The sequence below is a fragment of the Schistocerca gregaria genome, chromosome 3 (assembly GCF_023897955.1).
Source record: "Schistocerca gregaria isolate iqSchGreg1 chromosome 3, iqSchGreg1.2, whole genome shotgun sequence".
Lineage (NCBI taxonomy): Eukaryota > Metazoa > Arthropoda > Insecta > Orthoptera > Acrididae > Schistocerca > Schistocerca gregaria.
Genome location: NC_064922.1, coordinates 141021259 through 141165437, shown reverse-complemented (window position 1 = coordinate 141165437; position 144179 = coordinate 141021259).

Genomic DNA, 144179 nt, shown 5'->3' with positions numbered 1-144179 from the left:
AAACTTGTTATCATCCATGTTTCACTTCCATACATGGCTACACTCCAAACAAATTTTTTCAGAAATGACTTCCTGACACTTAAATCTATATTCGATATTAACAAATTTCTCTTCTTCAGAAACGCTTTCCTTGCCATTGCCAGTCTACATTTTATATCCTCTCTACTTCGACCATCATCAGTTATTTTACTTCCTAAATAGCAAAACTCCTTTACTACTTTAAGTGTCTCATTTCCTAATCTAATTCCCTCAGCATCACACGATTTAATTTGACTACATTCCATTATCCTCGTTTTGCTTTTGTTGATGTTCATCTTATATCCTCCTTTCAAGACACTGTCAATTCCGTTCAACTGCTCTTCCAAGTCCTTTGCCGTCTCTGACAGAATTACAATGTCATCGGCGAACCTCAAAGTTTTTACTTCGTCTCCATGAATTTTAATACCTACTCCAAATTTTTCTTTTGTTTCCTTTACTGCTTGCTCAATACACAGATTGAATAACATCGGGGAGAGGCTACAACCCTGTCTCACTCCTTTCCCAACCACTGCTTCCCTTTCATGCCCCTCGACTCTTATGACTGCCATCTGGTTTCTGTACAAATTGTAAATAGCCTTTCGCTCCCTGTATTTTACCCCTGCCACCTTTAGAATTTGAAAAAGAGTATTCCAGTCAACATTGTCAAAAGCTTTGTCTAAGTCTACAAATGCTAGAAACGTAGGTTTGCCTTTTCTTAATCTTTCTTCTAAGACAAGTCGTAAGGTCAGTATTGCCTCACGTGTTCCAACATTTCGACGGAATCCAAACTGATCCTCCCCGAGGTCTGCATCTACCAGTTTTTCCATTCGTCTGTAAAGAATTCGCGTTAGTATTTTGCAGCCGTGGCTTATTAAACTGATAGTTCGGTAATTTTCACATCTGTCAGCACCTGCTTTCTTTGGGATTGGAATTATTATATTCTTCTTGCAGTCTGAGGGTATTTCGCCTGTCTCATACATCTTGCTCACCAGCTGGTAGAGTTTTGTCAGGACTGGTTGTCCCAAGGCCGTCAGTAGTTCTAATGGAATGTTGTCTACTCCGGGGGCCTTGTTTCGACTCAGGTCTTTCAGTGCTGTGTCAAACTCTTCACGCAGTATCGTACCTCCCATTTCGTCTTCATCTACATCCTCTTCCATTTCCATAATATTGTCCTCAAGTACATCACCCATGTATAAACCTTCTATATACTCCTTCCACTTTTCTGCCTCCCCTTCTTTGCTTAGAACTGTGTTGCCATCTGAGCTCTTGGTATTCATACACGTGGTTCTCTTCTCTCCAAAGATCTCTTTAATTTTCCTGTAGGCAGTATCTATCTTACCCCTAGTGAGATAAGCTTCTACATCCTTACATTTTTCCTCTAGCCATCCCTGTTTAGCCATTTTGCACTTCCTGTCGATCTCATTTTTGAGACGTTTGTATTCCTTTTTGCCTGCTTCATTTACTGCATTTTTATATATTCTCCTTTTATCAATTAAATTCAATATTTGATAAGAGAGTGGAGAGCTTTAATCTCATTGGTCTAAGGGGAGAGGGGGGTTTTCCACCATTTTAATTTGCTCCTATTGGTACATGGGTTCACTACCAATTTTATAACAGATGCCTGATATCGAGTTAGTCCATTTGAATTAGGAGTGAGGGAAGTGCGAGATCCCCTGAATGACCTCGAACAGTTGCCCTGGGTGAAGGGTAGCCGCTGGTCACCTTGAATACATACATACTGTATATAGAGCATAGATATATAACCTGGAAGTCCTAGTCAGCGACGTTAATCTTACACCCGCTCCATCCTCTATGTCCACTAACAACCTACTGCTTATCAGTTACAGCATTATATCATCAAATGTGCAGGTAGTCCACCCCCTCATGTAGTTGTGCTTTAATCAGCCCCGCTACACTACTGTGGATTGTGGGTGTGAAAGCGTGTGATCATGTATTTGTGAGAAGTGAAAATTATATGCACGGTAAGCATGAAAACAAGTACCATAGGAACACAAGCCGCACATTACCTGTTACAATATTTTTGTATGCCCAAGCAAAAGTCTCACAATTGGCATTTCTGTTTTGTTTGTCTCCATTATCTTCCGTATTCATACCAAACAATGTGTCCACTTCTGCATAATTAGAGGAGATCCTTACGGACATCGGATGAGCTACACTTCTGTAAAGGTTTTGGTTCCTGTTCGTATATTTGCACTTAAAAGTATGACAGCGCTCTCAACCACAGACATAACATTCCCTGACATTTTGGTAAGGCATTCTTAACAAAAGTGAAAAAAGAAATGACAACTGCGAGTAGAAAAAGCGCTCTGGGTGTTCTGTACAAACTTAATTATTTGTACAGATAGGTTTTGTTGGTTGGGTTTGCGAATATCATTTTCTGTATAATGAGTTAGAGGCCTAAATTAATCATGTGTGTGTGGGACTCGCGCACTGAGAATTCTGTGCAAACAATATTTTACATACATATATAAAACATTGTTTGCATGGAATCCTATACCTTGCCAGTATATGCATAGAAAACACACACACACACACACACACACACACACACACACACACACACACATATATATATATATATATATATATATATATATATATATATATATATATATGTGTGTGTGTGTGTGTGTGTGTGTGTGTGTGTGTGTGTGTGTGTTGTGTGTGTGTGTGTGTGTGTGTGTGTGTGTGAAAATCGAGCATTTCAACCATTTTTGCCAGTTTTCGGTGTAGATACTGGCAAGAAATAGATCCAAGGAACTGTATTAAAATCTATACATTAGTTCTTTAGATAAATACCGTGCGTACAAAAAGAGGCAAGCAGGCGATTTTAATTTGCATATGTAGATATAGAATATTTAATAAAATATTATTTTTTTGCTTCTTAAGACAAAACTACAACTTATCTTTTATGTTTGCATCAGTAATTTACGTCTATTATGTTTTTTTTTTTTTTATGGATGCCGAATGCAATGTACACCTTAGGTCAAAAAGATATTTTTATATGATATAATCACAATTAAAAGATTTTCAAATATTTTTACTTCACTTGTACTTTGAAACCTTGCTTCTTCCCAAATTCCATAGTTCTACGTCAGTGCATGGTGCCCTATAGGTTCTGAAGAGTGAATTCGCGAGTGTCAAATAATGTGATAAATGGCTGAATCTTTTGATTACGTTGACTCTAAGCTTAAATTTTTTACAGCGCCAAGTGACCATAGACCTTGGTAAGTGATATAAATTTGAATTTGATACTCTAGCCTGTTGAAGTTAAAAGGTGTCTTAACGGATGGCAGGACAAACAGACAGACGGATAAAAAAATGACAAAAAATATTTGTTTTGTTACGCAGTTACAAATTAACGATTTTAGGATTTTTTTCTATTACCTATACTGTGAAACATTACTTCTTTCCGAATTTCATAATTACAAGTCAACGGGAAGTACACTATAGGTTTTGATGAATCGATTTACAAATTTCAAAATATGTCTCATAAATGTCCGAATTTTTCGATTGACTTGACTTAGATGCTTAAATGTTTTATACCGCATACGAATTTTATACTTTAGTATGTGGTACAAATTTTAGCTTAATACGCCAACCTGTTACAATGAGGAAGGTGCTTTAACAGACATACAGACGGATAAAAATTATAAGAAATATTCTTTTTTGACATATAATTACAAATTCACAGTTTTCAAACTTTTTCCTTTACTTGCAGCATGCAAATATGCGTCTTTGCAAATTTCATGATTCTAGGTCAACGGGAAATTCGTCATAGGTTTTGGTGAGTGAGTTGGCGAGTACCAAAATATTTCACATACATTATAATATTTTTTGATTGCATTGACTTAGAAGCTTAACACTTTTTCACCGCGAAGGGGCCATATACCTTAGAACTTACAAATATTTGACCTCCATGGGTGAATGTGTTCTAGAGAAGAAGCAGTCTCTACAGACGCACAGACAGACGGATGAAAAACAACAAAAGAATATTTTTTTCGAGTTATGTAAGTACAAATTAACAATTTTCGAATTTTTCCTTTATTTTTACTATATACTCCTTCTTCTTTCCTATTTTAATGGTTCTAGGTCAACGGGAAGTGTGCCATAGTTCTGATGACTGAGTTTGCGAATATCAAAATGTGTGAGATTCATATGGCCATATCTGTTGACTGAACTGACTTAGAAGCTTAAAACTGATACACTGCCAAGGGACCTCAGATTTCAATATTGACGTGTGTATGACTTAATAGCTGCAGCCTTTCCTGAGAAAAAACGGTTCCTAACCGTAGGATAGACAGATGCACGAAAATCGAAGTTATCTTATAAGAGTGCCGTTTTTACTGACTTAGGTACAGAATAAATAAAAAAGACGCAGAAATTTTGCATCGATAATAAGATCGATGGGCGAGACATTAAATAACTCCCACCATCATTCGTTAGCGGAAGATCTTGCAGAGAGTTCTATAAAATTATGGTAGTATATAAAATCAATATGCTGGTCAAGTCACTCGGATATCGGCTCTGGTGTGATGATAGCAGAGGGCAAAAATAAAACTGAAGTTTTAAATTTGCCGTTTAAAAAATAGTTCACGCAAGAGAATCGTACAGACATACCACCATGTGACCGCCGCATATATTCCGATATTTCAGGCATAGAAACAGACATCCCTGGCCTTGAACAGCAGCTGATACAGTTGAATAAGAGTAGGTCATCATGTCCAGATGGAATCCGAAATACGCTTTCGTAGAAGTGCTCCTCGACAATGGCCCCATACTGAGCTTGTATTTCACGCGAATCTTTCACTCAGCGCAAAGTCCCAAGCGACTATAAAAAAAAGTGCCGTTGGCTCCTGTGTCTAAGAAGGGTAAGAGAACGGACCCGTAAAATGACAGACTGCTATCATTATCGTTTCAGAAATCTTGCCAATATTTTTTTTGTTTGAATATAACATATTTTCTTGGGAGAGAGAAGAGCACAAACCAACAAGGATTTAGAAAGCATCGGTCCTGCTAAACACTTTTTGTGAACTGTGGATGAAAGGCAACAGGCAAATTATGTATTCCTAGCTTTCCGGAATGTGTTTGACACAATGGCACACTGAAGACTCTTAGCAAAGGTCTGAGCGCACGGGAAAGGATCTCAGACAGGTAAGTGTTTCGAAGATTCTTTTAGGTAATAGAACCCAATACACCGTCCTGGACGGTAAGTGTTCATCGGAGACAATGACATCGTCCGGAGTGTACCAACGAAGTGTGATAGAACCGCTTTCTTCTCTATGCACATAAACTATCTGACACATAGTGCGAACAGCACACTACGACACTTTGCTAATGACACTGTAGAGTACTGAAAGTCATGTCTTTGAATGACTGTAGGAGGATACAGGTTGGCTTGGATAGAATTTTTATTTGTTGCGATGAATGGCAGCTTGCTCTAAGTGTCGGAAATGGTGAGTTAATGAAGACGAGTAGAAACAACAATTCTGTGACGTTCGAATACGATACTACTGGTGTTCTGCTTGACACAGTCACGGCAGTGAGCTATCCCGGAGCAAAAGCACTAAGTGGCATGAAATGGAATAAGTACATTATATCGGTCGTAGGAAAGGCAAATGGTCCAGTTAGGCTGATTGACAGAATTCTAGAACAGTGTAGCTCACCTGTAAAAGTAGACTGAATATGGAACACTTGTGTGACCCTTTCTTAAGTACTGCTCGAGTGTTAGGGACTCACAGCAGGTCGGATTAAAGGAAGATATCGAGGCAATTCAGACGTTTCATGTTCGATATTCAATCGACTCCCGAGTATTATGGAGATGCTGCTCGAACTCAAATGGGAATCTTCGGACAAAAGATGTTCTCGCGAAAATATTGAGAAAGTTGAGAGAACTGACATTTGTCACAGACTGCAGAACGATCCTACTACCATCAATATACGACGCATACTCAGAAAGTAAGTGTACTAGGTTTTTATACTTTTTTATATTTTATATTTTTTAGAAGAAATGTATTTGAAAAAGGAGACAGAGTACCGTTGATTCACTTGTTGACTGTTCTTCCACACAATCGAAATCGACATCCCGTTCAGTGCAAATGGTTAGCCGTGACGCAAGCTCCTTTATGCCCTCCTGGAAGAACTCCCCGATGAGCTGCTTTCCCCAATTCAGAATCGCTTTCTGGACTTGCTCGTCGGTAGAAAATTTGATTCTACTCTTGTATGTTATCAGGGAGGTGAAAGGAGGATAATCTTAAGATGTCATGTCAGGAAAATGCGGAGGTTGGTTCGAACATCCCACTAAACAAGTCCAAGAGCACCTCTGTGGCTAAGGCTGTGTGAGGACCTCTCGTCAGCACTCACCTCCTTTTGCTTTTAACACTCGTTTTGAGGTTTTTGGGTCTCAAAATATCGTAGTGCAGTAATGGTGCCCCCTGAGACAGAAATTCTACCGAAGTGATACCTTTTCGGTCTCAAAACACAGAGGCTATGATTTTTACCCGAGATGATGGTTTTTACCTTAGAAAATCCTTTAAGGAAGCAAACCTACGTTTCTAGCATTTGCCGACTTAGAGAAAGCTTTTGACAATGTTGACTGCAATACTCTCTTCCAAATTCTGAAGGTATCAGGGGTAAAATTCAGGGAGCGGAAGGCTATTCACAATTTGCACAGAAACCAGCTGGCAGTTATGAGAGTCGAGGGGTATGAAATGGAAGCAGTGCTTGGGAAGGGTGTCAGACAGAGTTGTAGCTTATCCCCGATGTTATTCAATCTCTATATTGAGCAAGCAGTAAAGGAAACAAAAGAAACATTCGGAGTAGGAATTAAAATCCATGAAGAAGAAATAAAAACTTTGAGGTTTGCCGATGACATTTTAATTCTGTCAGAGACAGCAAAGGACGTGGAAGAGCAGATGAATGGAATGGACAGTGTCTTGAACAGACGATAAAATATGAACATCAACAAAATCAAAACGAGGATAATGGAATGTGCTCGAATTAAATCGGGCGATGCTGAGGGAATTAGATTAGGAAATGAGACACTTAAAGTGGTAAAGGAGTTTTGCTATTTGGGAAGCAAAATAACTGGTGATGGTCGAAGTAGAGAGGATATAAAATGTAGACTGGCAATGGCAAGGAAAGCGTTTCTGAAGAAGAGAAATTTGCTAACATCGAGTGTAGATTTAAGTGTGAGGAAGACATTTCTGAAAGTATTTGTATGGAGTGTAGCCACTTATGGAAGTGAAACGTGGACGATAAATAGTTCAGACAAGAAGAAAATAGAAGCTTTCGAAATTTGGTGCTACAGAAGAACGCTAAAGTTTAGATGGGTAGATCACATAACTACTGGGGAGGTATTGATTAATATTGGGGAGAAGAGGAGTTTGTGGCATAACTTGACTGGAAGAAGGGATCTATTGGTAGGACAGATTCTGAGGCATCAAGGGATCACCAATTTAGTATTGAAGGGCAGTCTGGAGGGTAAAAATCGTAGAGGGAGACCTAGAGATGAATACACTACACAGATTCAGAAGGATGTAGGTTGCAGTAGGTACTGGGAGATGAAGAATCTTGCACAGGATAGAATAGCTTGGAGAGCTGCATCAAACCAGTCTCTGGACTGAAGACCTCAACACACGGTTTTTATTTTCTTGGAAGGTCGGGTATTGATGTGACGCCACTGTGACTAGTGTCTTTTTGTCCCAGTCGTGTAATGAGTCACCGACGTTTTGTCTCTAGTCACAACAGAGCTGAGAAAATCCACACCTTCCATTTCGAATCGCTCAAGAAACCGGAGGGCGCAGTGCAAACGATTTTTCGTGTGCTGCTCTGTCAGGTGTTTTGGATCCCATTTTGCAAACACTTCTACATCTACATCTACATGACTACTCTGCAATTCACATTTAAGTGCTTGGCAGAGGGTTCATCGAACCACAATCATACTATCTCTCTACTATTCCACTCCCGAACAGCGAGCGGGAAAAACGAACACCTAAACCTTTCTGTTCGAGCTCTGATTTCTCTTATTTTATTTTGATGATCATTCCTACCTATGTAGGTTGGGCTCAACAAAATATTTTCGCATTCGGAAGAGAAAGCTGGTGACTGAAATTTCGTAAAAAGGTCTCGCCGCGACGAAAAACGTCTATGCTGTAATGACTTCCATCCCAACTCGTGTATCATATCTGCCACACTCTCTCCCCTATTACGCGATAATACAAAACGAGCTGCCCTTTTTTGCACCTTTTTGATATCCTCCGTCAATCCCACCTGGTAAGGATCCCACACCGCGCAGCAATATTCTAACAGAGGACGAACGAGTGTAGTGTAAGCTGTCTCTTTAGTGGACTTGTTGCATCTTCTAAGTGTCCTGCCAATGAAACGCAACCTTTGGCTCGCCTTCCCGACAATATTATCTATGTGGTCCTTCCAACTGAAGTTGTTCGTAATTTTAACACCCAGGTACTTAGTTGAATTGACAACCTTGAGAATTGTACTATTTATCGAGTAATCGAATTCCAACGGATTTCTTTTGGAACTCATGTGGATCATCTCACACTTTTCGTTATTTAGCGTCAACTGCCACCTAACACACCATACAGCAATCTTTTCTAAATCGCTTTGCAGCTGATACTGGTCTTCGGATGACCTTACTAGACGGTAAATTACAGCATCATCTGCGAACAGTCTAAGAGAACTGCTCAGATTGTCACCCAGGTCATTTATATAGATCAGGAACAGTAGAGGTCCCAGGACGCTTCCCTGGGGAACACCTGATATCACTTCAGTTTTACTCGATGATTTGCCGTCTATTACTACGAACTGCGACCTTCCTGACAGGAAATCACGAATCCAGTCGCACAACTGAGACGATACCCCATATCTCCGCAGCTTGATTAGAAGTCGCTTGTGAGGAACGGTGTCAAAAGCTTTCCGGAAATCTAGAAATACGGAATCAACTTGAGATCCCCTGTCGATAGCGGACATTACTTCGTGCGAATAAAGAGCTAGCTGCGTTGCACAAGAGCGATGTTTTCTGAAGCCATGCTGATTACGTGTCAATAGATCGTTCCCTTCGAGGTGATTCATAATGTTTGAATACAGTATATGCTCCAAAACCCTACTGCAAACCGACGTCAATGATATAGGTCTGTAGTTAAACGGATTACTCCTACTACCCTTCTTGAACACTGGTGCGACCTGCGCAATTTTCCAATCTGAAGGTACAGATCTATCGGTGAGCGAGCGGTTGTACATGAGTGCTAAGTAGGGAGCTATAGTATCAGCGTAATCTGAAAGGAACCTAATCGGTATACAATCTGGACCTGAAGACTTGCCCGTATCAAGCGATTTGAGTTGCTTCGCAACCCCTAAGGTATCTACTTATAAGAAACTCATGCTAGCAGATGTTCGTGTTTCAAATTCTGGAATATTCCATTCGTCTTCCCTGGTGAAGGAATTTCGGAAAACTGCGTTCAATAACTCCGCTTTAGCGGTACCTCTGCGTTTATTAAGTGTTTCATATAAGATAGTTCCAAGGAGTTATGGAAACATGGCAGGAATTTTATCCACTGTCAATCGGCTGTGTTCACGAGCAATTTCCTCCATAATAAATGTCGTGTGACGAGGGCCTCCCGTCGGGTAGACCGTTCGCCTGGTGCAAGTCTTTCGATTTGACGCCACTTCGGCGACCTGCGCGACGATGGGGATGAAATGATGATGATGATTAGGACAACCCAACACCCAGTCCCTGAGCGGAGAAAACCTCCGATCCAGCCGGGAATCGAACCCGGGCCCTTTGGATTGACAGTCTGTCGCGCTGACCACTCAGCTAACGGGGGCGGACATTTCCTCGGTTATTTGCACCAACTCGACGTTCAAAATGGAAGGCCTTCTGCTCCCCTGTTCGTCATTAACATTTGTTCTATCTCCACTAAAATCCCTACGCTACTCAAACACACTAGTTCTGATCATAAGACATTCACAGTAAGCTGTTTTGGTCAACGAAAAAATTTCCGTAGGTTTATTCCTACCGCGAGCAGGCTGCGGATCGAAGCACGTGTCTCTCACTAGGTGGGATTTCTTGTCGATATCGTTAACGCAACTGGACACTGTAACGTGAGTTAACCTACTGCAGCCGTGTTCCTGCGATGCTCGGTTTGAGCTGGCGATCCCACCTTTACCACTAAGTATTGCCAATCCCCAAAAAAACAAACAAGCACAACCCGTTACGCTCAGACTGCAATCACTTTGTGAACATGCCTTGTATCAACACGAAAATAAGGTAATAGAAATCAGAAATCGTAGGGTGATAATCAAACAATGGTTTTTCTCTCTCTTTACTCGCGATTGGGACGGGAAAGCGAGTCACCGGCAGTGGTACAAAGTGGCATCTGTCATGCACCTGATGGCGGCTTGCGGGGTATATTCGATGATGTAGGTGTAGAGAGAATTCAATACTGCGAAACATATTTACGTTTTCATAGCAGTCTAGTACAAAACCCACAAAACACGATACTCCACCTCTAGAGAGGTCTGTTCCAGTGTGAGATCTGCCTGTGACGCAGAAAGAAACCCGCGAAAAGAAGAGGGTGGAATGAGCGAATCATGAAGGGTTGATTGAAAAAAAAAGAGAAACATATAAGTACGAGTATTAGATGATTATCTGCAAGCCTTATAACTTAGGTCGAGAAGTACAGGGCAAGCCACATCTGTCAATCCATTAATAGGTCATAGCGCATAGAGAAACCGCTGATTTCACACTCAGTGATTGCGAATTGAAGGTAAAAAGCGACGATCTCACTGATTATCCATAAGGAAACAGCTCCAAACGCCGCATATAGGGACCCTAAAACGCCTAGCAAGGCAGATTTCGACATAGTTCAAGGGTTCCTGAGAACGACAGCTGCCTTAGATGAAGGACCCTATAGCAGAGAGTATGTGCGTGTGCATCAGACTCAGTTAACTTTGTGCACTAAGCACTTGCAAAGCTGGCCTGTACGTACCTCTGAACTACGGTTACAGGTTTCCATCGAACATTTATCCATATGTACCAATGTCTGTATGTCACTTTCATTGTGATGAGTACTTGAACCTCAGGGCCCGATTAGAGTAGTATAACCTTGCACTTCCATTGTTCATAGTCTTAATATCACACGTAACTGTATATATCCAAATTCTAACAAAATTATAGGCCAATGTGCCATATATTCTGGTAATTGACTGGATACTCTAGTAAGTCTCTTCTGTGTTTTACGCTTACTGAAGTTATAATATAGTGTCTATATTCTTTTGTATGTTCCTTGCTAACATTTGAAGAAGTAATAACAAGCAGACCAGTAAGAAAATCTCAGTCTTATTTCCCCATCATCACCATATCTACCTGCTTAGCCTAAGTCTAAGTCTTTCTGCACGGTCTGCAACCACAGAGACCAGAAAAATCTCAGCTTGACCGCATTGCCATTTCACTTCTGTACACTCGAGTACCAAGAAACAGGCAACCACAAAATCGTGCCTCACCTCTGACGTGAGGGTGAGCTTATAACGTAAGTATGTCACAATCTAAGTCCGGTTACTATAAGGATATTCATTTTACTGTGTCATATCAGAACAACCTCCATTTTGGTCATAACTGTGCTGTTTGCCTCGGCTGCAAACAATCGTGGACTCCGAACGGAGGAAATTAATGTAACGAGTTTGTAAGTGGAACTGTTTGTCTAAAACAGTGTACATTTAGCTCTAAATGACCTTCAAGAGGCACTTTTCAAGTGCACCTGAATCTCATTTACCATGAGGTCAAACGAAAGAAAACATACAAATTGAAAGATGAGTCACACGACTATTTGGTGAGCTTTGTAGGTAGGACAACTAAACACGAAAACTGGAATGGCGATGAAGGACATAAACAGAAACCTATACAAAAGCCATGTCCATAATCATCTACCTATATACTTTTGCACTGATATGACGTAAGACGGCAAGAGACCCACCTAGAATTGGAGAGCCTACAGTTTGAAGTTCTTTTCATGATTTATGATGCTCACGACGAGTGAGATACCACTTGCGATACGAGGATTACGCGTCGACACGAGATAACGCATAATCTGACTTATCTCTGTGACAACGCAGCTGTGAACGGTTTGTGAGCCCTGATTAAGCCGCTCGCTCTGTTAGGGAATTCACGCTGCCTTCATATCAAGATAAACCTCAAGTGAATCGCTTAAGTACATTCGAACTGAAACGTTATCCGTGGGCGTGCATGAAATCACATAAAAGCGAATAGTAATATATAAAAAAACTGATATAGTTCAATTTCTGCAGCTGTGTGAGTCACAGCTCGTTCTCATTTTCGGCTCAGACCGAAAGGCAGCTACTCGCCTTTGAATGTTAATTGAAGCAAGGTACTGTCAATCAGAAAGGAAAAGAACACGAAGGTAGCCAGTGAATGGAAAACATCTAGAGGAGGAAGCATTGCATAATATTTAGGGATAATGCTACGAACCGGAACTAGTGTGTGAATGAAACGCCTTCAAGAACAAGCAAGCTTTGACACAGCTCAAATGAAAACGTAAGAGAGATGCTCGTAGAAAGTAAGCTGATGTTTAGACGAAAAGCGATGTCATTCCCGTAAAAATCAAATGTAACTTGATGGGAAGTGATACTAGTGTCCTATCTGTCAGTAACTGAACAAAATAGAAGATTTATTTATATGTATATACCAAATGGACGTTTGAGAAAGGATTAATGAAAACTAAGTTATTGTTGTTGTGGTCTTCAGTCCAGAGACTGGTTTGTTGCAGCTTGCCATGCTACTCTATCCTGAGCAACCTTCTCCATCTCTGAGTAACTATAGCAACCTACATCCTTCTGAATCTGCTTAGTATATTCATCTCTTAATCTACGTCTACTATTTTTACCCTTCTTGCTTCCCTCCGATACTATATTGGTGTTCCCTTGCTATCTCAGAATGTGTCCTATTAACCAGGCCCTTCTTCTGGTCAAGTTGTGCCACAAATTCCTTTTCTCTCCAACTCTGTTCAGTACCTTCTTATTAGTTACGTTATCTACCTATCTAATCTTCAGCATTCTTCTGTAGCACCACAATTCGAAACCTTCTATTCTCTTTTTGTCTAAACTATTTATCGTCTGTGTTTCACTTCCGTGCATGGATACACTCCATAGAAATACTTTTAGAAAGACTTCCTGGCACTTAAATGTATACTCGATGTTAACAGATTTCTCTTCTTCATCAACACTTTCCTTACCATTGCCAATCGACATTTTATATCGTCTCTACTTCAACCATCATCAGTTGTTTTGCTCCCAAAATAGCAAAACACATCTACTAATTTACGTGTCGCATTTACTAATCTAATGGTTTCAGCATCACCTGATTTAATTCGACTACATTCAATTTTGGTTTTGTTGATGTTCATCTCATATTCTCCTTTCAAGACACTGTCCATTCTGTTCAACCGCTCTTCAACTGCTGTCTTGGCAAAATTACAGTGTCATCGGCGAACCTCAAAGTTTTTATTTGTTCTCCATGGATTTTAACTCCTACTCCTAATTTTTCTTTTGCTTCCTTTACTGCTTATTCAATATATAGATTTAATAACACGGGGGATAGGCTACAACCCTGTCTCACTCGCTTCCTAACCACTGCTTCCCTTTCATGCCCCTAGACTGTTATAACTCCCATCTGGTTTCTGTACAAATTGTAAATAGCCTTTCGCTCCATGTATTTTACCCTTGCCACCTCCAGAATTTGAAAGAGAGTACTCCAGTCAAAATTTTCAAAAGCTTTCTCTATGTCTACAATTTCTAGAAACGTATGTTTACCTTTCCTTAATCTATCTTGTAAGATAAGTCGTAGGGTCAGTATTGCCTCCTGTGTTCCAGCATTTCTACGGAATCCAAAATGATTTTCCTCAAGGTCGGCTTCTGCCAGTTTTTCCATTCGTATGTAATGAATTCGTGTTAGTATTTTGCAGCCGTGACCTACTAAATTGGTAGTTCGGTAATTTTCACGCCTGTCAACGCCTGCTTTCTTTGGGAGTGGAATTATTACATTCGTCTGAACTCTGAAGGTATTTCGCCCGTCTCATACAACGTGCTTACTAGGTGGAACAGTTTTGTCATGGCTGGCTCAGTAGTTCTAATGGAATTTTGTCTACTCCAGGGACCTTGTTTCGACATAGGTCTTTCAGTGCTCTATAAAATTCTGCACGCAATATCATATCTCTCATTTCATCTACGTTGTCTTCCATTTCTATATTATTGTTCTCAAGTATATCTCCCTTGTATAGATCCTCTATGTACTCCTTCCACCTCTCTGCCTCTACATGCCCCTACATTCTTACATTTGTCCTCTAGCCGTCCCTCCTTAGCGTTCTGCACTTTCTGACGATCTCACTTTTGAGGCATTTGTATTTCTTTTCGCCTGCTTCATTTCATCAGTTGAATTCAGGACCTCTTCTGTTACGCAGGGATTCCTACTAGCCCTCGTCTTTTTACCTAACTGATCCTCTACTGCCTTCAAATGGTTCAAATGGCTCTAAGCAGTATGGGAGTTAACATCTGAAGTAATCTGTCCCCTAGAACTTAGAACTACTTAAACCTAACTAACCTAAGGACATAACACACATCCATGCCCGAGGCAGTTTTCGAACCTGCGACCGTAGCTGTCGCGCGGTTCCAGACTGAAGCGCCCAGAACCGCTCGGCCACAACCGCATGCTGCTACCTTCACTATTTCGTCTCTCATAGGTACCCATTCTTCTTCTACTGTATTTCTTTCCCCCGTTCTTGTCAATCGTTCCCTGGTGCTAAGTATAGCATCTAAAGTTGTCACACCAAGATATTTGTCTTCTTCCAGGAACTCTTTATCTGTTTATTTCCCCTTGAAGTGTTTTCTGTAGAAAATCGTATCTGGTTGTATTACGCATGATATGTCCTAGATATTGCAACTTCGGCATTTCACTACCTTGATTAATTTAGGCGTTCATACTTCTCAAAAGCTCTACGTTTGTAACTCTCTGAGTGAAATGTATTCTCAGGATCCGCCTATGAAGCCACAATTCAAAGGCCTACAGCCTCTCCTCCGTGCTTTTGTTTAAGGTCCATGTCTGTACCTCATATAGGACACATGGAGAAGGGTTAAATTTGGTGGGAGATATAAATGTTGGAGCATATTTCATGGTCTGGGAGAGGAAGTTGGCTGAAGTAGCATTGAGATAGGATACAGAGTGCGTGGAGTTGGAGGGATGTGTTTGTGAAAGCATGGCAGTATATTTGTTGGTGATCAAAGGTGAAACAATGGGACTATTTTAACCAAGTTTGTGGATGGTACAGGAGATAGATAGCGGTGCAAAAGTCTGATTTTTGTTCTTAAATGTAGGCTATGGCTTTTGAAGGCATTTCTTGCTTTCCCGATGCGAATCTTTATTCCTTGCGAGTTATCACAATTCTCATTTATTATGGTTGCAAGTTATGCATATCGTTTTACCCTTTCTACATTTCTTTGGTTTATGACTAAGTTTACTCCGGTAATGTTTTCCTTACTTACGTCCTTGAGTTTTGTCTTTGTGGTGTTTATTTCAAGCCCATACTGACTGCTAACTCTTAGAGTTATATCCATTAATAATTATAACGCTTGAATAATGTCAGCAAATACAACAGTATAATTAGCATACCGAATGTTCTTTCATCTTATTTCACGTACTTCCAGGGATTCTCTAAATATGAGTTCTGAGTATATATTAAATAGTGAAGTCTGAGTATAAACTTTAAGATACCGAACCACAAAAAATAACAATTTTGGGCGGTTTGTGGGGCAGTAGATTTGTAACGTAATACGGTGAAACGACCATCCTACCTGCACTTCACTCAGTTGCTAAACCAAGAATATTGGAGAGTGAAAGTGCATACTAAATACAAGCAGAAGATGCAGCAGTCTTTTTAGTTGCTTTAAACCAGCAAAGAAGAAAAAACATTTTATGTTTGTTACGACAGCAACCTTCATTTTGTTGTCATTTCTCAATTCGAGCCAAGAAGAAATTTTCATCTCAGCGCCCTCCTGCTCAGCTGGGTGGTAACGTGCTTGGCTCCCATGTAAGAGGGTCCACGTTCGATTCCCGGCCTATTTAGAGATTATCTCCGCTCGTGGACTGGGTATTGTGTTGTCTTTATCATCATTTCATTCTCATCGCAGTTGCCCAGTGTGGCGTCGAATAAAATAAGACTTGCACTTGGTGGTCGAACTTCCCCGAACAGGGGACTCTCGGCCAACGAATCCATAAGCTCATTTCCATTGGCGGATAAGACGAGGCAAGGAGACGGCATTAGGCGAGAGAGACGTTTCGCACGCTGCAGAAGTAGTCAGCAGGGGCCAAGAGAAAAAAACCCTGTATGTCGATGGGGATTTAAGTTTCTCTAGATGATGGTAGTTTCGACTCCGGTGACCAAATGGCTGTATGTAACAACCTGCAAAAAGGCGCGAAACAAAGAAAGAAGTGAGGAGAAAACAAGAAATGTGCGAGGTGAAGAATACCACGAGGGACACAAGAAACAAATGTTTACCTTGTAAAGATAAAACCGTACTCTCACAGTAAAAAGAGTTGCACGCAAGTGGAGCATTTCACCTAACATTTTTACATACACAACCGAAGAAGAGTGGAAGAATGTGTCGTTACAAGCTAGGCACGATGATTTCTGAATTACACTTAAAGTTTAACTATGTGTTGAAAGTTGTAGGAGATTCTATTACAACAATTAAACTGTGTGACCTTCCGATAAGTCCTTAAAATTACGGTGTTAGTTGTGACCAGCAAATTTCATTTGTTAATTTCGTATTAATTTCACGTAGGTATATTTCCCCACGATGATTTTTGCAGCCATTCTTGCTCATGATACCGGTGATTCGCAAGTCAACTTTTGTTAGTGCTTTTACCAAACACGTTTCACGTAATTGTGTTAGGCAACTTCTACGGTTTTTATGTCTCCTGTGCTTTATGTGTGATCATTGGCTCCGCGTAAGGACTAGATGAACCACAACATATTTTTTCTATCAACTTCATGTCACACCTCTGTATGTTGCTGAACAAAACCTTCCTGCTACAATCTTCTTGTGTGTTGTTTTGTAAGTTCCATTAAGGACATGTTCTTCCAAGTTGAATGAGTGTAAGGTATCATCAGGATGGATACGCATTAGGCACGTATTTTATGTTAAGCACGCAAGAGCAGATTTTTCAAGATGATGAAACGTAAATGCATTCACATCTCTCGCCATAGCAGTAAAGGTGAGTTGGTAAGACAACAGAGCGCAAGTGGAACTGCAAACTATAGCATTTAGGACATTAGATGCCTTTACAAAAATACAAGGCGTGCAGATTGCTACTTCTCTGCTGAAGCCAGTGGCAGACGTTTCACCTACAAATTTCAATATGTGTAGCGTCGTAAGGTGTCTTTTCCATACAATGTTTCCTGGCCACAGTTTGTTTCTTGAGTCATCACATATAACCTTTGGAAGTAATAGAAAAGATTTGTTACACTCAGTTTACTGAAAACAGTAAAGCTACTATAAAACTCCTTTGAGATACTCCCAAAGTTACTTTTACGTTTAGTCTACTTGGCCCAGTCAAAAATGACCCGTTGAGTTATGTCTGCTTGGAAGTCCTCAACGAATATACTAAAGCTGCGCCAAGTGAAATTTTCGCCGATAGAAAAAATTGTGAAATTTGCACCCAGTTTCTCAAGAGACTGCTTGGTTACGCCTACTGCACACGAGACTCCTGGTCCACGGAAACAGTGTGTATCGGCTGTTTCACATTAGGCCAGCGATTTAGGCAAATTTCAAATGATTCAGTAGCTCTGCTTGACCGCTAAACGACAAATACACAAGTGCGCCTGCTGTAGTTGGCAGTCAAGTGTCGGCTATTATCGAGCGTGCGCTGCAACGTGATTCGGAAAGCGAAAGTCAACCAAACTTTAAATCTTAAGTCAACGGTTGTACTGCAAAAATTGGAAGAAGAGACTGAAACTATAAGGGAAAGGAAGAGAAAGTGGGTATGAAAATAGAGTGCCGGAGGAGATTTGCTTGGAGCATCCAATATGCTTCTGAAAGAACTAGTAACTGCAGACCCGAAAAAACTTCTCAATAGCGAGAATGTCAGAAAGTCGCTTCAATTTTCTGTTACAAAAACTACGGTGTAAAATCCGATGTTCTGATACTCATATGAGGGAATCCACACCTGCATAAAGTAAACAGCAGGCAATGTTGTAGCTTCTTGATACAGTTCTCGTTTAATGGCCATTCGATTAGGTAAGTAAACCATTTCTTTATCCCTTCAAGAAGTTTGTGATGCTACTTGTGAAGGGACTTAAAAATCGTCTCATATGGTTTCATGTATTTATTGGTTTGTTTGTTCTAATACGATGTATTTTTAAAGTAATTACGCATTATTGTAATTGTAATAATATACTATTGGAGTTGGAATGTAAGTCTGATCTGGCCGTTGCAGTACAATATTCAGAAGTTAAAAAGAAAAACCACTGGTCTGATGCTTTTAATTTTCTGTTTAATCTCATTGTCCTGTAACCCCTGTATCCCCGTCGTCTTTTCCCGTTCTGTCATTGCGGCTGCCTTCATTACTTTATTTTTGTATAGCGGACATTTCACTTCCCACAAGCACTGATGCTCTACGTAACGTGACACAAACCTTATCGTTGTATTGTCACTCGGAGCTATGTTACTGATCCACAAGAAACAGATGACTCAGACGAGAGAGAGGAACAAAGATAGACAGTACTGCGCGCTAGTGAACAGTGTTCACACGTGTCCAGTGACGCGCCATTGTTATGAACAACCTGGGGTATGGGATGACAACTATTAAAGCTGCTGGATCGAGCCAGTTAAAGTGTTCTACTTACCAACTTTACTAAACAATGTCGTTCAGACACTTTCAGGTACCAAATCACTCTCCACTTTATTCAATTTCTGGCGTAGTGTGAACCAATTCTAAGTGTCAGGTTGAACCAGGAATTGGAAAGTCCTTTTCCACTCCAGGGGTTCACTGCTTGAACAATCACTCCCAGTATGATTCAACACTAGATCGTAATTTAGATAATAAGAAACTTGGCGTGGATAATATTACACAGTAAATTGGAATGACGTAAAGAAAAGGTGTTCCATAAGAAAGAAAGTATCCAGACGGACTGCTTAATGAGAATCGACACCTGCGTCCGAAGGACCGGCGAAGTAAAAAATCATCCTGCTAACGGGGAAAAAAGTTCGACATTGCGATATGTCGTCTTGCATACGGAGTTTGCATCTTGCTGTTCATTATTTTGTTATGGTACACACACTGTCTTAAAATGAAACATTTTGTTTCTTTGTTTTTACATCAGTTATTTTATGGTGCGAAATCTGTCCTAAATTATAAACTGAAGCGCCAAATGAACTGGTATAGGCATGCGTATTCAAATACAGAGACTTAAAAACGCAGAATACGGCACTGCGGTAGGCAACACCTATATAAGACAACTAGTGTTGGGCGCAGTTCCTAGTTCAGCTACTGGTGCTACAAAGGTAGGTTATCAAAATTTAAGTGAGTCTGAACATGGTGTTATAGTCGGCGCACGAGCCATGGGACACAGCACCTCCGAGGTAACGATGAAGTGGGAATTTTCCCGTACGACCATTTAACGAGTGTACCGTGAATTTTAAGAATCCAGTAGAACATCAAATCACCGACATCGCTGCGGCAGGAAAAAGAACGTTCATGAAAGGGACCAACGACGACTGAAGTGAATCGTTCAACGTGACAGAACTGCAACCCTCCGACTAGCTGCTGCAGGTTTCAATGCTGGACCATTAATAGGTGTGAGCGTGCGAACCGTTCAACGAAAAGCCATTGATATAGGATTTCGGAGCCGAAGGCTCACTGGTGTACCCTTGATGACTGTAAGACACATAGCTTTGCACCTCGCCTGGGTCCGTCAACACCGACGTTGGACTGTTGATGACTGCAAACAGGTTGCCTGGTCGGACGAGTCTCATTTCAAGGGCGGATGGACGTGTACGGGTATGGAGACAGCCTCATGATCCATGGACCCTGCATATCAGCAGGGGACTGTTCAGGCTGGTGATGGTTCTGTAATGGTGTGGGGTGTGTGCAGCTGGAGTGATATGGGACTGCAAACAGGTTGCCTGATCGGACGAGTCTCATTTCAAGGGTGGATGGACGTGTACTGGTATGGAGACAGCCTCATGATCCATGGACCCTGCAAATCAGCAGGGGACTGTTCAGGCTGGTGATGGTTCTGTAATGGTGTGGGGTATGTGCAGCTGGAGTGATATGGGACTCCTGATACGTCTAGATGCGACTCTGACACGTAACACATACGTAAGCATCCTGTCTGATCACGTGCATCGATTTATGTCCATTGTACATTGAGACGGACTTGGGCAATTCCAGCAGGGCAATGCGAACCCCTACACGTCCATATCTGCTACAGAGTTGCTCCAGGAGCACTCTTGTGAGTTTAAACACTTCTGCTGTCCACCAAACACTCCAGACACAAACATTATTCAGCAAATGTGGAATGCTTTGGGACGAGCTGTTCAGAAGATATCTCCACCAGAGTCCATGCCACGTCCTGTTGCGGCACTACTGCGCGCTCGCAGGAGCCCTACAGGATATTAGGGAGGTGTAGGAATTTATTTGGCTCTTCAGTATTACGATGCACATGTCTATTTCACTTGGCAGCACTGACAATAACTGGTATGGAGAAAATTGATTCCGTGATGTTGCGTCTCATATGGAGCATGTGTGCATGTGGTGCTAGAAGAGGAAGCAGATCTACCTGTATACACACATACTCTTTGCCTTCTCGTGGTGTTACCCACTGTTAAACAGTTACTTATAAATAAATGTTAACCACGGAACGCACCAGCCACGCGTATGTGGCAGGTCAAGAGTTGTGACTTGGAGGTACTGAGGCGTAAGCAGCTTGCGGAGCAGCAAACCGCGCGACATCGGAAAAAAACATCATATTTGGAGACGAGGGAAGCAGATGACAGAAACACGTCGCTCACAACGCACTAATTTACTTCAGGACAAAAACTTTACGTGACCAAGTAGCGAATTTCAAAATGTGCAAGGGAAGGGAGAAAGTAATTTCACGAGTTTTGCTACATGTCTAACGCGGAAAAGGTCGTAATTGTCTCGGTGTATGTGGAGTTTAAGAGAACCAGAGGTCTACTGTAACAAATTGACCATCCCACGGGAATGATTTTTTTCTGAGTAAAGGGCAGCCTACGTGTTAATTCAGGGTATGGGCTATCTCCATTCTGAAGTTCGGCCAAATCCGTCCAGCCGCTTCAGCGTGAAGTAACAAACATAATCACATGCAAAGTTTCACGTTTATGGTGTAGAGATGACGACAATGGATGTTATTTTCATTATACGTAGCATATAATCATCTATGTCCATGGATCCTATTATATTTGTCAAGTAGAAGGGATGCGATACTGCAAATCGGCCATTATTTTTTCCATTGCAGTTTATGAAGACCCGGTTGTAAGTAAAAGTTTTATGGTAAGTCATACGGTAAACAAGATACCTGCTGTCCCTTTTAACATGATATAAAACGGAAACCAATAACCGTATGAGTACGAAACTTCGTAGCATTAATTTCAAGGACATGGGGAAGAGAAATAATGGGGAGAGAAATAATGCAGACTCAATTCAATTGAAACACATTTAATGGACTGCTATGGTACTTCATACCATTACATACAGGTACCATTACTGCTACAAAAGGGGCGCAATATGTTGCTCATCAGTGTCCAGAAGAGTCTGAAAGCGCAGGAGTGCATTCTGCACAGCAGAACGAAACATGTCCGTAGGTATGCTGGCTACCTCTCTTGATATGCTGCGCTTCGGATCAGCACATGTGTGAATATTCCCCTGGTAAATCCTGTCCTTCAGGCAGCCCCCCAACCAGAAATCACAGGGAGTGAGATCACGTGATTGTACCAGCCAAGCATTTGGAAACGATCGGCTGATAATTCGATCGTTTCCAAATGTGTTTCGGAGAAGCTGGTGAACATCACGAGCGATGTGCGGTGGGTCATGCATGAAAACTGTTGAGTTTAATGCGTTTCTCTCCTGTAGGATGGGTATATCATGCTGGTGAAGCATATCACAGTAACTCTGGCCAGTCGCATAGCACGTCTTTGGTCCCTGAACGGTAACCTGTTCAGAAAAGAATGGGCTAACGATGAACGTGGCCTTGAAACCACATCAACCTGTGACACGTTCACTATACAGAGGGACTTCATGCACAGTGAATGGAGGTGAAGAACCCCCACTCGGTGATTCTATGTGTTCGCCTCAATCTTCAGAGAAAAATGAGCCTCCTCTGTCCATAGGATGGTCCAGGGCCAGCCCTCGTCAAATTCAATCTTTGCCGGAAAGTGGTGCAAGCTGCTGTATGATATGGATCTTGTACGGAAACCACTTGAGTGGTCCGAAGCACCTGCCGTACGTTGGAGCATGGGATGTTCAACTGTCGTGACACAACACGCGCATTGCCTGACGATCGGGAATTGTGCGCACCGTTGTCTGCCATAGCAACAGCGGTTTCAACAACCACCTGTGCTGCAACCGGTGGTCGGCTTCTTCGAGGAGCGACACCCAGTTCTTCAGTTGATTCGACCTTCTTCATCACGTTCCGCACCAGCAGGTGGAGAAAGAGGACGCGTCAGTACTCCTTTGAGCAGGCGATATTCTCGAAGTGCAATTGCAGTATTATTGTTGTTTTGATAAGAGAAATTCACCAATAATGCCCTGCTCCTTTTGTCCAAGCTCGTGTTGACATGTCAACAAGTACACTGCGACTGGTCGGGTGAATCACGATGACTGATCAAGACACCTGGTGGCCATAATTGGAACTGGACGACGGCATGGGAATCATACTCTGGACATTAATGCTACCAAGTTTGGTAATGGTACAATAGTTAGTTCCTGTGTTATAACATGTTAATTAGAGAAAGATTGGATCTGAGCACTTTGGGACTTAACATCTATGGTCATCAGTCCCCTAGAACTTAGAACTACTTAAACCTAACTAACCTAAGGACATCACACAACACCTAGTCATCACGAGGCAGAGAAAATCCCTGACCCCGCCGGGAATCGAATCCGGGAACCCGGGCGCGGGAAGCGAGAACGCTACCGCACGGCCACGAGCTGCGGACTAGGGAAAGATTAATTATAACCACTGGGTAAATTTTGATCTCTTTCTATCGTGCAAATTTTAACGCGATCGTTTTATCTATTTATTGACACTATGCCCCGTTACATTAACTGTAATACTACACGTATGGAGAGTGAGTGTATCTGTCTATGGTATGTAGTGTAATGTTTGTGTGGTATGGTGATGATGATGATGAGAGAAGGTAGAGGGTGAGACCCGATGCTGGTACATAGGCTACACCTCTCGAACAGCACCAAGGGGGTAACTAGGCTTAACGTCCCCATACGATGTACAAGTCACTATCAACAGTGCCACATGACCTCACTTCAGAAGCCACTGCGGATCAGTTTGATATTTAAACCAGGACACTGGGACAAAGTCTGGTGATCACGAACTTTTCGCCACCACCTCTCTTCCTCTTGTCGGTCAAACACTGGCAGTGAACATTTTTTCGGCCACCAGGATTCGAACTGTTTCGTGCACCGGATCGAGTGCCACCGTACAATAGTGCGTTAGCAACATTTCTTCCTTGTCCTCTTTTCTCATCTTTTTTCGGATTTCTTTTCCTAGGAAAGAGCGACCACAGTGAGCTTCAGGCAGGGTGGAGACAAGGTGGGAAGGGGTCGAAACTCAAGGCCTCCTTCCCCCACCCCCTCCCCTGTTACTATGCTGGTACCTCACATTTACATGGTACTAGGTTTGTTTTTCCAGAGTTTTTATTATTTTTATATTTTGAATTTTTAAATTTTCTTTTTATTTTTGTTTGTTTTTTGTGAACAGAAAATTTGATAGACATAAATTACACAATTCCGGGACTCAAAGGAAAATAAAATTATTCTCTAGGGAGAACACAATGAGAGTAGGCTCTAGGGCTCCAGAACAACGAAAAAATAAAGCTATACAGTTCCTTGACGACTTAAGACAAGGTGCAACATACTCGTATTTGCGAATAAAGTGCGATTACGTGGCAGCCTCTGTCACGTGCAATGAGCGTTCACCACATATTGCGGAAAAACGCGGGCGTTGGGATCGTTGTCACCCCTTAACTACATAGTGGATATGCTGTGTGAGGAGCCATACGATCGAATTAGTCTTCGTCAGAGGGAAGACGGAAAGACCCGACGCAGAACAACCGAGAAAGCACTCAGGTAGTGAGGTAAGGAGAGAGAGTTTTCGGTGAATCCAGTGCCAGTGTTCTCGTCCGCAAGAGACAAACCCGTATGGTAGTGTATCAGGTTGAAGACATGTGTCGCAAAGACTAATCGGATTAAGTCGAATGCAATGGACGCATTCGTTGTTCGGGATCGAATTGTGAATGACCCTGTACCACGATGAGGAGACTTCCATCGGGAGGATAGGAAGACTAACGTGGAACTACACTGTCTTCAAGGAGGTCAATGGCACAGCCATTTCAGCTAGGTAGGCGTGTGATTAGGCTCCCCAACGAGAAAGAAAAGATCTGGTGGGAAGGTGTGTCATCAATAAAATATCAGCTTCCTAAAACTTTATTTTAATACAAAATGCACTTACGTGTCGCAATTTAAAGCTGATTCGGCAACGTCTGCAGGCGGAGTCAGACTGGCTGGTCGAAAACACGTAAATAAACGAGATGTGCTACAACGAGTAGCTGGAGTACGTGTTTAACGTTACGCCGTATAAACAATATTGAAGTCTCTACTCTGATACTGGGAAGTCCCAACTCTCCAAGGGGACGGAACCTCGCAACTACTTTATACTAAACTCCGGTGCGAACAGGCCATGGAAGGGCCAGCGGTATCGACCGGCCGCCGTGTCATCCTCAGCTCACAGGCGTCACTGGATGCGGATATAGAGGGGTACGTGGTCAGCAAAACGCCGTATATCAGTTTCCGAGACCGGAGCCGCTACTTCTCAATCAAGCAGCTCCTCAGTTTGCCTCACAAGGGCTGAGTTCACCCCGCTTGCCAACAGCGTTCGGTAGACCGGATGGTCACCCATCCAACTGCTAGCCCAACCCGGCAGAGCGTAACTTCGGTGATATAACGGGAACCGGAGTTACCACTCCGGCAAGGCCTTTGGCAACTACTTCATACAGAAGAAAAGAAAATATGACTTTTCCAATGGAAGCGACCGCACAATTGCATCAATTAGTGCACATCATCGCAGGGAGCGGGAATATTTGTGCAACATCGTACACTTTGCTGAAAATTCAGGAATCAAAGATATGCACATTGTGAAGAAGCCTAAGGGAACGGTGTTCGTGTTCAGGAATTTCCTCTTGAATTCTATTTGTCACCTCCCGCCAGCTGTGTGCAACCATTTTCATCGGACAACGATTCACGGTAATCCACAACGCTTTGTGGCGAGCAGCCACAGTTGCCCTTGGAACGACAGTGTGTTGAAAACCTGCAGTGGTTACAGGGTACATTTCCGTTCATTAATGCGGGCCCCAGTGAGAGACCAAAAGGAATCCAATATGCCCCTGAAAAAGGATATGTCATCGATGTGACGTAGCAATACCGAAACATTATCAGCGTACGCTTGTACCCACAAGCTTTCTCCTAATATCTACCAGCCACATAACTGATCAAGAATATGAGAAGCAAAAGTTTTAAAGACAAGACAAAAAGTGCCATGGAGATGGGCTCCTCTGCGGGGAGCCCCGTCGGATTGTGATGTGCATAGTAAGTTGTCTACTCACTACGACACACGCGTGAATACCAGTAAAAAGATGCGATAATACCTGACAAGTAGTATGAATGAGACCGGTCGTCTTGAGCACATGCTTCAAGAAAAAGTGACTTACCCAGTCTGATTCCACATTAAAATCATGAAAAAGCAGGGCTCTAGAGATAGAAGTCGCTGCACCCTCCGAGACAACGCGTTCTACTACAGAAGTCAGAATTCTGTCCCAAGGCCCACAGCTTTGGTGAACAGCTAGGATTTTCTCTAGCAGTATCGATGAACGTCTTTTAACTGCCCGGACGACAGTTTTGCGATCAAAATTAAGTAGTATTATCGTGCAGAATTTATCAGTGTCTGGACGTCCGGCTGTCTTCAGAAGTAGGACGATTTTATCAACCTTGACGGGATCAGCGATCAATCCCCCTCCCACCCCCCTCCCCTCTCCACAGATAGAAGCCAAAAAGTACATAAAATTACTTAGTAATACTGTCTAGTACCGACGATTTTTACGATGGTGAATCAACAATAAGGCGATATATATCGTCGTGAGTGAAGTCACTTATAAATTCATCATTTAATGCGGGAGTAACCACACAATCCAAGAGAGGAGTAAATGCGACAGGGACAATCGTATCAGTAGCATGAACTCGGAGAAGTAATTACAGGTCGCTCTGGAAAAGTCACTATGGGATGTCAGGACGTGACCACCGTTGTGATTAAGGAACGTCATACGTGCTCTGTTCCGAAGCGACCGCAACCGGTAAGGTGATATAAGGAAGTCAGATCAATCTGTAGGAAGGAACGGGATTACATTTGTTGTCTCTTTAACTGTAGGAGCTTCGTCTTGTCATGGCGCACATCCATAATCCTTAAGCGAGCCTGTCTATCCCTATCATATAGTTGTTCCAAGACGGAATAACGAATTCCTGGGTCTGCCGGAGACCCCTCGCCCTCTCAGCGCTGTAAAGCATGAACGCTCTCCGGAGCAGAGGTTTGGCATGCCCTGACCACCATTCCATACGAGAAGGATAACGGTCCTGAGAACGCGAGCTACTGGCCCAAACATCTCGAACGGTAATCTCGAGGGAAGTATCCTTTAAGAGGGATGTGTTCAGCATCCAGGGGAGACGATACAGTTTTACTGGTTGCGGCACATGATTTAAAGTTACAGTTACGGCACAGTGATCGGTGAAACAACTGGGTATTGAGTCCGTTGCTAACAGCTGTCCACGTAAAGAATCAGAAAGATAAAAGCGATCGAGTCTGATTCTGGAAGTAGCTGTGAAACGCGTGTACCCGGCAAGAGTTAGATAGTGAGCAATCTACGCTTCGCGTATTTGCGAAGAGGGCACCAAATCGTCTAGTTCCTTAATGCAATTAAAGTTAGGAGACTGATCCAAAGAACGGAAAACATAATTAAAATTCTGCGACGTTTTACGAAATAAATGAACTATATCCTCTTTATATCTGTGGGGCTGGTAGATCGTGAAGGGGTATAAAGAAGAATAAAAGTAAGGCCACAAATGGGGCAGGCTATTCTACGGTTATTATCAAGAACTTCGATATCAGGCAGTGTCACTCTCCGTCTGTAAAATAACGCAGTACCAGTATATAGTTCAAGAGAGACCTTAAAAACAGTAGAGAAACCGGGAATAGAAGAACTGTCAAATAATACTTCATCTAAAAATATCACATCTGCATTTGAATCGTAAATAAATTGTCGCGGCCCCGCAAGTCTAATCTCGGAACTAATTCCGTTCACATCTATTTATTACCAACATCGCAGCTGATTACGCGCAAGCGACCTTTAAAGTCGTGTACCACAGTTCATTGCAAAGTCAATGGATGAATTCGAATGTTAAGAGAAGCGAATCCCTGTCTTCCACTTCCTTTTTTTAATGCTCAGGTTGAAAATGCTGTTTGTTGCGGCTTTGTGCGAAGGCGACTGCCGCATGGGGCAACGTGGTTGATATGGAGGAGGGAAGGATGATCCTGCGGAAATTCAGTTCTAGGTACAGAGGATACACCCCATTCTTCCAAAGACGGGCCGTGCGGCTCCTAGGAGTCAATGGAAACGAAAACTGACGGTACGTTTTCCACCGTCACCACATGTTCCACTGGTACACTTGTACCGGCCGCTGTGGCCGAGCGGTTCTATGCGCTTCAGCCCAGAACCGCGCTGCTGCTACGGTCGCAGGATCGAATCCTGTCTCGGGCATGGATGTGTGTGATCTCCTTAGGTTAGTTAGGTTTAAGTAGTTCTAAGTTGTAGGAGACTGATGACCTCAGATGTTAAGTCCCGTAGTGCTTAGAGCCATTTGAACCATTTTTGTGCCAATCTGGCTCTGATCAGCAGCGGCCTGTGGCATGCTTTCCCCATCCGGATTCGTAGAAGAAGGGTGGGAGGACGTTACAGCCTGTGGAATGTATGACACGTCCGTCGATGTTGTACGGGGCCCCAGAACAAATCTATCCTCCTCTTATTCCGAAGAAGCGGTTTCGATCACGGAATTTACAACGGAGGGGGTGACGGACGCTTTCGAATCTCGAACGGCAACAAACATGTTATCACCCACTCTGAACTTGGGGATGCGAGAGGCCTTCTCAGACGGAATCTGTTCAGTGGAGCGACGAATGGAAGAGGAATCGTGTCTGGCTCTTCATCGTCGTGCATCTATCTACGCTAGTTTGGAAGTGGAGCTTGTGGCGCCACAGAAACTACACAGACGAAGTCCCTACACGTGATAAACCGAGCAAATGCACTGAGTCTATCACGCAAGACTGCGTTGGGTAGGCACAACGGCTATCACTTGGTGAACCGGTCCGTAAAGGTACCATTTTAAGTTTTCAGAAGCGTATTTTAAGACCATGCAAGACACGGGCAATTTGAGCGGAAGTGTCCACTCTCATTACGTACAAAACCTACCCAGTCTTGTCCAGTGTATGTTACATATACCCGATATCCATACACCTGAAAATGGGAGGGGATATTCGGGTTGACCACCACGTCAACGGAACGATCTCCAAGACGCACTTGTAATCGATGTCGAAGGGTCCAGTGTTCCCGCTGTATGTTCTGTGTGTCCCCTAATGGAAGCAGGACGGTCTTGAGAAAGCTGTGATAACTTTGGGCGGAGTGTTGAACAATCTAATATTTGTACATTCCAGCTTCGCATTCGCGAGAGCAGCCATACTATTGGAGCCATCGGTATGATAGGAAGGGATTAGTTGCCCATGCTACAAAAGGAGCCTGTCAGCCGGAAGTGGGTCGAGAATCTTGACATGACATTCACGATTCAGAATCGAAGTAAGCCGTGTGAACCTGTTCTGAGGTGACACTGATGAATTTCTAAAGAACTTGGCTGCACATGCCACGTGGATTTCTCAGAACTGACGTCACCTGTGTGTGGATTGTCCCTGGGAACCATGGACGACATCATGGCGCAACACAATGCCGCGTCAGAAGTGAATCACAAACACGAGACTTGAAGAGACAAACAACGACGTCATGTACACAACTACTCAAAAGACATAGAGGACAAACAAGGAAACTCTCCGTGCGCTACGATAGAGGCGGGAACAGGCTTACTCGCTGGTGTACAACGTAGGAATGTGACTTCGACCACAGAGGTGTGTGACATGTTAGTCTTGACCAAGCAACTACATCCTCTTCATCAATCATAATCATAAAGTGAAAAACCACGTATGAGTCTGAGCAAGTTGCTGGAATAGTGGACATTTGTTCGACCTTTTTTGGATGCAAGTTTCACTAAGCTCAGATTACAAGACACTGGCCTCAACTGGATGCGTATGGAGTATTGCGTTGTTTAGACACTATTATAACAGAAAACATTGGGAAAATGAATAGCTAAGGAACTTGTTTTCTTTATCGACTGAGAATGTAGGTACACTACTGGCCATTAAAATTGCTACACCACGATGACGTGCTACAGGAGGAGGAGATTTAGGGTCATTAGAGACGGAGCGCAAGCTCGGGTTAGGAAAGGATGGGGAAGGAAATCGGCCGTGCCCTTTCAAAGGATCCTTTACGTCATTTGCCTGAAGCGATTTAGGGAAATCACGGAAGACCTAAATCAGGATGGCCGGAGACGGGATTGAACCGCCGTCGTCCCGAATGCGAGTCCAGTGTGCTAATCACTGCGCTACCTCGCTCGGGATGACGTGCTACAGACGCGAAATTTAACCGACAGGAAGAAGCTGATGTGAAATGTAAACGATTAGCTTTTTAAAGCATTCACACAAGGTTGGCGCTGGTGGCGACACCTACAACGTGGCTGTGGTTACACTTGACGCTGCATCACAGACAGGAGCTCCTACGCTGGTGTATTCAACGACGAACCTGGGTGCACGAATAGCAGAACATCATTTTTTCGGATGAATCTAGGTTCAGTTTCCTCATCATGATAGTCGCATCCGTGTTTGGCGACATCGCGGTGAATGGACAATGGAAGCGTGTATTCGTCATCGCCATACTGGCGTATCACCCTGCGTGATGGTATGGGGTGCCATTGGTTTCACGTCTCGGTCACCTCTTGTTCGCAATGAACAGTGGACGTTACATTTCAGGTGTGTTACGACCCGTAGCTCTACCCTTCATTCGATCCCTGCGAAACCCTACATTTCAGTATCATAATGCACGACCGCATGTTGCAGGTCCTGTACGGACCTTTCTGGATTCAGAAAATGTTCGACTGCGGCCCTGGCCAGCACATTCTCTAGATCTCTCACCAATTGAAAACGTCTGGTCAACGATGGCCGATCAAAAGTCCGTCACAATACTCCAGTCACTACTCTTGATGAACTGTGGTATCGTGTTGAAGCTGCATGGGCAGCTGTAGCTGTATGAGCCCGAGCAAGTTGCGGGAGTAGTGGACTTTCGTTCGACCTTTTTTGGGTGCAAGTATCACAGTGCTCAGGTTACAGGACACAGGCCTCAACTTGCTGCGTATGCAGTAAGGCGTTGTTCAGACACTGTTGTAACAATAAATAATTGAGAAAATGAATAAGTGAGGAACTTGTTTCCTTTATCAACTGAGAATGTACGTGTTTTTATTTAGTGATAAGGAAGGGACAGTTGCGTCAAGGCTGTGCCAGTAAACAGGAAGGTGGGCAACAGCGTAAGAGTTAGGCTAGGGCCTTATCTCGGCAGAGAACAGAGCGAAGCGACACGGCCGCTGGGTGTGCTGGTGTGGCGACCGTGGCAGGAGCGCTGCCTGCTGTGTCACGGAGCTCGCTGCGGCTGGTGCAGCCATCCGATAATCGCCGCGGCGTCTGCGGGGGCGGCGCGAGCGGCCAGATGGCCTCCCAGATAAGGGACACCTGGCCGCCGCCGCCGCTGCCGCCGCCATTGCTACTGCCCAGACAACGTGCCGGCTGAGTCCCTGGCTCTCCACTCTCAAAAACTTCCACAGGATCCACATCATTGGCTTACTTCAATCTTTAAACGTTTTAATTTTATCCATGTTTCGCTGGTGCGGACGCGACAGTATTCAGTACTCTATAAGTTCGAATCGTTTTCACTCACTATTTTTTTCTTGTTTTACTAAATTACAGGATGCGTTTCAGACCCTGTAGGCCCATCTTCAGGTGCAAGTCGTCTACTACAAAATTTACGCTTGCTCTTGAGTGAGGTGAAATGCCGTTTCCTGTTATGAGGAAGTTAAAAGTTAGATTTTGTATTTCGGAAATCTTGTGAGAAAATATGTTATAAACACTGGAAAAATGTCTACATTTTACTAGTGCCTATGATTACAGTTTGTCTCCATTCCTCTTCGCCGCTGTCTTCTATTTTCAGTGGCTCTTCACGAATACCCTTATCCCTCCTTACTGACTGACTCCGAGCATTACGTGGTCACACTGTAAGGTACTACTGTTTTTGAAGATTGGACTACTAATGCAAGTAGCATCCTTAAACATTATTTTAGTAACACTACGCCTTCTTATGAACAAATTCGTATCCAAACACACAATTTCGTAGAGCAATATGTCAACCAAAACGAATTAGAATTGAACTTAATACCTTAAACCTTCGAAAAAAGTGCCGCAACGGGGGAAAAACTGACATAGTTTTCATCATTGAGCATTAACCACTGTAGAAAAGGCTTCTCATAAGATTGTATAAATTATAGAAGAATGCAATGGTGACTAACAATAGCTGAACATTTTGCAGTACGGATCATGGCCCCTGGTTTTAATCACCGTATGTATTTGTATACGGAAATGAGTAATTGCTTATAATATTGCTAGCAGTAATTTGAGTTCAGAATGGTTCAAATGGCTCTAAGCACTATGGGACTTAACATCTGAGGTCATGAGTCCCCTAAACTTAGTACTACTTAAACCTAACTAACATAAAGACCTCACACACATGCAGGCTCGAGGCAGGATTCGAACCTGCGACCTTAGCAGCCGAGTAGTTTCGGACTGAAGCGCCTAGAACCGCTCGGCCACCGCACGCCGGCAGTTATTTGAGTAATGCCGTACATCGAATGAGCTGAACTCTGCAATTTACTTTTTGGAAGAGGTGTACACAGGATAAAGAATCTCCCACAATAACTCTGCACTTAGTAACCGACCAAGAAACTTATCTTCACATCTGAAAATATGTGTGCGAGGAACAGGGCATCCATTACTATTATTGTGGGAAATTACGTCATTTCCGAACTGATTCATCAGCTGCACTGTTTGCAACCATTAACAGACGAAAGCCGTGTCTTGCAAGATGTGCGTGCAAAATGGCGGAAGACATAAGCTGCATCAAAAATATGCGCAAATATTCACTAAATGATTTAAGAAAGTTGGAATGAGCTACTGCAAACCCAGTTAAATCACGTATATTGACTTCAATGTCATTAAGCGAAGAAAATGAGCCATTTGGCTTTCTAGATACACATGGAAAATCTCTCGAGAATTTTAGTAATCATTCGTATTCAGATCTAAGTGCACGGGAAATAGTGTTATATGGTACGACCAAACTTGTAAAATATAAAGAGAAAGCTGAACACGTAATGCTTCAGACTAAGTAAACACTGTCAGATCCTGTAGTCAGCTTCATGACAACTAAGAATACTTTTATAACACGTCGCGCATGGCGAGCCGCTCGTCTTAGCAAATTATCACAAACTTACCACTCGGAATTAATTACAAAAAAAAATAATTGCAAGTACCACCCGCGTAAATCGACTGCAACAACTTGCCTACTAGCAACCACTACTAATATACTGAACCTTCTCTTCAAAATTACCGGCTAAAGCTGCCGCTACAGAGCTGCGTATACTCCACACGCAACTCCAGTACGCAAGTGTGAAATAAACTCCTCTTACGCACATCCCAACCAACAGCTAGCTACCTGAAAGTCGGAGGGTGCGCATTTGCCACAGGCAACACGTTTCAGTGGTTCAAATGGCTCTGAGCACTATGGGACTTAACATCTATGGTCATCAGTACCCTAGAACTTAGAACTACTTAAACCTAACTAACCTAAGGACATCACACAACACCCAGCCATCACGAGCCAGAGAAAATCCCTGACCCCGCCGGGAATCGAACCCGGGAACCCGGGCGTGGGAAGCGAGAACGCTACCACACGACCACGAGATGCTGGCAACACGTTTCCACCACACTGTCTCAGAGAGAGAGAGACAAATCAAGAAAACTACACTGCATATCGATACTGGTTGCATAACGACTTTGAGAAGTGCTGGCAGAGACGAAGTCATCAGTTACTGAAAGGAAAACTATTGGGGAAATAGAAATGCGGTTTATCATGCAACCTTTAACATGTGGGTTACAGTGCTTTTTTTCGTATATGGCCAGCTCTTTGGAGGTCTCTAACACTTTTCCCTTCATTATAGCTTTTTTATAGTCTCCCACGCGCGTTTATGCTCTATACGAGAATGATAATAACGCAGTTAATAAATTTTACATTTTTGTCGTTGAGCTGAATGCTAAGAGGAGGGCACCGATTTTTGTGAGAGATTTTGCATTTCATGAATTACTGAAGACGCAGCAGTAGGGCCATGTGTCACCTGTGGACATAAAATAGTGGCAGGATCAACTGTTTGTGAACTGACACAGAGATTGAGCTTGGTAGTGATAGGGACTGCATGTGTGATGGACTGGTTTCGGTGTGCCATACAAACAGATCTATCTGCGTCTGTTGTATTAAAAAATTTAACGATTGAAAGTGGTTATGTAAAACCGAGAGAACACTCTCTCTGTTCCTATGTCTCCTTGCTATTGATCTTAGACGTAACACATGTGACTTAATATCTCATAAGCAAAGTATAAATGCCTGTATTGGAAAAAATAGGCATTGCTGAAATAATCGAGACAGATATTTGTGTATAACTAGCTCAGCGTCCGCTCCGATTCTCGCATAGATTATATGACCTCCAGAATTTTTTTGTTTTTCGTTTTTTATTTAATCGAATATTTATGTTGTTCACAAATTGCAACATCTTCTAAGCTTTCCACTCTAATTAAAGCCATAGAAGTGGGGTCTTTTCCGAATGTATCTCTGATCAAAAATCGATTCTCGTAGCTGGAATTCAAAGTTTTTGTTAATCGCGCCTTTTACGTTATTTTGGAGTTACTTCCGTAGCAACATTCATCCCCTACCAAATGTTTCTTTATATCAACACATATATAATTTTTTTAATGTAAAGAATTTTTTTTTTAATTTTCATCCCCTATTGTGCTCTCTTTGGAGCTGAATTTCCAGAAACGCTGAAGCACGATTTTTTTAAAATTTCTAACGGAGATGTTCAGTATCAGTTGTCATATATGTAGCCTTAAAAATTCTTTGGTAATTCTTTAGCTATTTTTGTTTTCAAAAATATTTTCACCCGTCATTTTACCCCTCCAGTGATCGAACTTCCGTAAGTGCTGAAACATGTATTTCTTTCTGACAGAAACCAAATACCAGTTTTCATAGTTCTGGCTTAAAATTTCCTTTAATAGCTACATACTTTCAAAAAGCCTTTCATTTTCTACTTCACCTCCTTAGGAGTGGAATTTCGTTCAATCCCTTCTGAAGCGATGCCTATAGTATAAGATCCACACTCTGTTCAAACATGGAATTTATATCCTTAGCGGTTTTAACTGGGGGATGGTGAGTCAGTCAGTCAGAACATTACCTTTTATTAATAAAGATTGCTTATTTTGTTACAATTATTGAAGCAGTGTGTTTGAGAATTAGGAATTGTTACATTTAATTTGATGGAGAACGGTTGTATGTGGCAGAGATAAACATTTATGTAAGTGTTGCCGGGAAAAGTAATTTTCTCTCCTTTTGAATTTGGGTCGTGTTGGTGTCTTTATGTTTTGCAAACAAGGATTGCAGACTATAGATTCACTAAAGCTGAATTCAGCTTTGAGAGCAAGCACGCTATTTAGCAAGCTAGTGTTACTTAGTTACAATATTAAACATCAGTGTTAAGGAACTAATTCGTCAGGAAATATAAGTTCTAAATTGCCTGATGAGCATCTTACGTTGCACACACTCCTCTAAGAGAAATTTTTTCAGACTTTGGTGTTGTGTTGTGCTTACTGCCAGTTGCTCATCACATTCAGACGGACAGGGAAAATTTTTTTTATTGCTGATTCTGGAAAGAGTGTACCCTTTTGGAGATCTTGTAGTTTGTGGAGCACTCTGACGCTTGTCGGTGAGTTTGTGCTTGCCACGCCAATTTCCATTCAGTGGTTGAGCGTTCTGCCCAGTATTGCTTTGCTGGATCTCAGAAGACAAGCTGTCAAGGTGCAAATTCTTAAGAAGACAACGCCCTATAAGAACGCTTTACAGAATCCACCAGCTACACACCTGAAATCGTGAACGTCACCTTGAGTCAGTGTTCGGGCCACAGGCGTTTTAGACGTCGCCGAGAAGTGGAATCAGCGCTGGGCTGAGGATTCCATGCACTACGTGTACAGTCAGTTCATCCAATCCGGAAGTCGAGGATCATGACAATTTTTGACTGTTATAAACATTGATACTGATAAATTATCGGTCCCGGAAATTCCAAGACTTTCGAGGACGTTTTAATGTTAAATTTGAAGTCGGATAACAAATTAAAGACAAATGTTTTTTCTTATGATGTAGTTACTGATTAAACAATTATCGGAATTCGTTGAACTATGAACCCATGCTTCCTACCAAATTTCAATTTTCTAGGTTAATGGCAAATACTTTAAAGGTTTTGAAGCGCGAGTTTTCGAGTGTCAAAACATATTACATAAATGGACTTATCTTTTGACTGCATTGACTTTTAACCTTGAATTTCGTACACTCTCAAGAGACTGTAAACATTCATATGAGACGCAAATTTCAACTTGATACGTCTACCCCTTCCCCGTTCCTGAGATTTTAATTTTTTTTCTTTTAACCGTCAGACAGACAGACTGAAAACAGAGAAAGAACAAAATAGTTATCCCATAAGGGTTCCGTTTTCACCGATTGAATTTGAAACGTCCCCTTGGAAAAATTATACATAACTGTGCTTAAACTGACGCAAATTATTTTTAGCTCAACGCAGTCTGACTTTCAAAAATCCCTACAAAAGAATGGCCCTGACTAACATTAACCTATACCTTTCACAAATCACTTACCTCACCAAAAATCTTCGTTACTGGAACTACTGCAATACAGCGAGCGCCACTACTGCCAACTAAATAAAAGATTCAAACTACTGAAGGCACTAACTACTGAAAGGCATAGTTAGCAAATGAAAGATTTTGATAGAGAACAAACAATGTATTTACCTTAATAGTCATAATATATATAGCAGTTCATGACATGCAGTCTTACAAATTTCAAAACTCCGCCATCTCTCTCCCCACGTCCACCATTGCTAGCGGCTCACTTCCAACTGCGCAACGCTACACGCTGTTCACATACAGCTGCCGCTGCCCAACACTAAAATGGCAGACAACAATGCAAACCAGCCACCGACTGCACACAGCACAGTCAGTGATTTTCATACAGAGCGCTACGTGACGGCGGAGTTACCAATATAAGAACCTAAACAGCCTACTTACAAATTGCAGAGCCCTGAAAACGTTTTTTTTAATAAGTGTGGTGAGGGCGTTCCCGTGTCTGTGAAAGACGTTATTTTGCTATAGCATGTGGACTTATTAAGCTGAATTTTTCAGTGAACTGCTGATACGAACTAAGTCATCATTCCACCTTTCAAATATCACACATTCTCGCGTCAAATTCCCGGGGATGTCTGGTGTACCATCGATGTGGGAGGCATAATCTTTATTCCTACGCTTCGCTTTTCAAGTGAGCAAAGATGTAGTAGTAACGGATGCATGACGTTAGAAGATGGAGTGAGGTACGAACAAGGTGGTACTACAAGTACACCTATAGCGGGAAATTGCACCAGCTGAGTATTCTTGTAATCTGACTTGGCTCCTCTGATAGAAAATGGAGAAATTACCTCGGCCCAGCCCACTCAAGCTTACATTTTGAATCTTTCATCAGTACTAACATAGAACGCGTATTTTCTTTATAATAATAGAGGAGGACTTCTCAGTACAAGGCTGTCCCACACAGCCAAACCTTTTTTTCATATCAGTTTTTGAGTAGCAAGGAAGAACTGAATTACTTCGTGCGTCATCAGTGGTTCATCTCTTCAGTATGTACTAGCAAGGACAGGTTCACAGTGGTGTGATTAACATTGTGAAACCATCTATATCGTCATGTAGGTTAAGGTCGCACGAATCACACTGCAGCTACTCACACTGGTGAGCCCTCATTTGCAAATAATTAACGAAAAAACGCTATAACGTTACGAAAGTTACATGTAGTGGGGATGCGTAATGATGTCTGGTTTGTGGTGCGCTCACCACACGACACAGTCTGCTCGAGTTGCTCAAGCAACGGTCGTTGGCGGTTGGATCGATCGGTTGGTCGGTCGCGCACTGAGACACAAGATGACTTGTCAGCCTAAAGCGTCGGCGCATGTGAGGTCGCGACGTGAGTCCAGTGGGCCTCGACGTATAGTGAGGGGTAGTGGCTTCGCGGCCGACACGAGAGCAACAGGAGTCAACCCACGACATCGGTCTGACCGGTGCGAGCTGCGACGCCGTGCAACGGGAGATCGGCGCGCCTTCCTACGTCCGTTGAAGCGGCTGGCACCGGATGGTTCGGGAGAGCGTTTTGAGGGTGCTGCGCCAGGTCTTCGCGAGACTTCGCAGTTTATTAGAAGTTAAGTAATTCGTGATATGTTGTTTCATTTACTTGTTAAATTCTACTTGTTTTCTTGGCCAGTCTCTCATCCCTAGCTTGTTCGTCTGTCTCTCGTCCGCATTTGTTGGGCAGTTAGTGTCTGACTGTCTGTCGGTCTGCCGTACGTTAATAGCTGCCTCTGTCAGGCTTACCGGATTCGCTGTTAACGAATTTATTGCTTGAAGTGTTACGGCCGAATTCCTGAAATATGTTTTTATCTTACCTATCATCTTGAGAGGCGGTATATGTGTAATATAGAGAATGTAGAGCATGTTTGGCTAACCTTGTATATTTTATGTAAGATTGCATTTCATGGGTTTTTATTTCAATGGTTATTTTATTATATAAAGTTGTCACCCTTCCACCGTAAGTGTTTTTTTCTAAAAAAATCAAGTTGTACCTTCGGTGGCAAGTTAATAATTTAATGTTAGTGTTTTGTACCATTTCCATCTCTTTTACGGGGTGCATAATATATGTGCTTGTGTGAGTTGTTAAAATATCTAATAATCTGTTATATTGCAGATTTGCACCACTGTAGTCTTTCAGAGGTTGTTGTGAGTGGTCGAGACTACGGCCGTGTCAAATGGGAGCAGCAAGGTTCTCAGCCCGAGAGATCATACTATAAAAAAATTGATCTTTCTGCCTCCGAATAAAAAATTAAAAAATGCCTTTAGGAATAAAATTTCCATTTATTGAAAGAAATTGATTTGTTTTCATCAGTTATCCACTGGCAACTACTTCCACGCTCACATAGTGTGATTAAATGTGTTAATAGAATGAGATTTTCGCTCTGCAGTAAATAAAGTACATTCTTAAGAAAAGGTTTTGAATGTAAATTCACGGTTCAGATAGCTTCAAAAAGTGGATCGCACTGTTGGGGCCATCTCCCCTAAGAAAACGTGGTAACTGTCCAGGATGGAGCCACTTGATTCGTGGGGTCACGACGGTCATCAATGAGCTCACCGACTTGTGATAATGATGATGAGGCTCGCCTGAACTCGAATCAGGAACTAAGAATGCTTCGGAAGGTGAGGCTCACGCTCACACGCACATACGTTCTCACACACGGCCGTACACACGAAATCGGCCAAAGGTACCTTTTAAAGACGTCCGGGGGCGATTGCTCATTTGACTAACGATACGCAACGAGGGCTGGGATGACGACAGAGCCGGCCGTGGAATTAGGCGTAATCAGCGATCGGGCTCAGAAGTGGGTGCCGGAGGCAGGCGGCCACCCCCCCTCCGCGACGGTGATCGGCGACGCCGGCCTTCAATTAACCGGTAGCGGCGCAGTAATGAGCCGGGCCTGGAAAACCACGTAACAGGCCCCTCTCTGGTGGCTAACAGGCGCCGATTTGCCCTTCCTACCTGTAATACGCGCCGACCCCTGAGGTCCTCCTCCAGCTCCGGCGCGGCCCAGGCAGAAGGCAGAGGTCGCGCTGCCCGACTGGGGCACAGACACCGCGCTCTAGAGACGGGCAAACTTTCACCCTTGGGAACTAGTTCACTACTGACCTTTCCTTTTTGGGAACCGTTCATTTTTACTCGTTCACCGTTCATTTGTGCTTGGTATATAGTTCTTACGAAAACTGAAAGCCGGCCGGAGTGGCCGAACGGTTCTGGGCGCTACAGTCTGGAACCGCGCAACCGCTACGGTCGCAGGTTCGAATCCTGCCTCGGGCATGGATGTGTGTGATGTCCTTAGGTTAGTTAGGTTTAAGTAGTTCTAAGTTCTAGGAGATTGATGACCAGAGCAGTTGAGTCCCTTAGTGCTCAGAGCCATTTGAACCATTTTTTTTGAAAACTGAAAACTAGTAGTGTAGGTGACTGAAGGATGGAGGGCACCAAGATGGGGCACTTGCCTCCCCCCAGGAGTATAAAGTTTTTTATTCATTACAGAATTCTTACACACTTTTGGAAGTAATTTCTGTGATTCTGCAGAACCTCTCGTTTAGCCAACTGTAGCTTTGTGTGGCTGATCGCAGGGAAATAGTTAGGATGGCGCACGAGGAACCGGCCCCGAGTACAGACTGCTCGTCAATTACGGACGATGTGTTGCCCGTTACGAGTAGATAAAACAAACAGACAAACATGCAATAATTAGGCAGTGAAGAAATAACAAGCTAATGCAAACAACAATGGCGAAACAACCGATGACGATGTGTGGAGAGCTGGAGAAGAGAACATGTAAATCTCACTCGACGCGCATGGGTCTTGTAAACCTGTTGGTGGCTGTTTCCCAACTTAATAGACCACAAGTGTTTTGTACAAAATTCTTTGTTTCGACTTCCACTACATAGCTATGCTACGTCGTAAACAATAATCGTTTACACCCTATATACACTTCACGTTGTCTCTGAGTTTGTAGGCGAAGTAGAGACTTAATGTAAGCATAAAATAAAATGTGGTTTTTTCTTACTTGCGTCACACACTTAGTAAAATTTAGGTTTTTGTGTTGCTTTATTAAAGTTAATGCAGCAATAATAATAATTATTAAGTTCGCAGTAATAAAGTTTTTGGTTTGAAAACCCCTTCTGAACAAATGTTTTTGAGATAATAAGTAAATACGATGTTATGGCAATCTATGTATTTTCAAATGGAGAGGCACCATTTTTCCTACTGAGCCAAAATGACCCACAACCCCCCCCCCCCCTTTTTTTTTCAAAGAAACCAAACTAGCAGGTAATGGAAATTGGAAACAACCAAACTTAAAAATAATTAGAGCCTTCCTAATGTGATGTTTTGTATATGAAAGATACACGAAAATCGTTTTATATGAATTTTCTTACACTAAAAATTAAGCAAATTATTGAAACTTAGTTTCTAAATCAAGATGATGAAACCAAAAAATATATGAATAAAAAAAAAGTGAATTATGAACAGATCGTTTCTTGAAATTTGTTCCTCGGTCCTTTCGTTCATCTTTGTGAACCGTTCCTTTGCACCCGTTCGTTCGCGAACTACCCATCTCTACCGTGCTCCTGCCGCAGCAAGCACCGCAGCCCGGGCGGCAGTAAAGCCGGCGACTTATTACACGCTGGCAGGACGCGCTAGTGGCACCTTGCGTGCCATCTCGACGTTTTACGGGCCGTAGCCGCGCGAGTGCGCCAGACTTTGTCGCCACTACTACTGGCGCCAGTGTTTTTCCTTGCACCCGCTGGAGCAAGGTGTAATATCCGGGATACTACTGGCTCCACTCTCACGGCGCTGATTAAGGGGCAGTGTGCAGCCTTAATGAGTATTGAGGATGGGAAGATTAAAATATGCTGGGGTCGCTGCCCCGAGCACGACATGGTTAATTTTTTTCACTGACAAGAGAAAATTACGAACTGGTCCTCCTCCATTTACTTCATAGCTTGTAGGTCATCGCCTGGACATCAACTTCCTAAAGAAGTACGATGCAGTTCTAAAAACAAATTAAATAAATAAATAAAAAAGACTGATTCTCCTCATTGCTGTTTAACTGTGCGCTAGAAAAGTAGTCAGAGAATGGAACGCGAAAGCTCATACTGGAAAAAAGAAAAAGCAAAGGTAATAAAACTGAAACAATTGAGCACTCGGTCACAGTTTTTTAGACTTATATAAGAGCTCAGATGGAAACCCAGTTCTAAGCAAAGAAGGGAAAGCAGAAAGGTGGAAGGAGTATGTAGAGGGTCTATACAAGGGCGATGTACTTGAAGACAACATTGGGGAAATGGAAGAGGATGTAGATGAAGATGAAATGGGAGATACGATACTGCGTGAAGAGTTTGACAGAGCGCTGAAAGACCTGAATCACAACAAGGCCCCGGGAATAGACAACATTCCATTGGAACTAATGACGGCCTTGAGAGGGCCAGACCTGACAAAACTCTACCATATGGTGAGCAAGATGTGTGAGACAGGCAAAATACCCTCAGACTTCAAGAAAAATATAATAATTCCAATCCCAAAGTAAGCAGGTGTTGACAGATGTGAAAATTACCGAACTATCAGTTTAATAAGTAACAGCTGCAATATACTAACACGAATTCTTTACAGACGAATGGAAAAACTTTTAGAAGCCGATCTCGGGGAAGATCAGTTTGGATTCCGTAGAAATATTGGAACACGTGAAGCAATACTGACCTTACGACTTATCTTAGAAGAAAGATTAAGGAAAGGCAAACCTACGTTTCTAGCATTTGTAGACTTAGAGAAAGCTTTCGACAATGTTGACTGGAATACTCTCTTTCAAATTCTAAAGGTGGCAGGGATAAAATACAGGGAGCGAAAGGCTATTTACAAGTTGTACAGAAACCAGAGGGGCATGAAAGGAAAGCAGTGGTTGGGAAAGGAGTGAGAGAGGGTTGTAGCCTCTCCCCGATGTTATTCAATCTGTATATTGAGCAAGCAGTAAAGGAAAAAAAAGAAAAATTCGGAGTAGGAGTTAAAATCCATGCAGAAGGTTCGCCGATGATATTGTAATTCTGTCAGAGACGGCAAAGGACTAGAAGAGTAGTTTAACGGAATGGACAGTGTCTTGAAAGGAGGATATAAGATGAACATCAACAAAAGCAAAACGAGGATAATGGAATGTTTCAAAATTAAGTCAGGCGATGCTGAGGGAATTAGATTAGGAAATGAAACACTTAAAGTAGTAAAGGAGTTTTGCTATTTGGGGAGCAAAATAACTCATGATGGTCGAAGTAGAGAGGATATAAAATGTAGACTGGCAATGGTAAGGAAAGCGTTTCTCAAGAAGAAAAATTTGTTAACATCGAGTATAGATTTAAGTGTCAGGAAGTCGTTTCTGAAAGTATTTTTATGGAGTGTAGCCATGTATGGAAGTGAAACACGAACAATAAATAGTGTTTACAAGAAGAGAATAGAAGTTTTCGAAATGCGGTGCTAGGGAAGAATGCTGAACATTAGATGGGTAGATCACATAACTAATGATGAAGTATTGAATAGAATTGGGGAGAAGAGGAGTTTGTGGCACAACTTGACAAAAAGGATGGACCGGTTGGTAGGACATATTCTGAGGCATCAAGGGATCACAAATTTAGCATTGGAGGGCAGCGTGAAGGGTAAAAATCGTAGAGGGAGGCGAAGAGATGAATACACTAAGCAGATTCAGAAGGATGTAGGTTGCAGTAGGTACTGGGAGATGAAGAAGCTTGCACAGGACAGAGTAGCGTGGAGAGCTGCATCAAACCAGTCTCTGGACTGAAGACCACAACAACAACAACACTTACCAGGTTTCAACACCTCTAAGAGTGCCTTCATCAGAATTTAGACATTTAAAGTGGTCTATAACGTAGTTACAAATTTGTGGGAAGAAAAAGTTTTTATATAAAAAAATTGTAAGTACTGACTAACGATACAGTTTTTTATATAAATAAATTTTTTCCTCCCACAAATTTGTAATTATATTATGGAAGACTTTAAATGTCTAAATTTTGATGAAGGCACTTTTAGAGGTGTTGAAACTTGGTAAATAAGGCGAAAAACTTGTGACCGAGGGCTCATTTGTTTTAATTTCAATTTATAGACGGTCACTGAGCCAAGCAGCCATGTTCAAAAGTTTGCATAAGTAAAAAATTCATTTGCCTATCTTTTGGAGATGATTATGCCTTACTAACCGAGACCTGTGAAGAAGCTTCTCGAACTACAAAAATAATAAAAACTTATGTCACAAAGCAGTCTTTGAAAACATCAAAGTAATTACAAACACAAAAAAACTCACCGAAACATTTTAGTGTGGGAGAAAAGAAATACAAAGTCTTCAAAGACTTCAAATAATTGGGAGAATGGACCAGCTGCAATTTACTCGAGGAAAGGACAATGGAATCTAAAAGAAATAGAGCTGAATTAGTCTGTGAACTCGCCAAAAACGTATATCAAAAAGTCACTCTCATGGAAAGCGTAAACCGTATGGGGTGCCGAAACACTGACTATTGCCAACCTTGACCCAGTTGAAAAGCTAGGGATCATATAGTCGAAGATGTTAAGAAAACTCCTAGTAATCGGATTACCAGAAGAAAAGAAAACTAATCCACATCAGAACGGAAGCCTTCTGTCAAAAACGGCAAAACTCTTAGGCCCAATGAGAAAAAGAATTGATTTTTACAGGCCATCCTCAGAATATACAGAAATGGACTACTGAAAAACGTTTTATACTACTTCCACAAAGAAAAAGAACTAAATTGGTTCACGGCAATGGAGAAGGACTTAAAATCGATCTGGCCATGGCAAGCCAAACCTCACACATGCAGTATGCGTGGCCTGTGGTGGGGCCAAGGCTGAACCTGTCTCGGCTTTCGTCGGTTCTTTTCGGAAGTACTCGGGACTGCGTGACATTTTATTTAGTATTGCGGTGCGGCATTTGTCGGTCGGTGCAACTCTCTTCAGTTCGGCAGAATCGTGGTGTCAGCGCTGTTTTCCTTTCACTGTTTGTCCCTGGCATGAAGGACGTTCGCAGGTCTAGTCGATGTTTCCACAAAAAGAGGGAGTCTAGCGAAATATTGTCATAAGCCTTTAAAAATAAATGGGTGACATAAGAAACGGACAAGCATTGTCAGTACATATCATACAGTCGCATAAGCGACGCGTACTGCAAGCTTCCTTTGATGCAAGATTACAATACCATGCTGAAAGAATTTAAAGATACTGCTGACAATGAAAGAAGCACTTTGTCCTAAATTTGCTGGCTAGTAGCACGTGAAGAATTTGGTGACATTATTCCATCGGCAGCTGCTACAGTTTTCGATGGAACCGAAATTTATACAGTGCGGCCCATTGATCGTGACCGGGCCAAATATCTAACGAAATAAGCGTGGAACGGAAAAACTACAAAGAACGAAACTCGACTAGCTTGAAGGGGGAAACCAGATGGCCCGCTATATGGCGCTGCCATAGGTCAAAAAGATATCAACTGCGTTTTTTAAAATAGGAACCCCCATATTTTATTGCATATTCGTGTAGTACGTAAAGAAATGTGAATGTTTTAGTTGGAATACTTTTTTCGCTGTGTGATAGATGGTGCTGTAATAGCCACAAACGTATAGGTACGTGATATCACTTAACATTCCGCCAGTGCGGACAGTATTTGCTTCGTGACACATTACCCGTGTTAAAATGGACCGTTTACCAATTGCGGAAAAGGTCGATATCGTGTTGATGTATGGCTATTGTGATCAAAAAGCCCAATGGCCGTGTGCTATGTATACTGCTCGGTATCCTGGACGACATCATCCAAGTTTCCGAACCGTCCGCCGAATGTTACGTTATTTAAGGAAACAGAAAGTGTTCAGCCACATGTGCAACGTCAACCACGACCTGCAACAAATGATGATGCCAAAGTAGGTGTTTCAGCTGCTGAGGCGGCTAATCCACACATCTGTAGCAGCACTACTGAGTAATGGATAATTCACGATGCCTGCGACAAGTGGAACATCAGCGACTTTGGCGGGTTAATGTACGGTGAGGCATTATGGGAGGAAGGATAACTGGCCCCCATTTCATCGATGGCAATCTAAGGTATGCTAATTTCCTACGTAATGTTCTACCGATGTTACTGCAAGATGTTCCACTGCATGACAGAATGGCGATGTACTTCCAACATGATGGATGTCCGTTACATAGCTCGCGTGCGGTTGAAGCGGTATTGAGTAGCATATTTCGTGACGGGTGGATTGATCGTCGAAGCACGATACCATGGCCCGCATGTTCACCGGATCTGACGTCCCCGGATTTCTTTCTGTGGGGAAAGTTGAAGGATATTTGCTACCGTGATCCACCGACAACGCCTGACAACATGCGTCAGCGCATTGTCAATGCATGTGCGAACATTACAGAAGGCTATGTGCGAACATTCCAGAAGGCGAACTACTCGCTGTTGAGAGGAATGTCGTTACACGTATTACCAAATGCACTGAGGTTGACGGACATCATTTTGAGCATTTATTGCATTAATGTGGTATTTACACTACGACCTATATAAACAACATAGACTGGCTATGGCACCGCCATCTTTGAAGCAACTTGAAAAGAGAGCCGCCATGTCTTGTAACGTCAAGATGCAGCCTACCCGTCGTCTGCTAATACTGGATGTTGTTATTGTTTACTACGCATGGCGTAAAAAAGAAAGCCAATCTGCACTGACAATCTGATTTCTCTATTGTAACACATATAATGATGAAGGCTAAAAGAAATGAAACACACTTCTGACATCGATTAATTGAAAAGTTTATTACGAAATGTTGCAGCTCATTTCATTGCAATTCCATATAGATTAGGTCAAAAACAATTTTAAATACTTCAGTACGACCAATTTACAGCGCAGGATGGGGCAGTTTAACAGACTTCCTCAAATAATTATAAACTTTGAAGGAGTAAAAATTGAGTGTAAGGGCAAACTGTCTTATATCTTTAGGATATTCAGGAATTGAACATTTGCTTTCCATTGCAAAAAGTGCTTCAGAATATCACTAGTTTTGTCACATCCTATCACTTCAGAAGCACAGTCTTGAAGTCTCTAATTTAGGCCTACAACCATTGTTTTATATGTCACAATTTGTTTCTTCTTTCTTGAAACACTTTTCCTTGCATGTTCCGCTTGCTTCCTCAGCTTCTCAGTCCTTTTCTGTAGTGCCTCATAATTCTGTTTCAATTTTTTGGTGCTAAGCATACAATAAGAATGATCTGTATGATAATTCTGATTCCCTCTTTCACCTACAAAAATGAAGTATTATCATTAAGCTTTATTTTCTTTAAACATACATTGATTAATAGTAAAATTCACACATAACCCATATAACAAATAAATAACAGGAAAACTATTTTACCTGGTTCATTTGATAAGGAAGCTGATTCTCCACTGACAGTCCGTTTCCTTGGTTGTCTCTATACTATAGTTGTTTTCTGAAGATGGTCAGCAAACGTAAATATTGTCGATACTGCGTTTGTCAGAAGTCGCCTCGTTTGTACTATATGTGTATCTATCTTCAAAGTGAAACGAGCATATGTAACTATATTGAGTTGGCTGCCACTTATCTCGCCCCATATTGGCTACCCACCGACTTAACAGCCCTTTCTTTTTCAGAAGAAATCTAAAAATAAAGGCACGTGTATACAATAGCTTATTTACATGTTCTATACAGCTTAAACACGAAAATTATGCACAAGACGCTAAGTACAACACGTATTTAGATACTCACCTTAAATATGATATTCCAGTTGTTTTATCACTTCTATTAGCGCAATTGTACGCTGCTCATACACTGGGCATGATTCGTGATCAGTCAATAAGACTTTTAAAACAAATTACAACCGGAAAACAGTGATTTCCTAACGCCCGTACTATACACCCATGGAGTATACACCAAATGTAAATACTAAATATACTGTCATGTAGACATTTCAAAAAATGGCCGCCGGTGTTGCTTTTTGCTGCCGCTGGGAGCGCTGTTACCTCACAGATAGCCACTCTATGTAGTTTATATACCTCCTTGTATTTACAGGTAATCATGTTGTAACAGCATGCGTTCTTAGAAATTATAAGTTCGAGAAGGTACATGTATGACATTGGAACAACCGAAAAAAAAAGTTCAAACGTAGCTACGTTCTGTATTTTAATTTAAAAAACCTACCTGTTCGTCTAAAATTATGAGCCATATGTTTGTGTCTATTACAGCGCCATCTATCACAAAGCGAAAAAAGTGATATGTTTGTCCCGGTCACTATCAATGGACCACCCTGTACATTACTGCAAAATACGTTGATTAAGTCAAGGGCCATGCCTATTACGATTTTTCGACCTAAAACTCGCTATTGTTGAATTTATGAAGGAAAAAAAATGCAGGAACAAAAATTAGAAAACTTGAAAAGCATTGTAGAAGTCACACTTCAAGTGGATTTGACTGCATATTGTCCGCAGAGAAACATTGCAAGGTGAGAAACAACTTCTTTCCGATCCGAAGGGGATGTATTTAAAATAAAATCTCGTCATAGGAGGGTCACATTCTGGCAAACCTAGTCCAGTTTCCTAAGCTCAGTGCCATTAAGAGAAATGCAAGGTCTGAAGAACTCATTGTGGCCTTGAAAGTATTAAAGAGATAGTATTGTGAACATTTTACTATCTTATATCTGTTTCCGAGCTATGTAAGTAGGCTGTTAAGGTTTTTATGATGGTAACGCCACGTAGCGCTGTGTATGAAAGTCGCTGACTGTGCTGTGTGCAGTCTGTGGCTGGTTGGCATTGTTGGAATATTCGCTATTGTAGCGTTGGGCAGTCGGATGTGAACAGCGCGTAGCGTTGCGCAGTTGGAGGTGAGCCGCCAGCAGTGGTGGATGTGGGGAGAGAGATGGCAGAGTTTTGAGAGCGGACGATCTGGTCGTGTGTCCGTCAGAAAAAGGAAATTTGTAAGGCTGGATGTCATGAACTGATATACATTATGACTTTTGAACACTATTAAGGTAAATACATTGTTTGTTCTCTATCAAAATCATTCATTTGCTAACTTTGCCTATCAGTAGTTAATGCCTTCAGTAGTTAACAATCTTTTATTTAGATTGCAGTATTGGCGCTCGCTGTATTGCAGTAGTTCGAGTAACGAAGATTTTTGTGAGGTAAGTGATTCATGAAAGGTATAGGTTATTGTTAGTCAGGGCCATTCTTTTGTAGGAATATTGAAAGTCAGATTGCGTTGCGCTAAAAATATTGTGTGTCAGTTTGGTGATGATCAGAATAAGTAAAGAGAAAACTGCCTGAGTACGTTGAGTTTTGCTTAGCTGTTTGAAAAATCTAATAACGTAAGAGTTTTTCCAGCACTACCGTTCTTTACATTCAAAAGGGAAGTTTCAGTTATTTTCGAAATATTTTTCCGCTCCAGCTGAAAGCAGCCCATGCATATGCTGATGTAATTGATCTGCATAACAATTCTCATTTAAATGGCAAATCCTTTCATGTTAAAAGTGTCCACGATGTATGCATTGCTTTGCTCAGGTAGAGTTCCGAATCTCCATAATTAGTTTGCAAATCTGTTACAATATTTCGATCTACTTCTGTTTTTCTGTTACGCAAGTAAGTCAAGATTACGTGCCAACCTTAGAGCAAAGATCTGTGATATTGTCTGTTTCTGTCCGCGTGTCGTCAGTTTGTACCAGATAAAAATTAATTTTGTCTTCGGTATGCAAAAAATAATTAAATAACAGTGAAAATTTGTTTTTTTTTTGCGCTGCGTTGTTGAGAAATGTGAAACGTAAAACCAATTCGCATGCATTGCTACTGCACTGCCACTTAAATGCTATGCGTTTGCAGTTTCCCCCTCTTCCCCCTCCTCAGGCTCAGACAGCGCGGCGTGGTGATGGGGGAAATGTGCCACACAGCCCACGATCCGTATTCTTTTCCGCACCTGACTTAAAGCAACTCCAAATCATGGGAAATAAGTTCAAAGATAAAACTGTAAAAATTAACCTAAGAAAAGAAAGAGAGATTACAAGTCAAAATCGAAATCTAATGAACGGATCAGTCATGATACAAATTTGGCCAGGTGAGCAGAAGATTAATTCACACAAGTGTACTCAAGTGCTGCCTGTGGCAGACGCGACTAGCTTCTAGCAGAGACCCGACATGAACGTACGTCCATGTACACTGAACGTTTGCCAGTAGAGCCAGTTATCAGTAACTCGGTGTAACGTTCGGCACCAATCAGCAACTAGAAGACTCGTGTGCCAATTGTAACACCGACCTGGCTGTCTTTAATGGTCAGTAACGTGGAGGTTATTCATTGGTGGCGAAGATCAAAGGCCCGCTGACGACGCCCACACGAATCTTCGAGGCCCCGGCTCCGACAGTAGTCGGTATGCTACGATACTACAGAAAGAGTACTATGCTACAATGAAGGCAAAGAACATTAAATAGTGGTTGATCTAACGAATTCCGAAACGGATGAAACAAAAGATGAAGAAGAAAATAAAAATAAGAAACCTCGAGGAAATATTTGCTCATTAGAATGGTTCTTGCGCTACCACTCCAACATTAGTATTGTCTTAACGTAGTCCCCGGCAGCTGAGAACGGAGCGAAAAATTCTTGTAATTGTATAGCCGTCAACAAGCAAGTGAATGAGAAGTCGAAAGACAACTTTAAGGGTAACCGCTGTGTTATTTTAATGATGCAGTAGCTTAGAAGTCCGCCAGGTAGGTACATGTTCTGTCGATTCATACTTACTGAGGGAAAGATCAACATAGACATCTGGTAGGTTTCTAAGTTACCTGTCACATTTTAGCAGGCCATTGTCGGGCCATACGTGACAATGATTGTGCAAACTCTCTTGTAACAACAGGGCATTCTACCGATTCCAAAATCTTTCATTTTCACCTATAGACAGTTTCTGTTATATCTTTTAGATGGTATAAAGTGCATATTTTGGACAATCTTTTATCACGAGGCGTACATCGTTCAATGCTTGACTGAAATGATTGATAAAACCTGTAATTAGTCATTTATTTTTAATTTCCTTTATTTATTTGATGTCTTGATGTAAACAATACGTAGAACATCATATGCATCTGTTGTAATAAGTTCATGTCAATGATACTGTATGTAACTTTTCCGCTGCATATTCTTTGGTCCAGTAGGAAATATTAAGTTTGCAGTACTTTTTTTTTAGACAACATGGTTGTGTGGAGACGACAGCGATTAATTTACTTATAATCAATTATTCAAAATGACACTGCCTGTGCACGATTGGTAACTCTGCACAGGCAGGGTGACGATTCTAGCGAGCGACCAAATGGTGTAAATTGTCCTGAAGATGACTCCATCGCGGGTTGAAACCGGCTGGCAGCAAAATAAATAATGCGATTGTGACTGTCATTTTGAATAATTGATTGCAGTATTTTGCACAGACAGTCTAAACCAGGAGCGTATCTAATTATGAATTGAAAATCGAGTCTAGTTTGAGTCATTATTTTGTTTTTGTTTTTAGATTCAGTTCGAATACTAACATCACTGAAAAATAAAATTCACAACATAAATGCTGATCAACAAATATCTAATTGCTCTTTTATGAAAAATGCATGTCCTATTATTTCTAATTATACATCATTTACAAAAGTCCAGTTTTCACTGCAAAAATAAAATTTAAATAATGATATTACTGACCAGGTTGTTTAAATAAAGAAAAATTACAAATTAAGTACGTATTCATCCGTACGTATTTTACGCTTCATGGAAGCGTTCGTGGTATATTCAAGTTTATTTAAAATTTGGCAGGCCCACAAGTCGAACCCTTTACACACATGTGACAGGTGAATATTCTAGCACACGGCCACATGATCTCTAGAGATAGCTTCATCTTGCTGTTGCATATTAAACACGGTCAGAAAACTTCGATGGTGATTTTCTCGAGAATTATATATCGAACTGATTTTGCTACTTGATATTCGAGTTCTGGACTTCTCGTTCCATAAGTGTATAAAATACAAAAAATTCGATTGTCGTGTGGTTCCTTTCTTAGTTGGGTTACTGTTTGCAATGACTGTGTCGCAGTGACATATTTTTGCATTCTATATAAGAGGACTGCTGAGATTTGCTGCTGATCATTGAACCAAGTAGTGTTTTTAGATCCAATGATTCTACTGTAGAGGAATCATGGATTGCGAGTACACTCTGTTTTAAAATTTGCGGAAATATCCTCACAAACGTATTCTGATTTGTAAGTCACTACCCACAGTGTATTAATTACGAAAAATACATTTAATTGAAAACTATTCTCAGTTTTTTGAGCGTAATTTGTACTTATATGGCTCTTAATATACTTATTACAAGCGGACACAGTTTCTACAGTTTACTATTTTCCATCATCTGTAAACGTAAAATACGTCACAGAACACTATGCGTCTATGACACCTTCTACGCTTCTAGAAGCATGAAATAACAAAATTAGAAAACGTCGAAATTTCAGGTGTGACTTACAAATGTATTTCCTGCTACTTGAGTTGTTCATCACACTCAGAAGTGTTATAAAAACATCGACCCTTTCTTCATGTAGCTACAGAGTCACTCTGTAGCAACAGTTTATCGTAAATAATACGATGCTTACCACAGCTGACACAGCTAATTTATATCAGTCAACACAGTTGTGTCGTTGTTTGACATGCAAACAGTTATTTCGTCATCTTCGTTTCTACGCCCGAGTCGGCTGTTTCTGAATGTCATGAGGTATGAATTGGGACGTTTGTGTGAAACAGGATTTATTGATACTGACACTGAACTTTGTTTTACAAGCTTCAGTTTTGATCTGATGATGGCAGAAGCCAAAATGACGTTGTAAATAAAGTAATGTATTATGTGATCTAGGCGCCTTTATTAATAAGTTCAAGTGCAGACTTGTGGGAAGGGCTAGGTTGAGGAGGCAGAGAATAAATATTGCGCAAGAAATCCAAACGACCATCCACAGAAATGTTCTATTCACTCAACGGTGTTATCAGCAATCTACGATAATTTTAGTACTGTTCATAATGGAAATTTTTATTTTATACGTTCTTGTTTACTTACAAATATACGTAAAAGGTAAGGAAAATAACCAAAGTTCTATGTCCTTTTCCCAGTCGTTTCTTATCAATCTTCACAGAAACATTATTTCCGCGTTATAGGTGTAGTTAGGGATCGCAAAAGTACGTACTACGCATTCGCTGAGGATATATATTAAACGAAGTCCATATCTGCTAGGTACAGTGATATATCGTCAATGATGCTTGCAGATTGGGAATCTGTACCTTGTGGTATCCCTTGAAACGAATAATTATTTGATACGAATTGTGCAATTTTTTTTAAATGATCAGATGGAACACAGCCAACTCTTATCTAATGGTATCGTGGAGGCCTCCACATTTTAAAGTCCCACATGACTTTTTTTCTAAATTAGAAAGATGACTGAAGAAGAATTCATGGTGATACCAGTCGTGTAGGTAAAACGCGGATATTTGTGTGTAGTGAGCAAATAAAATCGGGTAGCCACGTAGAGCAGCGTAGAGTACTGCCCTAGATTGTCGAGCATCCGGGTCCGAGTCCTGCTCTAGCGCAGAGGTTTAACCTGACAGAAAGTTTCATTACCTCGTGCACTCTGCAGTAAAGTGAAAGATTAAGTCTTGAATCCCTATTACGCGCGTGTTATTCACAAGTTAATTATCTTTGCCATGAATCGCCTGTAGGGGAAAATTTGACAACAGTGCCAGTAATCCACTTCAGCGATAGTTAATTCTTTGTGTACATACAACAGGGTACTACGTGTAAGTGAAATAGAGTCCATTGTGGAAGACGCGGGGACTGGAACTTTTCTGATAGGCCTTTTAACGTCGAACAGGTAGCAGCAAATAGGGTGTCAGCGTGTCACTTCTGTTGAATAATTCTCTCTGATCCGTTTATAATGGAAGAAATAACAGTCTAGTGCTTTCAAAGCCACTTAGTATATAGCGCAATAACGCTTCGACATTCATGCCTTTGCTCTTTGTGGTGCAGCACGGTGGGCGAGACTACATTAAGACCAATACAGATCTGTGAGTGACACATACTGATATTTACACATCGTCGTAAATTCATCATAAAAATATGGAGTGAGGAACAGCGGCCGGCTACCTATATACCATCAGCTGTTCATTTTTAAAGATTTATCTAGGCCACTAGTTTCAATGCCTCAGTGACGGCTTCTTTAGGCCCCAAAACAACGAACGTCCCGACTATTCCACTCGTATATCTACGTAGTATAAAACTCACTGTAGTAACTGGATTCCATAGAAGTCTTTCGAACAGTTTGTGTGCGGTCAGCGTACGTAACAGTAACGGGTGACGGTATATTAACTTAGTATCACACTAAAAATGGTTCAAATGGCTTGAGCATCATGGGGCTTAACTTCTGAGGTCATCAGTCCTCTAGAACTTAGAACTAATTAATCCTAACTAACTTAAGGACATCACACACATCCATGCCCGAGGAAGGATTCGAAACAGCGCGGTTCCAGACTGTAGCTCCTAGAACCGCTCGTCCACTAGGGCCGGCTATCACACTACACCATGATAGCTTTTGCTTTTGTATTTATAGATCAAACGAAAAACAAATCGAAAGTAAATGCGACAATAATGGAAAAATTAATTATTAATTTCAGCGAAAAAAAATGTCAAAAAACTCATCGATTGAAGGCCTAGTTATTCTTCACATCAAAAGTTACATTGGCGTGATACTTAACAGACATCAGAAAAAACTTGAAATTAAAATACTTTGAAAAGAACCGGTCATATGTTTTGTGACAAGATTTTCTAAAAGGAAGAAATAAAACAGATCAGAAAAACTTATGATGTGACTTCGAATAATGCTCGAAATAATGTACAGCAAACGGGGTGCTGATTGAGAATTTAAACTTCAATGTTTAACTCTGACCCTTAGAATTTTAAAGCATATTTAGATGATGCAGTCTCATTTGCTGTACATGATTTCGAGCATCTTTGAAAGGCAAATCAGATGTTTCTCTAACCTGTTTTATTTCTTGGTTTTAGACAAATAATTCCATTGAAGATTTGGCGTTTTTTAAAAATACTTTTTATATCCGTTACAACGGAATACGGGTGTAGTTCACAAACTCCTGCCAAAAGAAATTCTTTGATGTGTCCCCAACCCTCTGAAGAAAAACGTAAATAAAGGAAACAAGCATCAAGTTTCATCTATAAGAATCACAAATAAAACAATAGGAAACCGTCACTTTGCAAAGCTCCTACGCTGCGTATTAATCACAGAACTTTCATAAGTAAAAACAGTCCAAAACTTGAGGAACAAATTCTAGGGAGAAAGCTCGTATCAATTTACAGATTTTTGCCATACCGTTTCACAGCCTATATTTGATCTACGTATGAGTTATTTGCAGAAATTAAAAAAAAAAAGAAAGAAAGACGTCGAACGTCGTTGGTAGGACCTAACCAAAAATGCTAACTCACAAAAGCATAACAATTAATAACAGCAAAAACCACCACACTGTAAAAATCAAATCAGAAACTAACTGAAAAATGGCGAGATACACGTAACCAACGGCAAACCGGTACACGTAGATCAAGACAAATTATATAATTCAAGCACATTGATACGAACATTAAAATCAGCGACAAAGGCCGGAACACAACCACTTCTGACAGTTAACAACACTATAAATCCAAACGTGATGGGAAAGTTAATATGCAGTTTGTTTGCTGTACTTTTTCCCTTTACTGTCACCTAATTGAATTTCTCTTAGACAAAAGAAATGTAGAAGAACCAACAGCCGAGGAAGAGTGTGTTGTAAATCTTTCTAAATTCATTGTGTGTATGAAAGTTTACAATATCAGGTAACAACAAATGGCAAAAGGCTGTGAAAAACAGTATGCGTAATCACAGCCTGAAACACATCAAGGATAAACAATATTACAAAGAATTACGTGATATCAAGCCATAAAACACTTGAAAGAAGGCTGCCCTTGAATTCTAATCACGCTACCACAATAACTGTTTCTTTCAAATCAGTCACATTTTATTTTTAAACACAGACTTCTACTTCATTCTCTAAATAGAACATTCTGATTTTCGCTTACTGTAGCTTCAAAAACAAAAGTCGAAACTCACAGAAGATGATACATTAATGTCTAACTAATTATGATTAAATAAGAAAGAAAAATAAAAACCTTGTGTTTTAATGGATTACAGAGTATTTAAGAACGTAATGTTATTAGCTAAACCACTACAAGGTCTCATAACAACAGCTAGATGATAAAATCTCTTTATTTTAGCTCACATGTTTCAGCGCTCCATGACGTTCTGATCATATCAACACAGTGCCTGTATCTTCGACATCAATTTAATTTCACTCTTGGAAACAATCAACGGAATGTAACATATGCAGCTAATGCTCTCTTTGGAAATATGTCATTCACTTTTACCTACTCGAGTATAATGATCCTGTATGCAGGTCAGTTTCTCTATCGAAGATTTTTGATTGAGTTTTGTAAGTGAGTAGCCTTTACTTGTGTGCATGTTATCGTAAATACAAATCTGGGAATGTGACCTGACAACCTAAATGCGCTACTGAGCTGAAAGCCACATCACTTACAAGAAACTAAATAGAATCCTGTGTGTGTGAAAACCGATCTCTTCATAAGCAAATAAATAAGCAAATCAATAACTTGAAGTTCAGTAGACTTGGTCAATGGGAACTGTTTGAAAAAGCGCAACTGTAAAATAAAAAGACTGTAACGTCGACCTGTGTAAGAATGTAACCTGAAACGCAAGGAGATTTCCGCACTGACATTTGGCCCTGGTAAAATAAATAAATAGACAGAACGTACATTGCGAAAAGCAAACGAAACAATCACGTATTATGTATCTCACCTGCGAAACGAAGCATCGGCAGTAACAGCGAGACTCCGGAACAGTTAAATAAATACTGCTAAAAACTAATTACAGCTGGTCCAGGGAAACTGGTTTCATAATCTTGACACACAATGCCAATGAAGCACCTTTCAGTAGAGAAATTCCAGTTAGGAAGGAACTTATCAAAGAAAACAATTATACTCTAATATGAAAATTCATTTAATCTAATATCATCCATGGTACAGTAAATTAACTCAGAAGGTCAAACTCGACCTTGACGAGGGTAAAGTGGACCAACAATACAAATCTTCAAGAAAGAAAATAAACTTTTTACCTCATCAAATAATACCTTGTTCTTCATTTTTTCATTTCAAAATCCTTTTTTTTATGTCCGTATGCTATCCAACCAATGTTCTGAGTCATGATTCCTCCTCTAATAAATATGCATCTCACGTTGTTCCAAAAGTGCTCCCACGCATTACACTGTAGTCTAGACGAACCCCCGCCTGCTGCACACCGCTGCTCTCCAGTACTTACTATCAAAGATTCTACTATTCTACAGTGGTGCCATCGCAGACACAAATACTGTTGCCTAGCAACTGTTTCTCTGACCACATTTCTACAACTATATCATTTTCCTTTACAAATATAAACAAATACAATTATATCATCAAGAAATAGTCATCTTACAGTTTTATATCGTGTCTCCCTAGTGCAGCATGATGTACTTTCAAGCGGTATTGTATTCATTTTTGTTGTTGTTGTTGTGGTCTTCAGTCCTGAGACTGGTTTGATGCAACTTTCCATGCTACTCTATCCTGTGCAAGCTGTTTCATCTCCCAGTACCTACTGCAGCCTACATCCTTCTGAATCTGCTTAGTGTATTCATCTCTTGGTCTCCCTCTGGGGTACCACCTCATTAGTTATGTAATCTACCCATGTAATCTTCAGAATTCTTCTGTAGCACCACATTTCTGAAGCTTCTGTTATCTTCTTGTCCAAACTATTTACCGTCTATGTTTCACTACCATACATGGCTACACTCCACACAACCACTTTCAGAAACGACTTCCTGACACTTAAATCTATACTCGTTGTTAACAGATTTCTCTTCTTGAGAAACGCTTTCCTTACCATTGCCAGTCTACATCTTATATCCTCTCTACTTCGACCATCATCAGTTATTTTGCTCCCCAAATAGCAAAACTCCTTTACTATTTTAAGCGTCTCATTTCATTTTTAACGCATATTAAAGGCTTCCTGTTGGATACTTTTTCAACATCGATTCGCATTTGAGAAACTGGATGTGAGTAATTTCTTGAAATGAGCCTGGCAAACCACGAAGCAGCAATGAAAGGAGCAACCAAGGAAGAAAACTTGTAAGGCCGCTGCCAAAATCAGATTGCGATTAAAAATGAAAGTTTGCTTAAACTTTTAAAGACTTCACCCCATCTGCTTTCCATTGTGTTTCTTCCTTCTGTTTACTAGTATTTGCTCATCTTATGATGCCTAATTAAATTAAATTTCTAACGTTTTCATTTGGACATAAAGCCACCTAAGCAGATTACCGTAAGTCTGGAGGCTGGAGATCACACACTGGCCATAGTCTCCGTCGGTGCTTGACAGAATTTGTGGACCATATTAAATGAAAAATAATTTCTTCATATTCCGCAAAATTAGTTACATAACAACAGAAAAGTGTTTTCTATTGAAAAGCTAAAGCTATTTTCTCTTTCTTCTCGGTAAGTACTGCACTACCATCGCATTGAACAGCCTTCGACTAACCTCGAAGTCTGTCTGCAAAGATACTTTTTGCTGGGGCTGCATGCTGCTCTTGTCATAATGCACTCACTCACGTCCGTTGCGAACGCAATAGAGAAACAGCCATACAGACACTCCAGCTGCACGCGTGGAACATACATCACTGTTCATTGACAGAACATTCGTCACCGGCTGTCCAGGTCGTGTGAGTGTAATATTTAGCGTATGAATTATTGTCCCACATATCGCCATAGCACATGACTTGTCGCTCCAGAATTTATTGGCTGTAAACTAACAGCTGCGCTGCTAGTAACAGCAGGCCCACGTCTTCCTCTTAAAATTCTCCTAACGCGGCGTAATAACTAAGGACTAGCTATCGCAGTAACATGTTAACAATTAGGCACTGTTTGAATTCGACATCAACTTTGAATCAGAGTAAAATTAATTTAGACATTTAATACTTATTTTTCCTCCTGCTAGTACAATATGAAGTGCTGTCAGTTCATGGTCCTTGATAATACACTAACGAAAATGGAAACTGTTACATCATAAACAGTGTGACCGCGCAGTAGTAAACTCTCCAGTATTTCCATGCCTGTGTGATACGTTAGTTAAAATTTTATCTTGTTAAGAGATTATATTCAGTAGCTTGAACACAGGAAAGCCCTTCCTACAGATAAGGAATGGTTTAGGTACAGATGGCTGTGAGTATGTGTAACGTTACACAGTACAGCAAAACAGATGATGAGCACGTCCAGATTAGCGCCATCGGCTTGGTTCATGTGGCCGAGCGGTTCTTGGCGCTTCTTCCGGAACCGCCTGCTGCTACGGTCGCATGTTCGAATCCTGCCTCGATCATGGATTTGTGTGATGTCCTTATGTTAATTAGGACTGCAGTGCAATATTCTCTACAGTTTCATTACTTTAACTCGCACACCTTTTAATAATGGCTATATACAAAGCTCATTTTCAGTTTATATTCCCTTGATGTTTCGGAGTGACTGGGTGGGAAAGTGGTTGTGAAAAGTTGGGTTATGATTAGTTTCTTCGAAATATACTGCTCATGAATTTATTTTATACTTTAACATCAGAATGGAAAGCTTTACAGTATGCAGTTCCATGCAAGGGCCTATAAAATCAATGAAATGTATTGTGCTATAAATGATTCGTTAACGCAAATGACTCATGTAAAGAAATACGAACGGTGAAATAATTTTAATAATCACCGTTTAGGGATCGGAGGATCTAGATGGGAACCAGAGGAGGTGCCCGTACAAGTCATTAAAACGCGAAAGCATGAAGGATCTCAACCATTCTAGCTAGCTGTCTACGTACTCGCCAGACCTATAGTGCACTGGAGGGTGCCAGATGGTACATGTAGCTGGAATAGTGGAATTTACGACACACGCAAAGGCACAAAAATATATAGAAAACTACGTACACCACGTCGTATATATGTGCTAATGTGTACGTATTTTTATCATGTAACAAGCATCTGTGAGCAATATGTATATCGAGATGGCCTTTTGTACAAGATACTGTTTTTAAATAGTTTAGCGATGACAGAGGTTTATAATTTGATGAGTTGTATCCACTTTACATTTTGTGCAAGAGGTCAGCGTAAAATGAACATATTTTACCACAGAAAAATGTTTAAGTCCTGAAGATCACAGCTAAGACTATTGAAACAGGTTATCTTGAGTAAAAAATATATTGTGCCATCTTAGCTTTTGGATGGTTTTTAACAACCATCTCACCTACTGTGGAATAAGTTGAAGGGACTGTCTTCCAAAAATTTACAATCCGGAAAGTAAATCAGAATTATTCATTAGTGTGTGTACTCATTAAACTCTGGAGAATGAGGTCTATCGTTTGAACATGCCGATACGTACAGATGATCTTGAGCTGAGAAGCACATGGTTGGCAGACATCCAGAATTCAGTCTACGATTCTCAAAGGCTGCCGATTTACAAAAGATAAAATGCAATACGGAAAACAGCAAGAATATGAAAACACGGAGGAAGTAATATCGTCCAGTTTACGCAACCAAAATACTACAAGGTTGCAACCTTAACAGCCATTCTCTTAAGACAAAACAAGACTCACGGAACTGTACAGAATACGTGAATTTAGCCCATGAACTATTAAAATAAACAAGACGAGTAATATTTATGCGTTGTCTCCCCTAGTTTCTGTGCCACATTGATTACAAACTCAAACCGAACTATTCTGGCAGAATATTTCGTTCATGATTTTAGAATGGTGCTTGTAGAATTGCACCCATCACTTACCAGGTCCCCTCAAAACTTAACAGACTTCCTCGTTTGGAGGCGTTTTCGTCCAGCACTGGTGGTAGGTTCATCGTTGTCAACTAGTCACCTGTACCTCACTAAACATGACCACCATACTCTGTTGCTGATCAGAGTCTTTGAGTTTAACACAAGCTGTCTGAAGGTTAGTTGGGCGTTCTGATGCTACATCTCTATGAAAAGCTCTGAACACGCAGGAGCGGGTCTCAAATTACTCATGTCCTCCCAGTTACACACACACACACACACACACACACACACGCACGCACACACACAAGGAACAGGTGGGAAGCTAAACGGAAAGTATAAGTACAAAAATAAATGAATACAGACGCATCCTCCATCGCCAGCGGCTGTGTGTTGATGTGACAGGGAAAATACAATCATGAAAATTAGGAGCTGTCAGCACGTCAGGGGTCGAGTTGCACTTAACATTTATGAAACGGGTTTCACTGACCCCTTTCAAGGGTACATTTGTAATCTGCTGGATGCCTGCCAACTCAGGAGCTCATCACAATTCGCTCACTGCTAGCTGCAGGAAGAGGACTGCAACTAATACCCACATAGTGTGAGCGTGACGCGGAGTATACGTCATAGTGTGAGTGTAACGCAGAGCATCAGCATAAAGAGGAGTCATATGAACTCCACAATTAGCCCTAAACTCCCCTTCCCGCTAGTACCCCACCTCCACAACTACAGCATCCTTATGGTTACGTCGTAAACAATCCCTGCAAGAAATAGTTCAGCTACAGACTAGGAGTGTAGCAGTGTTAAGTTAAACAGTACTACCATATTTTAGTTACAAAATATACAAGAAGGTGAATTATTATTTCAAATAAGCTAGCCGACAAGAGAATAATTAAAATGTATCTAAAGGAAAGAAATTATACAACAACAAGCTTCAATTGAAAGTAGTTTTATTCAGAATATATTTTTAAGCTGACGATAACATCTAATCAGTGGACTTCTGAACATATGTACAAGAGGAAACAACACCATTGACCACTTAAGGTGCTTTCGAAGTAAAAGTGAAATGCATTTGGTGGAAAACACTCTTAAACTGCAGTGAGCCTAGGTGAGAAAAAACAGTAATAACTGATATGTAAGAGTTGCTATGGAAGACGGCCGGGCAAAAAAACATGTTGAAACATTTAAGCTTTCTACAAAACACACTTCATAAATTCTAGTTCGTCTATTTCTCCAGTTTCCCGTGACACAATTTTGTTCAGGATGATTACTTGTCTTCCAGTAGTTTTCTTGTCGGCTTTTCTTACGGAACTAGAGCCGGCATTATTTAACGTTATGTAAGCTTCCGTCTGTGTTCTTTTCAACTTACTTACATAAATTTAAATTTGATTCAAGCAAAAAAATTAAAACTAAAATCAAAACTCTCGCACACATTTGTCATTCCCCAGAGTGCAGAGGATAAATACACGAATAATGCATTTTACTCATTCATATTATTTTCTATTAGAAACGAACCCCTGAGAGTAACGAATCTTTTGGCATAATGATAATTACGTCACAAAACGCATCTCCTACTTCGTAATTTTTTCAAATAAACTAGAGAGAAGCAGTGATGAAGTCATTTCCACTTTTCGCATTCGTTTTCCTGACTTGTTTGCTGCATTTATTTCCGATCTCCTGCCTAACTCGTGTACTGCAGAGGAATCACGTGAGCTATTTCCCACGCGACTGGATAAAACGTGATCGACATGTTCTCCAAACTGCTTCTTCATTCATATACTCCACGGAAGAGCACTTTGCTGGGATCTCTCGTTTGTGGAGCGTAGCGTGCCTTGCCAGTCGATAGGCAAGCGGCCAAAATGCCTGTGCCGCTTCGCATGTTAGTTAGTTCAGCTGCTTGGACTTTCGCGGCCCAATGAGGAGACTACCCCTAAATTTTACCAACATGCTGTTAACGGAGGACGTTAGACTTTCGCTTCTGAGTTCTGGTTATGTGTAGTTCAAACGTTGTGAAGAAAGACGATATTGTTTTCGTGCTTCAGCACGCTGTTTGATACAACTGGATAAGACCGCTGCTTTATGTAGCTGCTAGACTTGCCGTTCATTCATTCACACTCTGTTCACAGCTCTAGTGTTTCCAATATATTTTCAAGTTACATTACAAAGCACGTATCTGAATATTTTGTTATTCCTTTGTAGACTAAGCTCTGCGTGCCGACATCCAATCATAACTTCATCATTTGTGAGGACGAATAGCTTACTTTATCTCTCTCTCTCTCTCTCTCTCCCTCTCTCTCTCTCTCTATGTATCTATCTTTCTATCTACCTACCTCATAAAAGGCACTGAAAACATTTTGCAATTTTTTGTTGGCGATATTGTCGTGTGAGGAAGTGATACCTGAACCTGAGTGTGTGATTTATACTGTCCACGTGGAACTACGATTTCTGTATCCTCTTTTTCGAATATTAGAATGTTTATTTTCTAAGGTTCTTCGTAAGCACATTTGTTGCATCAGGGAATTTTCCTTTTTCCCCGTGGCTTTTTTCATTCGTATTGATGCGGGGTGGTGTCATGTCACTGATCGCCATGTTCCTGTGTATTTTGTTTTGAAACCAAAGCACCTATTCGTTTTGCAGTGCACCCACCTGCTTATCTTTTACAGGACTGTTTGGCAATCAGGTATGGACGCCGTGACGCAGTTTACGTAATGTAGGTTGATAATTTTCAGGCCTGCCCTGGCTCTAGTTCAGTATTTTTGAACCGACATCTGTAAGAGATGGCAACCATCTTTGTTCATCACGAATCGAACCTATCAGGGAAGATTCGTTACAGGTTTGTTCTTCGTTTAGCCAACGAGTATGACTAATATTCATTCTATGTTAGTTAAAAGTGCATTACAGAAAACTACCCTGTTGTGCTTGCTAGGGTTCTACCACAATATTATCTAAGTTTTACTACTCAGTTTGCCTCATCCAGGTTTCATATTACAAAACTGATGTAAAATTCAGAATGTAACTTGGTCAAAACCTATTTCATTGTAGTTCCAGCTTTTCTAACCCTGTTCGGCAGTAGATATCACTTTCCTATGACGTCTGAAATTAAACTTTCCATGAAGTATGAGTTACTGACAGCTATCATTGTACATGACCTTCACACTGTATTCAGTACCCTAAATGTCTAGAAGCCCTTCGCAGAAACTTACTTTCTCGGTGATGGATTCAGCACTATTATGCTCGCCTAGCTACAAATTAAATGGCTCAAGGCTGATGTTGCTGGACGCATCCTTTTATATTTTCTGAGTTGAGGAGCATGTGTGTGCCTTGCCCGTCCTTACATTGATACATTGGTACGATGTGGCTTCTATTCATCCAAAGATGGTAGCATGGTCTCACTCGATACTTGCAAATGCTTGCCGAGACGCCTGGGTCACGTCACTCATTGAGATGCATACATGCAGAGAGCTGGATGCGCTATCTACTGTTTCTCTCGGCTCACGTCTTCGAGACTGTAATTACTTTATTGTGACACACACTCTCTCTCTCTTTCCAGCCACAATACAATGTGGAAACCATGACCACACTTAGAAGCTGTGGTTAAAGATGCTGTTGATAATGACATGTTTAAGAAAAGTCACATTACTTTAAGGTTCGAAAATGAAAGTGCGACCTCAGATCCTGTTGTAATTGAAGAACATTATAAAGAAGATTATGAAGAAACGGTAAAAGATGATGAAAAAGCAAAACGTGACACTGACCCTGGGTATAAACAAAAAGGAGTTATATTTTTGCACTCTGGCAGAAAGAAATTCGAAACTGTAAAACATAGATACAGAAAAGTCACAAAGAGAGAAGATCCCTGTAAGTGGCAAGCGCAGATTTCTGTGATGGGACTGGATATAAAAATTATTAGGTATTTCCAACTATGTATTACATAAATTTCAAATAGCTGTGAACAAAACAGTGACGGTACATGATGTGGGTGCAAGAAGATGGGCTTTACAAGCGAGGACCATAGTAACTTATCACAACGTTCGTTCAAGGTATCCTCAAAATGGAGTTATAATTTTCAAGTAAGGCACGTGATTGTTTAAAGGAAAATCAATAAATTCATCACTCAAGCGCAAATAGCGAATTAAGAGGAACTGAAGGAAATGCTTAAGAATTTGTGGAGACTGTGAAATCAAACCTTTAATTGACTGGTGAGACCAATGTGTACAACTCTGAACGGTCACATTTCAGTTTGGATATGCATGCAGGCCGAACATTATCCTTCAGAGGTACATCAAAAGTTGAAACTCTACAAGATCCTTAAATGTCTTAACACACAATTATACCATACAGTCTATTATACATGCAAGCGAAAAAATTATGTCCCCTTTGCTTATAGTCCAGAAACAAAAAGATGGCAAACGGTAAAAAAAAAATTTATGTAAAGATAATAATATATCTGTGTTTGCTTTTCAGTCCGATGAACTGACATCGGAGCTCGTACAGAAGTGGTTAGAACGGGTTTATATACAGAATACGAATGAAAAACTAGTCTTGTGTTTAGATTCATATACCGGATAAAAGGAAAAATAAAATTTTACACCATTGATATACCCTGGAAAAAGACGAATGTTTTAACGATTCCTGCCGGAATGATCTGTATGCCTCAGGCGTGACATGTCTCTAAGACGTAAGTCAGCACATAATTACGATGTTAACTAGCACTTAATAAATAATATTCTAAAAATTCAGTCCCTCGCTAACAGTAAGCTTTTTGCTTCCAGATTCGTCAACCTTTTTAAATATGGGTGGTACAAGAGTCGTTAGACTGAACGGAAATCATCTAAATCTAAGACACTTGTTCACTTTTACTGTAGAAACAATCATCTTGTTTGTGTCTCCTGTCCTGAAATAGCAATTTTCCGATGTAGTTGGTGCGCAAAATCAAAGTGCTTTCAGTATTTTTATAGAAATTCTGCATTTCCTCATTATCGTACAGATTTACGGAATGTTACAACAATAATGTAAAAACAGTTTAATATGTAACATAATTAAATGTGAAAAGGTTACAAGTAGGAAAGAAACAAAAATACACCGATTGTAAAAAGAAAATATAAATGCAACATAAGAAGTTTTATATACATAACATTGAAAGAAAAATATACAAGTGTTACTGCAATTTCGAAATGAAGTTAAAATAATGGAGGAAGGGTATTTAGAAAATAATTATTCGGATATCTATATGTACCGTTGACAACTTACATGAAAAACCAAAGCAATTGTATTTGATTTTTTTCATATCTTTCACCATTTCAACGGTTGTTGTTGTTGTTGTAGTCTTCAGTCCAGAGATTGGATTGATGCAGCTCTCAATGATACTCTGTCCTGTGCAAACTTCTTCATCTCCCTGTACCTACTGCAACCTACATCCTTCTGAATCTTTTTAGTGTATTCATCTGTCTCCCTCTACGATTTTTATCCTCCACGCTGCCCTCCATTACCAAGTTGGTGATCCGCTGATGGCTTGGAATATGTCCTACCAACCGATCCCTTCTAGTCAAGTTGTGCCACAAATTTCTCTTCTCCGCAGTTCTATTCATACCTCCTCATTAGTTATGCCATCTACCCATCTAATCTTCAGCATTCTTCTGTAGCATCATATTTCTAAAGGTTCTATTTTTTTCTTGTCTAAACTATTTACCGTTCACGTTTCACTTCCATACATGGCTACACTACATACAAATACTTTCAGAAACGGCTTCCTGACACTTAAATCTATACTCGAAGTTATCAAATTTCTCTTCTTCAGAAACGCTTTCCTTGCAATTGCCAGTCTGCATTTTATATCCTCTCTACTTCGACCATTATCTGGTATTTTTCTCCCCAAGTAGCAAAACTCATTTACTACTTTTAGCGTCTTATTTCCTAATGTAATTCCCTCAGCATCACACTATTTAATTCAACTGCATTCTATTATCCTCGTTTTGCTTTTGTTGATGTTCATCTTATATCCTCCTTTCAAGACACTCTCCATTCCGTTCAGCTGCTCTTCCAGGTCCTTCGCTGTCTCTGACAGAATTACAATGTCAGCAGCGAACCTCAAAGTTTTTATTTCTTCTCCCTGGATTTTAATTCCTACTTCGAATTTTTCTTTTGTTTCCTTTGCTTCTTGCTCAATATACAGAATGAATAACGTTGGCGATAGGCTACAACCCAGTCTCACTCCCTTCCCAACCACTGCTTCGCTTTCAACGGTATTCTTACAGAAATACTAACCGCAATTTTTTTCAAGGGAGTATTTGACCCCCTTAACAGCCGAATAGGTACGTACAAAACATATGCGTCTCTTATATTGCTCTACACGACAATAAATTCGAAGTCGATCAAAATCGGAGAACATTCATTGGATAAATTGACTTGTGAGCAGTGCACGGCTAAAGTGGCTTGGACATGTGAAGAAGATGAAAGATAACCACCTACCAAAAAAATAGCTGGGTGGAAATGTACAGGGGAAATCATCAATAGCACGACCCAGAATAAAATGGCTACACGAGATTAAGGAAGACCTGAAGATTAAAGGAGAAAGCTGAGAAACAGTAGAAATATATCAAGATAGAGAAAAATGGATGTAAATTGTTGATAAACACCGTACCCGGCTCATTGGAGGAGTACTAACACTATTATACAGAAAAAGAGAAAATGACGTAAATGTGGCAACAACTGTTCCACTTGTCTCGTTTTTTTTTCTCTTGTATGGATTGTCTTTCTTGATTCGAATGACACTCTAGCATTAGTCAGGCGACAAATTAGGCATTGACTTCCCTTCATAACATTTTCCACGGTGCATATGTCCTCATGTAACCTTTCCCTGCGTTGGTCCGATACATCCCTACAATTCTCTGGGAAAAAGTCACTCTAAGAGTCCAGGAGATATACTTCCAAAGACATCTTACAGCCAAGATCCTGGTAGTTGTTGACCATTTCATTCAATACTTCGTTTTAGTTTTCAGCTCTTCTTCTTCCAAGGAAGTTTTCTGATTCTTTCTTGAAACATTGCCGTGCTCGCGCTTCTATATCATCTAAAGTCCCACAATTACACTTATTATTTTCCTAGCTGAAAGACGAGGAAACATTTTAGCATGATATATAAACCTCTGCCAGTGCGATCCATCGGCTGTACAAAATGGTTAAGGGAACTGAGTTGGATGGGAAGAGGTTGGAAATGGATATCTTCACGAGCTAACGGACTTTGACGTTAAACACTTTTCTCACTCACTTTCCAATTTCATTCAGACCATTTCTTTTTACGCAGTGGGATTTCCTACCACGACCATCCCGCTTTCACAGAATACAATCATATTTGGGGTAGCCTTGGTACATTCTCAGTAACAGTGCAATTACTTTGAAATAGCTACATGTCTTCCATTGATGCTCACTATATTTAATATCGGAGTTCCTGGGAGTCAAGTTCACTGTTTCCGACGCACAACGGGAGAGTTATTTGCAACACTCGCACCCCCGTAATGTCAATGGAACACATAAACTGCGTCGCATTTCAATATATATGTCTTGAGCCTACTTTTCTCCACGCTACTAACATCGCCACGGTCACTGGATGGAGGTTCTCCTTGGAGTCAAGTTTTTTTTTTTCTGACGCTCCACTGACAGTTAATTGCAGCCCTCACACCCTCGTGATGACCAGGAAACATGCAGACTGCATCGCAATTAAATACTTCAGTCTCCAGGCGAATTCACTCCAAGAGACTTACGCAGCTATGTACATCAAATGGACGTTCTCCTGTGGGCTAAGTTGCATGATTCCGACGTACCAATGAAAGATAATTGTAGCCCTCGAACCCTCGTAATGACGATGGAACACACAAACTCTGTCGCGATCAATACATCAGTTTGCAGCTGGCTTCTCTAGAACCAACTAAAGCCGAGACGGTCACTGGATGAAAGTTCTGCGAGTCAAGTTACTTCTTTCCGACGCATCAATGAAAGTTAATTGTAGCCCTCGCACCCTCGTCATGACGATGGAACACACAAACCTCCTCGCGTTCCATGAAATCAGTCTCCAGCCGACTTCTTTTCAAGTGACTAACACAGCCACAATCACCGGATGGACGTTCTCCAGTGTGTCAGGTTGCTTGTTTCGGACGCACCAATGACACTTAATTGAAGCCCTCCCACATTCATAATGACGACGGAACACACAAACTGCGTCGCAATACAATAAATCACTCTCCAACCGACTTCTCTAAAAGCGACTAACGCAGCCACGGTCACCGGATTGAAATTATCCTGGGAGTGAAGTTTCTTGTTTCCGACGCACCACTGACATTTGTAATCCTCGCACCCTCTTAATGCCCATGGAACTCATAAACTGCCTCGCAATTCAATATATCAGTCTCCAGCCGACTTCACTCCCAGAGCCTAACGCAGCTATGTACACCGGATGGACATTCTCCTGGGAGTCAAGTTGCTTGTTTCCGACTCACCAACGACAGTAAATTGTTGCCCTCGAACCCTCGTAATGACGATGGAACGCACAAACTCTGTTGCGATGCAGTGCATCTGTCTCAAGCTGACTTCTCTCCAAGCGACTAAAGCAGCCGCGGTCACTGGACGGACGTTCTCCTGGGAATCAAGTTTTTTTTTTGTTTTCGACACACCTCTGACAGTTGATTGTAACCTCCGCATCCTCATAATGACAATGGAACACACAAACTTCGTCGCGATTCCATACACCAGTCTCTAGCCGTCTTCTCTCCGAGTGACTAATGCTGCCACAGTTACCGGATGGACATTCTCCTGGGAGTCAAATTTCTTGTTTCCGACGCTCCATTGACAGTGGAGCATGTAAAGTACATGTACAGTTTAGGTAGCACCCTCAGAATGGCACGACCTTGTCTGTGGCAGTAATCAGTAGTGTCTCGACTACTGACCATCTTGGATGATATGGTGGTTGTCAATGCTTACCCGCTGTTGAAGACATTCATGCGAAGGCCCGTGAGGCATATGGACACAGGTGTAATATGGATCACCTCCCGCTATGGCCGTTGACCGTGTCTCCAGACCCATAATACGTCCAGTCAGTGGTCCCCAAGAGCGCCCTGCTGGCGTGGGCTTCAGACTTCCATTCAACGGTAGGTCCCTCGGGGCCTTGTTGTGGCAGCGGCAGCAAAAGTGTTTCTATGTCGGCCGCACCAGCCCCTGTTGACAGTATGAGGCCCGAAGGGACTTGTGCGCTCCCAAGTGCAAGCATGCAGCCAATGATGTCATGTCGACTGGAGTCTTTTAAATCGACACCGTATTCGTTAGTATGCAGGTAGAGCTTATCGTTATTCCTTCCCTAGAGCACGCAAGCATGAGCACTAACTACTGCCCACGATTTCAAGATGTATGAATTCAAATCGAAATGGAGATCATATTCCCTAAGAGGCAGCATAACATCGAATCAGAAGTGAGAGGGCCCTGCAATCTCTGAAGTTTATGTCGCAATGCAGTATCAGAATGTACTAACATATTACCTAAAGACTTGTTTGCAAATTACTGACAAATAAATGTGCCATACCCAGACACTATACTCACCTTGCTAAGTACAATGCAGTAAGTTACCTACTGTAATAGTAGTCATAACAAGACGTGCTACGTAACTTAGCCAGCAAATCAGAAGTCAACGTAAGGAAAAGAAACTGAAGTTATACAAGACGAACCCCTTGCATTGTAGAACAACAATGCAGTGAAATCGAAAGATGCTATTATCTCCATTATGCAGAAATATCTGCAGTAAGTAGATCTTATCATGATCAATATTTAAACATAGTTATTCAACATATAAGTTAATATGGAACTGAGACGGTGAAATAGAGAATAAATTTTAAAAGTAGTAGAACCGTTTTACTACTCGGGCAGAAAAAATGGTAGCCAAAATAGATATATAAAATGCAGACTGGCAACAGCAATAAAAGTATTTCAAAAGTATTTGATAACATCAAATATAAATTTGAATGATACTAGTTCTTTTATAATGGTATTTATTAGCCTTCTACAGAAGTGAAATGTAGACGATACACATTTCAGTCAGCTACTGAAGAATGTTGGAAATTGGATTGGTAAATACTAAATCGAACTGAGGACAAAAGAAATTTGTGGTACAGTTGGACTAAAAGAAGGTATTCGTTGATAGGGAACATTCTGAGATATCAAGGAATCGTCAGGTTGGTAATGGGAGGGAAGTGTGTGTGTGTGTGTGTGTGTGTGTGTGTGTGTGTGTGTGTGTTTGGAGGGGGGTGGGGGGTTCAGAATACAGTACGCAGCTTCAAATCGATGTAGGTTGCGGTACAGATGCAGAAATTAAGGAACTTACACAGAATTGACTACCGTGCAGAGCTGCATCAATACAATCTTCGACTGGAGACAGCATCAGCACATTACGAAATGAAGAGGTATTAGATACATCCATTAAAGAGGTGTAGAGAGCAAATATGAAAATAGAAACAACATGTCAGTATTTTATGTGCTAAAAAAGAAAAGCTGTTAATAATGGAGATGCTAAATTCCTAAATGGGAATCAATATGTAGAAATTTTTATTTCATTAGAAGGATAGCAGTCAGTTATAGTACTTCCGTTGCCTTCCGTTGTCTTCCTAAACATCCTTATCTTTAATTTAATCGTTTTTATTCCTTTTCTCTTAATTTTCTCTTATTCCTTCTCTTTTCTCCCTATTCTCTCCAAGTCTTCCTTTTCACGCTTGTCTCTTTTCTCTTTCTATCCTCCATGTTCTCTGCTGCACCTATTGAATCTTTCTCTCTCCTACTCTACTCTTTTTTTCTGAACTTTTTCTTTCTTCTTTTCCTCTTCCGCGTCCTCCTCCTCGTCTTCTTCTTGTCTTGCTCCTTCGTTTCTTCCTTTTCGTTGTCTTTCTCTTTCTTGTTCTTCTTCTTCTTCTTCTTCTTCTTCAAGAAGATCATTAACGTATGTCCCGTAGCTTATGTCTCACCGCATGCACTGTCCGTCAGATTACTTTTGACACTGAGCTTCAAGAAAGATAGTTCCTGACTGATACTGAAACCTGGCTACGCTACCAAGTGTGTGACGCTGTTCTGGAAAAGCGTATATACTAATTATATGGCAAAGAAACAAATGCTATGTAAAAGAAGCTACTGCCAAAGAAAGTTCTGCAGATTTGAGTTAGCCATAAGCAGTTAGAAAATAAGTAAAGGTGTACAGGTGTTCATGGCAGCGAGCTGTAGCAGCAAGAGCACTCTGTTATTGTCTTTTCAAACACTCTGCCGTTGAGAGAGCTGAAGAACCTACGTTTCGTTAGCAGTACCCTTAATGAAACGTCGTTCTGCTGAGCTGCGAAGTCGGCGACTGCTGGTGCAACTTAGTACTCGTATTCCTGCACCGACCACCGACTGGTTGTTGCACGCATTGGAATGCAGAATGCGGTTGCTCTCAGTACGTCAAGTATTAGCTATGTTGTTCAGCAAATATTACTTCGTAATTGCGACAATTTCTCATCTTGCACCGTGTTGTAAGTACATCCAGTTCTGAGATACGCTTGCAGTCTCTCTTTATTTCATTGCTGTAGTTAGTCACAGTAAACATTGCCCTCGACGGGATATACACTGCACTGATATTTTGTCACTTATACCAGTGAAAATACCATTGCCAATGCAACATTAATCGTTTAACACAACTAATGAATCACCACATCCTCTGCAGTGCCAGCTGAGGAAATGGCTGATTGAAATGCCAGTATAAGAAATATGAGATGTACACGTTATCTGTCCAGATAGGTGCGTTTTATTGGACATACGCCAAGTTTAACGCCTGAGCAGTCACTGGAAATGGGTTCATTTATTTCACAAGTGAGTCTTTAAAAACAAACAACGTCGTAATTCAAGTCGCTATTGTAGTGACCACGTAGTAGGGAAATATCTTTTCGTATATCTTTGCAAAAAAGTATTTCTTGCTTTTATTAACTGATAAAGGTTTCATTATCAGGGTTACTGAAAATGTGAATACACACCGTCACTTTGTCAGTTTACTCACATAGTTGTAGTATTCGCTGAATGTTTGTTGTATGCATTAACAAAGATTTTGCTGTGCTATTTCGTCCATACTACTAAACAGCTACTCGCAAAGCCGTCACCCGGTCGCTTATCCCCGTTGGCAATAAAGGTCACGTGACGCAACGTTTATCTGTTCGACACTCGTGTTCCCACTGGAATGATACCGTGTGAGTTACGATATGCGATGTGACTTGCCATCCGACAAGCAAAAAGACAGTGCGAATCACATTTCTGTTTGAGTTTCAGTTGCTAGAATGAGCTCTTCTGAAGAGAATGCTATTGTGACTTATTATTACTGACACCTCAGAACTCCGAAAAAGGAAAACAACTACTTGGAGGACCCTTACAATGCTATAAATACCAAATGTATTTCAGTTGCCGTTTCTCATAAGCCCACCCAACACGAACTCGAACTCTACGAATTACACAGAATGACTCTACACAGTTTTCATTTTTTGGAGCAACTAGTATCAGCTACGCTGACAAAGCAGAACACAAATTTTTGATTTTCTGCGTCTCATGTCGAAAAGCTGATCATTCCAGAAAGGGAAGATGGTGCAAGTGTTTGAGTGACGTTAAAAACGCCATTACGAAAAGTGTATATTTAGTGATGTCACCTGTTAACGATACGAGGTTCGAAAAACGAAAACCGCAGAGAAAATCAAAAAATTTTTATCTCCAACACATTGCCACACCTTCCAGCTCCCTATCTAGTCACCGCTCCGACTTAGACAGTTGTCGTGGCGTTGTACAAACTTTCCCGTACCGTCGTCACAGAAAGCAGCCGCCTGTGCTTTCCGCCAATTCTCTGGGCTGATCGTTGTTTGTGCCAAAATGTTGTCTTTGTAGCCAGCGTATCATATGAGCAGAGATGAACAACGGAGGGAGCCAATTAAGGAAGGGCTGTACTGTGGGTGATCAAACACTTCATATCGAGAATGCTGCAGGATCGTCTCCATTGCCCCTGCAAAATGCGGCTAAAATTGTCTTGAAGAAAGAAACGCTTGACATTTATATTATGTGGGCTGCATAGTTTCAGACGAAATCTCACGAGACCCACATACTTGGCGGGAGACACAATATTTTTTTTATTTTTTTATTTTTTATTTTTATTTATTTATTTTTAGTTTCTACGTGATCACTTTGCGCTCTGAACTGAAAAGAACGACGTGAAGCCATCGACAGGCACACTAAAGGCACTGCCCAGCACACCTGTGCAAAGTTCCATACGATTTACACAGTGGTTTCCATACTGTGCAGAGCTTACTCTCCGAATGCGCTTCGTACTTTGTTCATTGTGATACATACATAAGATTTCTCTTCTAAGAGTCCTCAGGCACATTATCTTTGATTTTCCGGCAGCTATTTGAAATTCAGCTTCTGCAACGTGTAGCTGGAGTCAGCGCAAACAAATACTGGCCACCACGGCTTTCATGCGATGCGCAGTGTCGATAGGAAGCTTCAGCTACACGATGCAAAAACGAAATCTCAAATATTTGCCTAAACACCAGAGAAAATGTGCCCGACGACTCTTAGGAGAGACATTCCTATTAAATAATGGCTACAAATTACTTAAGCTAAGATTGTGTTCCTACAACTGTCCATATTCGCAAAGTGGTATATGATTTAGCTTTAGGAGAGTTCAGAATAAACATTGTTGAATTTCAAGAGCGATCAGTTACCATCGATGGTGAGCTCTGCGTAAGTGTAAATGTATTTGAGGGAATGGGAGAAGCCGTGATGATAATGGAGACTCTGGCATGCTTTTCTCGGTTTCGTCCAGCTGCGCATTCAGAAGTAACAAGAATTTAGCTTTCATATCTCTTTTTATACCAGTCACAAACCTTCCTGAAATCAGGGAGCAAGCACCGAAAGAAACGTCCATCAGCGGCATCAGCTGATAACCCTCGGTGTCTTTTGACTTAATTGAAATTTTTCATTTCCAGCTTTGCCCGGTACCGGCAGTATATGAAAATAAGAATCAAGAGTCACTCAACAGAGAAGGCCATAGCAGACGACAGTACCATCGTGTATAGTACCTAGTTGCCAATCTCATCGTTCCCAACGTCCAACATATCTCGCGTACTTGTACGAATATAGAGAGAGGCACATTGCTCTCCTTCTACCGTTAAAAACAATTTCGACATGTTAGTTATGCTTTGTATGCAGCAATGTGTGCCATAAAGTGCACCAACTGTAAAACGGCCTGTGACTACATTTCTCACTCCAGACGTTTCAAAATATGAAAGATGTTTTACTTTACTTCGAAGTTTACTAAAGTGTGAAGTCAAGCTATATGATACCGGAAAATCAATTTTTCAACTGAGGAGCTTCCTCAGGATTCAATGAGACAGGCTGCTTACCAGAGAACAGGCGTAAATCCCGAAACAGTGATTTTTGTATTGTTTACCTCTCACGGCCTTGCTGTGCTGGTACTGCGAACGGCTGAAAGCAAGGGGAAACTACAGCCGTAATTTTTCTCGTGGGCATGCAGCTTTACTGTATGGTTAATGATGATGGCGTCCTCTTGGGTAAAATATTCCGGAGGTAAAATATTCCCCCATTCGGATCTCCAGGCGGGGACTACTCAAGAGGACGTCGTTATCAGGAGAAAGAAAACTGGCGTTCTACGGATCGGAGCGTGGAATGTCAGATCCCTTAATCAGGCAGGTAGGTTAGAAAATTTAAAAAGGGTAATGGATAGGTTTAATTTAGATATAGTGGGAATTAGCGAAGTTCGGTGGCAGGAAGAACAAGACTTTTGGTCAGGTGAATACAGGGTTATAAATACAAAATCAAATAGGGGTAATGCAGGAGTAGGTTTAATAATGAATAAAAAATAGGGGTTCGGGTAAGCTACTACAAACAGTGCAGTAAACGCATTATTGTGACCAAGATAGACACGAAGCCCACGCCTACAACAGTAGTACAAGTTTATATGCCAACTACACTGCAGATGACGAAGAAATTGTAGAAATGTATGATCAAATAAAAGAAATTATAAAGATAGTGAAGAAAGACGAAAGTTTAGTAGTCATGGGTGACTGGAATTCGGTAGTAGGAAAAGGGAGAGAAGGAAACGTAGTAGGTGAATGTGGACTGGGGGTAAGAAATGAAAGAGGAATCCGCTTGGTAGAATTCTGCACAGAGCATAACTTAATCACTTGGTTCAAGAATCATGAAAGAAGGTTGTATACATGGAAGAATCCTGGAGATACTGACAGGTTTCAGATAGATTATATAATGGTAAGACAGACATTTAGGAACCAGGTTTTAAATTGTAAGACATTTCCAGGGGCAGATGTGGACTCTGACCACAATCTATTGGTTATGAAGTGTAGATTAAAACTGAAAAAACTGCAAAAAGGTGGAAATTTAAGGAGATGGGACCTGGATAAACTGACTAAAATAGAGGTTATACAGAGTTTCAGGGAGAACGTAAGGGAACAATTGGCAGGAATGAGGGAAAGAAATACAGTAGAAGAAGAATAGGTAGCTCTGAGGGATGAAGTAATGAAGGCAGCAGAGGATCAAGTAGGTAAAAATACGAGGGCTAGTAGAAATCCTTGGGTAACAGAAGAAATATTGAATTTAATTGATGAAAGGAGGAAATATAAAAATGCAGTAAATGAAGCAGGCAAAAAGGAATACAAACGTCTCAAAAATGAGATCGACAGGAAGTGCAAAATGGCTAAGCAGGGATGGCTAGAGGACAAATGTAAGGATGTAGAAGCTTATCTCACTAGGGGTAAGATAGATACTGCCTACAGGAAAATTAAAGAGACCTTTGGAGATAAGAGAACCACAAGTATGAATATCAAGAGCTCAGATGGCAACCCAGTTCTAAGCAAAGAAGGGAAAGCAGAAAGGTGGAAGGAGTATATAGAGGGTTTATACAAGGGCGATGTACTTGAGGACAATATTATGGAAGTGGAAGAGGATGTAGATGAAGACGAAATGGGAGATATGATACTGCGTGAAGAGTTCGACAGAGCACTGAAAGACTTGAGTCGAAACAAGGCCCCGGGAGTAGACAACATTCCATTAGAATTACTGACGGCCTTGGGAGAGCCAGTCATGACAAAACTCTACCAGCTGGTGAGCAAGGTGAGTGAGACAGGCGAAATACCCTCAGACTTCAAGAAGAATATAATAATCCCAATCCCAAAGAAAGTAGGTGTTGACAGATGTGAAAATTACCGAACTATCAGTTTAATAAGTCACGGCTGCAAAATACTAACGCAAATTCTCTACAGTCGAATGGAAAAACTAGTAGAAGCCGACCTTGAGACAGATCAGTTTGGATTCCGTAGAAATATTGGAACATGTGAGGCAATACTGACCCTACGGCTTATCTTAGAAGATAGATTAAGGGTTAGGCAAACCTACATTCCTAGCATTTGTAGACTTAGAGAAGGCTTTTGACAATGTTGACTGGAATACTCTCTTTCAAATTCAGAAGGTGGCAGGGGTAAAATATAGGAGCGAAAGGCTATTTACAATTTGTAACGAATCCAAATGGCAGTTATAAGAGTTGAAGGGCATAAGGGAAGCAGTGGTTGGGAAGGGAGTGAGACAGGGTTGTAGCCTCTCCCCAATGTTATTCAATTTGTATATTGAGCAAGCAGTGAAGGAAACAAAACAAAAATTCGGAGTACGTATTAAAATCCATGGAAAAGAAATAAAAATTTTGAGGTTCGCCGATGACATTGTAATTATGTCAGAGACAGCAAAGGACTTGGAAGAGCAGTTGAACGGAGTGGATGGTGTCTTGAATGGAGGATATAAGTTGAACATCAAGAAAATCAGAACGAGGATAATGGAATGTAGTCGAATTAAGTCGGGTGATGTCGACTGTATTAGATTAGGAAATGGGACACTTAAAGTAGTATAGCAGGTTTGCTTTTTGGGGAGCAAAATAACTGATGATGGTCGAAATAGAGAGGATATAAAATGTAGACTGGCAATGGCAAGGAAAGCGTTTCTGAACAAGAGAAATTTGTTAACATTGAATACAGACGTAAGTGTCAGGAAGTCATTTGTGAAAGTATTTGTATGGAGTGTGGCCATGTATGGAAGTGAAACATGGACGATAAATAGTTTGGAAAAGAGGAGAATAGAAACTTTTGAAATGTGGTGCTACAGAAGAATGCTGAAGGTTAGATGGGTAGATCACATAACAAATGAGGAAGTATTGAATAGCATTGAAGAGAAGAGAAGTTTGTAACACAACTTGACTAGAAGAAGGGATTGATTGGTAGGACACGTGTTGAGGCATCAAGGGATCACCAATTTAATATTGGAGGGCAGTGTGGAGGGTAAAAATCGTAGAGGGAGAGCAAGAAATGAATACACTAAGCAGATTCAGAAGAATGTAGCTTGCAGTAGCTACTGGGAGATGAAGAAGCTTGCACAGGATAGAGTAGCATGGAGAGCTGCATGAAACCAGTCTCAGGACTGATGACCACAACAAGAACCTCTCTCCATGTATCGCACGACATGTTGCGTGAAGCAGTCAGCACTTCGTGCCTTACAAGACGATTCGACATACATACATAGATATATACACTGGTGAGTCAAACCATCATGAACACCTACTTAGCGCCGGCCGGTGTGGCCGAGCGGTTCTAGGCGCTTCAGTCTGGAACCGCGCGTCTGCTACGATCGCAGGTTCGAATCCTGCCTCGGGCATGGATGTGAGTGATGTCCTTAGTTAGGTTTAAGTAGTTCTAAGTTCTAGGGGACTGATGACCTGAGATGTTAAGTCCCATAGTGCTCAGAGCCACACCTACTTAATAGCTGGTTTGTCCGTCTTTAGAACGAAATACGTCACTTATTCTGCGTTTGAGGAATCTCATAGTTTGTTGGTTGGTTTGTGGAGGTACGTCGTGTGGTGTCACGGCAAGGCACCACACTTGCTAGGTTGTAGGCATAATCGGACCCGCGAGTCGCCGTTGTCGACGCTAGCAGACCGAGCGCCGCCACTCGGCTGGTCTTACGAGCAAGCTAGCACACTGGCCAGTTCTACAGCCGACTTTAATAGGAATGGTTCACTTGTTATAGCTACAGAGATCTCATTTGCAGAGACGCTCGTTAGCTTAGCCTTCAGCTAAGTCAGTAGCTACGACCTAGCCAGTTGCCACAGACAGTTTATGCATTGACAATTGATCTGTATGTGCGAAGCAGTCAGAATTGTAAAGAAGTATTCGCCGTTCAGTCTATAACTGCACTTGTAAATATTATTGTACAAAGTCAAGATCGACGTTCACCGCTGATGCTAAATTAAAGCTAAGTAATAATTGTATTCCTGTCTCCTAACTTCTAATCATGTTCCAGATACATCCCGTCAAGTATAGTTTATTTGTCCTCGCGTCAGCCTACGTGATCAACGTACGCAATTAATGGCCAAACCTCGTGATCAGACTAAGGGACAAACTGCGTGACTCAGCCGGGTCTCCCTTTCTCCATGAGGCCCATGGTTCCGCCTCATGCACAACACGTGGCATTAGATGTCCTTCACAGGTCACGTAATTCGCGTAAATAACGCGCCGTGGATTTGCGAAGGCGGTGATGGCGGCCGATAGCGACCAATATGGGTTCAGTGGGATTTGCATCACGTGAATTTGATCGCCGATACATCAACGTGAGTTCAGTATAATGCTACACAAACAATTGTACCACGGTTGTGGCTCCGAGACACGGACATTTATACTGCTGAAAGATGACATCGCCGTTGGGGAAGACATCAAGCAGCTGTCAGCGTGCCTTCGAGTACTACCACAGGTCCCATGCAAGCACGGGAGAATGTCTCGCATCCATAATACTGCTCCCACCAGCCAGCGGCCGTCGTGCGCTGCACGTTTCGAGCCGCCCTTTTACCTCGATGACGGCGTTTGTGGAGACGACCCTGAACCTAGTGTAGCAAAAATGCGATTCTCCCGAAGAGCCGACACGTTTCCATAGATGAACGTTCGAATCCCAATGTCCCCGAGCCCACTGCAATAGTAATTGACGCTGTCGTTTTGTCGACGTACGCACACGTAGGGGTGGTCTGCTGCAGAGCTTCCGTGTTCAACAGAGTACGTTGAACGGTGTGTTCCGAAAGACTGGTTGGCGCACAGGCATTGTGCTCGTTTGGCAAAGTTGCCACAGATCACCATCTCTTCTTTACGGAGCAGACAAGCCTCCGAACTCCACGTTTTAGCACGCATTGGTAGTCTTACTGTCCTCCTCCTATCCGCTGGTGCTCGTGACAGTAGCACCTGAAATTTCGCTAGCTTTGCCGTTCTCGATATATTAATCCACAGGCTCTGCGTAATAATAATCTGCACTTCGTCAGAGTCGCTTATCTCAGTGGATTTCCCCTTCTGCAGCCCATATCTTCTCTAGGATAATCCCCCGTCCGTGTCCGCTCCGCTTACATGCTTCTGCTACCGCGGTACGTGCCCGCAACGGCACCGCAAACGTCGTGGTGGGTCGTGGTAATAATATTTGGGCTGATAAGTGTACGTACTAGAGTTGTACTGCTGTCATCCCAATATGAACCAGTTAAGTCGCTTCCTGTACTTTCTGTGACTACGGATACCATCACGTATGGTACTACATACCGTATCACCTCAGTGAGAATCGCGCCTGGAGGTTATAAACTGTGTATATGCCCTGAGGGAGCGAAACGCATGGTGAGCAGAGTAGTATATTCATGTATATTCATCCAGCAGTTGAGAAAGGGAGAACTTAGCGACTTCCGGCGAACTCCTCACACAATTTCAACAGAAACGTTTTCTCTTTGAGACAACCCACAAAATACTTAAAGGAAAAAAGTTAATAACCTACAACATTTTCCCTGTTCACACGTTTTAATTTATTATTCGTTTACTGCTGATTGTATCTGCAACACATTCTGCAAACAGTGTACATATACGCCAATGAATGCACTTGTAAAATTATATCACTGTACGACCTAAAGGACAGGAGATACGGCTTCATAAACACTGAGATGCGTAAAAAACTAGCTCTTCATAATCAAACTTCTAAGGCGGTTTTATACTTGAGAGTTTGATACTTAAAAAATCTGGGGTGCAGGCGTAACTGATACGTTATCTCTTGTGTGAATGAACACCAGTGACGAAATACTGCAAATAATGATGTTAGGTTACAGCAGCCTCCTTGGTAGCCTTTGTCGGTAATAGATGACGTAATAGGTGAAACACTGACTCAACAGTTCCGCGATAAAATTAAATACGGCAGAGGTTCAATTACCATCAACCATTTTACCACCCACTGCAAAAAAAAAATCTCCTTTAGATTAAGTGTCATGGTGCGCATCCACGTTGAAACTCCATGTTCTCAAATCACATTCATCCATTAGGGCGTCGTATCGACTGGGCATCCAGAACAGGACAACCTTGAAAAATGTGAGAACAGAAACATAGAAACATTCTCTTTGAGAACTCTGGTTAGCTTTTTATGTGGAATCTCTTTACCTGACCGCTCAAGAATTCTGAATTTCTCATTATTGCTTCTTACGTAGGCTGTATCAAAACTAAAATTGTCACAGTAGAAAGTGCATCATAAGTTTACTCGAAGGAAAAGAAATGCAATCCACCACGAAGGAGTTATTCGGATGGGACGGAAATCGGTAGGTGTGATGTACATGTGCAGATAAACAAATTATTCCAGTACCAGAAAAATATTGGACGATTTATTCAGGAAAAAGAGCTTCGTAAAATGAACCAGTCAGTAACGTGTTGACTCACATCTGACTCTTATGCAAGCAGTTATTAGGTTTGGTATTGACTGACTGAGTCCACCTCAGGGATATTCTGCCAAAATCCATACAATTGGCACCTTACATCATCAAAATCCCGAGCTAGTTGTGGAGCCTTGCCCATATTGCTCCAAACGTTCTCAACTGGGAAGAGATCCGGAGACCTCGCTGGCCAAGTTATCAAGCACGAAGACAAGCGGCAGCAGCTCTCACCGAGTGCGGGCGGGCTTTATCTTGCTGAAATGTAAGCCGAGGATGGCTTGTCATGAAGGGTATCAAAACTGGTCGCAGAATATCGTCGACGAACCACTATTCTCTAAGGTATGACTACAAAAAGAGTCCTGCTATGAAAAGAAAGGGCACCCCAGACTACGGCTCCGGGCTGATGGGCCGTATGGCAAGCGACATTCAGATTGGTATCCCACTGTTGTCTGGGTCGTCTGCAGACGCTCCTTCACTGGTGTTTGGAGTTCAGTTCCCAGCGGGACTCATCGCTCAAGACAATTCTACTGTACACAATGAGATTCCAGGCCGGAGATGTGTCATCTCACACCTGTACCAAAATAAACACCTCACCCGTCCCCATACGTCTACTGCATGAGCCCGGTCTCAATGGTGAATTAAAATGGGCGTTATTTGTCCACCACGAGAATGAATGTCATCTGGTGGCTCTTTGGGTTTTTGATATGTAATGGAAGTACATATTCGGCTAAGAGACAAGTGGACAATCGCGTGATGCCACCATGAGCATTTGTGGAATATGGTTGAAAGACAAGGAAAAAACGATTAGGCAACAACTTATTGGTCGTCCAAGTCTCATCACAGAACATTCGGGTCGGAGGCACACGTGTTTCGTAACACTACGTCCACAACACGTTGAACTTGAGACTTGGCATTAGATAACTCAGAAGACTTCTTGTGTTGACCCAACTGCACCGTTAATTAAGATAGTAGTGGGCACGGAATCTTTGCGGTTCGACCGTTAACTGATGGACACATGTCGCCTGGTCGGATGACCCACCTTTCTTGTCACACCAAGGTAATGGACCTGCCTGGGTACGATGTCACCGAGGCGAGTGGCTACTTGAAACAAGCAGCGTTCTACGGACTCATGCCACTGTGGACAGTATTATGCTATGGAGGACATTCACCCGGTCTTCCACGGCATCGTGGTAGTAATCGAAGGCACCATGAGAGCTGTCGACTACGTGAATGATACAATATTTCAAAGGATGACCAACAGTTAATAAGCAGGTGGTCATAACATTTTGGCTCATCAGTGTAGACAGGGACGTAATCCAAAGCTTTATAATGAATGGTTCCAGGCAAGCAACAGAGAGTTTAATTAGTAGCTCTCCTTCATTGGTACAAGATTATTTCGGCCATAGTGCCATCAACGAGATTAAACTGTCAATCTAGCTGTTCAAAGCAATTCACGGAAAAAAATTCTACACAAATAGAGTTTACGCGACTGATAACGGTCTAGCAACAAACACGGTCGACATTTTCGTCACTGGTGGAATATGTGGTTCTATGACAGCTAGACGGAAGTATATACGCAAAGCGATCCTTATGTACAACTTTCATAAACGGAAGTAAGTAAGTGACTATAACACCTGCAGGCTTACGTAAGGATGACGCTATAGCTGAAACAAGCTTGTTGTAAGGAAGAAACATTAGTAATTAAACTATTTGCATTCACTATAAAATATCTTCTTAGGACGTAATGACGTATTCTACGCTTCGGGTTGGTCGAAAAGAAAACACTGACTTAACCAAAGATTTGTGTTTGCAAAGCTACAGTCAGGTTTTACTATTTAACATATTTAGAAAAATGACATTGAGCATTGGACCCACAGTGCTGTGTTACAACCAAACGTTTTAAATACACGTGATAATAGCATTTTGGATTTACATGCAAAAAAATGAGAAACTTAAATTAGAAAGAAAATGTTTGCGGTAACTAAAAGGCTGACACGGGTATTACTAATAATGTAATATCTTATAGCACTGAATTGCGTCACTTCAATATCGTATAATAATAATAATAATAATAATAATAATAATAATAATAATAATAATAATAATAATAATAATAGTGATAATAACAATAATAATAATAATAATCACTCACAAACCGACTCACAGAAACAATGACTTTGAAATATTACCAGGAACATTTTCGTGAAAGAACTTGAAATAATATAAGTACCGATATTAATAACCATCAAAATTATCTTTTCATGTCCTGTGATGACGGAATTATTTTTTCATTTCATGTAATGACTGCTACTAATTTAAAACGATTGCATATGGATAAACTGATTAACAAGAAAGCTAGTTCGTTAATGTGACGTTTAATGATTCACTGCCTAAGAAAAAGTTTGTGCCTTAGGATTTATGGAGAAACTGCCCTTTAGAAATTGGTTTTGAACTTATATAAACTGTTACAATGAATGTGATGAATTTACTGGAAGTCTGGCATTTTCTCACTTTCTCCATTAGTCTGTCCGTGTAGGTGTCACGTTACAGACTCCATTGTGACAGCCCACGGATCTGGGAGTGGCCACCAATATTTACATTTATCCAGCGTGCTTTTCTCTAAGCACCACAAGGTGCGCAGACGTATTAATGTACGCTGCTTGACTTAGAAACTGACAGCTACGGCTTGCTACTGCTCTATCTTTTTAGCAATAACAAATTCGTTGGCGTACTGTAGTGATTCGAGAATTGCTACGCAGATTCTAGAACCACTCGGCCTTCCACCGTCTCGAACATATGATATTTTAGATGTGAGGGGGAGAAATGAACCCAATATACTGCACGTCACTTGTCTATGTGTGCGAGTTTGAGGTTTGTCGTGAGGAGACTGTAGACACGGCGGTCGGACGGCACCGATCTGTACTTGTCGGTCGATCCATGGAAGTTGTAGTGAAAGCACACGGAAGAACCAAGGAACTTTTGTGTTATTCTGTGCTGTTTTGTAATTGTGACTATTTTTAGTGACAAGAGGACAGTTGAGAAGACTTTTAAGTATCTCTTAACACAGACTCGCTACAGGCATGACATGTTTATGATTTCTGTGGTTGTTAAACCAACTCTGTTGTAAATGTATCTTAATTGTGTCTAAAATGAGACAACACGGCAGGTTTACAAGAAGTCGAATATTTATGTGAGAAATGATAATTTTGTTCTTTGTGGAAGCTGAAATATACCGAGAGTGGACTAAAAGTATTCTTCGAGTACCTACTTATTTCACGAGTAAAGATAGAGTTTTATATGTTCCTTTAACTAGCATCATTCTTCGGAGAAGAAGTTTTTAGAGCTGGCTATCCAGAGAAGAAGATCGGCTGAGCATACCAAGTAAGTCGACTCGCGTAAAACAAGTAGGAAGGTTGCAATCCAACTTCACACATTCTTGTCGTCAAAAACGTTAGAGTACCCAGTATAGTTCACTTTGTCGTATCAACAAAACTGTTTACGCACAGACAACCCTAGCATTTATTGGATATTCAATAACTAATTTTCTGTAGAAACTAAAGAAATGAATCGTTTGTACTGAAATGGTTCAAATGGCTCTGAGTACTGTGGGACTTAACATCTAAGGTTATCAGTCCACTAGAACTTAGAACTACTTAAACCTAACTAACCTAAGGACATCACACACATCCACGCCTGAGGCAGGATTCGAACCTGCAACCGTAGCGGTCGCACGGTTTCAGGCTGAAGCGCCTAGAACCGCTCCGTCACACCGGCCGGCCGTTTGTAGTGAAGTGATCCATGTATTCGTGAAAAAACCTTTGACATTGTGAAACAGTCGTACAAAGAAATATGCATAATGTATAAATGTGTAAGTACAGTATCCAAATTAAGGAACTTGAGTCTGGACAGTTTCCGTACGATGGACGCAGCCGCTTCGCGTGTCTACACCGCGATTTTGTAAACGTCTCTATGGCAACGCCTCTTCAGACCTTGTTTTTCCTTGCAGCCTTTTGCGCTTCGCAGTTGAAAGCTAGGGAAAGCGGTGTCAGGCGGCAGGGATTTCCTTAAGTTGACTCGACTGCAAGAATATCTTAGTAATAATGAATAAATGTATTAAAACTTGATGCTCGACGTGGCATTTTTTCACGTATCTCAATGTTTGTTATGTCATATTCCTTGAAATAGCTGTAGTACAATGCTATATTTCAGTACGTAAATTCAGCGGACTATGTGGATACTTTCAGCGAAATTTGGTTATCAACAGATTTACAAGCAAAGAAGTAATAAATTTAAACGTCATGCACGACGCGACCGTTTCTGACGGATCTCAGTGTCTATGACGTCATACCATCTGGTCCACGAGTCATACAATGGTACAATTTCGTACGTACACTCAGTGGCATAAGTGGATACTGTATGGAAAAGATGTTGCGAATAGATTCGGTTGGAAGGAAGTAAACGTCATGCACCATGCGGCTGGTTTTCACGCATCTCGTTGTTTATGGCCTCATATCTTCTGACCTATGACAGATAGGTGGTTCTTATTACGACATAAATTGTTGCCTGACAATAAGGGATATGTGTACCAACTTTGACTGAAAACATTCCAGTGGTCTGCGCGGAGATGTGTTAAGAGTCGCACATACAGCATCCTTTCTTATAACACTCATATTATGAATTTGAACTTTTAAGAAAATATGTCATACAAATAATTAGAAATAAAATTACACTTGCGTGCAGAAAAAAAAAAAACATAAGGTCTCTGATTACCCATTAGGAACGTGGATGCACTCAGCGACTGCGATACGACTTTCAAATGCTAGAACACAGCAATCAGTCGTTCTTTTCTTGCAGGTTTTATTATGCAGATCTAGATTTTAGCTAGTGTCTAGCCATTATCAGTGTACCTCTTCTTAGTATCAATTCATGTTCCAGTGCATAAGGGCGACTAGGCACTAACTGGTATCTAGATTTGCCGAATATAACCTGCAAGAGAAGGACGACTGAGTGCCTTGGTCTGTCATTTGAAACACACGCAATTTCTTACACGTGTCATTAATACACTGCATTTCTTCTTACTTTTACGGAATATTACGTGTACATCGAGGTATTTGAAAGTAAGTTCATTGAATAAAGTTGAAGGATAAAAGAAAGAAAATTACGTTGTTCCTTTATGTCTTGAATGTGGATTTATATTAAATGTGTGGTCATGTTCTGAATTTACTGTGCCAGTGCATACAGGGTGCATCTAAAACGATCTCTGAATGGTCTCAGAAAATAAAGGAAACATGAGTAACAAACAAAATCCCGTTACAGGAGTTCAAATTAATCACCATTAGCTGCACACACTTCTGATATCGGTTGTGAAGCTGTTGCAAACTGTCGCCAAACGCTTCTTGTGGAATCGATGGAAGCACCGTGGTAGCGCGTTGTTGGATATCCACATCATTACAGGAGATGGGACACGGTGCTACCAAAACTATGCGAAGTCCAGAGGACAGTCAGCGGCGTGGTGTCCATCGCTTACTCCGCCTCCACCGAGAAGAGATTTATCATGTAGTACCGTCTTGCTGTCGAGAAAGACGATCAACATCGACCTAATGTTCGATTCTGTAATCCGACTTTTTGGGTTGCTGGAGAGGACGACGAACGCCAAGTCACTAACTTCCGCTCGGTATATGTACCGTGTTGGAAGCTCCTGCCCCCATCTTCTGTAACGACGTCGATATCTAACGACGCGTGACAAAGGTGCTTCAGGGAATTCCACAAGAAGAGTTTGCTGGCGGATTCCAACAGGTTTACAAGAGATGTCAGATGTGTGTTGTAGCTAATGGTAACTACCTCGAAGCTGAGTGCAGTTATCGCATTTACAACAGTTGTTTCCTTTATTTTATGAGACTGTCTTCAGGTGCACCTTGCATTTTAAACATATTTGCACAATACTGCTGTCAGTGTTTTGTGCTGGACACACATTCGTATTAAGCTGGCTAATGGCTTGTTTGCATATTCACTGTAAGGTAAGCCTTCCAGCCACAAGTCCGAATAAGCCCCTTTTGCAGTGAGCAAGTGCAGGAAGAAAGTCTGTGCCGTTCTGGTAGGTATCGACAGGGATGTGGAGCCATGGGGACCCTGGTGCTGTAGCCAGAAGCGCTAGGTTTGTCGGTTGACGGTGCTCGCTGCAAAGAGCTCGATCGAGCTGTCCCCACAGATTCTGGACTCGGTCTAAATGCAGGGTGTTTGGTGGCAAAGGCATTACGTCAAACTCAACCTAGTGGTCTACGAACGACACACGTACGCTTAGAGCTGTGTGACACGTTGCATTGTCCAGCTTCTAAATGCAATCGTGCTCAGCAAAAACAAACTGCATGTAAAAGTTTTAAACATGGCTGTCTCTCAGCAACAGCGTATAGGTTTCAGCATAGGAACCACACAGCCAACGGGTAGCAAGGCATACTTACCAAAGGTTTGACCGTGTTTGATTTAATTTCTGGCATACGCATATCTGCTCGAAACTTTTATCGTTGCTTTCTCGCAGTGTAACTTTACAGCGTCTAAAAATTTCGTTCTGGTGAAGACATCCTTAATGGTGTCGAATCCTTGGTCAGTTATCAAACAGTTATTTACAACAGGTTGGTTGTGTGATTCCTAAGCTGAACCTGGATGTAAGGGTGGACCTTTCACCCAAGGGTAGGTGCATAATTATGTTGATCCACTGTGCCTTGCAAAATGGTTCAAATGGCTCTGAGCACTTAACTTCTGTGGTGTCACCGCCAGACACCACACTTGCTAGGTGGTAGCCTTTAAATCGGCCGCGGTCCGTTAGTATACGTCGGACCCGCGTGTCGCCACTATGTCATTGGAGACCGAACGCCGCCACACGGCAGGTCTAGAGAGACTTCCTAGCACTCACCCGAGTTCTACAGCCGACTTTGCTAGCGATGGTTCACTGGCTTCTACGCTCTCATTTGCCGAGACGACAGTTAGCATAGCTTTCAGCTACGTTATTTGCTACGACCTAGCAAGGCGCCAGTATCTGTACTATTGATATTGTGAATCATGTAACATAAAGAGCGACGTTCTTCATTGATGGATTAAAGTTAAGTATTCCACCAGCTCCGTCCGTTTTTCTCAATTGTAATTCCCTTGTCATGTTCCAGACCTCACGCCAGCCGGCGTGAGCTTAGACGCGTGCACTTCAGCCTTCTTTTGGTAATACGGTGTTGGCTCTCTTGCCAACCACAACAAAGGTAATGTTGACTTCGGTGCTTGTGTTGACATGCGACTCATTGCTCTACAGTACTAGCATCAAGCACATCAGTACGTAGCATCAACAGGTTAGTGTTCAGCACGAACGTGGTTTTGCAGTCAGTGAAATGTTTACAAATGCGGGGTTGGCAGATGCCCATTTGATGTATGGATTAGCACGGGGCAATAACCGTGGCGTGGAACGTTTGTATCGAGACAGATTTCCAGAACGAAAGTGTCCCGACAGAAAGACGTTCGAAGCAATTGATCGGCGTTTTAGGGAGCACGGAACAATCCAGCCTATGACTCGCGACTGGGGAAGACCTAGAACGACGAGGACACCTGCATTCGACGAGGCAATTCTTCGTGTAGTTGACGATACCCCTAATGTCAGCGTCAGAGAAGTTGCTGCTGTACAATGTAACGTTGACCACGTCACTGTATGGAAAGTGCTACGGGACAACCAATTGTTTCCGTACCATGTACAGCGTGTGCAGGCACTATCGGCAGCTGATTGGCCTCCACGGGTACACTTCTGCGAATGGTTCATCCAACAATGTATCAATCCTCATTTCAGTACAAATGTTCTCTTTACGGATGAGGCTTCATTCCGACGTGATCAAATTGTAAATTTTCACAATCAACATGTGTGGGCTGATGAGAATCCGCACGCAATTGTGCAATCACAGATTTTCTGTGAACGTTAGGGCAGGCGTTGTTGGTGATGTCTTGACTGGGCCCCATATTCTTCCACCTATGCTCAATGGAGCACGTTATCATGATTTCATACGGGATACTCTACCTGTGCTGTTAGAACATGTGCCTTTACGACACAACATGTGGTTGATGCACGATGGAGCTCCTGCACATTTCAGACGGAGTGTTCGTACGCTTCTCAACAACAGATTCGGTGACCGATGGATTGGTAGAGCCGGACCAATTCCGTGCCCTCCACGCTCTCCTGACCTCAGCCTTCTAGAGTTTCATTTATGGGGGCATTTGAAAGCTCTTGTCTACGCAACCCCGGTACCAAATGTAGAGACTCTTCGTGCTTGTATTGTGCACGACTGTGATACAATACGCCATTCTCCAGGGCTGCATCAGCGCATCAGGGATTCCACGCGACGGAGGGTGGATGCATGTATCCTCGCTAACGGAGGACATTTTGAACATTCCCTCTAACAAAGTGTTTGAAGTCACGCTGGTACTTTCTGTTGCTGTGTGTTTCCATTCCATGAATAATGTGATTTGAAGAGAAGTAATAAAATGAGCTCTAACATGGAAAGTAAGCGTTTCCGGACACATGCCCACATAACATATTTTCTTTCTTTGTGTGTAAGGAATGTTTCCTGAAAGTTTGGCCGTACCTTTTTGTAACGCCCTGTATATGGTGTAAAAAGCAATGGTCCCATAACACTCCCCTGTGGCACGCCAGAGGTATAACCACGTACAGTAGCTACAATCAATATTTTGAGTTTGAAAGGGTCTCAGTTTCCGCTGAAGTCAAGGTGTTCTGGGTCGGGCAGTGCGGGCCCTCTGCCCACAAGAGTGCCACGCCCGAGTGCGGCCACATATGGCGCTCCGTGTTTTGCGAGTCCCCGCTCTGCGGACAGGCGCCGGCCGCCGAAGGTCCCCCGGCGGCGCAGCCTCGCCTTGTTCTCTGGTTCTGGCTGCGCCTCGCTTCCCGGCTTCTTTTTGGCGCCACAAAAAGCGGCCCTGGAACGGGACTGAGTCACGGCGCGCCGCCGGCCGGGCGTCCCGTTGCGTCGACATCTGGGTCGCCAGCGCCGGCCTGCGCCAGCCGCCAGCAGGCAGTCCGGCAGTCCGCTCCAAATGTGGCCGCCGTAGACTGGCCCCGGCTGCTACGACGTCGCCTGCAAAGTGTTTGAGCACCTCTGCACCCTGGAGCCGTGTACACACTAGGCCCGTGTTTCCAATCCTTCCTTAGTTCATTGGCTAATGAACTCCCCCGTTCTCCGCCCCGAAGTCTCTTGCCCTAATCCCTCCTCCACGTTGTCACCTGCTTTAGCATATACACTACTGGCCATTAACACTGCTACACCACGAAGATGACGTGCTACAGAAGCGAAATTTAACCGACATGAAGAAGATGCTGCGACATGCAAATGATTAGCTTTCCAGAGCATTCACATAAGGTTGGCGCCGGTGGTGACGCCTACAACGTGCTGACATGCGGAAAGTTTCCACCAATTTCTCATACACAAACGGCAGCTGACCGGCGTTGCCGGGTGAAACGTTGTGATGCCTCGTGTAAGGAGCAAAAATGCGTACCATCACGTTTCCGACTTTGATAAAGGTCGGATTGTAGCCTATCGCGATTTCCGTTTATCGTATCGCGACATTACGGCTCGCGTTGTTCGAAATATAATGACTGTTAGGAGAATATGGAATCGGTGGGTTCAGGAGGGTAATTCGGAACGCCGTGCTGGATCCCAACTGCCTCGTTTCACTAGTAGTCGAGATGACAGGCATCTTATCCGCATGGCTGTAACGGATCGTACAGCCACGTCTCGATCCCGTTTGCAACACAACAACCATCTGCACGAACAGGTCGACGACTTTTGCAGCAGCACGGACTATCATCTCGGATACCATGGCTGCGGTTACCCTTGACGCTGCATCACAAACAGGCGCGCCTGCGATGGTGTACTCAACGACGAACCTGGGTGCACGAATGGCAAAACATCATTTTTCGGATGAATCCAGGTTCTGTTTACAGCATCATGATGGTCGCATCCGTGTTGGGCGACATCGGGGTGAACGCCCATTGGAAGCGTGTATTCGTCATCGCCATACTGGCGTATCGACCGGCGTGATGGTATGGGTACCATTGGTTACACGTTTCGGTCACCTCCTGTTCGCATTAACGGCACTTTGAACAGTGGACGTTACATTTCAGATGTGTTACGACCCGTGGCTCTATCCTTCATTCGATCCCTGCGAAACTCTAGATTTCAGCAGGATAATGCACGACCGCATATTGAAGGTCCTTTACGGGCCTTTTTGGATACAGAAAATGTTCGACTGCTGCCTTGGCCAGCACATTCTCCAGATCTCTCACTAGTTGAAAATGTCTGGTCAATGGTGGCCGAGTAAGTGGCTCGTCACAATATGCCAGTCACTACTCTTGATGAACTGTGGTATCGTGTTGAAGCTGCATCGGCAGCTGTACCTCTACACGCCATCCAAGCTCTGTTTGACTCAATGCCCAGGCGTATCAAGATTGTTATTACTGCCAGAGGGCCGGCCGAAGTGGCCATGCGGTTCTAGGCACTGCAGTCTGGAACCGCGAAACCGCTACGGTCGCAGGTTCGATTCCTGCCTCGGGTATGGATGTGTGTGATGTCCTTAGGTTTAACTAGTTCTAAGTTCTAGGGTACTAATGACCTCAGCAGTTGAGTCCCATAGCTCTCAGAGCCATTTGAACCATCTGAACTGCCAGAGGTGGGTTTTCTGGGTGCTGATTTCTCAGGATCTATGCACCTAAATTGCGTGAAAATGTAATCACATGTCAGTTCTAGTATAATATATTTGTCCAATGAATACCCGTATATCACCTGCATTTCTTCTTGGTGTAGCAGTTTTAATGGCCAGTAGTGTAACTAAATTGTAGAATGAAGAAGTTTTCTTAGAACACTTTCATATTTAAAATGATGAAAGATGAATCATATTTGAAACTTCGTGGCAGATTAAAACTGTGTGCCGGACCGAGACTCGCACTCGAGACCTTTGCCAATTGCTAGTCTCGGTACAGGAAACGTTTTTAATTTGCCAGGAAGTTTCATATCAGCGCACACTCCTCTGCAGAGTGAAAATCTCATTCTTCAAACATCCCTCAGGCAGTGGTTAAGCCATGTCTCTGCAATATCCTTTCTTCCAAGAGTGCTAGTTCTTCAAGGTTCGCAAGAGAATTTCTGTGAAATTTGGAAGGTGGGAGACGAGATAGTGGCAGAAGAGAAGTTGTGAGGATGAGGCGTGAGATGTGCTTGGATAGGTCAGACGATAGGGCACTTACTTGCCAAACGCAAAGGTCCCGACTTCGAGTCTCAGTCTTGCACATACTTTTAATCTGCCAGGAAGTTTCACATCAGCGCACACTCCGCTGGAGAATGAAAATCTCACTGTGCAAACATTCCCCAAGTTGTGACCAAGCCATTTCTCCACAATATCCTTTCTTCCAGGAGTGCTAATTCTGCAAGTTTCGCAGAAGAACTTCTGTGAAGTCTGGAATGTAGGAGAGATACTAGCCGAAGTAAAGTTTGTGAGGAGGGGCGTGTCGTTCTTGGATAGCTTAGAAGGCCGCCAGCACGGTAGTTCAGGGTTTTCGGTCAGAGGTTAGCCTCCCTTTCTAATAAAAAGAAAAACTGAGTAATTGGAACGAGAATGAACCTGAACAAGTGCCATGGGACTTTAGCCCCGAACAAATAAAACGAACAATCAAGAAAAAAATAAGGTCCCGGGTTCGAGTCTCGGTCTGGCACACAGTTTTAATCTGCCAAGAAGTTTCACTTCAGCGCACATTCCAGTGCAGAGTGAAAACCTCAATCTGGAAACATCCCCAGGTTGTGGCTAAGCCATGTCTTCCCAATATCCTTAATTCCAGGAGTGTTAGTTCTGCAAGTTTCACTTCCGTGAAGTTTGGAATGTAGGAGATGAGATACTGGCAGAAGTAAAGCTTGTGAGGAGGGGCGTGAGTTGTGCTTGGGTAGCTTAGAAAGACGCCGGCACGGTAGCTCAGGGTGTTCGGCCAAAGGTTTAGCCGCCCTCTGTAATAAAAGAAAACTGAGTTATTGGAGCGACAATGAACTTGAACAAGTGTCATGGAACGTCCGCCCCTAGCAAATAGAACGAACAATGACGAACAAAATTAGATCAACACCAAACAGACGGTAGAGCACTTTCCCGCGAAAAGCGAAGGCCCCGAGTTCGAGTCTCGGTTCGGCACACAGTTTTAATCTGCCAAGAAGTTTCATATCAGTGCACACTCCGCTGAAGAGGCAGAATCTCATTGTGGATATGAATGATATTTATTTCTTGAGGGTATTTTTATTCTGTCGTTGCAACTAGAAAAATTTATGCATTTGACACTGATAAAGCGACAAATCAAGCGACATATCACTGTAAGTGCAAATCAACATTATCTTAACAAACTGTTTTTCGATCTTAAAATGTAAGTAACTTAATAACAGACCATTAATGATGCTTTACCTTAAAAAAGCGAAACGCGTCTGATGAAAAAATCACGCATTTTTCCCTCGAGAATTGCAAACTACGGACAATATGGCAACACAAATGATGAATTGAATGATATTTAGTTTGTGTGTGTGTGTAGGGTGGGGGGATTGGGGAGGGTGGAGGTGGGTGGTGTTAGAATGATTGACGAAGGAATTAGGTTCAAATTGTTCAAATGGCTCTGAGCACTATGGGACTTAACATCTATGGTCATTATTGCCCTAGAACTTAGAACTACTTAAACCTAACTAACCTAAGGACAACACACAACACCCAGCCATCACGAGGCAGAGAAAATCCCTGACCCCGCCGGGAATCGAACCCGGGAACTCGGCCACCGGAAGCGAAAATGCTACCGCACGACCACGAGCTGCGAGCAAGGAATTAGGGTGCGTTGCAATTGCTGCTCACAACTCCTTCTCAGATAAGTAAGCTGACTATAGCACAGTGAGGGCAGACACTTGTTACAAAACATACTCCCCCCGCATCACTCCTGTCCACTGCGGCTCTAGCTAGAGCTGCACACTGAAACCCCACTTAAAATCAAATGGGTTCAGATGTGTGAACTGTACTTATTCATCGTAAATCACTTGACTGCTATACTCCTTTCTTCTGAACTGGTAGAAACTGGAATACTTCAGGCTGTTAATCCATTTGTCTGACCACAGCAATTAATAATACTGGTAATAATAATAATACGGTGTGCAGCGCTGTAGTAGCCCTTATATAGTTACTGCTGTGCCGCTCTCTGGAGTAATGTATTTATGTGCTTCGAAGTGAGTAATGAAACAATTTCTGGACTACTGAAGCTGCTATCTATAACTTAGAGAAGACATTTTCTTGAGATATTTAGCATTTGTTAGGCATATGTCTCATTTTTAACGTGAGCAAGGTGCAGGACAAAGCACAACGTTTTTGTGTAGTGGATGCACTATATCAGGAACCTGTAACATCCGTCACATTAATGCTACTAGTTGAGAAAAAGCAATTATTGATAACTTATATAATCAGTATTACAGTCTTAAAAATTGAGACAGTAGTAATGACTTTTTGAAAATAACCCAGACAAATCGAATCGTTTAGCTTTTACCCCTCAAAAAATTCCCTTTTACCCCTCAGGGAGTAGTTACCCCCAGGATGGGGACTAGTACACTAGTTCAAAGAATGAGCTACCAGGTTCATTGGCTGAGATTTGTTTAGTGTGTGCAGGTGGCAAATCGGAACCAAGGAAGCTTTCGCCTTGGCTGTGGTTCTGTTTAACTGGCCGTAACGTCAGAGCGTTGGCTGGCCTCGGCACCTCTCTCCTAGTGTGGACGCCGGGTCGAGTGTTCGTTGTTTCACCAGCGATTTGTTGCGTCTGTAGAACGGGCGTATTTAACTTTTTCAGGACGACCTCATGTCGCCCTTGATACGTTTTCTTTTGGCAGGCTTTGCTCTGTAATGTATATAACAAGAGCGTTATCAGGAACACTGGGCTCTGCAGTTTAATCTCCAGTAGTTGGCCCTCAAATTAAAGAGCGAAACCAATCAAGAAAAAATACTTCCGGCTGTCCCGAAAAACTTAATTTCAACAGTGACTATTTCCACTGCAGGCAATGCCTGTTATCGCTAAGGGTGTGTATTTATTCTGTTTAAAAACACTGGAATATAGAGGTGGATATGGAGAAAGCTTTAAAACTGGTAGAGTTTTATCGTAAACGGGAATGCTGACATTATAAAAACAAACTGGGAAGTTTAGACGCTTTGAAGGGAATAAGTAAGCCGTAAACGACAAACAGATGCAAACAAAACTGACAGTAAATATTGATCTTTCTGCTGCATGTACAGCTCTTCTAAAAGAGGTGTAACTTTGGAAAGTTTATGGCATACACATTTCAATAACAATTTGAGTTCTGTAGCTTAGATTCGGAGAAAAATTTGAAATAGCCCACATTCCAAATCAGCTTTAAGCTAGCCATTAATTTTATCCCACCACACTGGTGGCAAGGATGGATTTCCAAACGCCAATTCACTGGTGACTTCACGTTAGACTCAAAAAATGTTCAAATGTGTGTGAAATCTTATGGGACTTAACTGCTAAGGCATCAGTCCCTACGCTTACACACTACTTAACCTAAATTATCCTAAGGACAAACACACACACACCCATGCCCGAGGGAGGACTCAAACCTCCGCCGGGACCAGCCACACAGTCCATGACTGCAGCGCCTGAGATCGCTCGGCTAATCCCGCGCGGCTGACGTCTGACGTCTGCCGCTCGCTTGTCGAGTTTGCACGCGCCTTGAGATGTGCGTTGGGAAATATACTGCCGGGAGAAACAAAGTAACGTCTTAAAGACCCTTTCCCTCCCCCCCTCCCTCAACCTGTGATGGAGCATAGATCTGTGACCCCTATTCTGTGTGCAGGGGGTATATCGCTTAATTGGAAAAAAATTTATGGAGTTTTAACATTAAGATTTTGTTCCGCCCACCTTCCAAGATTAGCTTACTACTCGTCTCTGTGAAAGATGATTTAGGGCTTATGAAGCCCGGTATATGCAAAATTTCAAGTCAGTGTGGCAAGGCTTACATGGGCCATTCGATTCGCACAGTTCTGGACAGGCGCGTAGAACATCACCGTCATACGAGTCTGCAACAGCCGCATACATCGGCAGCAACAGAACATTGTTTAAACGAGGGACACGGGACTATGATAGTTGCCAACACTTTCGGTTTCTGAAACAGTGTTCATAAAGAGGCATTGGAAATTACGTTGGCAGATAATTTGATTAATAGAGACATTGGGTTTCCTCTTAGAAGGACGTGGCATCCGGTTCTATTCCGTATCAAAACAGAACGTTTCTCGGTACGGCCAGTCCGTTTTCGAAAATAGTCTCTGAGTGCGAGATATCGTTGCCGCTGGTGTTCTACTAAGGGCGGCGCCACCTGTCCAGTCTTGGAGGGCAGCAACTACGACGGGCTGTGCATGGGCCGTGCACCGTACGGATGCCTGTATAGGACGTTTATTTGCAAGCCTGTCATCAGTTCTCAGCGGGACTCAGCAGTATCGGGAGCGTTCTCCTGATGATGGCGAACATACGGTTCGCAGGTATATTCAATCTAGTTGATTTTAGGCTCCGGTAGCTGACCCGAAGAGATTTTCATCTCGTGAGCTTTTTGGCCTGGGCAATAGTACACGACAACGAGCGTGGTGCGTCGCCACAGTAGCATGTGGGCGTTCATTATCCTGCTGAAAAAGCATATGACCCACCTAGCGAAGAAATGAAAGTAGCGGGGATAACAGCCGGCTCAGTGTAATGGGCACTGGTTACTTATACCAGAGGAAACATCTAATGCAACCTCGAATTACAACTGATGGCCCCCAACGCCATGGAGCCTAGGATGGGACATCAGTCTCGTGAAAGAGGCAGCTCACCGTACCTGCGCCATACTTAGTGACCTGGAAAAAAACATTAAATTTTATACATGTCAGATAATAACGAGAGGAAGGACCCAGGTTCCGTATGCGTGACACAAGGAAGCCAAACAGGATATCGGGGGTAGCTAGCGCTTCCCAAAGCACCTCGACGCTATGTGCTTCTTCGAGGCTGGTCAAAGACGCCAGGCCCGCATCTCGTGGTCGTGCGGTTGCGTTCTCGCTTCCCGCGCCCGGGTTCCCAGGTTCGATTCCCGGCGGGGTCAGGGATTTTCTCTGCCTCGTGATGGCTGGGTGCCGTGTGTTGTCCTTAGGTTAGTTAGGTTTAAGTAGTTCTAAGTTCTAGGGGACTGATGACCACAATGTTAAGTCCCATAGTGCTCAGAGCCATTTGAACCAAAGACGCCAGCCTGTAGTGCGTTTGACACCTCGTCGAGTGTCGAGGTCAACGGAATAATAGAAAACATTCCAAAGCACGTAATGGAAGCATTCCGAATACAGTTTAGACAGCTAACCAATCATTAAAGCAATCGCCTGTAGAGAAAAGGGTCCTAAGGAATGTTCCACAAACAGATTGAAGGGGGTCCTGTGCAACCAGGGTGGGTTAAAGCGATAGGAAAAGAGACATATAGCAGTAAGTGTCGAGTATTGAGTTTCAGAACCGAGCATCCAGACGGAAGTGACGCTGCATAGCAGCAACTGATGGAGCAGTAAACACTACAACTACGAGAAGATGGTGGCAGACTCTCGTGGACACACGGTAACTGCAAGCGATGTAGCGTTTCACGGTAGTCATTCTAATAGTGCTGAGCAGGGACTGCCCGTCTCTGTCTCAAAGAGCTAGAATAACGGAATTTCAGGAATCGCAGGAACAGGTTACTTCTTGGTACTTGCCTCTTATACGGTAGCCAAAGTGACCTGTCACTATTAGAGAAGTAGTTTACAGTGTTGCTCATTGAAAGGTCAGGTGGCTGATAGTTAACAGACCGAGTAAGTCAAGCACTCGTCTCTGATAGGATTCCTTTCTGGTAATTACTAAAAGCACCTGACATTCTGATAAGGAGTTTAGGTCCTACACCTCACAAGGTAAATGTGTTTTACAACAATAAATCGACTAAAGAAAGAATAGTAACTTGCTACTTCAACAGATCTTCCCTTCCATCTTCATCAGTTAGCAGGCTTCTGTAGCCTCGTCCCGTCCATCGAAGGAAATTTCCTCCATCTCATCTCTGCTATAACAGTTGATAATAAAGGAAACTAAACCCACAATGTCGTTAATGCCCTGATTGCGCGACGCAGGGGTGTGGAACTTACGCTGGGACACAACAGTACACGTGTTCGTCGATCACTCACATACAGACACAGTAAACTCTCATCACTGAAGACAACGAACACCACTGCACTCTCCAGTCAATTCTTTCGCGACGCCAGAGTAGCCGTGCTTGGCGGTGTCGCGGTGTCGTTGTTTACCTGGCCAGAGGCACGCATGATCGTAACCCTGCTGCAAGCAGGCGGTTCTTATTGGTCCCTGATGACACAGCTGGTGCGTCATGCCTCCGAATTTGGTCCCTGGATGACGTTCGGTAGGCCTCCACTGCTCGCACAATGCGTCGATCCTGACCTGCTTCTGTACTGCGTGGAAATCCAGAACGTGGTGTACAGGTGTGGGAATGTTCTGCAGACCGCTGTTCATAGCAGCGACACACCGCCGTTACACTGTGCCCACCATATGCAGTAGTCATTCGCCAGCATCCCGCAGCCCCGCAATTCAACCCCGTTTACATAACAGACGCTGTTCAGCAGGAGTACGTATTCATTGGTAGGGACGGCTGTACCCTACAACGAACGTTGCAAACACTGTTCACCTTGAAATTTCGCACAGTCACTGTTTGCAGAGTGAAAAAAAGGGGACATACAGACTAAAATCCTCAGCGCCACCTGACCGCCGATGACCGTGAAAAATGAATCACTGACATTGTATTCTATCAGTACCCTGGTGTCTTGCGCGCCCGGTTAGCCGTTCTTTCCGGATTGGGAAGGAGCGCCTGGTCCCCGGCACGAATCCGCCCGGCGGACTTGTGTCGAGGTCCGGTGAGCCGGCCAGTCTGTGGATGGTTTTCCGGCGGTTTTCCATCTGCCTCGGCGAATGCGGGCTGGTTCCCCTTATTCCGCCTCAGCTACACTATGACGGCGATTGCTGCGCAAACAGTTTCTCCGCGTACGCGTACACCACCATTGCTGTATCACGCAAACATAGGGGTTAGACTCGTCTGGTGTGAGACGTTCGCTGGAGGGATCCACCGGGGGCCGAACCGCACAATAACCCTGAAATAGTGGAACGGTGTGGTGCGGCAGAGGGCTGAAGTGGACTGCGGTAGTCGTCGTAGGTTTGTGGACCACTGCGGCTGCGGCGAAGACGGAGCTTCTCCGTCGTTTCCAGGTCCCCTGTTAACATACAATACTGTCACTGAAAACAATCCTGTAGGGGTATCGTTAACAATTTTTCTTCTTTAGTACCAGCATCATAATATATGTCTGATAACGACATAACTATTAGAGTAGATGCACCAAATAGCTGGTTACAATATGTAATCTTTATTTACGACAAACTGTTTCGACTTTATCGCCATTTTAAAGTGCGTCCATATTGATGTAACGTCCGTATTACGTCGTTAGTGGACTTCCTTATAACTGTAACTGTTTTAATAAGATGCTAAATGATGTTAATATATTGAAAATAAAATGTTACTTCCCATGTAACAGTAGTTTGAGAGTTCCACTCTTACGACGCTATTACTTATTATAAGCAACTAGTTTGTGCATCTACTCTAACAATCCTTTTTAGTGTGTTGCGTTTTTATCCTGGCGGTGTAAAGTGTGTACCACAGTCATTATGAAGTAATCAGGGATGAAATAGGCCTACAGCGAACGCGTGATTATCTGCAAAACTGTACCCAAGGTAGACAGCACTTTTCGCAACTGGCGGTATAACATAACTTCCCGGCTATGGTGTAATTTTCGAGAGTTAAATTCCCTCTCATAATTCAGGTATATCTTTAATTTTGTGAATGCAGAAATTCTCAGTGAATGTTACTGATGAAATCTTTTCGGAGCATCGACGGAATCGTATTGTAGCGCCGTCCCAACCTTCCGATGAGTTTCCCACACGTCTGCTTCATGTGAAGTTCTACTAGTCCACAACACAGCTCCTCGACTCGGGTCATAACCCGAGAAGATTTTATCACTCTCTTTGCTGAAATTAGCACCAGTTAAGGCAATTGAATTTTAGTGTACGACTGACACATTTACTGCACTATATTTCCTCGGCAGTTCTGTTAAAGTATATCAATTAGATCAAAATTTTACTTGCCTTGACTCTTCGTTGGGCTCACACGCAAGTCGACTAAAACTATAAAAACCTCTTTAAATATGTGTTCACCCAAAACTTTACAATGATGACTTCAAAAATATAAAAAATAGTGTAACACTTAAATTACATTGTGACTGTATTCCGTGAAGTTCTCGATGCTCAGTGAATCTAACTTTGTACGCCGAGCCTATATAAAGACGAACGTAGCGCAATTTTTACAAAACTATAAATCAAATTTCACAGCGACTTAAAAAGGAGTAAGACTAGAAAATAGTGATTCACAATAGGCAGAAATGTAATTTTAGTTGCCGTCCGGTGTGGCCGAGCGGTTATTGGCGCTTGTGTCTGGAACCGCGCGGCCGAAACGGTCGCAGGTTCGAATCCTGTCTCGAGCATAGATGTGTGTGATGTCCTGAGGTTAGTTAGGTTTAAGTGGTTTTAAGTTCTAGGGGACTGATGACCTCAGAAGTTAAATCCCATTTTGCTCAGAGCCGTTTTTATTTTAGTCAACATTTACTTTAATGTTCTTGAATAGATAAAAACAATAGTTCTGTTTTATGAAGTGGAAATTTCGGTGTGCACCAAGAGTTACCATGGCCAATAAAATTTTTATAGATACTCAAATTTTCTAATTAAGTCGTTTCATTTATTATTGTATTTTTCGACTAAAATATACATTTTTGGAAACAAAGTTAAATAAATAAAATCAGGGCTACCTATCATGACACTTACTTATTTACAGAATTGGGTTTTTAGTTTCGAGCATTCTGGAAATTAACAACTTTAAATAATGGTAATTTCTCAAACATAGAGATTAAAAAAAGACGAAATGATCAATTGGAAAAGCAGGTTCCTTCCCTCCAAATAAAGTATGTCAACCTTAAAACAATTATTCGTAAAGTGCACTTGGTTTTAGCAAATCGTAAATTTCGAATGTCTCTGAAAAATAAATAAAATAATTATAATAAATTGTCACTACAACAGTGTAGTACTTCCGGAGGCACTGAATGCATCTGAAACAACACAAATAGGTACGAAAACTAAAATCAAAGAAATAGAGAAACAAGAAAGGAAAATGTTCAGGAAAATTTTTGGCCCGATACAAGAGCAAGGAATCTGTAAGAAGAGGCCAACATCAGAATTATATAAATACACAGACAAGATTACGGATACAATAAGGAAAAGAAGAATGCAGTTCTACGGACATATCTACAGGATGAATGAAAACTGAATTTCAAAGCGAATTCTTGAAGTCATCAACTCAGGCAGGGGAAAAACAAAATGGATGAAAGAAGTTGAAGAGGACCTCAGACAAGCACACATAACAGTAAACGATGCAGAAAATAAAACTGAATGCAGGAACATCATCAAAAAACATAAATTTGACACCAGAACAGAAAAGACCAGGATGCAAATGGACAGCGGAGCGAAAGAAACAACACAGTGAACACATGAAGAAAATTTGGGCTCAGGAAAAGCATAAACAATCATCATAATGGAATTCAAGTACAAACTCTCTCTTTAAATGGGAATAATCGAAAATAATAACAATAAAATGTCATCAGGTTATCTTCCATTCATAAGGCTGTTGCACGCAGCGACAGTTATATTGACTTGTAAATAATAGGATTCAGCTATCAGTCGTCCTTTTTAAATTTTATTGGCAGATCTAGATTTCAGCTAGAAACTAGCCATTCTCATTGCACTATCATTTTTGATCAATGCATGTAATGCCTGTTGGTCTTGCTTCATTCACAGTTCAATGATATGTGGATGAAGGCCGACCAACAGGCATTACATGCATTGATCAAAAATGATAGTGGATTGAGAATGGGTAGTTTCTAGCTGAAAACTATATCTGCTAATAAAATTTAAAAAGGACAACTGATAGCTGAATCCAATTATTTACAAGGCAATAAAATGCTTTAGATAGCTAATTAAATTGTTGTTCTAAGAAATTTTTGGCTTGCAGCCCGTCGTCGTCACTACACTCCCCGATATTTCCTACCAATCATCCACATGTGACCTATGGAAAACTGATTCTCTTCGTTAACCTTCGATGACTCATCAGAGGATGACTGGCAGATGCCAAATCAAAATATGAGGACTGTAGTTGACAACGAACGGCTGCAAACCCGAGGTTTTTTCGAACGCTCAACTGACAGGGAAAATTTTAAAGACAGTTACAATGTTGTTATCGGTAGGGTGTAAAATATACTATCTAAAAAAATTTAGAAGAATATGAACTTAGATAATTCGTATACTGTATGTTGTCTGACTCTTCGTGGTACTTAGATAGTGGTTGTCAAAGGTGGTGGGAATCTATTATCTGTTTGCTTATTAGAAAAGGAGAAAATGTAAGTGTTACGATAGGACTTTGACAAATTTAGTTGATACTTACGTAATTAGTAACGGCAAAATTGGGCTACCCAGAGTGTAGAAGCCCACAGCACTCAATAATAGGGCACGCAGCCATTAAAAGTAGTACACGAATAGTACGAATAGCTCTGAAAAAAAGGACAGTAAACAAAGGGCAGATGCAGTTCTGAGTGGCGTCACAGGAGGAAGACGACGGGAAGTGAGCAGATACTGAAATTCGTGGTAAGATGTAGGAACTCAGGCTACAGACAGGCGATAGGTATGAAAGTCTCCAATGCAGTGTTTAAAACTAGAATGAGTCTGAACAGAATATGGAAGTTAATGACTATAACCGCTGATCACTGAGAATTTCATTTTATGTTCAGAACGAGTTGTCAACCAGCCCTTGTTCATGAAAACATATCGCTGTTGCAGTTTGCTTTCAGACAGTACAGAAGCAGTTCCTCTAGCTGCCTCTAACAGAACATATTTCAGTAATGAACTTTGACTGCTCTGAGAAGTCGAGAAATATAATCGAAGGAGCGGAGATCACGACTCCTCTTTTCCGTCAGAAACAGTCTGGAAAGCTTGTAGCGGCGTTGCAGAGTAGCTTGTGCTGAGAAACAACTATTAAATAAAAAAATCGCCAAGTTGCGCTGTTTCCGAGTCAGTTAGCATTAAAGTTAGCCAGTCAGATAGCTGCACGAATTAATTCAAGCGGCTCCCCAAAGACGGTGTAGCCAAACGTGTTCTTCGATTGGTTTTCCAAAACCGAACAAGAAAGCGTTACAGAAATTGGACATGGAACGGTAATAAGGACCCAACCCGAACAAAGACTGAGCAGTCTGACGCACTGTCATCTACGCAGTGAGAACAACTGACACTAATTGTATCTGGTGGGCCTCTTGAATATGCGAGCGAAAGGGCCTGATTGTTCAACTTCAATGCTAATGAAATCGGAAACGGAGCAACGCATCATTTTTTTCTTAACAATTAATTCTCAGCATAACCTACCCTGCAACACCCTTACAAGCTTTTCAGGCTGTTTCTGACCTCCCTGTATACTAGAGTTTCTCTGAAACTAGAACAAAACTGGTGCAAATGGCTCTGAGCACTATGGGAATTAGCCGGCCGCTGGTGACCGAGCGGTTCTGGCGCTACAGTCTGGAACCGCGCGACCGCTACGGTCGCAGGTTCGAATCCTGCCTCGGGCATGGATGTGTGTGTTGTCCTTAGGTTAGTTAGGTTTAAGTAGTTCTAAGTTCTAGGGGACTTATGACCTCAGCAGTTGAGTCCCATTTTGCTCAGAGCCATTTGAACCATTTGAACTATGGGAATTAACTTCTCAGATAATCAGTGCAAATGGTTCAAATAGCTCTGAGCACTATGGGACTTAACATCTGAGGTCATCAGTCCCCTAGAACTTAGAACTACTTAAACCTAACCAACCTGAGGACACCACACACATCCATGCCCGAGGCAGTATTCGAACCTGCGACCGTAGCGGACGCCCGGTTCCAGACTGTAGCGCCTAGAACCGCTCGGCCACTCCGTCCGGAAAAAGTAGAACATCGAAGTTGCTAACTTGAAGGAAACAGTATAGAAGCCATGATCTTCCTTTAATTAATTCACCCAATAAAACCAAGTATTACTAGAGGAAGACTGTCTATTCCCTAACATCTCCGAAGCCAAATGAAATACCATCCGTGAGAACCCTGCTGCTCCACGTCATGTCTACCTTAAAGAACTACGTAACACACCAGCTAAAACGGCTGGTCAGTGCAAACCTAATTCTGAGTACGCTGTACCGTCATTGTGGCTCTGGATGTTAATCTGCAGTGATAGTTGAACGCGAGCCTAGGCAGGCGCTGAACTGTCCCTGCAGCTGTTTACGTTCCTGTTAAGGAAGCTTTGATGACGACACCCACTGCTTTACATAACACGCTCAGCGGCGCCGTGTACCGGAATCCTGCAGACTTACCGGGAACATTTCCCTGCACTGACGTGCATTACCGTACCAACATAGCCGCTGTTCAATAAACAACCGAACGTGACTGGGCTAGTATCGAAGGTTCTATTTGTGGCCCGTGTTGTGGTTTCGTGTGGAGTGAATTTAGCTTCTGGGCACGTTTCCACCAAGTATAGCACAAAGGCTCCCAAACAAGACAGCGTCTATTCTCGAACAGTCTAGAGAAAACTCACTGGATTGGCATTCTTTTGGGAAAAGGAAGGAATACCAGAGTTCAGATTTTGGTCAAGATTGAGGTCATTGCAGACAGTGAAATAAGTGTACGTAAATTGTTCTATTCATTTCCTTCCAGGCATGTTACTTCAAACGGTGTTCCGGCGCCGTTTTAGAGGATATACCGGTTCTGCAACTAATGGTGGGGGTGTTCGCATGTGGTAACAAAACAATTTTACTGCTACTATATTTAGTATGCACCCAATCGTTTCGTTACCTTCAGGCGCAGTTTCTGAAATGCTGAAACAGCTACCCGTCTTCTCACAATGAACATGTCCCAGATTCATCCATATGATTGCTCTTAGGTGGTCGGCGATCGGAAAAAAACATTAATTTATTCGAGACCGTATTCTACAAAATTCTGAAGCTGACCAAAATGTATGGTACTGCTTGGTAACTAGCAATTAGGAATTAATACCATGTTTGAATTTGTTGCATCAAAAGCTCAAACTTATGCTAGATCCAAGACTTTTATTCAGATGAAATATAGCAACGAACAAATACTGATATGATAATAAAAGCTGTCATTGAAATTTAGTACAGATGTGAGGTGCCGAATAGAAACTGCATTTTGAATTAATTACAGTTTCGTGTCAAATTTATTTCGTGATGCGGAAACTACACCTGAACTATCAGATTAAAGACTTGTGGAACAGTGAGATGGGAAATGACGATTACATCTGAAAACTTAGCTTGTTCTTAGAAAATTTATCAATTGCTAAATACTTCGAATTCATATATTATAGTCAGTTTCTCTTCGCAACATTCAATAAATTGAATAACGAAGTCTCAGGTACGCAGAGACAGATATCGGTTTCGATGAGACACATTCGATGACATACCTATTTCGCAGACCTCACAACAAACGATTGTGCAGCAAGAGAGTTACAAACTGAGATGTTCTGATCATGCAGTAGGTTGCAGGTGGAGATCCAAGGATCGATTATGTGGTGTCACACTTCATCACTGCCTGCTTCTTGTTCGAGAGGTATAAGTTCAACCGTTCTGCGGCGTTTCCTGTTACATCGTGACACCTTAATTTACTACAAAGTATATTGTAAGATAGTGAAGACAGCGAAGCATAACATGGATATTCAATATTTTTTTCTTTTTTTTTTTAAGAACTTACCTGTAGTCATCCTCACAATGTTGACGGTCCTTCGTAAACAGCCTCCTTAGAATTCGATGCACTTGTCCCAGCATTACTGCCGCTCTGGAAAGACATGCTGGAAACAATTTTTTGAAACGCCTCGGCACCCTACCCTGCTGCTTCTGATGATGTATAATGCTTCCCACGAAGTTGTTTCTTCTGGTTAGGAAATAGAAAAATGTCACACACGGCTAAGTCCAGACTATAGGGAGGGAGAGCGATGCACTTCACATTGACTGATTTGTAAGATATTTAGTAACAACATTTGCAAATTGCAGCTGTGCATTATTGTTTTTCAGTATCCAACCTGTTTCATGGATGTGTATGCGGTGTTTTGTGACTGATATGGACTTGCACATTTTTCAGGACATTCCTATAATAGTGCCCAGTTATTGGTGAGTGCAGATTGCAACAAGCAGATAAACTATTCCATGAATATCAAGAGGTGAGATGACCACCAGAAGCAACCAGTTTTGTTCTCTTGGGCTTTGCTAATGCAAGGGATTTCCACACTGAGCTTGGCTGTTTGCCTTCAGGACGACCTAGAGAACTTTCATCAGTAGTGATTGCCTTTGAAAAAGACTCACGACCTCTAACAGCAACTTCAATTGCATGTAGACCTACACGCGAATATCCTTCTGTCTAGGACCCAGCAGGTTTGGAACCAACGGCGCACAAACAAGTCCTTTGTGTAATTTTAGAATAAAAACAGTCTTGGTTGCTAAATTATTTAATGTCAACGACGCGTTTCATCCTTTTGGAGATCATCATATTGTGTAAAAGTAGCTGGATACGTCGCCCATCCATCGTATGATGATGCCCCATATGTGAAACGCGTCATTTACATTAAATAATTTCGTAACCATTCAGGAATAGTTCGAAACTACGGATTGGAATAATTGTTATGTGTTAAAGTAGTAAAGGAGTTTTTCTATTTGCGGAGCAAACTAACTGATGATGGTCGAAGTAGAGAGGATATAAGATGTAGACTGGCAATGGCAAGGAAAGCGTTTCTGAAGGAGAGAAATTTGTTAACAACGAATATAGATTTAAGTGTCAGGAAGTCATTTGTGAAAGTATTTGTATGGAGTGTGCCCATGTATGGAAGTGAAACATGAACGATAAATAGTTTGGAAAAGAAGAGAATAGAAGCTTTCGAAGTGTGGTGCTACAGAAAAATGCTCAAGATTAGATGGGTAGATCACATAACTAATGCGGAGGTATTGAATAGGATTAGGGAGAAGAGAAGTTTGTGGCACAACCAGACTAGAAGAAGGGAGCGGTTGGGAGCGGTTGGTAGGAAATGTTCTGAGGCATCAAGGGATCACCAATTTAGTATTGGAGGGTAGCGTGAAAGGTAAAAATCGTAGAGGGAGACCAAGAGATGAATACACTAAGCATATTCAAAAGTATGTAGCTTGCAGTAGGTACTGGGAGATGAAGAAGCTTGCACAGGATAGAGTAGCATGGAGAGCTACATCAAACCAGTCTCAGGACTGAAGACGACAACAACAACAACAACTTTTCTGTCACTGACTTGTAGGTAACATCCTGTCAAATTATCAATATTTCAGAAAGTTTTCGTAAGGTTATTCATCGAACTTCCGTGATGATGACGGAGAACTTTTGATGTTTTCTTCGGGAAGGACATTTACTGGAGACCCATGTGCAACTCCCTTTGAAACTGATTATCTCTTCACTTTAAAAAATGCAAACCATTTTCGAGCAGTGCTGTAGGGAAGAACAGACTCTCCATATTGTGTAGGCCTCTGTTGAAGACTTGTTGAGACAAAAGCAGGATTTCAAAGCCGCACAATGTTCGTCAAGCTTCACTTCCGTTGTTACTGTTGGCAATACTGATCCTGTCTCGGCTTGCGCGCCTCTCACGTTGGGGGGTCAGGAGCGCCAACGATCAAACAATTGTGGCATGTTGGTTACACATTAAGCTAACAGAACATCGTAATACTATATTCTAGTGCGAAAATTTATGAGCATAAGGAAATCATTATCATTGCGTGGCGTCAGCTGAAGTTTGTTGAGACGAAAGTAGAATTTCAAAGCCGCGTATTGTTCATTGCATGTCACCTCCACTGTTGCGCTATGCTATACTGAACATACCTCATTTCTGCCGCCTCTCACAAACGGGAATCAGAAATGCCAAAAATCAGACCAGTACGGCGTGACGGTTAAGGCCCCCATAAATAACTAACATTTTGTCAAACTTTAACTAAGCTTGCCAAATATTAGACGGTGTACGGTGCTGTTTCATGAGTTTGTCAAGCATAGATCATGTTAGACGTGTTTGCCAGAAATTTTGACAGACGGAAAGTCTGGAAAGATAGCGGACGTTAATTGTGACGATGTTTCGCCGCATATATTTAGGGGAAAGTTGTTTTATTACAATTTATCTCGTTATATCGTGAGTTTCCACGACCATAGAAACTACAATCAAGTATAAAACCAAACTAGCAATGATAGTTACCAATTTTTCCCAGCGATATATTACGCATGTATACAGTCACATTCAAGAGGAAGCTCAATTAAATAAAAGAAATCCAAGTTCCCCGATTCTTCCACGGACAATGTGAGCTGTATGTTTGTGCGTTATGATATTTTAATGAAGTATCAGAGGAATAAGTAGAAGAGAATTTTTTTCACATACATGTGCCTTCCTTTTTAATGTGAGGGCGAAGTAACGGTAAACAAGTTATAGAACATTTTAATGTCCATCCCCAGAAAGTTGATGTAATCATCAGATTCTGAATATAATGTTACAGTCTCGTTTTCTTCTTCTTCAAACACTGTGCCGAAGTCAATACCAGGACTAGTTTGTCTGCGTTTGTGGCCGTTCTCGCTATTGTCGAAACACTTACAAAGACGGACAGCGTCTGCTTCAAAGTGAGGTCAGACTGACAAACGCTGCTTGAACGCGTACGGGCTTGTTTGGCAAATCCGTGTCTAGATGAGAGCAATTTTATGAAACACGTTTGATCATGTACGTGGGGTTTACACATTAAGCTAACCTTCGTCCTTCTTCTTTCTCTCTTGTCCTCAGCGATAGCACGCAGTGTAGACCACGCGATGCATCAACTATCTGCTTCCACTGCTTTCTATCTCTCGCAGTCTCTCTCCACCCTGCTGAAATTCCTAATGCAGCGATGTCCTTCTCTAAGTCATCTTTCCACCCTGTACGAAGTCGGCCTGGAGAGTTCCTTCAAATGCTTTTGTTGGTGATTCTGTTGTTTTGCATTCTAGCCACATGTCCAGCCCATTGCAGTCTCCTACTTTTTAATTTCTGTATGATAGTGGGTTGCTTCATTAACTGATAAATTTCATCATTCTTTCGAATTCTCCATACGCCATTCTCCAACGCCAGTATGGCGATGACGAATACACGCTTCCAATGTGCGTTCACCCCGATGTCGACAAACACGGGTGCGATCATCATCACCCGAAAAATGACGTTTTGCCATTCGTGCACCCAGGATCGTCTTTGAGTACACCATCGCAGGCTCTCCCGTCTGTGATGCAGCGTCAAGGGTAACCGCAGCCATGGTCTCCGATCTGATAATCCATGCTGCTGCAAACGTCGTCGACCTGTTCGTGCAGATGGTTGTTGTCTTGCAAACGTCCCCATCTGTTGACTCAGGGATCGAGACGTAGCTGCACGATCCGTTACAGCCATGCGGATAAGACGCCTGCCAACTCGACTGCTAGGCTGGCCGGTGTGGCCGAGCGGTTCTAGGCGCCTCACTTTGGAACCGCGCGGCCGCTACGGTCGCAGGTTCGAATCCTGCCTCGGGCATGGATGTGTGTGATGTTCTTAGGCTAGTTAGGTTTAAGTAGTTCTCAGTTCTAGGGGACTGATGACCTCAGATGTTAAGTCCCATAGTGTTAAGCCATTTCAACCATCGATTGCTAGTGATGCGAGGCCGTTGGGATCCAGCACGGCGTTCCGTATTACCCTCCTGAACCCACCGCTTCCATATTCTGCTAACAGCCATTGGATCTCGACCAACGCGAGCAGCAATGTCGCGATACAATAAACCGCAATCGCGACAGGCTACAATCCGACCTTTATCTAAGTCGGAAACTTGATGGTACGCATTTCTCCTTCTTACACGAGGCATCACAACAACGTTTCACCAGGCAACTGCTGTTTGTGTACGAGAAATCGGTTGGAAACTTTCCTTATGTCAGCACGTTATAGGTGTCGCCACAAGCGCCAACCTTGTGTGAATGCTCTGATAAGCTAATCATCTGCATATGACAGCATCTTCTTCCTGTCGGTCAAATTTCGCGTCTGCAGCAATTTTAATGGCCAGTAGTGTAGTATATCATGAAGGGAAAAATTATGGTTATCCTTCTTTGAACAGCCCTCTTACTTGCTCTGTTATGGTGCAGTGTGCAGTGCGCTCGGCCAACAACGTGTGCTACGTGGATACAAGGGGCTCCGTTCAGAAATAATAATACTCTGGGAAAAGTTGTTTTTCACTACCGTAGAGTCGAGGAGTCCCAGGCGGAGTGCTGCTGTGATTTGCACAGGCGCTGCCCGACCGCCGCAGGTGTCTGTGTTGGGAGTTGGTGGGAGGGATGGATGAGGAGTGATGTTGGAGGGGGGCAGCGCCACAGCTAGCGTGAATGGGCTGGCCCTGGCTGTCATAATAGCGGCGGCCGCGGCATTCAGCGCCACAAAGCGCCGCTGCCGCCTTTGTCCGCAGGTGGGCGCCGCTCGCTTTCTTCCTTTTAATTTCCCAGCTGCTAAAAAGCTCATTTGACTTTTAGAAGAGCTAATAACGCCGGGCCGGGCCGTACAGCCGCCGCTGCTTCAGCCACCCCTTCCCCCCACCATACCTCACAACCCGCCTAATCTCCCTACAACATCGCCAACCTGCGACAAATTTTTAATTAAACACCTCGTCCAGAGCTGTTTATCTTCCGGAGCAACTACGAACGAGCATTACAGTTTATAGCCTATGGTGACGAAAAGCGTCGTCTCATTATTATTCAGATATTCGCACGGCTCGTTTCCGATTATCCAAACGAGGTATGACGGCTGTACCGAAAGCAAAGACGATGTAATTCCAGAATGAGATTTTCACTCTGCAACGGAGTGTGCGCTGATATGAAACTTCCAGGGAGATTAAAACTGTGTGCCAGACTGAGACCCGAATTCGGGACCTTTGCAAAGGTCCGGCACACAGTTTTAATCTGCCAGGAAGTTTCGTGATGTAATTGTTCTATGATCCCTTACATAGCTTGATCCACACTGTTACAGTCATACAGATGGCAGAGGCTCCAGAATCTGAGATGAGGAACCAAAAGTGGGGAATTAAGAGAGCCATTCGAAAAGCAGGGTCCGATCGGTCGCGAAACTGAAACCTCTTTAAAATTAAAAAAAAATTTATTTGCACCAGTTAGCTACACCTTTCCGCTACTTCTCTACATAGTCACCGCTTCGACTTGGAGACATCTGCCGTAGCATCTTGCTAACTTTCCGTTACCGTCTTCATAGAAGGCAGCCGCTTGTGCTTTCCACTAATTCTCTCCGCTCAGCTGCAGTTCGTTTTGTGCCAAAATGTATAGCCAGCAGCTCATTTGAGCAGAAACAAAACTCATGGGGAACCAGTTACTGGCGGCAGTGTGGGTGATCAAACACTTTCCATCGAAAACGCTTCATTGCCCCTGCAGAGGACAGCCAAAAATTGTGTTGAAGAAGGAAACACATGACGGTTATGTGAGCTGCATGACATCAGGCGAAGTCTCTCAGCACACACACCTACTTGCCATGAGACACTATTTCCTAGGCACCTTTACGTGCACAATGTGTTCTCACAACTGAAAACAGGAACGTGAAGCGATCGACAGGCATACCAGATACACTGCCCAACACACCTGTGTAAAGCTTCATCGTATTTTCACTGTTGTTTAAATTTCGCGACCGAACCGACCTTGCCAGCCGGCGTAGCCAAGAGGTTCTAGGCGCTACAGTCCGGAACCGCGCGACCGCTACGGTCGCAGGTTCGAATCCTGAATCTGGCATGCATGTGTGGATGTCCATAGGTTAGTTAGGTTTAAGTAGTTCTAAGTTCTAGGGGACTGTTGACCTCAGCAGGACATCCCATAGTGCTCAGAACCATTAGATCCATTTTTGTTGATCCGACCTTGCTTTTCAAATAGCCCTAGTATTACCATTTTATTGACATGAACACATTACTTACCAGCTGTAGCTACAGGTTTCCTGTAGGCGACAATTTATTTTACTTGCACTACGTGTTTCAGAGAGTTTAATCTGCATCATCAAGTGGATTTATCTGCTTTTATTTGAGATGATCTAACAACCCTACCACAGCAAAGGTCAAAATTTAATATTGATTGTGGTGTTGCTCACTCTGCTAAATACTGCATTTTCGGGCAACAACATAGTTATTATGTGGCAGGTGTCATTAGATTACAGGTAATAAAGTCATTTCATGTAATAATGAATAAACTAGGCACTCATCTTTTCGTGTTTCCCACGCTGATCTCGTTGTAAAATCATGGCTCACTCGTTGAAAATCTAGGTGGTGATGATTCCAAGCTCGGATGCAAAGAGGCCTAGGTTTTATTCTGCTACATTCAAAAGTTTTATAGATGTGTTTCACAAACTATTCTTGAAGATTACACTTTTACAGGACAATGGTGGTGTAAAAAAGTAATCAGCACTCCGAATTTAAGTTACACTTCTTTTTTATTACTTTTGCTGCAATATCACGTAACACACAAAACATAACTTCACAACACAAAACATGCTTGAAAACATCTTCCTCACTGTTAAAGTTCACATTTTATAAGCTGACTACAATATGAGTCTTTCCAACGTGACGTCCAAGACTTGACCTTCTCAAGGTCCGACTCTAACTCTCTAACTAATAATCGCTTACGCGCCCAAAAATCAAGTGTTACAAGCACGTCAAAGATCATAGTGACAAAAGAAAGAATATACATAAGAATAATATCATTGCAACATAAACATATCGATGAATCAAAGTACTTCTACATTAATGAGATCAAATCTGAATGTTGTCTCAGAAATATGTCAACTACTTTACAGAAACACAGTAGAATATTACTGGTATCGAGAGGTTTAGGTGAGGTGCCGTAATGGTTACGTAATTCAGGTACCATTACAATGGGAGTTGGAAAACATGCAGGGAGCGACACTTTTGCAAAGAGGCGTTTCTGGCTCTTGTTAGACAAGTGGCTTTCCGTAAATGGCATAGAGATACACTAAAATTTATTTCCTCTGTAGCAGTGTAGCATTACATATTGCAACCTACGGCACACATTACGGAGCTTTACTTTTAATGTATCGAGGATCAGGTACCCTCCGCAGGTGAATGCTCTACCGTCTGGGCTACTCAAAAATACAAAGCCCGTCGTCACTGTTCTACTTCCGGCAGTACCTCACCGTCTACCTTCAAATCTTTATAGACGTTCTCCTGCGGTACTACACGACTAATACTTGTGGTAGGAAGCATATTGTGGGGCCCTGGCTTAGCCAATATTCATTCTTGCAGCGAAATAAAGGAAGACTTGCAAAGGACAGACGCTTGGTTCTGCAACTGGCAGTTGCCATAAAATACTGCGCACACAAAGAAAGAGGCATTTACTTTATTTTTTATTTACACGTCAAATTCCGTAGGACCAAATTGAGGATCAAATCGGCAAGGACATGGAATGTGTCAGTACATGAAATTACAACATAAAAGTAAAAAATGTAAATGTCGTGTGACTATGGCCTCCCGTCAGGTAGACCGTTCGACGCGTGCACGTCTTTCAATTTGACTCCACTTCGGCGACTTGCGCGTCGATGGGGATGAAATGATGATGATTAGGACAATACAACGCACAGTCCCTGAGCGGAGAAAATCTCCGTCCCAGCTGGGAATCGAATCTGGGTCCTTAGGAATGACATTCTGTCCCGCTGACCACTTTTTTTTCGTTGTGTTTCGTCGTGGCGGACGTCACATGACATCTGTTAAAGTTCGTTGTTGATCCCTTCACTCAGTTTTTTTTATTACAGGGAGCAGCTAGCTCTCTGGCCGAACACGCAAAGCTACAGTGTCACCAACCACTCAGCTACCGGTGGCGGACAACATAAAAGTAATAATAACAAATAAAAATAAAATGTTTATGAACCCGAGAAAAGAGAGTCCATAAGTTTAAGTAAACGTAATCATCAACACAACAAGGGTCAGCTTACTTTTTGAAGTAGCTCCGCGTCAGAATAGGTGTGAGCAATGAGGAAACTCTTCAGTTTCGACTAGAAAGTACGTGGATTACTGCAAAGACTTTTGAATCCGACTGGTAGCTTATTCAAAATGGATGTAGCAGTATAACGCAAATTTTCTGCACAATAATTAAGGAAGTCCGATCCAAATGCAAATTTGATTTCTGCCGAATATTAACTGAGTGAAACCTGCTTATTGTTGGGAATAAGCTAATATTGTTAACAAGAATTGACGGTAAAGAATGACAGTAAGGCCATTGTCAAAATACGCAGACTCGTGAACAGCGGTCGACAACAGGTTCGCTAACTTACACCACTTATTGCCTGAATCGTCCGTTTCTGAGCCTTACTTTTAGACAGGAAGAGTTACCCCAAAATATAATACCATACGACATAAGCGAATGAAAATAAGTAAAGCAGTTCGTGTCGAACTATCACTCATTTGTGTGACTACACGACTGCAGCAATCATTGGAAGCAGCGACGTAACAGAGCGGAAATATGTATTCCGAGCGATTTGAAGCGGAACGACCTCTTGCAACTGATAGCAGGGAAGACGGCTGCCAGAATGGGATTCCTCTGAAGAATTCTCAGGAAGGAGGTACGGTACAAAACTGTCGTTCGCCCAGTACTTGAATGTTGCACACTAGCAAGACTGACAGAGGCAGTAGAGCTGTTCCAAAGAAGAGCAACTCGTTTCGTTACACCGTCACTTAGTAGGTGCGAAAGCATCACGGACTGTGTGATTCAGCAGTAAAGGAGACTGGATATAGTGCGACATATTCTTGAGTTCGAACAACGTCCAGGCATTATGATTATACATTGGAAAAGGGACGCTCTTTTCGAGGAACACTGTTCAGAAAATTTAGATAACCGACATAGCTAACTGCAGAACGATTCTACTGCCGCCAAATACATTGCGCGTGAGGGCCACGAAGATAAGATCCGCGAAATTAGGGTTCATACGGAGGCATATAGACAGTCGTTTTTCCCTCGTTCTATTTGCAAGTGTAAAAGGAAAGAAAATTACTAGTAGTGGTACAGACTACCCTCCGCCATGCACCGCCCGGTGGGTTGCCGAGGGTGAATGTAGTTTGAGAGATGCTCAGTCAGCTCCAGTGGTACACGCTATTCGAGAGGCGTTCTGCACGTTCTGTGGTTTGCTGTTAAAGCTTCGAGAGCGTGTGTTTGTAGAAGCATCAACCAGTGTATTGCTTCCTCCTGCTTACACCCAACGGAAAGACCACGGAGGTAAAATTGCAGAGATTCGAGTTTATACAGAGTATTGCCAACAACCGTTCTTCATGCGAATCATGGAGTATGAAAGGGGGGACGGTGGCAATGGTACACGAAGTACCCTCTTCCTCACACCACAAGGTGGCGTGCGGAATTAAGACGTAGTTGTAAATATAGATTTCTTCTCAGTAGTTTTATTTTTGGGATAGGTCGATCTATTGTCTGGGCATATTCTAGCCGAAAAGCCAGTTGTAGAAACCAATATGAAGCGAAGAAGTGGAGGTGTAGTGCTTTCCTCTACCTGGTTATGGAACACCTGCACTTATTCCGGGCAGCCGGGCGTTGCCGGATGCAGACGCGCTACCGGCCCGCGAGTTTGGACAGCCCTGACATACCTGGCGGCGCCAGCGAGGCGGCGCGCCCGCTCTCCATGGGAACAGCAAGTGTCCCATTATGGGATGCAGCCTACCTGCGCCACGGCACGGCGCCAAGGCGAGGCCGGGGCCAGGCCGCACAAAAACGCCCACGGACCGAGAAGGAGAGCCGCCAGGTTCAAAAGGTTGCTGCGCCGCCCGCGTCGACACCCACGGCCGCCGGCCTTATTCGCACGTGCGCCGCCCGCCAGGGGTATACGGCCGCGGAGAGGCTTTGCTACCAGGCGGCGGGCTGCGCGTGGCGTGCATTGCACGTTGTACGTCCGACTACTGGGTGCGTACGAAGAACAAGTACACGGAGACAGTTTGTCAAAATCACATAAAAATGACGAAAGGAGACTACTGTTTGGTAGAACTATAAAATCTTTCGCGTTTAAAATTTATGGAGGAACATTCCGTCTTTCCAACTGAATGAAATGTAGTTTCTTTTTAACCATACGCATTTCCTTTTTTTTTATTTGCAAAGCATTTTCAGTGACATGTAATACTTGTTTGTTTGCATATATAGGGTGCTCCATTTATCATGATCGCCGGCCGGAGTGGCCGAGCGGTTCTAGTAGTCGCAGGTTCGACTCCTACCTCGGGCACGGATGTTTGTGATGTCCTTAGGTTAGCTAGGTTCAAGTAGTTCTAAGTTCTAGGGGTCTGATGGCCACGGCAGTTAAGTCCCATAGTGCTCAGAGCCACTTGAACGATTTTATCGTGACCGGGCCAAGTATCACACGAAATAAGAATCAAACGAAAAAACTACAAAGAACGAAACTTGTCTAGCTTAAAGGGGGAAACCAGATGGCGCTATGGTTGGCCCGCTAGATGGCGCTGCCATAGGTCAAACAGATATGTTAAATAGGGACCCCCATTTTTATTACATATTCGTGTAGTACGTAAATACTTATGAATGTTTCAGTTGGATCACTTTTTTCGCTTTGTGATAGATGGCTCTGTAATAGTCACAACGAACGGTTGGTAACAGGTAGGTTTATTAAATTAAAATACAGAACGTAGGTACGTTTGAACATTTTATTTCGGTTGTTCCAATGTGATATATGTACCTTTGTGAACGTATCTTACAGCGCGAACACCTGTAAATACCACATTAACGCAATAAATTCTCAAAATGATGTCCGTCAACCTCAATCCATTTGGCAATACGTGTAACGACATTCCTCTCAACAGCGAGTAGTTCGCCTTCCGTAATGTTCGCACATGCATTGACAATGCGCTGACGCATGTTGTCAGGCGTTGTCGGTAGATCATGATAGCAAATATCCTTCAACTTTCCCCACAGAAAGAAATCCGGGGACGTCAGGTCCGGTGAACGTGCGGGCCATGGTATGGTGCTTCGACGACCAGTCCACCTGTTATGAAATATGCTATTCAATACCGCTTCAAAGGCACGCGAACTAAGTGCCGGACATCCATCATGTTGGAAGTACATCGCCATTCTGTCATGCAGTGAAACATCTTGTAGTAACATCGGTAGAACATTATATAGGAAATCGGCGTACAATGCACCATTTAGATTGCCATCGATAAAATGGGGGCCAATTATCCTTCCCCCCATAATGCCGCAAAATACCGCCAAGGTCGCAGATGTTCCACTTGTTGCAGCCATCGTGGATTTTCTGTTGCCAAATAGTGCATATTATGCCGGTTTACGTTACTGCTATTGGTGAATGACGCTTCGTTGCTAAATAGAACACGTGTAAAAATTCTGTCATCGTCCCGTAACTTCTCTTGTGCCCAGTGGGAGAACTGTACACGACATTCAAAGTCGTCGCTATGGAATTCCTACATAGAAATATGGTATGTACGGGTGCAATCAATGTTGATGTAGCATTTTTGAGGTTTCTGATTCTCGCGCAATTTGTCTGCTACTGATGTGCGGATTAGCCGAGACAGCAGCTAAAAAACCTACTTGGGGATCATCATTTGTTGCAGGTCGTGGTTGACGTTTCACATGTGGCTGAACACCATGTTTCCTTAAATAACGTAACTATATGGCGAACGGTCCGGACACTTGGATGATGTCGTCCAGGATACCGAGCAACATGCCCGTTGGGCATTTTGATCACAATAGCCATACATCAACTCGATATCGATCTTTTCCGCAATTGGTAAACGGTCCATTTTAACACGGGTAATGTATCACGAAGCAAATACCGTCCGCACTGGTGGAATGTTACGTGATACGACGTACTTACTCGTTTGTGACTATTAGAGCGCCATCTATCACAAAGCGAAAAAAGTGGTCCAACTAAAACTTTCATATTTTTTTACGTACTACACGAATATGTAATAAAAAAATGGGGGTTCCTATTTTTTAAAAAAACGCAGTTGATATCCGTTTGACCTATGGCAGCGCCATCTAGCGGGCCAACAATAGCGCTTTCATTCTTTGTAGACTTTTTGTTTGATGCTTTTTCCGTGAGATATTTGGCCCGGTCACTATCAATCGACCACCCTGTATATAATAAATGTATTACTTACTAGTTATATGTTACATTTTCTCATGTTATTCTCGTGTTTCTGAGATGAGAAACAAATTTTGGGGCATTAGTTTTGTGCAGCTGAATTATCGGCTGTGTTTCTTACAGTATCCATTGTCCGTAGTCCATGTGTCTTCGTGGAGATGTGTTTACTTGGTCCTCATACACCAGATGGCCGATTTACAGCGTTTATTTCACCCACATATATGACAACATTTCACTTTTCGATGAACTTGTGTACGTTTACAGTGTGTAGAGTTGCCAACTGTCGTTGCGTGTTTGTTTTTCAGTTATACTTGTATGAATGGGTGCTTTCTGTTCTTCCGGACATGTTCGAAAGGACTGAATGGCCTCGATGGGCAATGACTCCACCATCTTCAGTTCGGGTGCACCGTTACATCGACCTCCTGCGGGTATCTCATAGTAACGAGCGCGTAGGAAATGGACAGGGACTGCAGATAGCTGGCGCTAGGTGGGAATGTGCCTCGGTCCAGAGACGTATCCAGACAGACCGCGCAGGTGCCATAACACTGTGTCCGAGAGGCTCAGTGGTTAACGTAGCCATCTAGTAACACCGTGGGTTTGAATCTAGGTCCAACACACATTTTCACCCGTCACCGCTGATTCACCTTAATGTCCCGACGCAGCTGCAGTCAGTATTCCATTCCCTTTACTTTTTTTCCTTATACCTCCACGTGTAATTAGCATGATGTCTCGTCTTTCATCTCTGGTTGTCTTATATTTCAGATTGTTATTGTTTTAGTGGCTAAGAAGCTTAGTAAGTTATTGCTTATATTGATTTGGCTATTAATTGAATTGTATTGTATTGAATGGAACCGGGGTCCTAGAAACGACAGAGAGGCTTCGTCCCCGCCGTAGCTCTCAGTGGCTCGCAACCCCACAACAAGCTACAGAAGTCCACTCACCCCACCGACCCCCGCACCGAACTCAGGGTTACTGTGCGGTTCAGCCGCCAGCAGACTCCCCCGGGAACGTCTGACACCAAACGAGGGTAGTCCCAATGTTTGCGTGGGAGAGTAATTATGGTGTACGCGTACGCGCAGAACGTATCTGTACTATAACAGATGTAGTGGCGGAGGACATACAGTGCCATATGTAATTTTACTTATGATCGAAACAGGTTTATGTCTGTTGAAGTCATTTTATTTATTCGCTGTCGTAATGTGGAAATGGAGCGATTTATCTTATGTCCAAAAGGGCATGATTGTTGACATTTGGGAAAGTGTGGAAGCACTTCTGAAACTACTGGGTCTCTAAACTACTGGCGCACCACTGTGGTTGAAGTACTTCATGCATGGCAAAACCGGCGCTGTAGCAACTATGGTGCACCGGTCATACATGACAGCGGAGAACCATTGCTGCAGAGATGTGTGTGAGACAATAGACGTGAAAATGCTGATCAACTCACTGCCTATGTGAACCAAGTGGCTACCAACAGGGTCTCCTCGATGACCGTTCAACAGATGTTGCTGAGTCCTGTCCTCTGCAGCAGACGCCTGGTTCACGCAACCATGCTGTTCATTGGCGACGAAGGCTGGAATCTCCTGGATGTCCGCTGAGTGGCGACACATCGCCTTTTCAGGTGACAGTTGGACGTTGGCATGTACTGCGTGAAACGTCTGAAAGCAAACACCGAGAAAAACAGTGACAAAGACCCACGAGGAGGTATTGTTATGGCCTGGGAATTTTTTTTTCATTCCCTGCGTGATCTCGTCGTTCCGGAAGGCATAACGGATCAACAGAAGTATGGTTCTATACTTGGGATTCATGTCCACCCCAATATGCAATTTGGTTTTCCTTGGAATGATGGGATCTGCCAGCAGGACTACGCACATTTCAGACAGCTCGCAATATTCGTCGATGGATCTAGAAGTACCAGGATTAGTTTACCGTATCCCCCATGGCCACCAAACTCCCTCAATTGAAACCCAATCGAGAATCTATGGGATCACCTCGATCGGGCTGTTCGCACCATAGGTCGTCAACCGAGAAACCTTGTTCAGCTAGCAGCCGAACACACCGGTTCCATATGTGACCGATTCACCTTTGGATGTCCAGGTCGCGTGTAAGAGAACTGTTTTTTAACGTTATGTAGGAGGGAAACGAATTCTTTTAACTAAGAACGTGAAAATATTTTGCTTTATTACCAGTTAATATTGCTTAAAATGGAATTAATAATGTGCAGAGTAAATTTTTTATTTCTCCAGAAGGGAAAATATCATGCTGGTGCCAGCCATGGTGGCCGAGCGGTTCTAGGCGCTTCAGTCCGGTCGCAGGTTCGAACCCTGCCTTGGCCATGGATTTGTGTGATGTCCTTAGGTTAGTTAGGTTTAACAGGGTGTATACGTGGACAAGAAAAAAAAATTCCCGGATTTTTCCCGGATTTACCGCTTGAAAACACACTTTCTCCCGGATGAAAATATACTTTTTCCATGTTAAATAACAGTATAGCTTTCCTCGGGACTGTAAAACGTATCAATCCGTAGAATGTTTATGGTATTATGCACAGACATAGAATTTGCCGGCACTTTAGAAAACGAAACCCAGGGGAAATAAACAGCTTTTGGAAAGATCTTTGATGTGCAGCAACATATACTCTCCATTTCTTCGTTTTACGGAGGTAAAAATTCGAATTCCACCAAACACTGCATGTTACTTTCCGAAGCAATGAAATCGAGATTGCGACGCGCTTTTGTAAGCCAGTAATGGCTCATACCACGTGAGCTCGGCAGCTGATGACAGCACAGGAAACTTAGTGTAGTCAACCAATAGTAAGACCACTCTTAAGTAGCGCGAACACACAAAAAGAAAAGTTAATGGTTTAAATTAATATAGATAGTTTTGCTAGAAGAAAAACAAAGCTTTCACAAATAATATTGGTCTCGAAGATTAATAAGCTGCAGGAGAAGCTGAGCTTCCACATATAACGCTGATCATTTTGCACGTGTTACACTTTAAGATACATCACACAAATGTGCCAGTAAAACTTTTAATAACGACGTAAATGTCTGATCTTCTGGGCTCGAAATTCTTCTAGATGGTCATCCTAAAAGAGTTGATTTTTAAATGAGAGTCAAACGCTCTGTGGTTTAATAAATTCATGGTACATTCTCGCACATAGTTCATCTCACGTAAAAGGAAATTTACTTTGAAAGTAACACTTTTCAAACTACCATTCGCAATATTTCCCCGTGATCTGTTAGAAATTGGTTCGTTTGAGCAGTTGCCAAAGAGCGCCAGATAACAGGCGTCACTGCGCCTGCGCAGCTACGATGACACAGGAAGCCCGTATGTTCGTACGTGCAAAATATTAAAAGATCTTGCATTGTGTCATAAAAGAAACAAGACATCAAAGGATACTTCAGGAGCATCGGAATTTCGTGAACTATACTAAAATGCATAATTCGGCATCAAGCGCACAATCGTATGTCCAGATTCGGATGTAAATTTTCTTGGGTACCAGTACTGTATTATCTCATGTATGGTTCTTTCTTATGGCATAATGCCATACGGGCTAGAACGTGGAAAACGTGCACTTGAAATGCAGCGAACAGTTGAAACTAGCCAACAGTGTGAAGTTAAACACTTCGTTTCAAATAAATTCACTGCCTCAGCGCAAAATATTAATAAAAGCCAATCACTTTAGCAAACGGACAAAAATAACTTCATTGTTCTGCAAGGTGATTAATGCTTGACTGTCAGAAAGGTGGAAAAGAACCTGAAACTAACAACATATTTTGGCCTTCCGTAATTATGCAAACGAATTTTAATTCATTTGGTAGCTCCCGGCCACAGTTTTGTTTTCATTTAATGTGAGGGCAATAAACGAAGAGGAAACAGTGAAATCACTAAACGTAAAGACAGGTCAGGTAGAGACTACCCACCTTTCCACCACAACTCAGACTGATCTGTGCATCAGCCCCGGATCTACGATATCTCCTAACCGGAGCAATTTAGATAGTGGCGCCCAGCCACACATCTGTAGCCAGAAGGTACTACCCACAGGCGACTCATCTGCACATGCGCAAGAGCCCGTCCGCAATTGCTCAAATAAATGGCTCTGAGCACTATGGGACTCAACTGCTGTGGTCACCAGTCCCCTAGAACTTAGAACTACTTAAACCTAACTAACCTAAGGACATCACACACATCCATGCCCGAGGCAGGATTCGAACCTGCGACCGTAGCAGTCGCACGGTTCCGGACTGCGCGCCTAGAACCGCGAGACCACCGCGGCCGGCTTGCTCAAATAAATCAAATGTAAACAGCTGTCATGTCACGCTCATCGGAGGCAATTTGTTGTTTGGAAGCACTGCGTATTCTTCCTGCAGCGTTTGACACACCTTGGTTGGCAGAGGCTTGTATGAGAACTGTGGCGCATTTCCTTTGCGAATTAAGTTTTATTTTCGTTTTTTTTCTCCCTTTCATTTTTTTTTATTTTTTATTTTTATTTTTATTTTTATTTATTTATTTATTTATTTTTTTTTTTTTTTTTTTGCTGCAGCAGTATCCTGCTGGCGCGGGACATAGTAATATCCTTCCTTAACGTATTGGTTCTTACCAGTCAAAATCACAAAAATTTAACTGGTAACTGAAATAAGGAAAAGTTCCCGGAATTCTAAGAAAATCCCGGGTTTTTCCCGGTTTTCTCCCGGACGAAAAAATTCCCGGGTTTTTCCCGGATCTCCCGGATGTCCCAGGTCGTATACACCCTGTTTAAGTAGTTCTAAGTTCTAGGGGACTGATGACCTCCGATGTTAAGTCTCATAGTGCTCAGAGCAATCTGAACCATGTTTTCCGCGCTGAGGAAAGTGCACTTGGTTGGCGGTCGAATTTACGACACCACAAGCGTGTATCGCTATCTGCCATTACTGCCTGACAAAAGAGAACTGTCGTCCCTCCTGCGCTCCCTACGTGCCTCTTCTCAGAAAAATACAGCCTTCAGTTGGCCTGGTGGAGCATTTTCCTTACAACTGCACAACATTTCACCGTTTTCACTAACATTAATAACAATCTCTAGCAAACACTTTGACGCATGTTATCTAACAGAATACCATTATTAGCAAGGCAACTGATTATGATTTAAAATTCGCTCCAAAGAGAGGTGTGCATAATGCAGCTCGGTTTTCACAACTGGTACACCGCAATGGTTATTACACACGCAACACTTTATACGGCCTATCCGGATTTGATGTTATCCGTACCCCCATAGCAAACAGCTGGCAGCTATGTAGAATAACCTTACAACAGATCCACTGAAAGAAAAACTATATCTGCGAAGACAGTCGCCAACTCTGAAGGAGCAATTTAAATACCTTCTTTCAGTTTATCTTTTTGAATGTGACAGAAGTAAATTTACCTTAATGACTCATTTAGAAACAATTTCTCTTTAAAAAAAAAAAAAAAAGGTGGACTGAGATTTTCTTACACGGCTGAATACCTGCCGTCCATACCTAGAACAATTATGGAAAGTTAATATTCTGATAAAGCAAATTAAAGGTAAGAAATCTAGTAAAATTGTACTTTGCAGTGACATATCAAAGCAACCCTACTTATTATCTCTTCAAAATGAAGGTAAACAAATATTCTTGGAAATGACTTTCATATAACACTGAAAAATTGTCACAACACCAAAATAATTTAATTATGATTACACAAAATTTACAAAAGGGACAGAAAACTTTTGATTGTTGTATGACTCTGGGACAACGATTCTAACAAATATTTCCGACAAAACTTATCAAAACTTTGACAAACTATCTGGTTGACTGTAATATCCCAAGACACTGCTAAATATGATTAAAACGAAAAAGTCTTCCCTTATTGGTTGCAGTCGTAAAATTTCTTGCTTGCTGTACGAAAATTTGGATAGCCCTTCACGTCTACTGTGATGAAATTAATTTATAAATACCATGCACATGCAGTAGCCATGTTAACTTGCTGTATTGAGGGCTGCATATTCCGTTTCCTGACACAAAATAAACTGGAGACGACTTCAGGAACTACAAGCCACTGTAGCACAAAATACTAAGCACTTTCACACCGAATGTTTACTGTTTAAGCCTCACACCGTAATCTGAGGCTTAAACATTCCAAAATACCCACTGCCAAGATTCGACTGCAGCTGCCTCAGGTTTTCCGTTCTTTTCCTCCCTTGCAGTACTCGCGCCGAGGTCATCCAAAAGACTGGCAGTCGAAAACCCATAGTGGATTTCCTCACTTTATGATTTCAATATGTTTAAATGAAATGCATGTTCTACTACCCTTAGGATATTACAATCAGTACATTTATAAATTACATTAATTTCCATATTTTGTTTTCCACAAAATTATTAATGTTCTTGAACCGTGGCAGTCTTATGTTATGTGTTGGATTAAACCTTGATTGCTATTCTGAGTTTAGTCTCCACGGTTATCGCGATTGTCCTGTTATCCTCTCTCTCCGCAAGTGGCAGCACCGGTGTGTATCGATATTCGCACCTTGTAGTATCTTTGGCCTCACGCTTATAGTTTCCGGCTGTGCCGTGTGCGAGCAGTTGGTCAGTTGGCGTGGAGCAGCCAGGAAATCTCCGGGGCGCGTAGTTTGGCCAAGGCCGCTGGCGGGGTCCACCCGCGGTCGGAGTGTGTGGTGCTGTTCCCTATGCTACGAGGTCCGTGACTCACCGATCCCGGACACGAAAGTTTGAAACGTCCCCTTAGAAAAATTATACATGACTGTGCTTAAACCGACACACATTATTTTTAGCGCAACGCAATCTGACTTTCAAAAATCCCTACAAATGAATAGCCCTGACTAACATTAACCTATACTTTTCACAAATCACTTACCTCACAAAAATCTTCATTACTCGAACTACTGCAATACAGCGAGCGTCACTACTGCCAGCTAAATAAAAGATTCAAACTACTGAAGGCACTAACTACTGATATGCATAGTTAGCAAATGAAAGATTTTGATAGAGAACAAACAATGTATTTCCCTCAATAGTGTTCAAAAGTCATAATGTATATAGCAGTTCATGACATCCAGTCTTAAAAATTTCAAAACTCTGCCATCTCTCTCCCCACATCCACCACTGCTGGCAGCTCACCTCCAACTGCGCAACGCTACGCGCTGTTAATATCCAGCTGCCCAACACTACAATGGCAGACAACAATGCAAACTAGCCACAGACTGCACACAGCACAGCCAGTGATTTTCATACAGAGCGCTACGTAGCGTTACCAATATAAAGACCTAAACAGCCTACTTACAAGTTGACTTTTCACTTAATCTACCAGCAAGTCACGACTGTTCACATTGAGTCGTTTGGATTTCGTTGTCGGCTGTTGGGTCATTCCAGCGAGCAACAACGGTGTGTTTTCAAGTTGGTAAATTTTAGCCCCCCTCCGGTGGAGTTAACTGTACTTGATTATTTTGCCTCGTGTCCGTTAACGTTTCGGTTACCTGCCCAGGCCGTTGACGTAAATTCAGGCAGTGTGTTTTCTTCACGATGTTGTCGCTGTTGAGTACAGTGTATAGTTTGGCAACCCACTGTATAATTGGTTGTGAACGCTAATACCTTCCACGTTGTTCCATTGAACTCCCTGTTGTGTGTTAGTCTGGTGGAGAGGAAGTTACCTTGTCGGTGGGTCGACTGACTGTCGGTTGGGTTGTCGTCGGATCGAGAATGGTTGGGCTGACCGCCTGTCTCGTCTAAGCGAGTGTTAGTGTTTGAATTCCAGGCCGACCCTTGGAAACATCTGAGCGCCATTCAGTGTACTGTCTTTTCTGATTTGTTCTTGTTGTTTTTATTTGTATGGGTTCTACTCAGTTTGTAAATTAAGGTTGTTTTGCCCTTAAGGCGTAAAATGGTTTGGCCCTTCAGCCTAATTTTAAAAAAACTGTTTTAAGGTAAGGCCTTTCAACTTATAAACAGCATACAAACCATAGTTATAGGTGTATGAAACTCTAGAATTTATTTAATTTATGAAAAACTGAATGAACTGTTACATTTTAAATTTCATGTTTAGAAACAACTCAAATTTTATAGTTAATTAATATAATTTTTACCACAGTTACTTAATAGATTTGGAAAAATCTAGAGTTTGATACACCTGTAAGTACTGTTTGTATGCTGTGCAAAATTCATCGAAGAATCTCTCTTACTTAGGAAGAAAAGTGTACCTATAGCAACAAATGCAGCCAGTAGTAAGTGAAAAAAATGATGAAATTTCACATGTAAAAAAAAAAAAAAGGTATTTTGCTACGCTTTTGAACTTCCACTGATATGAGTGTGAGTCTTCATTTCTTCCTGGTCATGATGACAAAGTTTTATTAATTTATTTGTGTTGTGTACATAGTTCCGCGTAGTCAGCGCGTACACAACTTTCTCACTAGAGCGCGCCCCGCTAAGCACAACAGCGCAGGCGCAGCGCTCGTCCGTCTCCGCACTACGAGATGGCGCTGTCTTAGAGACGGACCAAATTCTTCTTCCGCCGATCCGCGTATTAATATGTAACGCAGGCAATGAGATTGCTGCTAACATAGAACATTTTCTCCTCGCAGATCACACTCGCGCAGTGATACCTGAACGCGCGAGGTATTATAACGAGTGTACAGACCTCTGATTAGTCGGTCTGCATCAATCTGCATTTGTCTGCACCAGTCTGTACTAGTCTACATTTGTCTATACCAGTCTATAGTCAAGTTTCAGTCTGCGCCTAATAAGATTACCATATTCCTGTACATAGCCATGAAGATAAATGTATAGACACTTTGTCAAGTATCAGAGATATGTGAGAATAAGATTAACGTACCAAGACCAAAGGAACTTCAGATTGTCAGTTGGAAACAGCATCCAGAATCAAGTTACGTAATGTCGATATTTGTTATTATTTTCATAAATATGTGTGAAAATTAATCAAGTTCTGTTTAATGTTGGTCACCGTCAATCTGCTACTCTAAGCGTGCAAGTGATATTTCTATCGTCTGACCTAACGGCAGAAGATAAACACGCCACGATAAAACCACGAGATATATTGCTGACACTCGCCTACTTCGTTAGAGCGACAAATCAAATAATCTGATGGTGTGTGTACCGAAGGTCTTACAGTACGAACACCACAATTTGTAAAAGTATAGACAGTAGAAATTAAAATGTCATATGGTGCCTCTCGTGCTCCAAATCGGTCCGTTTGACGTCCAACCTCCCTTAATCTCACAACTGTACTCCGTTAAGGTTTTAACTCTTGTTTTAGACGATATCACGCATTTAAAGGGAGCTCGAGCCATTATGTAAAGTGGGTATGTCGTTCTCCCTCGACACGGTCTTGGCAGCCAGCCGAGAGCTGATTAACCTGACCGTTCTGCAAGTAGCTGTCGGAATTCCAGCCCAGCCACGGAAATTACGAAGAGCACCGACGGTGACCTCATAGGTGTTCGACCTCGGAAAGACTGCCAGCAGGTGGCGGCGCCGGCGACGTGTGTCCTCCTGGGACCGGCTGGGACGGATGCAAGCGGCGCCACGGGGGCGACGGATGGCGCGAAGGAGATGACAGGAGATACTGCGGAGCGGCGGCCGGCCCAGCTCCATTACGGATTTTCGATTAGAGGTTCGCCAGCGCCGGCCTGTTGACTCAAGGGCGGCCGCCTCAGGCGCCGGCGATACCATCTGCCCGCGGAAGCGCGAGAAACCGGCCTTTTCGCGGCGCCGTATGCGTAATTGGACGGGCCGTGGCACGGCGCCGTAAAACACTTCCATAAGAGGACGCGGGGCCGCTGCTATCTGGCCGGACTCGGCCGGTCGCCGCGGGCATACCCGCTGTTTGCATAGGCGCGAGGGGGGAGGCGTCCGCGCCGACGAATCTAATTGAAACCGGTGCGCCGAGTAATTACCTCGGCGCCCTCTAACGATCTTAATAGCGATCGGCGCCGCGCTATCCGAATAAGCCGAGCAATTTTCCCCGTACGGAAGCCGGGCCGGCGCGCGCTCTCCCGGCCCGGACACAATAACCGCGCCCTCTCCTCTCGCGCTGATTAGTTCCAGTCGCAGATACAGAACGCTATTACTGCCGGCCGAATGGCCGCTTGTCCCCGCCGCCAGGGGTCGAACCGCTTCTTTGCCCGCTGCAGGGCCCGCCTGGTATTTACCAGCGGTAGGCTGCGTGGGTGCGAGTCACGTAACAATGGCACAGCGAGCTATTACCTCTCGTTATCCTTCGAGGTATTATACACGCCGTTTAGTTTTGTTGCATGAGGTCTCTCGTACTTGCAGTTAATCTAGCGAGGCGTCTATATACAGGCGGCAGCGCGTTAGTTCATCACCTCGTATAACTTTTGACTCGTTGATGATATTTCTGGTCTGTTTTCATCTGGACCAGTACTGACCAGTCACGCGCAAAATAAAGCCAGAACGTTTTCAAAACCTCATAGAGCATGAGAGATTGCGAGCCACTCTCACTTCTGATTCGGTGTAGCGAATACGATCTACGGCGATTTGACTTCATACAGTGTGATGAAATGGAGGGTAGCAGTTTATGGTCTTGTTTGCATGTTCTAGGCAAATAAATACAGTAAGCTTTACCTGCGTTCAAAGGAACAGGGTGCCGACGTAAACGACCGCAGTAAAAGCGCGGCGTTGGTGGGGCGACAAAGCGCGTTTTTTCTAGAGATCGATGAAGAGACATTTCCAGATGGCCCCGCACCGTGGTCGTATTGTGCAGGAACAAATTAGCTTGGCGCCACAGACTGGGCCAGACGTCCAGGTATACAGCCTAGCTCCGAAAAGTCGCCGACAGCGCATTGTAGGCCTTGTTAGCGAGTAAGCCACCAAAAGAAACGTAAACGTTCTGCAAACGTCCGTAGGAAAGGAAAACTGGTGCCCAGACGTACAGACTCTGTTTCAAAACATCTTTTGTGAATGCGAGTTTGTGGCAATTCCATGAAAACTTTGAAATGGACGCAACAGGAAAGATAACAAGCTGTTTATGGTGGGCTGTGCTTCCACCCTGTATGGTGTTAGCAAAACACAGGCAAACATGTGCAAAAGAGGCTGTGAAGCTGAATTTTTTCCGTTTTCTGCCAATTAACTTTAAGTCTCTGATTAGTCGAATCAGTTTGCAGTGCAAAGACCATTCACCGATCTTAGAATGCCGGGCTTCAGCTCGTGATTGGCTTGTGCGAAATTGGGGGAAGTCAAAAAGAGAAATGTGCTTTTGGAACTGAGCTGAGGAGGCAACACAGAGAAAGAGAGATAGTGACTCTTGTACAAGTCTCTTGTACTGGCGCTTTGCTAGTAAGGAACTGCATGTCTCTACCTAAACGGTGAGACTTGCGTCCTTTGCTAGGGTGTGACTTAGAGCCTGTGCCAGTCACCTTCTGAACTATCAGAGGTACTGCTTATATCATCACGGTCACAACGAGTGATACGTGGGTGTACTTATTTGTCTTGAATCGGCCGTCTAAACATTTGACGTATTCCGACACGCAGGCATGGAGTCAAATTGGTTCGGCAGACCAGCAAACAGGTCCACCTGCACACTGGAATCCGTCGGGGTTTCAGAGGCTCTTAGGGAAGTACATGCGTTCTGAATTAACCGAACGTTAGATCGCGTATTTGTATTTTTCGAGAACGCGCATAACAGATTGCCGCCGTCCATGACTTCAGTCGCTGAACGCATCGTAGTGTGGATCAGTAGGATGGTAAAGTATTCACTGCTGCGAAGTAGGGCTATACTATCTATTTCTCAGCACCCTGTTCTTTCTAACCATATTTTTCCTTTTTTGTATGGTAGAACAAAGATTCTTGGTGGTGGCGTAGTTTGATGTCATAACCTGAATTCATGTATATGAAGTGAGATAGAGCGAGTAGTGTTCTGGTTAGTGCCGTGTGTCGATCCCCAGCAGATCGCTTTGTCCACCATACATCCCATTTTAGTAAGGCTTTTGTTAAATAAATATTTTGTATATGTTTGTTTAATAATTTTGTTGTCTTGTCTTGTTTAAGATCAATAAATCACTTGTGAATTATACTAGAACTTCTCCCTGAGTTTTGATTAACAGTTCCTTCGCATTTTTATGACAGTCTAGATCAGAAACATAAGGAGTAGCTTTATCATTTGGTGTCCACTGCGTGGATCTTTTTCTTCATCAACCGTAATCTACTTTCAAGCATCGCAGTACAGGTATAATGATAGATTTTTTAGAACGAAGCTGTGACATTTTTCGCGCTGGAATAACAGGTCTGTGTGAGACAAGTTCAATCATAAGTTGTCATGGGTCTATTTGATAAGTAACGACAAGGAACTGAGCCCACTTGCGAATAAAGATGTAGCACCCCACCCGTCGCTTGTCCGACTTTGCTTGTGACAAACAACTTAAAGAGAAATTGGGAGTGGAACTGTACGCAAAAATGGTTAACCCTAGATTTAAATGTGGCCCTGTCACCCCTAATTAATCTGCGATGGTAGTGTTGACGATAAATCACACCTATTTTTCCTTCCAAACATGAACGATCACGAACACTTACCGTGTTCAATGACATCAAGCACATACACAAATATTAAAAATAAGCATTAGGGTAAATTCAGGATAAACTACTGACAGTAAAGACTCTACTGAATCACAATAATTTTATTATAACCTTCAGATCAATGCTGAATAAAACACAATGAACAATTTACAAATTATCCCCCCAACTTGGACTGGCCGTGAACTTTCCCAAAATCCTTACAAGACGGGAGGACCTCTTATAAACTGGCTGACGAACTGACATCGACACAAACGTAAAATACGATGAACCACTAAACCCCAAAGTATCGTGAAACCTCTGTGGAAACAGAAATTGCAGTTGATCCAATTATTTAACGCTACTCCTAATACAGGCCGAAGCGGGAGCGATCTCCCCGCTTTCCGACGGTGACCGCGCGGCCGTGCGTTCGGTGTGTGGCGTCTCTGAAAGTACAATACTACAGTATTCGAACAACAGACTGCTGTCAGTAAACTTCTCTAATTGCGACACTCTTTCCGTCAGCAATGAGCTGGCGCGGCTAATGTCCTCACAGAACGAAAGACCAATAGGCGAGACGAATTGGCTAACGTCCCCTCACTACGAGCGCCCAGAACGGAAGACCACTACAGAGAGTCGAGCAAGATCGCTCTTCACCTTTGTTTTCCCACCTCAACTTTTGCCGAGCGAATCACATCACTAGAAGCTCTCAGTTTGCAAGTGCCGACCAATGTACAACCTTGGAATAGAACACTTATCCACAATTCTTCCCTTTCTACAAAATTTCACAAGTAAACTTCGCCCACGCCGGCTGGGGAGAACCACAGCTGTGGTCAGTAACACGTTTACTGGAAGTTTTCTCCCAAGAGATCACGCGAGATTTTCCAGCAAGACTCCCCGTCGTAGCGAACACAGATTTCTGCATTGAAAGTTTTGTTATCCGCCACACTTGAGTTACTCGAAGGTGTAGAATTAGTGGGACATAGGCGGGAACTCCCCCCCCCCCCCCTTAAACCCTTAAACCATGGACCTTGTCGTTGGTGGGGAGGCTTGCGTGCCTCAGCGATACAGATAGCCGTACCATAGGTACAACCACAACGGAGGGGTATATGTTGAGAGGCCAGACAAACACGTGGTTCCTGAACAGGGGCAGCAGCCTTTTCAGTAGTTGCAAGGGCAACAGTCTGGATGACTGATCTGGCCCTACTGTGCTGGTACTGCGAACGGCTGAAAGGAAGGGGACACTACAGCCGTAACTTTTCCCGAGGGCATGCAGCTTTACTGTATGATTAATTGATGATGCCGTCCTCTTGGGTAAAATATTCCGGAGGTAAAATAGTCCCCCATTCGGATCTCCGAGCGGGGACTACTCAAGAGGATGTCGTTATCAGGAGAAAGAAAACTGGCGTTCTATGGATCGGAGCGTGGAATGTCAGATCCCTTAATCGAGCAGGTAGGTTAGAAAATTTAAAAAGGGAAATGGATAGGTTAAAGTTAGATATAGTGGGAATTAGTTAAGTTCGGTGGCAGGAGGAACAAGACTTCTGGTCAGGTGACTACAGGGTTATAAATACAAAATCAAATAGGGGTAATGCAGGAGTAGGTTTAATAATGAATAGGAAAATAGGAATGTGGGTAAGCTACTACAAACAGCATAGTGAAGGCATTATTGTGGCCAAGATGGATACGAAGCCCACACCTACTACAGTAGTACAAGTTTATATGCCAACTAGCTCTGCATATGACGAAGAAATTGAAGAAATGTACGATGAAAAAAACGAAATTATTCAGGTAGTGAAGGGAGATGAAAATTTAATTGTCATGTGTGACTGGAATTCGAGTGTAGGAAAAGGGAGAGAAGGAAACGTAGTAGGTGGATATGGATTGGGGCTAAGAAATGAAAGAGGAAGCCGCCTGGTAGAATTTTCCACAGAGCACAACTTAATCATAGCTAACACATGGTTTAAGAATCATGAAAGAAGGTTGTATGCATGGAAGAACCCTGGATATACTAAAAGGTATCAGATAGATTATATAATGGTAAGACAGAGATTTAGGAACCACGTTTTAAATTGTAAGACATTTCCGGGGGCAGATGTGGACTCTGACCACAATCTATTGGTTATGACCTGTAGATTAAAACTCAAGAAACTGTAAAAAGGTGGGAATTTAAGGACATGGGATCTGGACAAGCTGAAAGAACCAGAGGTTGTACAGAGTTTCAAGGAGAGCATAAGGGAACAATTGACAGAAATGGGGGAAAGAAACACAGTAGAAGAAGAATGGGTAGCTTTGAGGGATGAAGTAGTGAAGGCAGCAGAGGATCAAGTAGGTAAAAAGACGAGGGCTAGTAGAAATCCTTCGGTAACGGAAGAAATATTGAATTTAATTGATGAAAGGAGAAAATATAAAAATGCAATAAATGAAGCAGGCAAAAAGGAATACAAACGTCTCAAAAATGAGATCGACAGAAAGTGCAAAATGGCTAAGCAGGGGTGGCTAGAGCACTAATGTAAGGATGTAGAGGCTTATCTCACTAGGGGTAAGATAGATACTGCCTACAGGAAAATTAAAGAGACCTTTGGAGATAAGAGAAACACTTGTATGAACATCAAACCCTCAGTTCTAAGCAAAGAAGGGAAAGCAGGAAGGTGGAAGGAGTATGTAGAGGGTCTATACAAGGGCAATGTACTTGAGGACAATATTATGGAAATGGAAGAGAATGTAGATGAAGATGAAATGGGAGATACGACACTGCGTGAAGAGTTTGACAGAGCACTGAAAGACCTGAGTCGAAACAAGGCCCCCGGAGTAGTCAACATTCCATTGGAACTACTGACGCCTTGGGAGAGCCAGTTCTGACAAAACTCTACAGTCTGGTGAGCAAGATGTATGCGACAGGCGAAATACCCTCAGACTTCAAAAAGAATATTATAATTCCAATCCCAAAGAAAGCAGTTGTTGACAGATGTGAAAATTACCGAAATATCAGTTTAATTACACAGCTGCAAAATACTAACACGAATTCTTTACAGACGAATGGAAAAACTAGTAGAAGCCGACCTCGGGGAAGATCAGTTTGGATTCCGTAGAAATACTGGAACACGTGGGCAATACTGACCTTACGACTTATCTTAGAAGAAAGATTAAGGAGAGGCAAACATACGTTTCTAGCAGTCGTAGACTTAGAGAAAGCTTTTGACAATGTTGACTGGAATACTCTCTTTCAAATTCTGAAGGTGTCAGGGGTAAAACACAGTGAGCGAAAGATTATTAACAAAAAAAAAAAAATGGTTCAGATGGCTCTGAGCACTATCGGACTCGACTGCTGTGGTCATCAGTCCCCTAGAACTTAGAACTACTTAACCGTAATTAACCTAAGGACATCACACACATCCATGCCCGAGGCAGGATTCGAACCTGCGACCGTAGCAGTCGCAAGGCTCCGGACTGCGCGCCTAGAACCGCGAGACCACCGCGGCCGGCGATTATTAACAATTTGTACAGAAACCAGATGGTAGTTATAAGAGTTGAGGGGCATGAAAGGGAAGCAGTGGTTGGGAAGGGAGTGAGACAGGGTTGTAGCCTATCCCCGATGTTATTCAATCTGTATATTGAGCAAGCAGTAAAAGGCACAAAAGAAAAATTCGGAGTAGGTATTAAAATCCATGGAGAAGAAATAAAAACTTTGAGGTTCGCCGAGTACGTATTAAAATCCATGGAGAAGAAATAAAAACTTTGAGGTTCGCCGATGACATTGTAATTCTGTCGGAGACAGCAAAGGACTTGGAAGAGCAGTTGAATGGATTGAACAGTGTCTTGAAACGAGGATATAAGATGAACGTCAACAAAACCAAAACGAGGATAATGGAATGTAGTCGAATTAAGTCGTGTGATGCTGAGGGAATTAGATTAGGAAATGAGACACTTAAAGTAGTAAAGGAGTTTTGCTGTTTGGGGAGCAAAATAACTGATGATGGTCGAAGTAGAGAGGATATAAAATGTAGACTGGCAATGGCAAGGAAAGCGTTTCTGAAGAAGAGAAATTTGTTAACATCGAGTATAGATTTAAGTGTCAGGAAGTCATTTCTGAAAGTATTTGTATGGAGTGTAGCCATGTATGGAAGTGAAACATGGACGATAAATAGTTTGTACAAGAAGAGAATAGAAGCTTTCAAAATGTGGTGCTACAGAAGAATGCTGAGGATTAGATGGGTAGATCACATAACTAATGAGGAAGTATTGAATAGGATTGAGGAGAAGAGAAGTTTGTGGCACAACTTGACCAGAAGAAGGGATCGGTTGGTAGGACATGTTCTGAGGCATCAAGGGATCACCAATTTAGTATTGGAGGGCAACGTGGAGGGTAAAAATCGTAGAGGGAGACCAAGAGATGAATACACTAAGCAGATTCAGAAGGATGTAGGTTGCAGTAGGTACAGGGAGATGAAGCAGCTTGCACAGGATAGAGTAGCATGGAGAGCTGCATCAAACCAGTCTCAGGGCTGATGACCACAACAACAACAACAACAACAAGGCGAGAGCACGCACAAGAAAGCCCGTCCAGCTATCCACTGCTCTGTTTTGGTAAACTAACACCTGCAGCTGCGAGTCCCTCAGAGGCTGGCGGCCGCTGTGGCCTCTCTAAATGGATTACAGAACCTACCCAGCTCACCATTCAGACCGTCAGGATGTGGCCTTCGGCGGCTATGCGGGGAGGCAGCCGAGCTCTGTCTCACGTACTTCCTCTCCGAAAAATCTTATAATTACAAAATCGCAGAATTCTCGCTGTATTACCTAGCCAGCATACGGATGCGTTTCCACATATATTTCCTACACCGTATTTAAAGGTGTTATTCCGACAAACAACAACTACTTATCTACAAAGCGATTGTGCCGTTGTCAGTCGTTAAATGGACTCATGTAAGTTACAAAACCGTTACCACCTTACAAAGAAACAAAACTTCTGCGATTTCTGATAATGACATGGATTTTTAGAGGGATGATGAAGGACTCAGATGACCAGCCGAACGGTGTGTATAGTTTCTCGAGAAAAGGTAGCAGGATGAATATTAACATTAGCAAAAGAAACATAATACAAAATTCTTGTTGCTTATCGTCTCGAGATGTTCGGCAGACGCCTGTTCATCATTTTTTAGAACTTCCGCCAGCACGAGTGGCTTACATTGTCGAAGCTTCAGTGTTGAATGCTGATTCCAGAGTGAAGGGTAGATGGAGAGTGATGTTCCGGTAATGCCAGCCACTCGTGATGCCTAAACGTCAGATTAATCGTTGAACAAACATAGGACGGAGATCGCGACACAACAAGTGTACACGAAAGCATTAAATTTTTGAAAGGTTTTAGTTATTCTTTTTTATCCGATTCCGAAGAACGCTAAAACTCATTATAATAAAAACTGCAATCTAATATTAACTACAGAGAATTTCACGCTTTGCAAGTCCGATGTTCAGCAGCCAGAATGGCTGCTTCCCCGTCTTAGGGTTATCTTGGGTTACTGCTGACCAGCAAGTGTTCAGAATCCTTATTCGTCGTCACTCATATCCTACTTCTTCACATTTGTCTTGCACCTTCTCACCCCTGTTTCCTACCTGTTCATATCGGTTCCATATTGGAGGAGGTAGCCTCACAGTAGCTTCTCTTTTGGAGTCCATGATCCTCCCAGAGACTTAAGCCTTGTGGATTACTTTTGGGTCAACAGCGTGCTGTCGCAAACACTCTGTGGGTTCGAGAGTTCTGAGATAGGTGTAACGTGCGGTACAGTCTCTTTCTGATTCTCACCATTCTTTCAGCTACTATCTATAGTATCGTCCCTCAGAATATACATGCAGTAGTTGGATGTAGCAATGACATGATCTTGTATCAACCCACCAATTGCTGCATTCTGACACGCCGACATCAACTACTGAAGCTTTTATTCTGTTTGCAGCAATCCTGGAGTAACTTCTTAAGGAGCATTATGTCCAAAAGACACCTTCGAAACTTAAACGGCAATTTCTTAGGTGTAAATCCAAGAAACTAACTCAGCATTTGATGATTGTTGACGACTGTGATGGAGGCTACATTAGTGGTTAACTTCTGTGCGTTATTTCATTAAATGGTACATTCTAACGTAATCGAAAATCTTTGCGAGTGCATCTGCCAAAAGAAGACAAAAATGTGTCTACACTCACTACATGTTCTCTCGAAGGGTGTATCTGCTGACAACCAACTGCGGCGCAAACCAGACAGGACGAAAGTGTGAACGCCTCATCGTTATCTCGAAGACGTAAAGGGTGGTGTGATACAGTTCTTTTTTCTCGGCAACCTACTCCAGTATAAAACGGAAGGGCTTGATTTAATAGCGACCCGTTTCCTCATGTAACGTTACTGGTGACGCTATTGCAGAAAAATGGACCAGTCCGAATCCTTGAGGCAACCGGAATCACGAAAAGCCAGTTTGCTTACTCTGGCCTTCAGCCGTCGCGAAGCAAGTGCCAAATATGTGAAATATGTCTCGAGTGCCTGTAACTTAAATAACAAGCCCAGCACATTTTCGCTTTACTACTATGGGGAGGACGTGAGGATGTGGTTGGATAAAAATTAAAGTATCTTTTACAGAGCGTAATTATTAAGTAATTCAGCAGTAATCCACAGAAACGATCGTAGAGGGATGTAGGTAGCAGTAACTGTTCGGAGATGAAGAGGACTGCGCAGGAGTGCTTCGTCAAAACAGTCTCCCTACTCAAGACCACAACAATAACATATGAGTATAGTGTTTTGTACTTGTCATACATAACAGTTATAGGAACGTTGGCGATACAGTGAGGTGAGAAAAGTCCGTCGATAGCGATATACCGGTACATATATTCAGATGGAGGTAGTGTCGCGTACAAAATGACAGTGGATTGGTGAAGGTGCCATTTGTGCTCAGGTGACTGTGGCCGCACGACGAGAATGAACAGACTTTGAAAGCCGAATGGAGCTAGGTGCATGGGACATTCCATATCGTAAATCGTTAGTGAATTCAGTATCACGAGATCCACAGTCTCAGGAGTGTGCCGAAAACACCTCTCACCACGGACAACGCTGTGGCCGATGCCGTCCACCTAACGGCCGAGAGCAGCAGAGTTTGCGTGGAGTTGTCATCGCTAACAGACAAGCAACAACGCTTGTCATAACCACAGCGAAATTTGCCGTTAATGGGCTACGGTAGCATATGAGCGACTCGAGTGCCTTTGCTGACAGCACGACATTCCCTGCAGCGCTTCTCCTGGGCTCGTGACCATATCGGCTGGATCCTTGATGGCTGGGAAACCGTGGCCTGATGAGATGAGTCCCGATTTCAGTTGGTAAGAGCTGATAGTGGGACTGGAGTGTGGCGCTGATCCCACGAAGTAATGGGCCCAAGCTGTTAACAAGGCACTGGGGAAGCTGGAGGTGACTGCATAGTGGTGTGGGCTGTGTTTATAGCTAATGGTCCGACTGAACCGATCATTGAATGGAAATGGCTGTTTTCGGCTACCTGGAGACCATTTGCTGACATTCATCGCGTCATGAACCCAAGCCAAGATAGAATATTTATGGATGACAGTGCATCATGTCACCTAGCTAAATTGTTCGCGACTGGTTTCACGAACATTCTGCACAATTTGAGCCACTGATCTGGCCACTCAGATCACCCGACATGAATCTCATCGAACAATTAAGTGACATAATTGGGAGATCAGTTGTTGCACAAAATCTTGTACTGGCAACACTTTGGCCGGCCGCAGTGGCCGAGCGGTTGTAGGTGCTTCAGTCCAAAACCGCGCGTCTGCTACGGTCGCAGGTTCGAATCCTGCCGCGGGCATGGATGTGTGTGATGTCCTTAGGTTAGTTAGGTTTAAGTAGTTCTAAGTTCTAGGGACTGATGACCTCAGATGTTAAGTCCCATAGTGTTCAGAGCCATTTCAACCATTTGAACCGGCAACACTTTCGCAATTATGAACGGGTATAGAGTAAGTATGGCTCATTGTTTCTGCAGGGGCTTCCAGCGATTTGTTGAGTACATGCCATGTCGAGATTTTTCACCAAGCCGGAGAACAGGTGGTCCAACACAATTTTGAATCATCCAGTGACTTTTGTCACTTAATTGTAAGTATTTTCTATTTTTCTGTATAAAACAAAAACCGGAGCTAAGTATGAATCTTCTTTGTGAATGAATAAGAATTACGTACTAGCTACTGCCAAGTTACATTTTCACAGTTGTACTGTGCAATAATAATTATTCAACATAAATGGTGTTACTCTACTACAGGTGTATTGTTATAAGTCACGGCAACCGAACGCTGTATTGTGGTGTGGTATTCGATACGTAAGACATACAATTTTCACTGGTCTTACTACAGAGGAAGCGCGTCGAAGTAAATTTCTACGTAATAAATTCCTCCTTTCACGTCGTTAGTACTACCTGCACATTGCCAGTCCATAAACTCAGAAACCTTGAATAATGTTTGCGTGGTAGGAGCGCTGAGAGGACTAAGGTATTTGGAGAAGTAATAAATATTCAGCGAGGTGACGAGATTTTAGCTAACTACACACCAGCGCAAGCTGTCTCGGCTCAGTCCCGTGCTAATGAGCTTGTCGCTGCAGCGGGTACACGCAACTCGCACGTGACGTACAGCTGCATCGCAGGTGTTAATTCCACTCGCAAGCGATCTCGAGACACGTCGACGGCAGCTGTCCTAGTAGCGTCCCGGCTGCGAGCGGCGCCCCGACCATTAATTCCAGTGCCGGTCTTCAGAAACGGCACAGCGCTGGCCTCAGGGGGACCTGTTCCCGGCGTCGAGAAGCGTGATCTCGCAGCTCGTGTCAGCAACGGGTCGGGTGGTTCATCTGATTTACAGAGCAGACTACTTGTTGGCAGTAGTAACGCCTGCGCAGTCATCAACAGCCGTGACGGAACTGGCTGACCCGGCATGGGAGGGAAGCCCACCCGCCTACGCTGGAGCAGCCGCTGACGCACGCCTGTACGCTGGCACTCGACGGGGAAGCAGCGGGTTCGAATCTTGGTGGTGACATAGGGGAGGCGAGGTGGTGGCGTGAAGTTCCTGATCACCGGTACAGACCGTACCGCGTCAGATTGTTGTTGTTGTGGTCTTTAGTCCTGAGACTGGTTTGATGCAGCTCTCCACGCTACCCTATCCTGTGCAAGCTGCTTCATCTCCCAGTACTTACTGCAACCGAAATCCTACTGAATCTGCTTAGTGTATTCATCTCTTGGTCTCCCTCTACGATTTTTACCCTCCACGCTGCCCTCCAATGCTAAATTTGTGATCCCTCGATGTCTCAGAACATGTCCTACCAACCGGTCCTTTCTTCTTGTCAAGTTGTGCCACAAACTCCCCCCCAATTCTATTCAATGCCTCCTCATTACTTATGTGATCCACCCATCTAATATTCAGCATTCTTCTGTAGCGCCACATTTCGAAAGCTTCTAATCTCTTCTTGTCCATACTATTAATCGTCCATGTTTCACTTCCATACACGGCTACACTCCATACAAATACTTTCAGAAATGACTTCCTCACACTTAAATCTATACTCGATGTTAACAATTTTCTCTTCTTCAGAAACGCTTTCCTTGCCATTACCATTCTACATTTTATATCTTCTCTACTTCGACCATCATCACTTATTTTGTTCCCCAAGTAGCAAAACTCCTTTACTACTTTAAGTGCCTCATTTCCTAATCTAATTCCCTCAGCATCACCCGACCTAATTCGACTACATTCCATTATCCTCGTTTAGCTTTTGTTGATGTTCATCTTATATCCTCCTTTCAAGACACTGTCCATTCTGTTCCGCGTCAGATACACTGATGGAAAAAAATGGAAACATCAAAAAATAATTAATGTAGAGTAATGAAATTTCAGGAATACGGTTTTCTAGATAACACATTTAAGTGATTAACATTACAAGATCACAGATTAATGTAAGCTCGAAGTAATCTGTTGGAAATTGGAGAATACAACCGAACGTGCATGCATTGTGCTGTACTGGTGCCGGATGTCACTTTGTGGCATGGAGTTCCATGCCTGTTGCACTTGTATATCAACACAGGGACGGTTTATCCTAGTTGCGAATGACGCTGAAATTGTCTCCGATGACGTACTATAGTGCTTGATTGGTGATACGTGTTACAAACCCGACACAATAGGAAGGACCAGACCCCTTTGCTTTTTTCTTTTATCACTCGTTTATTACATCAGAGAAATATACATTTTAAGACAAAATTTAACGACATGAAATATTGCTCCCAATAAAAGTTAACACAAGCAGTGACGAAACAGTTCCCTCAAGGGTTTCTGCTGGCAACGAATTTTAAGGAGGCAATGTAAGGCTTATATCAGTTTAGCTCAAACACGTAGCTAGTGATTGAATCACGACACAGACACTTCAACAATTTCGGTAACAAATAAATAGCGTGAATTTGTATTCACAGTAACCAACTAATCAACAGCCTTGCCATTAAATAAGTAGTAAACCATTTGGAACGAATTAGCAACACTCAGCAACTAGAGGAGTTGCCTTGCTCCCCATTAAATAAACAAACCTACAGTAATTAAATGAATAACAAATCAAACATACTACGCTCCACTGAAAGTCTTCAGTGGAAGCCTAGCCAAAATGAAGATTCCATTAACTGACTAGCACTGAAGTCACACTAAAGCTCATCTCTGTGTTTCCAAACACACATGGGGCAAATTTCTACAAGACAAGATTTTGAAGGGATCACATCAGTAAAACCGGTGGTGGAGCTAACTCGTGCCACTGAAAATTAAGGCACTAGACCGGGGCACAAGGTGGTATACAATGAGGTTGCCTTAGTGTTATACTGCGCTCCAAAATATTGATTGAAATGGCCAATTCAAAATAAAGTACACACAAACCAGCATTAATTAACGAGGAGTGACACCAGGTCGCTCGAAGGGATGACAACACTTAATTCAAAAGACGAATGCCGGAGGCGGCAGTAACATCAAGCACCTTCTCCGAGTTTTAACCAGAAGTCACTTCCCGCTATACAAGTAAACATTTAACTAAGCACAAGGAAGGAACCCCAAAGAGAAAATTCAAATAAAACCCACAAAAGATTATAAAGGACAGGGAACCCCAACTATTTAAATTTAAAAGAACTAGCTCTCCCCAAGGAGAGTGTAAACGCTAAGGCTACACTTAAGAGGCCACCAAAATTGGTTACAAATCTCTTGTACATTTGCTCCTTTTCTTTAAAAGAAACACAAGGCTGCTTAACTTCTACTGGACGTCCGGTATGGCTTGTGTAGGAGACACCAGGCAGCAACCGAATCTAGGCAGTCGCACGGCACGGCGAGCAAAATCAGGAGAGCAGACAGGCAAGCAGCCAGAACATATCCTCTATCCTGAACCGGAAGACCGCGTGCAACCAACTCCACATATGCGTGGTTGCTTCCCACCTCGTGCCTCTCGGCGTCTCAGCAGGTAGCCCGAGCAAACGTCAACTGTCACTCGCCCCGCGAATGCCGAAAGCAACAAGGGAGGCAAAGATAAGAAACATCGAAGGATCGGTAATGGACATCCAAGAGACTGGCGCGCCAGTAACGAGCGCCACGGCTCAATTGGAGACAGGGGGATGATGACCGAGCATGACAAGCTAACATGTCGAGATTCTTTACAACAGCATTAGTGGTCGACCGTTATTCTGTTGGAAAACATACCCTGGAATGCTGTTCATGAATGGTGGCGCAACAACTCGAATCACCAGGCACACGTACAGTTTTGCAGTGAGAGTACAAGAGATAACCACGAGATTGCTCCTGTCGTCGTACGAAATCGCACCTCACACCTTAACTCCAGTCGTAGGTCTAACGTCTCCAGCACGCTAGAGACGCAGGGCAGTTGGTTGCAAACCTTCAGCTGGTCTCCTTCTAACCAATACACCGCCATCACTGCCACCGAGGCAGAACCGACTTTCTTCAGAAAACACAGTCGACCTCCACTCTGGTCTCCAATGATCTCTCACGTGACACCACTGGAGTCGCAAATGGCGTTGGGGTCTGTGCAATGCACGCTCAGAGCTGGCTTTGAATTAACCGATTTGTAACAGTTCGTTTTGTCACTGTTGTGCCAACTGCTGCTCAGATTGCTGCTGCACGAGCAATATGATGCGTCAGAGCCGTACACCGAACACGACTGTCTACCCTCTCGCTAGTGTCACATGGGCGTCCGGACCCGGTCTTCTTGCTTGCGGCTGCACATTACCGTGACCACTGCTGCCAGCAGTCTTGCAGAGGCTACATTCCTGCCAAGTCTTTCCACAGTATCGCAGAAGGAACATCCAGCTTCTCGCAGCCCTATTACACGACGTCGTTCAGACTCGAGAGAGGTGACGATAATGGCGTCATTGTTGCCTTGAAGGCATTCTTGACTAACATCAACTCACCACACCAAATCTCAAAGGTAACTAACACAACCGTTACAGCGTGTATTTAAATCAAAACTAATAGCATCACACAGTCCGTTTGCAAACCTGTAACCGCGTAAGTAACTAGTGGGTCACCATCACAATTTTTTCTCTTAAATATCTTTGAGACTAACGCCCTTTTCGCACATTTATTATAAGTACTACCAGTCTTCCACGATGATTCTGTACTTAGACTCTGTATCACATACTTTTTAGTCATAATTCTATGACCATGTTATAGATCATTCTTTGATTTAAATTCTGAGGGAGACATTCCTAGCAGTGTTGAAACCCGGT